The sequence below is a fragment of the Camelina sativa genome, chromosome 6 (assembly GCF_030686135.1).
Source record: "Camelina sativa cultivar CO46 ecotype springtype chromosome 6, ASM3068613v1".
Classification (NCBI taxonomy): domain Eukaryota; kingdom Viridiplantae; phylum Streptophyta; class Magnoliopsida; order Brassicales; family Brassicaceae; genus Camelina; species Camelina sativa.
Genome location: NC_141885.1, coordinates 7,064,233 through 7,208,411, shown reverse-complemented (window position 1 = coordinate 7,208,411; position 144,179 = coordinate 7,064,233). Strand labels below are relative to the sequence as shown.

General features: G+C 35.9%; 10 protein-coding genes, 3 non-coding genes and 5 pseudogenes across 19 annotated transcripts; 7 read left to right on the top strand and 11 right to left on the bottom strand.

Annotated features, from left to right (window-relative positions):
* The first annotated feature begins 6,871 nt into the window (after positions 1-6,871).
* LOC104790601 (protein GOLVEN 3-like) lies at positions 6,872-8,456 on the top strand. Its single transcript, XM_010516379.3, has 5 exons — positions 6,872-7,125; positions 7,273-7,340; positions 7,425-7,584; positions 7,916-7,962; positions 8,056-8,456. Exons 1-5 carry the CDS (start codon positions 7,038-7,040, stop codon positions 8,245-8,247), a joined length of 555 nt encoding a protein of 184 aa, XP_010514681.1. The 5' UTR covers positions 6,872-7,037; the 3' UTR covers positions 8,248-8,456.
* A 3,102-nt stretch (positions 8,457-11,558) lies between these two features.
* On the bottom strand, positions 11,559-11,631 carry TRNAK-CUU (transfer RNA lysine (anticodon CUU)). Its single transcript has one exon. It is a non-coding gene; the product is annotated as a tRNA-Lys (tRNA).
* A 66-nt stretch (positions 11,632-11,697) lies between these two features.
* LOC104790600 (WAT1-related protein At3g30340) lies at positions 11,698-14,134 on the bottom strand. Its single transcript, XM_010516378.2, has 6 exons — positions 13,868-14,134; positions 13,517-13,579; positions 13,334-13,450; positions 12,860-13,262; positions 12,443-12,594; positions 11,698-12,015 (listed from the first exon to the last, which is right to left on the bottom strand). Exons 1-6 carry the CDS (start codon positions 14,053-14,055, stop codon positions 11,844-11,846), a joined length of 1,095 nt encoding a protein of 364 aa, XP_010514680.2. The 5' UTR covers positions 14,056-14,134; the 3' UTR covers positions 11,698-11,843.
* Positions 14,135-27,655: 13,521 nt separating this feature from the next.
* LOC147942370 (small nucleolar RNA R71) lies at positions 27,656-27,762 on the bottom strand. Its single transcript, XR_015560551.1, has one exon. It is a non-coding gene; the product is annotated as a small nucleolar RNA R71 (small nucleolar RNA).
* Positions 27,763-42,689: 14,927 nt separating this feature from the next.
* Positions 42,690-46,328, top strand: LOC104790599 (O-fucosyltransferase 27). 2 transcript variants are annotated; one of them, XM_010516377.2, is made up of 10 exons: positions 42,690-43,105; positions 43,383-43,467; positions 43,645-43,715; positions 43,814-43,902; positions 43,999-44,242; positions 44,331-44,443; positions 44,539-44,629; positions 44,719-44,847; positions 44,915-45,465; positions 45,537-46,328. In XM_010516377.2, the coding sequence occupies exons 1-10, from the start codon at positions 42,908-42,910 to the stop codon at positions 46,009-46,011; spliced, it is 2,046 nt and encodes a 681-aa protein (XP_010514679.1). In that variant the 5' UTR covers positions 42,690-42,907; the 3' UTR covers positions 46,012-46,328. The 2 variants fall into 2 exon arrangements, with proteins under 2 accessions (XP_010514679.1, XP_087312453.1); XM_087456327.1 differs by having other exon boundaries at positions 42,726-43,105; positions 44,709-44,847.
* Positions 46,329-53,717: 7,389 nt separating this feature from the next.
* LOC104698775 (cytochrome P450 708A2-like) lies at positions 53,718-55,274 on the top strand (annotated as a pseudogene). The gene is made up of 5 exons (XR_015560221.1): positions 53,718-54,009; positions 54,096-54,245; positions 54,336-54,674; positions 54,799-54,981; positions 55,073-55,274. The product of XR_015560221.1 is annotated as a cytochrome P450 708A2-like (transcript).
* A 5,350-nt stretch (positions 55,275-60,624) lies between these two features.
* Positions 60,625-62,044, bottom strand: LOC147942369 (uncharacterized). Its single transcript, XM_087455841.1, has 2 exons — positions 61,225-62,044; positions 60,625-61,023 (listed from the first exon to the last, which is right to left on the bottom strand). Exons 1-2 carry the CDS (start codon positions 61,784-61,786, stop codon positions 60,896-60,898), a joined length of 690 nt encoding a protein of 229 aa, XP_087311967.1. The 5' UTR covers positions 61,787-62,044; the 3' UTR covers positions 60,625-60,895.
* On the bottom strand, positions 61,974-62,523 carry LOC147942368 (uncharacterized). Its single transcript, XM_087456029.1, has 2 exons — positions 62,088-62,523; positions 61,974-61,987 (listed from the first exon to the last, which is right to left on the bottom strand). Exons 1-2 carry the CDS (start codon positions 62,521-62,523, stop codon positions 61,974-61,976), a joined length of 450 nt encoding a protein of 149 aa, XP_087312155.1.
* A 2,250-nt stretch (positions 62,524-64,773) lies between these two features.
* LOC104698774 (cytochrome P450 708A2-like) lies at positions 64,774-67,158 on the top strand (annotated as a pseudogene).
* Positions 67,159-71,627: 4,469 nt separating this feature from the next.
* On the bottom strand, positions 71,628-74,350 carry LOC104698773 (uncharacterized; annotated as a pseudogene).
* Positions 74,351-77,549: 3,199 nt separating this feature from the next.
* Positions 77,550-78,418, bottom strand: LOC147942367 (uncharacterized; annotated as a pseudogene).
* A 419-nt stretch (positions 78,419-78,837) lies between these two features.
* Positions 78,838-80,333, bottom strand: LOC104790598 (BAHD acyltransferase At5g47980 pseudogene; annotated as a pseudogene). The gene has a single exon (XR_015559578.1). The product of XR_015559578.1 is annotated as a BAHD acyltransferase At5g47980 pseudogene (transcript).
* A 7,068-nt stretch (positions 80,334-87,401) lies between these two features.
* On the bottom strand, positions 87,402-91,313 carry LOC104790597 (truncated transcription factor CAULIFLOWER D-like). 4 transcript variants are annotated; one of them, XM_087453037.1, is made up of 8 exons: positions 90,853-91,313; positions 89,197-89,275; positions 89,045-89,104; positions 88,824-88,928; positions 88,578-88,619; positions 88,293-88,334; positions 87,999-88,117; positions 87,402-87,802 (listed from the first exon to the last, which is right to left on the bottom strand). In XM_087453037.1, the coding sequence occupies exons 1-8, from the start codon at positions 91,035-91,037 to the stop codon at positions 87,697-87,699; spliced, it is 738 nt and encodes a 245-aa protein (XP_087309163.1). In that variant the 5' UTR covers positions 91,038-91,313; the 3' UTR covers positions 87,402-87,696. The 4 variants fall into 4 exon arrangements, with proteins under 4 accessions (XP_087309163.1, XP_010514674.1, XP_087309164.1 ...); XM_010516372.3 differs by having other exon boundaries at positions 88,824-88,923; positions 89,040-89,104; positions 90,853-91,243; XM_087453038.1 differs by lacking the exon at positions 88,578-88,619 and having other exon boundaries at positions 90,853-91,297.
* Positions 91,314-102,375: 11,062 nt separating this feature from the next.
* Positions 102,376-104,515, bottom strand: LOC104790596 (uncharacterized). The gene is made up of 3 exons (XM_010516371.2): positions 104,229-104,515; positions 103,396-103,525; positions 102,376-103,108 (listed from the first exon to the last, which is right to left on the bottom strand). Exons 1-3 carry the CDS (start codon positions 104,404-104,406, stop codon positions 102,589-102,591), a joined length of 828 nt encoding a protein of 275 aa, XP_010514673.1. The 5' UTR covers positions 104,407-104,515; the 3' UTR covers positions 102,376-102,588.
* Positions 104,516-107,502: 2,987 nt separating this feature from the next.
* Positions 107,503-108,396, top strand: LOC104698772 (glutathione S-transferase T3-like). Its single transcript, XM_010414169.2, has one exon. The coding sequence runs from the start codon at positions 107,503-107,505 to the stop codon at positions 108,394-108,396; it is 894 nt and encodes a 297-aa protein (XP_010412471.2).
* Positions 108,397-124,098: 15,702 nt separating this feature from the next.
* On the top strand, positions 124,099-124,205 carry LOC147942366 (small nucleolar RNA R71). The gene has a single exon (XR_015560506.1). It is a non-coding gene; the product is annotated as a small nucleolar RNA R71 (small nucleolar RNA).
* Positions 124,206-135,427: 11,222 nt separating this feature from the next.
* Positions 135,428-138,353, bottom strand: LOC104790595 (cytochrome P450 85A2). The gene is made up of 9 exons (XM_010516370.2): positions 138,039-138,353; positions 137,634-137,958; positions 137,088-137,237; positions 136,755-137,000; positions 136,581-136,667; positions 136,415-136,493; positions 135,997-136,103; positions 135,776-135,900; positions 135,428-135,683 (listed from the first exon to the last, which is right to left on the bottom strand). Exons 1-9 carry the CDS (start codon positions 138,227-138,229, stop codon positions 135,596-135,598), a joined length of 1,398 nt encoding a protein of 465 aa, XP_010514672.2. The 5' UTR covers positions 138,230-138,353; the 3' UTR covers positions 135,428-135,595.
* A 4,035-nt stretch (positions 138,354-142,388) lies between these two features.
* Positions 142,389-142,814, top strand: LOC147942365 (uncharacterized). The gene has a single exon (XM_087456028.1). The coding sequence runs from the start codon at positions 142,389-142,391 to the stop codon at positions 142,812-142,814; it is 426 nt and encodes a 141-aa protein (XP_087312154.1).
* The last annotated feature ends 1,365 nt before the right edge of the window (positions 142,815-144,179 follow it).

The following is a 144,179-nucleotide window of genomic DNA, read 5'->3' as shown; positions in this document are numbered from 1 at the left end:
AGCGGAATAACAATACCAATTAAATAACCAATAATAATCCATAATAGAACAACCAATATCCAATCCTAACCATTCCAATGTCAAACAACAAGAAACACCAAACCGGCAATCCTAGAAATGTTTCTAATGACCCAACTCTATCAACCTAGCAATGCCAGACAACATCCAATCGAGTCCCTAGAACATATTCCTCTTCATTGCCTTGATTCCACGATCACACTTTGCCTTTACCTGCACCACAAACACAAATTGAGATGCATGAGTATTTGATAAATACTCAGTGAGGCAATCCTCCCATCTACTAGGCTATACACACAAGCAATAAGATCTCTCATGCCACAAACAACAACAATAAAACAAACTAGGAACATGAACAAGTGATCCGACATGATCCGGTTACTGTCAGAATGCTGTCTAGTAGTGATTTCCTTCGAACAGAACCTCCGAATCTCGTCTCCAAACTTCTCCTCTTCGTCCCACACAATCCCAGGAACGAATCCAAGCCTCAGGAGCTACGAAAAACTCACAAACAATCAAAAACAAACAACCAAACAACACACAATATCACAGAAACAGAGATCTTAGCTTAGATAAACCATGGTCATGCACTCAGCTTAGCCAACAAAGAGATCTAAGCCCAAAGGACGAAGCTACCACCATAGAAACCTTCCCACCACGTTCCTAGCCTTGGATCTTCACTCTCACAGCAAAATCTCTCCAAAAATGCCTTCAAATCTCACAAACTCTCACAAGAAATCTTAGAAACTGTTTTCTCTTCTTTCTCTCTCAAAAACAACAAACGGCGACCAAGACAAAAATAAAACACGAGCTAGGTCGTTTTCCCACTTAAATATCTCGGTTCAATGGTTTTTCCTAAACCTAACCGGTCCAAATCGATAATTAAATCAATCTGGTCGAACAAGAAATAAGTGGTGTCGACCAACACCGCCATGAGTGTCGATCGACACCCAGCCCCAAAACGCTAAGTTTTGGTATGCGGGCGTTACAAAAATAGACTTTTTTTTTGTTGGCATTCGTAGTTCATCTTATACATTCTAGAATGAATGAATGTTCTATTAAGATAGAAAGATAGATCATCATTTTTTTTTGTCAAATGAAAGATAGATCATCTATGCGACTGTTCATGTACCAGTTGAATAGGAAGGTGACCTTACAGAAAAAGTAAGACATGAGCAAAACCATCGGAAATCTATTAGAAATATTATTAGTTATACTGATTGATATGAACTTTTCAAAAATATCGGACAGATTATTAGAAGTGGAAATGTTCATTCAAAATTACTGGAATTAAGTTCTAAACTTTTTAATGAATGTTTTGATTTTTGGAAGACAAACAAACTTCATCTTTTTCAAAGGTTAGATGTTGTACATTTCGATGTAAGTATGATGATGGATCGTAGAGCAAGCTTAGTAGTGGCACAATTTTTCGGTTTTGTGAATTTTCAAAGATGCTTTTTTAAAGAGTATAGCATGTATTGATAATATTCTTGAAAAAAAAAAATATTTCGATGTTTAAATCAGAAAATAATTATAAATATATAAAGAAAAAAACAAAGAACAATGAAAGTATAATAACTACATGAATGATATACATGTATACCATATCATAATAATGATATAATGTAATTTAACATGTCGTTTAATGAGCTTAGGAAGAAGGAAAAAAATAATCACTTCTTGAAAAATGTACCTTTTCAAACGATAAATCCAAAAGCATATGATCTTCATATGCAGCGTTTAGGACCCAAGTTCGAATTAACTTCCTAATTTGTCTTTCTTCAGCTGTATGAATTTCAAAATTTTCCCCCAATAATAATTTTTAAAATTGGAATGATATGTTCTCAAAATTTTATTACTTATCATTCGTCGTGGTCTTTATAATATATGCATTTTCGCAAAAGAAACGCATTTGAGTTTATTTTTAGCAATAATAATTAAAATTTGTTACATGAAATATTCCAAATTTGTTTAATTAGAACCCCCTATTAATCTTCGACCGACCCTATAATATACCCAGTCGTTACGGTGATGATACTTTCTCTTTTTGATTTGTTGATATCTAATCTTGTAAGGTTAGAACTCTGGTTGTTTTTGAATAAGAAAAATAAAAGCTTCCTCTACCTTAAGTCTTTCAATTCTCCTTTCTCTTGATCCATTGATACTCGAGAAAAACAGAGAACTCTTAGCTATGCTTGTCAAACTCTAGATCCATTGATACTTAAGCTTGCAAACGTATTTACCACTGCATTAGTTGGTATCAGACACAAACATATCCTAAATCATGCCTCCTAAAAAGAGCCTTCAACAGCAGCTAAATGACCATAACGATTCGTTTCGAGCAATGCTAGATGAGTTTCAACAAGCTATGACAAATATTATGCGTACATCTATTGAAACAGCAACGCGCGCCATCGCTGAAGCACATAACCCAGCTCGTGTGTTACCTCATTGTGAAGAACAAATCTTTGATGAAGAAGATGACGATGAAGCCTTTGCTACCAACACTTTTGCACACTTGGGGGAACGCCAACAACGTGGTGACCAGCAAAGGCAAGATATTATTGCTGCTCCATGAGTTGATACTCATATATGGGAGTCGGGTTTTAAGCTTGACTTCCAGGAATTCACCGATGGACTGAAACCAGAGGAGTTTTTAGAGTGGATAAGCACAATAGAAGAGTCGTTGGAATTCAAAGATGTTCTTGACGCGATGCGAGTGCCTCTTGTTGCAACATGTTTCAGAGGAGGAGCTTCTGTGTGGTGGCAACAAAAAAAAGAATCACACGCTAGAGCGGGTAAAAAGCATGTAGCTTCTTGGGAAAAGTTATAGAGGTTGATGGGTAAAGCCTTTTTATGCCCAAACATACCAAGATTGATCCCCTATAAGATCCATCATCTCGAGGGGGTGTATTAGGGATACAATATCCCACATTGGAAGTTGAGTAGGATCTTAAGCGATGTGTATAAGATATGGGCCTCTCCACTAATCGTCAATTGGTTTTAAGTTGGAAGCCCACAATCTAATATAGGGCTTCTCAAATCCTCAGAACCAATGAAACTGACTGATTCTTCAAGAAACACGACTTTGGGACAACAACGGTCTACATCGTTTAAGTGCTTCAACTGTGGAGAATATGGACATCACCAATCTTCCTGCCCCAACTTGCAACGATGCGGTCTCTTAGCCGCTGAAGAACCTATCTATGATGATTATTATGATGATAAAGATGTTCAAGAAACATAACAGGTCAGTGGTGATACTGGTCCTTTGTTGATGCTGCGAAGAAATTACCTTCGCCCACATGTAGTTGAAGAACCTTGGCTTCATACTAATATTTTTCAGTCAACTTGTAGAATATGAGGAAAATTTGGTGGTATGATCATTGATTTGGGAAGCTGCACAAATGTTATCTCCGAGGAAGCAGTCACAAAGCTTGCGTTGTTTACCGAGTCGCATCCTTCTCCGTAAAATATAACATGGTTGAATTCTAAGACAGATATCAGAATTTCAAGACGTTGTTGAGTTCCTTTCTCGATGGGTCTTAATTATAAGGATTTGGTATGTTATGATGTTATTACCTATGGATGCTTGTCATCTACATTTGGCCCAGCCTTGGCAGTATGATCATCGTATTGTGCATGATGGTTTTGCGAATACTCACATTTTTTCTTATGAAGGGAAACACATTACTTTGCTACCATCTCAAGTAGCAAGAGATCCACTTGTCACGAGCAAGGAAGTTGATAAGTCAAAACCCGTGTTGTTGTTGTCAAAGTTACAGGTTCTTGACGAGTGTGTAGATTTTGTTTATTTTGTTCTGTTACAATCGTCAACGACGTCGTCAGTCTCTTAAGTTCCATATGCTTTCCAAGAGTTGCTAACTGAATTTCAAGATGGTTTTCCTTCAGAATTACTAGATGGGTTGCCGCCTTTACGTGACATTCAACATTGTATTGATTTTGCTTCAAATGTGGTGCTGCAAAAACATCCACATTATCATATGAGTCACAAAGAAGATGATGAGTTGTGAATACAAGTGGAGGATCTCCTAGCAAAAGGCTATGTGCGTGAGAGTTTAAGTTTTTGTGCAGTTCCAACATTACTTATTCCCAAAAAGGACGGGTTTTGGCGTATGTGTGTTGATAGTAGAGACATTAACAAAATTACTGTACGGTACAAATATTCTATTCCACGCCTTGATGATCTTTTAGACTATATCGGTTCAGCCTCTATTTTTACTAAATTGGATCTTCGAAGTGATTATCATCAAATTCCAATTCATCCCGGTGATGAATGGAAGACGACTTTCAAAACATGAGAAGGACTGTTTGAATGGCTAGTGATGCCTTATGGTTTGTCAAATGCTCCAAGTACTTTTATGCGATTTATGAATCAGGCTCTTCGACCATTTATTGGACGTTGTGTGGTAATTTATTTTGATGATATACTCATCTTTAGGTCCTCTTTGGCTGAGCATTTGGTGCACCTTCGAGATGCGTTACTTGTCTTACGAAAAGAACAATTGTTTGCTCTACAAAGAAATGTGTCTTTGGCGTAGAGCAAGACCTCTTTTTGGGTTACATCATCTCTACGTATGGCTTAAAAGTGTTTTCGGACAAGATTTCGGCTATAGAATCTTGGCCTTCTCCTCGTACAATGATGGAAGTGCACAGTTTCCACGGTTTGACTTCCTTCTACCCTCGCTTTGTGCCTCATTTTAGTAGTATAATGGCACAAATTACCGATTGCATTAAATCCACCTCGTTTTGTTGGATGGCTGCTGCTGAAGATGCGTTTCACGCTATCAAGGAGAAGTTTGCTACAGTTCTGATGCTTATTCTTCCAAACTTTGATGTTGCCTTTGAGATTCATTGTGACGCCTCCAAGGCTGGAATTGGAGCAGTCTTTAAGTCAATCAAATCACCCTTTAGCTTTTTTTAGTGAAAAGATTTCGGGCTCTCGTGTACGCTATACTACTTCTAATATTTATTATGCTTTGTTTCAGTTTTGTTTTCTTCTAATATTTTTGGGCTTTGTTTCTTTCAGTTATGTCGGATTAAGTTACTACTTGATCGGCAAGTCTCGTTAGTCGTTTAGAAGGATTTTTTTTCAGTTTTTAGTATAAATACTCTCAATCTTTGTAAGGTTAGAACTCAGTTGTTTTTGAATTAGAAACAGAGAAGATTTTTCCACTTTAAGTTTTTAAATTCTTCTTTCTCTTGATCCATTGATACTCGAGAAAAACAGAGAACTCTTAGTTTCGCTTGTCAAACTCTAGATTCATTGATACTTGAGCTTGTAAACGTATTTACCATTGCATTAGGTTGGTTGGACTTCTAAATCAACAAAAATAGTGGTAGGGACGTAAAGCCATGGCCAATATATTCGCTTCACACATCACCTGAAGAAGTGCAGATTAATATTCTTGTGTAGTTTTGATTCGAGAGCATAAAGAAATGAAATCAAAATGGCAAACTGAATTATTTTTCTGGGCAAACGACCAATTGAACAATATGTAAGTAAAGAAAATTAAAGATTTCATGCATTAGAGTTAGGCCAATTATACTATATCAACGCTATTAGATTTAAACAATAATGCTTGTAAGAACAATAGTACAAACCACCATATATTTTCATCTATTTTTATTAGTTCAGTGCAATTTTATATTCTACTCATTGCGCAAAACATAATTTTCTGGAATTGGTTTAATCATTCAATATATACAAAAGACGAATTATAAAAAAAAAACTATCTCACGATGTTATCAAAAGTCCATTAATTTTTTAAGGTTATTATTAACATTGTAACATTGTTAAAACATCTCGAATTAATTAGTAATCACTTAAATCAATAACCTATAACCGAAAGGTTCGATTAGTAATCACTTAAATTCACTCTCCTGTTCTAAACGAGATGTGTGCCACAAAAGATTTTAGCTAGGGATTGGTTCCGGTTCCGGAGACTCGGTTAAAAGCAATGTATTAGAATAATAGGTAAAGAGGGACCAGCTCAGACAACACGTCGCTAGTTCAAGTTTCCAAAAATAAATATAGGATTCTAAATTTTTTTTTAATCAAAGGATTTGATTAGTTTAGTTATAGCTTATCGGTAAAGCCTCCGTAACTTTTTAGTAAATCCATGCAAAGACACATTTACATGCTTTTTTATTTTTCTTTCACATTTACATGTTCCCAACCTCTGCACTTTGTTTGATGCACTTCCTCGTGCCTTTTTTCACAATTTTTGTTTTTGTTTTCGTCATCATGATATTTCATCTGTTTTATAATCAACAGAATTTCACTTTTTTTTTTTTTTTATAAGTAGTATGATTTTGTATTTCTACTTAAAGTGCAGATATACTATCAAAATTGAAAAAAACAATTATAGTAATAAAATTTCAAAATATGGTTTAATTTTTTTTTTTTTTGAATTACTAAGAAGACCCGTACATCCCCTTAAACCAGGAACCAGAATATTTTATATGGTTTTCTGTTAAAGACCGTCTCTCGAACCGACGACCTCTATACTTTGGAAAATAGTTTAATTTCCTATCACTTTACTGATTAAACGTTAAATATTTAACTTGTATTTCGTTATTTATTTGAATCAATTCTATTAATTAAGAATCTCTTTAACATAGCACTTATGGAGTCCTAAATTTGTACTTTCCCTTATGCTTGAAGGGATTTTCTCACCTTTTGGCTAATATTTATGTGATGATCTTTGCGTTATTGTGTCAGAAGGCCATCGTTTATTTTTTACAAGGAGACATTATATACATATATATATATATCACATTGATAATAAAGATGCACCTAGAAGTACTAATATTCTTTTTGTTATTACTAGACGACAAAAACCGTGCCCTTTTGACTCGGGTCTTTGCTCTTTACATCTTGATGAGACCAGAATAAGAAATTGATCAATATTTGGGCCTTTTGACCCTCATACGTATCTCTTATTCAAAAACAAAAAGAGAGAGAGAACTTGGAAGAATCTGTCCTTGATAATATCATGATGCGATTCACAACCATAGTACTAGCTTTCCTTTTGATTATTCAATCCGTAGAAGAGGAACATGTCCTAGTCTATGCTCATGAAGGTGCCTTTACATAGAGATCCCTAATTTTTCTTTTTTTCGATGCCTTACTTTTTCTTGCACATTTTTTTCTTCGGCTGATGATTAGCTTAACAAAATTGGTACTAATAAGTTTTGTTTAAAGTAATATCTTTAAAACTTGATTCATAGGCGGAGAACCTAGTCACAAGAGTGTTGACTATCGTGGAGATCAAGATTCATCGACACTGCACCCTCAAGTAATACATTTATTTTCAATGAATCTTTCTCAATTTTTTTATTTTTATGAAATCCATTATATAACTTTATACACCATATAATAGGTTTCATACGACGTTGCACCGAGGAAACTAAGGTCGGGGAGAACAGCGAGAGCCGAGAAGAAGCAAGTGACGGCAATGAACAATGATAATTGGAGTTTCAAGATGTCAGCTTCATCAGAGCATTTGACGGTTGGGTGTAAATTAGGGTTTCACAAAAGAAGTAAGAGTTCTTTATTTAAATGGAAACCCAAGAAGAAAAAATCTTCTAGTCCATTTGTAGCTTTCTATGATGATTATCATGGACCAGCACACCATCCTCCTAGGCATAACTTATAGTCACAGCAAACAATTTATAATTTGTAATATTGTAGCATTTGTATAATCTCTTTATTAATTAGTTTTATTCTTAAGCTTCAGTAATCATTTTTAGCTGTTTGTACAAAAACACACTTCCTTCATCCTTTATAAAAAAAACTTTATTTTTATTCTGAAGTGATTGGTTAAAGTAGTGAACATGTCTTTATTTTAGATATGTTTTGGCTTTACTGCAGGAGAGCACAAGCAGACCAATGTATTGGCAGATATTGACACCACCAAGGTTTGTCTTGTAATCCATCTTTAAAGACTCATAGATTTAGTCTCCTTGTTATCCCTATAGTATTTATCGTTTCATATATAACTTTATTTACAGCATAAATCCTGTCAAAAGATGATGACCATAGTCAACTATCTCACCATCGATAATAGCCTTTCAAGACTTGAACCATCTACTTCAGCCAAGAATATGAAGAAACTGGCTCGATTGTTACGCAATGATTATCCGATCCATAGTAAGCCTCGACGCAAGCCTCCAATCAATAATCAAACTCCTCGCTTGATCTAAATAATTGTGGATCAGTTGAACAAAGAAATTGAGTTACGGATAAAGTATGATGATAAACTTTGGTGGATAGGTAAACGATTTTGTTGGTCGTCCCAGTTTTGTTTCTATGTATAGGGACATATATATCTTTGTGTTGTGATCAAAGTAATAATTATTGTCCAATCTCCTGCTGCAACATAATCTATAAGGTAATTTCAAAGATCATTGCTAATCGTCTTAACAGGCTCTTACCAAAGTTCATTTTCGAGTAACCAGTCTGCTTTTGTTCAAGACCGACTTTTGATTAAAAATGTTCTGCTGGCTACTGAACTTGTCAAAGATTATCATAAGTCCTCAATCTCTGGTCGTTGTGCGATGAAAATCGACATCTCCAAGGCCTTAGACTCAATACAATGGTCTTTTCTGTCCAAGATTTTCTCTGCCATGCACTTCCCGCCACTATTTATTCACTGGATTATGCTTTGTGTGTCAATGGCCTCTTTCTCAGTTCAGGTTAACGGTGAGCTTGCGGGTTTCTTCGGAGCTCGCGGGGCCTGCGTCAAGGTTGTGCTCTATCCCCGTATCTGTTTGTCATGTGTATGGATGTACTCTCCAAACTTTTGGACAGGGCAGCGGGAGAGCGTTTGTTTGGCTATCATCCGCGGTGTCAGAACTTAGGTCTCACTCATTTAAGCTTTGCTGATGATCTTCTGGTTCTATCGGATGGTAAGCTGCGATCTATTGAGGGCGTGTTGGCGGTGTTTGATCAGTTTGCTAAGATTTCAGGGCTCACTATAAGTTTGGCGAAGTCAACTATCTACTTGGCTGGTGATGTTGCTTATCCTCCTGGGGTGCAACTTCCGTTTGCAGTGGGCTCCTTACCAGTCCGCTACCTTGGCCTCCCCCTCATCACCAAACGGCTAACAGTGATGTATTGCACTCCTTTATTGGAGCAGATTCGAAAACGTCTAGGCTCTTGGACTGCTCGTTCTTTATCCTACGCTGGTCGATTTAATCTGATATCCTCTGTGTTGTGGAGTGTTTTTAGTTTTTGGATGGGGGCGTTCCAACTACCGAGTGCGTGTATCGCTGATATTGAATCTTTATGCTCTGCTTTCCTTTGATCTGGGACAGAAATGAATGCTCGAAAGGCAAAGGTATCATGGGAGGTTGTTTGTACGCCTAAAGCAGAGGGAGGACTTGGTTTACGTTCTTTAAAGGAAGCAAATCTTGTGTGTTGTTGCGGCTAATCTGGCGTTTAATATCCCATGGTACCTCCTTGTGGGTGGCATGGTCTACTATGAATCTTTTACGGCAAGCATCCTTCTGGTCAGTTCAGAGCACATCGAGTTTGGGCTCCTGGATATGGAAAAAGCTTCTCAAATATCGACCACTGGCCATAACGTTTTGTAAAGTTGAGGTTAGGGATGGAACTCACTCTTCTTTTTGGTTCGATAACTGGTCAGATTTGGGTCCTTTTATTGACATTGTTGGTGACAGAGGTGTTATTGATCTGGGCATCAGTCGACAAAGTACACTCTCGGATGCTTGGACTCATCATCGTCGACGGCGGCACAGATCAGAGCAGTTAACTGCAATGGAGGATGCTTTTTATTCTCAATGGCAGCAACGACAGACAAGACCTGACAAATTATTATGGCGAGGTAAGAATGACGTTTTCCACCAGAAATTCTCCACTCGAGATACATGGAATCATGTACGAACGACTTCTAACACAGTATCCTGGCATCATGGAGTTTGGTTTGCTCATGCTACTCCAAAGTTCTCTTTCTGTGTCTGGTTGGCAGCCTTGGATCGCCTACCGACAGGTTTACGAATGGCGTTTTGGAACGGGTGGCTTGCGGGGACCTGCATTTTATGCCACTCTGCAATGGAGACTAGAGATCATATGTTCTTTAGTTGCCCTTTTGCTTCTGAAGTGTGGTCCGCGCTGTCAAAGGGTCTTCTTGGAGCCCACTACACAACGGTTTGGTCATCATTACTCGACACTCTCTCTAACCCACAGCTCCATAGGGTTGATGGCTTCCTTCTACGGTATGTTTTCCAAGTTGTTGTCTGCATGTTATGGCGCGAGCATAATGGGCGTCGTCATGGTGAGACTTCTCACACTGCAGCATGCATCATCGACTGGATAGAGAGACAAGTTCGTGATCAGCTTCTCGCCATTGGCCTCTCCGGTGATCGGCGATATGACACAGGCGTTTCAAGTATGGTTACATACTCGGCAGTTATGATCTTTTTTTGAAGAATTGTTTAGTGCTTAACCACATTTTCTAACTCTCTATAAACTGCTGCACACGTTGTACCAAGTTATTGTTTTCTTTTGAATATAATTTAACATTATTTAAAAAAAAAAAAATAATAATTATCTCTTTGCTTTTTTGGGGTTGGCTTTAATATCCTAAAGTCATTAATATTTACCTTTAGCTATATTTTGACCTTGCTTTGAATTTAGTTTTTTGTACTGGTTTTTTTATATTAAAATTCGGAATTTTAAATTCCTATAAGAAGAGAATACAGTAAAACCTCTATAAATTAATAATGTTGGGACCAAGACATTTTATTAATTTATAGTGATATTAATTTATAGATATATTTTTAATTGTTTATTTTTTTTAAATTATGAATTGGAACAATTATAGCAAAATAAGATTAAACTTTCGGATGTTATAAATTTTATGGTTTAGGAATTGAACTTGTAATATTTATAAAGCATTATTGACAATAAATTACAAATACTATAAACAAATTGACTTATACATATGACATACATAAATTCAAATTTATGAATAATAATAATATTAATTCTCATATTTTAATAATCTGTCTAATTATCAAATTGTAAATGATGCATATCTAAAAATTAAAACTTTAAAATTTAATTATTTTTATGACATGTTATAAAATATTTTAGAGATATTATTATAGTTTGAAAATACAACATTACAAATGTTCTAAAGAAATGAGTTTTAGGAGAAACATACACTATTATATCAGTATATATATATATATATATATATATTTACATGATTATTAAATTATGATATTATTGGGACCATATTTTACATTGAGATTTCAAAAAAATTATTATCTTATCGAATATTGTTAATTTTTACACTGGCCCGACTTGGGACAGCAAAATTTATTAAGTTATAGTGATTATTAATTAATAGAGTATTAATTTATAGAGGTTTTACTGTATATGATTTCAACAAAGAGAGAGGAAATACAATATACAGTAGTTGTTGTAACCGATCTTGAATATTCTAAATTCCTAATATGAAAAAAAATATATTTTAAAAGTAAAAAAACGCCCACCGTGGGCCTCGAACCCACGACTACAAGGTTAAGAGCCTTGCGCTCTACCAACTGAGCTAGACGGGCAATATGTTATTCTTTTTTGATTATGCATCTTGACGCCATTGCTTATGATTATGAAACTAAATTAAGAGTCTCCAAATCTGAACTTCGTATTTTTATTTTTGAATAAGAATAACATTTAATTTATTGTGTAATTTCTTTAATATGATGTTCTAATAGACATTTACTCAGTTGGATTAGAAATATGCGAAACAGTTAAATATATGTTGAAGTAATTATTTAGCAGAGACTGGATGGGCAGCACTATTGAGTTCCTTTGGTGCTGTCCCACAACCTTCAAGATCGAGATTTGATGGTTCTTGTTTGGTAATCGGCGCAGACTTATCCTTGCTTTTGCCCCATAAAAGTATATAAAGTCCCACGATGATGACCACTGATCCTATCACACTTCATTTACATAGTTCATTTGTCAGAAATTATTAGTAAAATAAAAGTCAAAAAGAACCATAAAATAACAACTTGTTAGGTTGAAAGAAATACATATAATCATTTCTAGATTCCTATTTAATTCGTTCTATTATAATCTATATATACATCGATCAAAGCTATATAAGTCTCAATGATTTTCTATGAAGATAATAATTTTTAAATTTGTATTATGCAATATGATGCATCAATTTGGTTTATAAAGCGTTAAACTTCATTTCCACGCTCAAAAGCTACGTAAATATTATAGAAGTCACGAAGATGAAAGGGTCTTTAATATAGGCATACTAATCAATTGCTATTTAAATATATATTGTGCAATATTATTTGTACTATGATGCGTTCGATGTAATTTAAAATTGATTTTTGTAACGAAATATTAGGTTACCTTCCACAGTAAATTTGCTCATGAAGAAAAGAGAAGCTGAAAATGGCAGCAAAGACTTGGATCAAAGGTATGAAGCTGGACGTGAAAACCGGACCTCGTTGCCTGAGACACCACGACATTCCCACGTAGCACAGTCCCGATCCAACGATACCCTATACCGGTGGTGGATTCAGAAAATATTTTAACCGGAAAACAGAAGATAGAAGAAGCATAGATATGGACATGAAGACAAGTTGACTCAAGTTATTGGAAAAATAATCTAGAACATAAAATTTTTTGTTTCCCTTTGTCTTTTAGCCCTTGTAAAAACATCTGATTACTTAAAAAAAAAAAAAAAAAAAAAATCTTATATGTCAACGTCGTATAAATAGAAGATATTTGGTAGGTTATAGTTAAATAGTAAATTGGATTACTCACCGAATAAAGTAAAGCTAAAACTTGGAACCTGTCTTTAACGACCCACATAGACATGCTCCTCTCCGAGATCAAACTCAACAAACCAGATTGGATCACACCAAAGAAAGAGAGGATCGTGGTGCTAGTGTATTGGCACGGATAAACCCGGCTTATTTTAGCTTGAACAATGAACCAAGATGACCATATTATGACCGATATAACTAGCATGATCGAACCCATTGCCCACTTCTGTGTCATTGCACCGGTTGAATCAGTTCTCGTTTGTGTTTGCATATGAGTACTGTGCTCTCGAGTTAAAGCGGTTCCTTTATAAAGCGTAAGCACCAAAGCTCCACAAATGCATATCATTGTGCCTAACACTTTGGCTCTTCCTACATTGCTCTTGATGTTCAGCGTCTCTTGCCTAATCATATAGTTTACAACATATTTTGAGCGAAATTGAAGAATTCAAATGTGTTTGATTGATATGATTACCTAAAGACGAGAGCCAACGCAAAGGTGACTGAAGGAACCATGTTGCTAAACGCTAAGGAAAAAGTAGAAGATGTATACTCAAGTCCAATAAGAAAGAAGTATTGCACCAAACTTGTCCTGCAAATTTGTGAGTGATCAAGTTCAAAATAAACTTATCAGTGAACAGTATTAAAATGAACTTACCCCAGAAGAGCGCTAAAGAAGAGTGAGCACAAGATCCTACCAGTGAGTTTTGGCCTGTTATGTCTACAACGAAAATGAGAAAAAAAAAATATAAATTCTTGGAACTCTTTCAAATGGAATACGAGTGTATATGTTGACTAAGAAAAAGATTGAAAACAACAGTCAACTAGAAATTCGCATAAACAAGACAGCCACTTATCTTGTTAAGAGTATATATTTAAACCAAAATGAACAAATTCAAAGATTATAACTAATCAAGAAAACCAAAACAAAAAAAAAAAGATTGGATAACTTGAAACTTTTAAAACCAAGAAGAAAAGTGACTAGATACATATACATATACACACATACCTTTCCATGAAAATCGCAAATGGTATCAAGAACAGAGTTCCTGCGGCAAGTCGGTAAGTGGTCGCAACCATACGGTTAATCCCTTGATCAATCATCTTCTTGAACATAACGTTTACACCGCTTAGCCCAATGTTAATTATCGACATAATAAACACAGCTTTCCATAGTTTTGTATCAAACTTCACCATAATTATGTAGTTTGTGTGTATTTGTATATCTATGCACTTGTCTTTATGTAGTTTTCAGAAGTTGGTAAGTAATAAAGATTTGACGAGGGTGTGACTATATATATTGTGACTCAAGTAATGCTCAGAATCGTATCATTATCCCATTTATCTTTTAACTAAACGTATTGTGCTTTGAACTTGGCTTTTTTTGTCCATTGTTGATTACACTATTCATGACCATAAAGATAGAGAGAGAAATAATTAATGGAAAGCTTGCATCATTGCAATTTGCAAAGTGACATCATACACTGACATTAATCAGATCATCAATCTAAAAGTAAATATATTTATACTCATTAATAGCATTAGAGCAGAGCTACGTGAACAAGTAGATTAACAGGTAATATAATAATTAGTTTTAGAAAGCTAAGCTTGATCTTATTTTTCCTTAATCTGTACCCCGCAAGTGAAAGACATGCTTTTTAATATTGTTTAGAGTCATGTTTAATTTACACACTAATTTTAGCATATCTATTTAATCAAAATATGCTTGTTACTTAATCCTAATCTTCTCCCTGGCCATATTTACCTAATTAACTCCAAAATATAGTTGTCACAGAATCCAAGTAATAACAAATATCTAATAAGAAGTGTATATATCATTCCATCAACACGCACGTTTTTTATTTGATTGATTTTGTTCGTTTCACTTTCTCTAGAGGTCAAGTGAAGGCCGTAATTTGTTTAACACAATTCAAGATGGGATAGTAGTCAGCAACGTGAAGGACGTAAATTCTATTTTGAAAGCTGGCGTGTTTGGCTGAAAAAGAACCATATTATACACAAGATTCTCTATGAAAAAGTAGAGATCTGAGCAGACAATAAGAAGCATCTATACTTTGTTTCTTCATGAAATATTTATACATATCATGTAGTATATTATAAATAAAGATTTTGACAAGAGTTTTCAAATTTTTAAACGGAGGTAAGAATAATGCGTCAAATCCTGTCGCAAAATGGGATGCTTAATGCGTAGCTCTAAGTATCTTTCATTTGTTTAATATTTATTCGGTTCCTTTACGTTCCTTAGCTTGACATGAAAAATTAGTAGTATCCCAATTATTTGTGGAAAACTATACAAACGACTACTTTTGTGGCCTAGATTTTTTTGGACCTGGGACGTGGCTTAAGCTCGCTTCTCAGGATTCAAATTCCGCTAGAAACAAGAATTATTTGCATGTAGATTGTTTATGTTGTTGGATGGTTGTGTTGTCTGGTATTTACAAAGCTTTGCAATGCAAATTGAATCAGATCCCTGATTAGACCAGGTTATAGTCTGATGCTGAAGAGGATCACCCAAATTTATTTTTAGACAAATGCTTATAAACTTTTTTTTTTATGAGTGTTATTAAAAAGAAGTAATTGTCTTTTGGGCAAGTTGACGTAAATTATGCTCATGACTGAGACATCCGATGGAAGTAAGTAAAGCACTTTCTCCACACAACTGGTCACATCCTATGCGGTTATATCCTATTGATATTGCTCAACTAGTTTATACATCTCTAGTTTTTTTTAGAACAGAGAATTAGCATTAGTAAATGGATTAATCGATTCTTTCAGTCGTCGTGCGTATAATTACTCACTATCGTTGTCGATTAATTTGGCAAAAGATTTTTGATTTCTTCCCTTGGAATCGCCAATTTGTTTTAGGGTTTAGATTTAGTAACCAAAGTATATCAGCATTCTCGAGTTCATTGTATGTGTCACAGTTGAGTTAGGAAACAAGTATATCATACGGATGTCATCTATGATTGATTTAGATCTGTAATTTTCAAGTCCACGATGTCGTTTAACATTTCTGCTACTCCGCTTGACATGTCGTTTCAATCTGCAGCTGCCACAGCCGCAACGTTTAGCAAAAGAACAAGGCTATTTTATTTTTGTTGTTCAAATGGGTTACTCTACTAATTAGGAAACCAAAATCATCTTAATTACTTGGAACATAACAAAGTTGACAAACGACAATCGTATCGTATTAGAAACGTTAACCAGAATTAGATAAACTCTTTGTCGTCACACATTTTTTCTTTTTCAAATAGAAGTTTCCAAAAATTATAAATTTTTCTTCTAGTTGGTTATAAATTCTAGCTAGGTGCTTGCATCTCGTGATATATGAGTTACCCAAATTTAAATTTAAAACATGTTATAGTTGCTAATTAAAAAAAAAAAAAAATCTAGCAAATTATGAGTAAAGTTTACAATTTGTTAATCCATTTCTGTTTTTGCACTCGTAACAATTGCCACTGACAGTCTGACACCCTCTACACCACATTTCGTGAACCCCAATTACTTTAAAAATTGTTAAATTCCTATGTATGAGACGTTTCTGAATCCAAATCCCAACATCATCAACCCTACCTGTTGTTATTAGAAAAAAGTTATGGAAGCATATCAACCGGTCAAAACAGGGTGGTTATCCGCTTTTCCCTTATTCATATCACATTTTTAAACATGTGAATGCTTGTTCTAATTTAATAGTTAAGAACTAAGAGGACATAAAGTATATACACTTTTGTGCACTCTTAGGGGTTGGATTTGTGTCCACTTAAATATATCCAATTTTCATCTTTTAAAATATTTTTATATTCCATATTGTTTTAGTTTTTTTTTCCTAGAAAAAGTTTTAGAACGTGATATGTCATAATATTCTATAACCATCGTTTCATGATTTTATTTTATTTTGACCAAATATGCACTGTCCAAAACGTTTTGAGAAAAACTAACTAAATAAATTGTATAAACAAATACCGCCAAAAATAGAATCGAGAAGAAACAAAAACTAGAATTGCTATATATATATTATATCGGGGACCCCGCAAAGCCGCCATTGACACTAGATATCAAATTGAGATGAAAATTTGTCATAATTCATTGATACAATCATATATATATATATATATATATATATATATATAAAGAAATATTCACTGCTTCTGACCGAAAAGAAAACAAAAACAAACTGCAGTACATAACTACATATAACGTAGATAATTACAAAAATAATGTAATAGATGACTATAAGTAATTTAAATTTAGTATGTCTTTTAAATAAATAACATAAAGTTTATGTATGTGTTTTTTTTCCAAATTATTAGTAGATTCGGATCCAGATGTATGTGCAAGGTTAAATTTATAAATATAACTATTTGGTATAGCATTTATATAACTTATACTTTGATATACTATTGGTTTGGTTTTATCTAATTTGTGAATGTTTGGAATAACTGATGTGGGAGCCGATGTTCTAACACTTGATTCAATAGTTGGTAAAGTAAAGGCTGGAAAGAATGTGATCAAGTGCGGTTAAAAGGGTTAAACAAGGTTGAACAACATCAAATGGAGCTAAAGATGTCCAAGTATCATATAATCTGTGGTATGAAAATGTGCTTATGTTTTAGATTTATACAAAAAGAAGAAGCAACACAAGCAATGGAGTTTTATATCGGGCTGGATGTCAAAGTGTGTTTCTACTACTTAAAACATGAGCTGAAACATCTCTTAAAGGAGGATTTAATGGGCTGAAGCTTCTTGATTATTTACTATCACCAAACCCAAAAGAAGAGACTTCTAAGAGTTATTTGCGTCATAATATTTTAATCTCTCTTACATGTATACTAAAGACTGTTTTGGAAAGTGTAAAGATTATATATGCATGTAGATTAGTTTTTATTGCTTTTGGTTGTATTTCCTCTATATAGTGAAGCTCATATCTAATAAATAAAAACAGAAAATGAGTTTAAGAAAAGAAGTGTCTTTCTGACCTATTGGGTATGTTTAGATATATTCCTTTGTCCTTTGGTTTTGGGAGAGCCATTGGTGGTGAATTTCAAGCGACACTTGGTGGAGGCAGTTTTATCCAAGTGTGGTGTTGCTAGCTCAACCGGTTTCTTTACCACTTTGTGGTGGAGATTTTATCAAACTGTGGTGATCCGGTTCTTCTTTTTTGGATGTAACAAAAGAAGGATCATGGAGAATTCATGCAATTACTGGCTGAGTGGAAGGCAACATTCAAGACCAGGAGTGAGTTGTTTGATCAATGGTTTGTGACGACATTTAGTTTGTCTAATAGACTAATACACCAAGTTCTTTGAAGAGGTTGATGAATCATGAACTACACAACTTTGCTGGAGGATTATCACCTAAGGGAGGTCTACACAATCATGAAATACATTTATACATTTTGGTGTATGACAAAAACATGGAGGATTATCACCTAAGGGAGGTCTATGAGGGATCTGGCATTTATGGTGATGAAATTTCAGTAGGTGAAAGCAATGGAAGCAATAAAGAGTTGGCCAGTTCCAACTACACCATATGATGAGAAGAGCTTTCATGGCATTTATTCTTTGTTTGGACGTTTTGTGCAGAAGTTAAACACTATCATGGTTCCAAGAACTGAGTATTTGGAGATGGAGGTGCTTGAGTGGAGTATGGCTACAAAAAAGGGGTTCGAAGTGGTGAATCAGAAACTGTGTGAAACACATGTTTTGGTGGTTTCAGATTTTAATCAAATCATGTTCTTGTTCAAGGAAACGTTCTTATGCTTATCTCGGGGAGAAGCTTATGGCAGCTGAGAATAACATATCAACATTTGATTTTGAGTTTTATGGAATTTTGAGAGTTCTTAACTGTTGGGATCACCACTTGTGGCTGAGACAGTTCTTAAAATTTCTGGTATTATAAGACTTAGTAGTTTATCCGTTACATAGATCGAATGGTTCCTGCAGAAACAGGTAGAAAGCCGGGGTGAACAAACCCGATAATAGAACAAAACTAGAACTATACTAGAGCAATACAAGTGGTGAAATAAAGTGTTAACTAGGTGGTGGCTGGTGGGGCGATGGTGGAGGTCCGAAACCACAGCAGAAGCATGTCCTGAAGCTTTGGGATACAATGTCTTGCAGTGCAGGTGTTTCTGATGCGACGATCGAGCTGAGCGAAGAGTCCTTCTGCCGGGGTACGGATACCAGTAAATATGCGTGCGTTTCTCTCATGCCATATTGAGTAGACCACCGCTTGAGCTGCGATTAGCTTTAAGGGGTTCATCTTCTCCTCAGTTGAAGGAGTCTTGAGCCAAAGGAGGAAGCGCTCCAAGTGTTGAATCCTATAAAAGGCATCCGTAATCTACCAAGGCACCATCGCCACAAGTCGAAACTGTATGGACATCTCAGGAAAAGATGGTCCTTGGTCTCAAAATACATTTCACAAAGATGACATGTATCATCTTCTACTATTCCCCAGTTTCTCAGTCTAGATAGAGTAGGCATTCGATCTAGACAACAAAGCCACATGATGAATGAGTATTTGGGGATAGAACCTGTGAACCAGACCTGTTTATGCCAATTTACTTGTTGAGTCGACATTCTGCACATGTTCCAAGTGTAGGAGAAACCAAATCGGTCTTGGGGATCCCCATTTGGTTTTGCCCACATGAAAATGTCCTTGACATTCTCGGAGAGAGTTGTTTCAGTGAGATGGGTTAGGAGGAGCTCCATATTATCATTACGAGCACCTCTTATCATCCTTCCGATCCCGGAATGAGCTTGTGCCACAGTGGAGTCCAAAGGGATACCAATTCTTTGATGTTCGTCAGATCCCAGGAAAGTGATCAGATCCCCAAACGGGGTCCATTTATCAGACCAGAAGGAGCAGGACTTTCCATCACCTAGACTGCATGAGAGGAATGTTTTTGCTGTGGGGCGTAATTAGAGCATTTGCTTCCACATCGAGGAGGAGCCCTTATTTGAAGGTGAAAGGCTCCAGAAACATTTCCTTCCCAGCTTGGTCTGCACAGTTTGGTCTGCACTATAATTACAAGGAGTTGAAGTTCATTAATCAACACAAGTTTTAAATATTTTAAGTTATACATTTTTACATTGATTTGAACTAATACATACATCCATGCTTTCTAAAATGATAAGTGACTAAGGTTAGGGTTTGATGTTACGTGAAAAGAGTTGATGTTTTAGGTGTTTTGAGTTTTTATTATTTTAGTTTAATTATTTATTTAATTAATACATTAGATTGGGTGTTTAGGTTAAAACCTAAGTTGTAATTTTGGCCTATATAAATTATAAGTTTTTATGCTAATGAGAAATTAAGCTCCAACATTTAACCTAATTTTTAAAGAAAGAGTTGGGTTAAAGAGAGTTGGGTTAAAGAGAGTTGGGTTAAAGATAAGCTTTGCTGAATATGTTTCTTGTCTCCTACGTTTACAAAGGCTACGATATAAATTTGAAGTCTATTGCTTTGGCTCATATCATAAATATTCTAACTTTCAATGTTTTAGATCAAATTTATTTTAAAACCAAATCATCTACAAGATGTTACATAGCTTTTTAAGGCTTTTAGTTTATCTAATTTTGAACACAAACTTACCAAATGATTGTTTTATCCTCGTAAAAAGAGAGATATACTTTATAGTTTATACTAGTGCTTCTATTTGCATAATCATAGAATACTAATAAAATGTAGAATTCAAAAATATTGGTTTGTGACTGATACAAGAAAGTCAATAAACCGTGACTGGCAATGAAGGCAAAAGACGAGAGCCTAGTAAGATTAAACAAAGCAAATACAAGCAAGTAATAGACAATAATTAAAGGATTCTGAATCCCCAGATTAAGATAATTGATTGGGAGCGATAAATAGATGGGTGATTGAGCCTCCTACGACTTGTAACAAGCAATGACATTAAACAATCAATACTAACTAGGTTATACCGCGGAATATTTTTTTTTGTAAATTATATTTTTAGTATATTTTAGTTTTTTCATATTTTCAATTTATATTATCATATTTGATTTTCCGTGTCATCAAATTTATCATAAATAAATTTAAAACTTTATTACCTATCAAAATAGTATTGTTTTCTATTGTGCTATTTTTTATTAGTCTAGATTAGTGATTTTGTTTTTTTTTGTATTGAAAATTTTGCACAATAATTCTTTAATAATTATATGTATGTAAATTTATCTTATAATCATATTTACGTAAAATCTAACCCGCTAAATCACATGATCTACAATATTGTGAAATTATGTAAACTCTAATCCGTTCAAATTTTAACCGACAATCATAGTTTTAAAGTTTAACAGATGTATTTTTAAAATGTTTTATATATGAATGCAACTAAAAGGAAAATCTTACTTACATCAGTTTAACAGTTGAATCATTTATGTTGTTGACAAAAAAAAAAGAATGCAACTATACATTTACTTAAATCTTAATATATATATATATATATATATATATATAATTTGATCTAGATTTTTGTTTTCTACTGATGTTAAGTAATTAAGATTTAATATGTTAAATTTGAATTCTTCATATATCTAAACTCTCTAATAGAACTCAAAAGAAAATCCGAAATTATTGCAGCATATGTGTAGCATTACATTTAGCTTTGTGGATTTACAACATTAAATGCTTACTATTATTTGGATTATTTAGATTTGTGCATGTGTTAAGATTTCACAAAATATTATAGTTACCATATATACTAACTAACCCGTTATCACACGTTTAAACAGTTGGGTTCAACTATTTAACCCATTTACCCAAACAAAAACACGCGGACCCTATACTATTTGTATCAAATTGAATTCAATTTCTGATTTATTTCCTAATTGTCCTTTTTAATTTTAATTAGTGTTTTCTAAATGCATAAATTGAATGACAATTGAAGTAAATAAAACCATAATTTTGGACATTCTTAATTTTGTACTCCTCTTTTAATAGTATTACTAGATTTGAACCCGCGGTACACCACGGGACGAAGCATAATTAAATTTTATAAATTGGGTTACAAATGAAGTAAAATTTCTATGTATAAAAAACTAATAAATATACATATATATATATATATATATTGTTTGTGCATGTCAGATGTAATATATAAGCTTATTAATATAATATAAGTTTTAATCCGCGGTGCACTGGAAAATAAATATGTTAATTTAGATTGATATAGTAAGATGATTTGTAGATGTAGTAGTTTACATCAAATAATGGTTATTCGTATTTGAACCGTTTCAAAAATAAGGGTAACAATGACTTTAAAGTCCATTATCGAGTACCTGATTTTTTATTATCGGTTTTGTTATTTGATCCATTACCGCCGAATTATACAACCTAACATATCCGCTTTATTAATATAATAGAATAGATAAGTATTTTATTTAGTTTATTCAATTTTTATATATATATATATATATATATATATATATATATTTATTTATTTATTTATTTATTTATATGAATATTCTGACCTGATTTGCTTTCATTTTTGGTATGATTATATATTTCATATATATTATATGTTAGATAATTTTATTTTTTATTGTTTTGTGAATTTTTGTGTATTAAATATTTATTACTCATATATTGAAAATGTGATTAGAATACAACAATTTGAGAAAGCGTTTTAAAGATATATAAACTTATGATTTTGTAAATTAAGAGTACACTTAATATAGATGTTTAATGTTTTGATACAACTACCAACATAAAAATGTAGCTAAAAAGTTTGATTATACTGAAGTGACAGTGCGTTGTAGAGAGATTCTTCGTCTCTCATCCTTACCAGTATAGCACATGAATCCTAGCAAGTAATATTAAATCCAAATTAGGTATCAAATTCAAAATAATGACAAACGAGATAAAAAGGGGAAAACGGTACCTTGATTAATAAGAACCTAGCAAGTAGCAGTAAGAGTGATAATCTGTCAACACACTCATCTACACAAACACAAAATTTATGTATAAGTGATAACCCATAGACTCGAACTTGTCTCAAGAGTTGGAGAATCTTATTTATTCTTTGGGTCTATAACATTAATAATGTATCTTCAAGAAATTGTTGTAACAATTCTATTCTCATTCTGTTTCTTAGGATTTATTCATCATGACAACTGTGGTGATTAACAATCTCTTTCAAATTGCTTCATAAGTGATCAACAAAGAGAGAAAATAGAGTCATCATCAAAGGAAAAGCCACAATAAAAGATTTTACCTTCTCAAGGCACTCACATAGCGATATTGGTGGCTTCTAATCCATGTCAGGATTTGATTCAAAGTCCCGAATAAAGAATAATGGTTCACACTCCATCTGCAAAGCAAAAAGAGAGAGAGACAAAGAAAACTAAAGAGACTGAAAATCCATTAATTTAATGCACATCCAAACCACAAAGACTGTATTCTCTCCATCTCCTGTTTAGTTTGCTGCTTTTTCTCAAGTAATCTCCGCTCTTCTCTGTGAATTTTACTGCAAAAATGCAAACACACATAAATCTGATTACATTTTATACACTCAAGTTTAGATTTTTAGTCGATTAGGATATGGATTAATGTACCATGGTTTCATATTTATGTTTCTCGTAAGAGACATAGACTTGTTTGAGGTATTCCCCAAAGCCAATAACCTATTTCAAATGTAAAAAAACACAAATAAAACCATAGCGCTTCTAAGCTAAACATCAAACAATGCAATTGGTCGTTTTACAACGACAGAATGGAACACGACCACGGGGAAACCAAGTAATTTCTGACTTGATTCCAACATCGTACAACACTTGGATCTTGGTTTCAACATTGTACTGTTTCTTCTGCAGGTCTAATTGTTGGACCGGTTCTCATTTTTACTTACATAATCCTTATTTGCATCATTCTAAAACTGCAGTCATATACACAACACATTCACACACCAACTTACATGATCTCCAGAAGCCAACTTCTCTTCCTTGAAATCCAAATCCAATTTCTACTCATCAGCTTCAGAGCCCAAGCTTAGTCGATTGACCATGAAAGACATCTTCTTCTTCTTCTTCTAGGCGGCGACGATTGACAAGGGAGAGAAAAGAAGGTCAAATTAAATTTATTATTTAGAAAGAAAAATAAAAGTTACAGGATCCGCGTGTTTTTAAAACGGATTCGGTCAAACACACAGGTCTTCTTCTATGAAACTGGTCGGGTAATCAAATTTTCATTTTTCCTGACGATTGTACCCTTCTCAATTTCTAGAAACGTTTTCGTTTTTGTAAGATTGAGTGGCAATTTGTGTAAATACTTGGATAATTTTGGACATGTTAAAAACGTACTCCTCTTCTAATAATAGAACGATTAAGATCATTTCCATAATATTAATCTCTTTAGTAATCAATTAAACATCAATTTCTTCCAAAGACAATCAAATGAATAATAAGCCTGAATAACAAATGTATCTTTTACTCTAATTTTTAGGTTTTAGAAATGCTTACATATTTTTCTTATATACATTATGAACTATTTCCACCGTACCTACATCCTCTTCTTCCAATCTAAATTCTTCTATCCTCTTCTATATATCCACTAATACTATCCACGGAATAAACATTATTTTCTCACCATAAAACTATGCTTTGTAATTTGACATAATTTCATCTCTATATGAATGTCTGTAAACTAAATCTTTCAATGATATGTTCCAGCCGCTATTTCAGGTCCTCAGCAAAAAAAATCCCATTTCCCGGTAGATGTTATGTTCTTTTGATTTGGTATCTGCCCAATTATTATATAAACCAACAACGCCTTGCCCAATTTTTTGTGGTTTATTACTAGAGTATTTCCTTTTTTGTTTCGCTTACTAGAGTAGCACACATTCGTTGGGAAAAAGACTTATAACCACTTTTATAATCTTTTATTACATGTGCCATTATAAATTATTTTCAGGTTAAAAAACGTAAATATATAAAACAAACATAAACATGATAAAAAAAAATTAGACCTAGTTTTTTTTTCTCTCTCAAGTTCCAGCCACCGTTAAAAAATGTAGATATGAGGCCGGATCGTGGTGGTTTACTTAGCACCGGCTCCAACCTCCCTTTCTTAGGCCTGAAGCTTTTGTTTCTATTTTTCTTTGCTCATGACAGCTTGGTCTCGAACTCTCTTCTTAACCCAAGTCAGTACCTCTCTCTCTCTCTCCTTTGCTTCAATGTTGTAGATATAGAACTAGGGTATAAGTATTAATAAGCAGAACCAATAGAAATTGAATCTGGGTTTTGTTTAAGCTATCTTTAGCACCATATATGGGATAAGAGTTCAGCAGGTTTACGGGTCATGTACTAATTTTCACGTCTGTTCAAGCAGTTTATTGTTGTTAGTAGAGAAAGGGTATAAAGTCAAGTGAAACAGATTGATTATTTATCTTTGGTTTTCTTTGGTTACAGACCTCGTATTTTGGGTCTGAAACATGTTATGGAAACTTGAGAGCAAGATCTTGCCATTGATATAAAGATAGTCTTCCGGTTCTATTTGGTTTGTTAGGAAATTGCTTCCAAAGTTGACTGTTTGCAGGGTTGTCATTATGGCTTTGTGTTGGGAATCTGTTCATAACTTTAAAACCGTAAACCTAGATAACTCTCTAATTTACATGTTTTTAGCATCCCTTTTTGTCCATATCTTGCATTGTTTTCAGCATAACCTTAGCATTTTTAGGTAATTTACTATAGGAATCCACATTTAGGCCATCTAGGGTGTTGCATTCTTGCATTTGTATGTTTTGGATGAAAATAGGTACTTAAGAGCTGAAAATGGGGCGAAACAAGGTCAAATCCGAACATGTACCCAAATGAGCCATTGAGATGGAAGAACAGTCCGAACCCAACACGATCGAGGATGATCCAAGAACAAAAAGAACAATCCGAGAGCCTACCCGAAGAGCAACCCGAGCGCATCCTCGTGCACCCCATCGAGCAGACCCTCGGGCAGGACTGGAAAGCTAGGGTTAATGCGTTTCCATATATAAACCCCCCTCTTCTTCCTCGCAAACGAGCATCCCGCAGACCCTCAAATCAGAGAGCGAGAGCTTCTCAGAGAGATCTAGAGCGACTCAAACTCTTTTCCACTTTTGTTAGGATTTATTTTACTTCTTTTTGTTATCATTTTTAGATTTCTTCTTTATACTCTTCTACTCTACCCTATCTTTGATATAATGCAATTTTCTTTCACTTATGCTTTTGTGTTTTCGGCAATGAGATCTGAGTAGTATAGTAAAGTTTCTAGGGATGGGATAGACAATTTTGTGTTCTTGACCGATTATGATGTCTTAGCTTGATATTTGTGTTTTATGAATTCCCTTCTAGATTGGTGTTCTTAATGTTGTCAACAGACCGAGAGGTTGAGATTAGATCTAGGGCGTTTTACCACCGAGAGGTGTAGATGAAATGCTTAAATCAATCAATGCTGGAGATTTACTTACTTAGCCTAAGAGATTAGATGAGTAAGGGGTTTATTGACAATAATGAATTGGTTTGTATTGCCTGCTTAGTCATGTTTCTTCAACGAGAGTTGGGTAGGGAAGTGATTAAGGTTGATTGTTTCTATCACGAGAGTGTTTTAACAAGATTTTAGAGATTCATTGTCTAGGGAATATTTGCTTGAGGCATGTAGGATATCCATATTGGTCAGGAACACTTAGGAGTCGAGTACCCCATCCTTAGGAGCTTTCGTATTTATATTGTATACGTTTTTATTCATCACTCGACCCCTTACCCGAACAGGTACACGATCACCTGCTTCGAGTATACCTTCGAGCTGTTCTTGCTTCCCTTGTTTACTTGATCACCCCACCCGATCATGTACTCGAATGCTTGCATCGAGTGCTTAGGTCGTGTGGTTCTTGTTCTTTTGCTTTCTTTTGCTTATTTTAGGATTGTTAGATCAAACCCAACTATTGCTTGACTTGACTTGCATAGTTCTGATCATATCTTATCTGATAGCATAACCGTTTGTACTACAACTGCATAGGAAATTGATACCCTGGGTGAAAATCCTACTGTCAATTTGGCGCCGTTGCTATTTAGTTGAATTAAATTTTGGTACGTTTAGGATTTCAGCACCTGCTAGATCAAGTTCTTTTATCTATATTGGTTCGACATCTGACTTGTTTACTTTCGTGTTTGTTTGTTTTGAATCTCAGGTACAATCCGAGCACCCACCCGATCCGTCACTCGATCACCAGGATTGGGTTGACCCTCGTGTACACACTCAGTCACCTACTTGTGCATGCAAACATGGTCCAAGGGTAACCAAAACCTGAGTCCATTCATCGACAACATCGACAGACCAAAGTTACTTCGACAACAACAAGTTCAACAACCACAACCAGCAACCATTAAGGAGACAATGAACAATCAGAATGGTCCACCAGCTCCTCAAGCACGGACCAACATAGGAGCAAAAGATGCTCCATCTACTCACATTCAAAGACATGGCATTGTGCCACCTGCTGTCCAGAACAATAACATTGAGATCAAGAGTAGTCTCATCCAGATGATACAAAGCAACAAGTTTCATGGATTGCTAATGGAGGACCGTTGGATCATCTAGATGAGTTTGATAGGCTCTGTAGCCTAACCAAGATAAATGGAGTTAGTGAAGATAGATTCAAGCTCCGGTTTTTCCCATTCTCTTTGGGAGACAAAGCACACATCTGGGAGAAATCACTCCCCAAGGAGTCCATCACCACCTGGGAAGCGTGCAAGAAGGCGTTTTAGCCAAATTCTTCTCAAACTCCAGAACCGCAAGGCTGCGAAATGACATTTCCAGCTTTTTTCAGAAGAACAATGAGACGTTCAGTGAAGCTTGGGAACGTTTCAAGGGATGCACGACCATATGTCCTCATCATGTCTTCAACAATGCTTCATTGCTGAGTACACTTTACAGAGGAGTGGTCCCCAAGATACGGATGTTGCTGGACACCGCAAGCAATGGAAACTTCCTTAACAAGGATGTCGATGAAGGTTGGGATCTAGTGGAGAACTTGGCTCAATCTGATGGGCATTACAATGAGGAGTACGAACGCACTCTGCGATCTGATGCAGAGGAAGACGCCAAGTACAAACGGGACATGAAGGCCCTAAATGACAAGCTGGATAAGCTCCTAAGCCAGCAGCAGCATGTCCATGCCATCTCAGAAGAAGAGCAGTTTCTGCAACAAGATGGGGAGAATGCTCAGCTAGAGGATATAAACTACATCAACAACCAAGGAGGGTACAACAAGGGGTACAACAACTACAAACCAGACCTGAACAAACATGTCCTACCGTAACCCCAACGTTGCTAATCCTCAAGATCAAGTCTACCCATCAAGAGTCCAAGGGAACCAAGGTTAGCAAAAGCCTTTTGTTCAATACAATCAAGGCTATGCTCCTAAGCAGCAGTACTCTGGCAACTATCAACCAATTGCACCACCTGGATTCCAACCACAACAAAGCCCGCAGAACTAATCCCAAGAAGCTGATCTACGCGGACTGATTCAACAAATGATCCAAAGTCAAGCATCGGCTGCAATGGACAATGCAAAACGTTTTGCCGAGATGAGCAACAAGATTGATTCTGGATACAACGACTTGACTGCTAAGTATGACTCTCTCAACACCAAGCTGAGATACCTCGAAGGCCACCACAACAACCAACCACCTCCAAAGATCAACCAGCTTCCATGTAAATGTGTTTAGAATCCAAAGGATTATGCCACAGCCCATGCCATTTTTCTTGATGATGATTATGAGGTCTACCTCACTGAGGACATTGACGTTCAAGATGGAGAGGCTATGGATCACTACGGGATAAATGAGGCCAAGTACTACATATCCGAGTATGAAACCGAGCCAACAAGATGGGTTTCAACAGTTTCAAACCGAGTAGTTTGTATTTGGTTCTAGCTGATAGAACAATCAGATATCCGATTGGGATCCTAGAAAATTTGCCTCTCAGGATTGGAATGGTGGAAGTCCCTACTGATTTCATGATCCTTGATATGGATAAGGAACCAGACGATCCACTGATCTTGGGGAGACCATTCTTGGCAACAGTAGGTGCAATGATTGAGGTGAAGCAAGGCAAGATCAGAATTGAGCATGGGGAGCACTTCAAGATGGAGTTTGATGTCAAAAAGGGAATTAAGAGGCCAACTATTGATGGTCAAGCTTTCTCCACTAAGACAATGCAGAGAAAAGTCAAACATCTTGAAGAAGTCAACACCACATTTGCTGTGGAACCTGGACAAGACTTGGAAAATCAATTGAATCAGCCAGCTACAGTGGAGAGGATTCCATAACCTCTCCCTCCTAGATCTCATGCTTAAGGAGCATGAAGAGTCAAGGTTAGTGACTTTAAACAAGCTCACTTGGGAAGAAGTCCTAAAGGTATTCTTTATTTTGTTTGAATTCTTATTTATTATTTTATCTTATTTTCTATTTTCTTTCCCATATTTTTATTTATCCAAAATAATAATAATAATAATAATAATAATAATAATAATAATAATAATAATAATAATAATAATAATAATAATAATAATAAAAGAAGAAAGAGAAATTTTGGGGAACCCGAGGCTCTACCCGAATCCGTACCCGACGCGCCTGGTCGTGTTCCCCATCGAGTGGCGAGTGGAGTCCGAATTCCACAAAACCCTAGCCCACTCTCGGTGAAGCCCAAGAAGCCAACCCTCCCTATTTAAGGAACCTCAACCTCACAACTCCATAATTACATAAGTTTTCTCTAAACCCTTAACTCTTTATCTTCCAAAACTCCTTCTCTCTCTCTAGAAATCGAGTTTTCTTTATTTTTGTGGACTAACCCTACTAATCTTGGCTTATTCTCTGTTCTAAAGTTCAAGTGTCCACAATGGCTCCAAAGATGAAGACATACCAAAAGAAGGGGAGCCGTTCAACCTCCGCCGCTGCTACAACCGGAGGTGATACCGTCAAAACTCGAGAATCCCAAGGAAGAGGAGACGTTCCGCATTTCCAACCGTCGGCTGGACGTTGTGCATCCCCAACTTGATGCTCAACCCGATCCTCCACCCGAGCAAATACTGGAGCAGCCGATCGAGTAGAGACCCATGTTCTCTGCCCAGATCCTGTAGCTGTCGCAATCCATCGATCTCCTCGACGTAGGGACCTGTCTACGTCCGAGAAAACCGTTACCGACCCGATGGAGGTCGATTCTGATGCTGGTAGAAGAGAACCAGAGGGAACCCAAACCTCGCGGTTAAGGAGCAGAGCTGCAGTGACGAGGGGGAAGAGACCAGCCTATGAAAGGGCTGAGAAGGTAGCCGAGAGAGCAGCTGAGGAAGAGGATCGAGATTCAGAGGAGGAGAGCTGTGACCAAGAAGAGGAGCAAAGAGAACGCACACGCCAGGCTTCGTGGAGGCTGAAGCAAAAAGAGGTGGAGACTCCGGCCAAGATTTTCAAGGTCCTCCGCAAGATGAAATTCGTTGGTACCCGCTATCCTCACCGTGAAACAATGAAGCAATTGGGCATCGCTAGAGACGTCGATTTCCTGTTCGACATGTGCCACCTGGGATGGATGATGCGAGCCAACCTCGAGGCTTATGAGGAGGAGACGGTACACTTTTTATCCTCACTGCGGTTACACTTCTTTGAGGACCACCCGACCCTACTACCCGATGGGGGGATCGGGTTCATCACCTTCTCCGTGCGCAACAAGGAATACCGACTCACCTACAAGGAGATGGAGAATCTGTATGGTTTCAAGGCTGGGAGTGGAGAGAACATGGAGGTGAGCAAGGAAGAAATAAAGTCTCTATGGCTGACAATAGGCGACAAGCTCCCTTACAAATCCACAAGCTCCAAATCTGCTCAAATAAGGAGCCCTGTTTTGAGGTACTTTCACAAGTCTCTAGCTTGTACCTTATTCGCTAGGAAGGAGACTGGAAATGTGAACGATCATGAGCTCCAGATGCTAGATATTGCCTTGCGTGGAGTCTTAGACAATGTTAGGGATGGTACACCACTAGCAGGAGATGTTGCGGATACTAGCATGGTCTTTGTGCTGCTCGATCAGTTCTTTTACCTAAAGTCTTGGGCCATGAAAACTGAGAGGAGGGATGGAGCTGGAGAGATCTCCATTGGAGGACTGGTCACACCAATCTTGGTTGCTTGCGATGTACCCCTAAAGGGAGTGGTTCATGAGCCGAGATGGCTAGACGTCGACTACCTCACATTGACGAGGTTCCTGGCTTATGAAAAGCCAAACGACATGCTGCTCTTCAAGTTTGTCCATCCAACCGTCGGACCCGCCCAAATGATCCTGCCCAATGTCGTGTGCACCAAAATCCGGCTAGGGTACAGCATAGACTTCACACCACCTTTGGAGGAGCTGTACAATCCAGAGGAGGGATCCAAAGCTGAGGGAGAGCAAGCAGAGCAAGGACAGGAAGACAACTCGGATGAGTATGATTTTGAGGAGTATGTGTGCTCTCAAAACCAACCTGTTGGGGTGAGGGAAGCTCACAAGAGGATCGGTTGGCTGAAAAGAATGAACAAATTCCTAGCCAAGAAGGTAAAGGACCTCACTGGCTCAGTGAAGATGATGGGAGATCTGATCAAGGAGCTGCAAGACAAGGCAAGTTGTGCCTCAGCTCCTACCTTGGCATACGGACCAACTTGGATGGGGAGAAGCGGACCGCTAGGAGGGATTCGAGGACTGACACCTCCAGAACCTCACAAAGCAACATCCTACGAGCCCAAGCAGAGGAGGGTGTCACGAGACCTGAAAGATAGCGGAGTAGCCACTCAGACGCCTATCCGATGCCCGACACGATGGGGTACATGATGCCTTATCCGATGCACCCATCGAACACCCATTCGGGTGAATACTCGAGGCCTTTTCCTCCGCCTTACCAAATGCCGTATCAGATTCCCTACTCGATGCACCCTGCAAGCGGCTATACATGTGATCATTCCGGACCTATCCCACCTTATCCGTCGTACTACCCGATGCCCTACCCGATGACCTACGCGAGCACTTACCCGATTAACCCCTCAGATGTGTGTCCGAGCAAGTCGTCTGTGCGCATAACCGAGCTCTCTGATGAGCGAATCTCGGCGCCTGCTGAAGCCGGTGACGACCCTGGCTACACGTTGCCGAGTATGGAGGCTGCTACAACCTCCTTCATCACCAACCCATGAGGTACCTCATTCATCCACCTTTGTAAATAACATTGCATTTAGTTTTATTTCATCTTGTGTGATTCTTGGACTCCTTTTCAGACTTTTATTTACACAGGGACTGTGTAACTTAAGTTTGGGGGAGGGTCCTAGGATGTATATAACATTGTGTTTTATTTTCTTATTTCAAATTTTTGCATGCTAGTTTTATTGATTTGAGTTTGCATCTATTTGCATTAAAAAACCCTAAAAATTTGAAAAATAAAAAAAAGAGTGTTCATGTAGTTGCATTTTCATATTAGGATTGAGTCTAGATTGCTTCATATAGGATTGTTGCATATTGGGGACGATGATTAAAACCACCTTGTTTAAAATCAAACCTTAGGATTGAAGCTATAGCCCTTAATCACAGTTCATTGTTGCTAGATTAATCTTTGGAAAAAAATGAAAAATCTTTGTTTAGAACCTTGCATCTTTTGAAAGCTTCCTCCACTTGTTTGAACATTGGAACATCTCTATATTATTGGACTTAATTTGAACTTAAACTATCAAGCTTATGGAGTTTGAATACTTGCTCATGGTAACTCTAAACTCGGGTTAGCACTCCATTTTTACCAATCTTTTCGTTTAACCCGATTTGTTTTTCCCTACCCTTGAACCCAAACCTTTCTTTAAAACTTTGTTGTGAATTGTTGAGTGAGGCCTTTTTCATCGTGCTATAGGTTGTGAAACCTTGAGAGTACTGAGAACGACAAAGAACTGCCTCTTGATTTAGCTAAGTTAGAATTTGAACTAGCTAATAGAATCGGTTTTGAAAGATAGGTGGTTAGCATGTTTATTTGGGTTGGTTTAATGAATAAAAGAAAAGAAGAAAAGAAGTCCCTAAGGTTAGAATGAAGTAGTTCCAAGTCTCTAAATAAAAAAATAAAAAAAAAAAAACATCTTGCTAGTCTCCTAGAAAAAGAAGAAAGAAAAAAATATACGTATTAGGAGTTTAGCAAAGAAAGAAAAGAAAAAAAAAGAAGAGAGCTAGATGTTTAAAGTTTAAACCTTAGGGATTACAAAAAAATAAAAGTTAAAATCAAGGTTGTGGGTAGTTTAATTCTAGGGGGTTTAAATAAAAAAAAAAAGTGAATTAGAAAAGGGTAGATTATCAAGAGTTAAGATTTGTATGCCCAAATTGTTCTTAATCTTAGATAGTTTTCACAATTGTGTAGCATTCCTTCTTTTGAGAGAAAACCACCCAAAAAATTTGTTTGAAACCACCTTACCAAAAAGCCTTACCCTTGAAACCGATTGAGCTTGATTCACCTTCCATTTGCAAGAATTCGCTCAACACTTAAATGAATGTGAAAGAGATGTTCTTTACTTTTAGTTGGAGGTTGAACTAGATCGATGCATGGTAATAAGCATAGAAAAATATTTGTAAGTATGTTGATTGATCTTAGCACCATTAAACTATCTTTAATGACTATAGCTTGAATCCTTCGCTTAGCATATAAAGGTTATGAGTCCCCGTTTCCAAACCGCACCCTTCTATTCCCTTGCTAGAGGACTAGCAAGATTTAAGTTTGGGGTCTGATAACTCTCTAATTTACATGTTTTTAGCATCCTTTTTTGTCCATATCTTGCATTGTTTTCAGCCTAACCTTAGCATTTTTAGGTCATTTACTGTAGGAATCCACATTTAGGCCATCTAGGGTGTTGCATTCTTGCATTTGCATATTTTGGATGAAAACAGGTACTTAAGAGCTGAAAATGGGGAGAAACAAGGTCAAATCCGCGGAAGAACAGTCTGAACCCCAACACAATCGAGGAGGATCCAAGAACATAAAGAACAATCCAAGAGCCTACCCGAAGAGAAACCCGAGCGCATCCTCGTGCACCCCATCGAGCAGACCCTCGGGCAGGACTGGGAAGCTAGGGTTAATGGGTTTCCATATATAAACCCCCCTCTTCTTCCTCACAAACGAGCACGCCGCAGACCCTCAAACCAGAGAGCGAGAGCTTCTGAGAGAGATCTAGAGCGACTCAAACTCTTTTCCACTTTTGTTAGGATTTATTTTACTTCTTTTTGTTATCATTTTTAGATTTCTTCTTTATACTCTTCTACAATACCCTATCTTTGATATAATGCAATTTTCTTTCACTTATGCGTTTGTGTTTTCGACAATGAGATCTGAGTAGTGTAGTAAAGTTTCTAGGGATGGGATAGACAATTTTGTGTTCTTGACCGATTATGATGTCTTAGCTTGATATTTGTGTTTTATAAATTCTCTTCTAGATTGGTGTTCTTAATGTTGTCAACAGACCGAGAGGTTGAGATTAGATCTAGGGTGTTTTAATATCGAGAGGTGTCGATGAAATGCTTGAATCAATCAATGCTAGAGATTTACTTACTTAGCCTAAGAGATTAGATGAGTAAGGGGTTTATTGACAATAATTAATCGGTTTGTATTGCTTGCTTAGTCATGTTTCTCCAACGAGAGTTGGGTAGGGAAGTGATTAAGGTTGATTATTTCTATCACGAGAGTGTTTTAACAAGATTTTAGAGATTCATTGTCTAGGGAATATTTGCTTGAGGCATGTAGGATATCCATATTGGTCAGGAACACTTAGGAGTCGATTACCCCATCCTTAGGAGCTTTCATATTTAGATTGTATACGTTTTTATTCATCACTCGACCCCTTACCCGAACATGTACATGATCACCTGCTTCGAGTATACCTTCGAGCTGTTCTTGCTTCCCTTGTTTACTCGATCACCCCCACCCGATCCTGTACCCGAATGCTTGCATCGAGTGCTTAGGTCGTGTGGTTCTTGTTCTTTTGCTTTCTTTTGCTTATTTTAGGATTGTTAGATCAAACCCAACTATTGCTTGGCTTGACTTGCATAGTTCTGATCATATCTTATCTGCTAGCATAACAACCATTTGGATTGATAACCCTTTGTACTACAACTGCATAGGGAATTGATACCCTGGATGAAAATCCTACTATCACTAACTCAAGATCTATTTTTTTTTCTGTGGTTTTATATGTTTGTTGTGAATCTTTCCACCAAGTTCCATAATTTTCTGGGTTGTTTTGGCAATCTGTTTGTACTCTACATCAAGACAAACAAATTTAGTAGCTTTTTGCGCTTCATTGCCCTTGTTTAAGTAATTGAAAAACTTCTAGTATTTAATCCATATATGTGAATGAAGTCATACAGACTGTATGATACACTATACGGTTATCAAATTAATGGTTACTTGGTTTAAAGTTTATGCCTTTCCATTGGAAGTTTATTGTATACAGTTTGTCTTCTTGATTTTTGTAAAGGTATGAGAATTTTGAAAGATTCATCACTTGTTTATTTTACATTGTAATCACTCCCTATTCCTTTTTTGGCATGAATTTGAGTATATTTAGCTCATGATTTATCACAAAAAGATGTTTTATAACTATATTTTTAGCTAAAAAATATTACTTGCTAAATACATATTATTTATTATATGTTTTATAATTAAATAAATACATATTACTTATGGATGTAAATAAATTTAAACTACATGTCGTTTGATTCAAAATATTCATTTATTTAAACCTAATATAACCCAATAACCAGAATTACAATTATAAATCTGTAAATACAAATATATTTAGACTAAAATAACTAAAATATATAAAATAACCAAAATAGTTAGAAATTTTAGACATATTTTTCAAAATTTGATCAGATATTTTAAAAATAAAATTCACTATTTCGGGTACCCGAAACCGACCCGAAAATAACCAAACTCGAACAAAAATCTAAAATAACCGAATGGAGCTTAAACTTCCTTACCCAAAATACCCAGAATCGAATGGATATATCCAAACCCGAACCGAATACCCAAACGCCTAGGACTAGCAGCAACAGCAAAACGAACAGAAAATCTCCGACAGCGGTGGCAGTAGCGGCAGTTATCTCAATTTATACTTCATACAAATTCAGTTACTTAAATCTACTACCAATTAGTAACTCTGTCACCACACGAAACACTAAGTCTACGAATCTTATGCTATTTTAGGAAGCGTTAACTCTATCATAACATAATTCAAAAACTATATTCTCAAAGATAACTATATCATCAACAATAACTCTGTCACCACACGAAACACTAAGTCTACGAATCTTATGCTATTTTAGTAAGCGTTAACTCTATCATAACATAATTCAAAAACTATATTCTCAAAGATAACTCTATCATCAACAATAACTCTGCTTTCACTAATTATTAGTTTGCCATATAACTCAATTATATATTTTTACTCTACCACCACTAGTATTAAGGGCATCTCCAACTCCACTATATTTTAGAGTCAAAACTCTATTATAGAGCAACATTTGCTCTAGATTGCTCTATATATAGAGCAACTCTATTCTCACCTCTATTTTTTTAGACTAACTCAATGCTCTATTTTAGAAAAAAAAATTGAGATATATATTGGAGATGGTCTAACTCAATGCTTTATTTTAGAGAAAAAAATAGAGATATACATTGATGATGATCTAAGTCTATCAACTATCTCTATTTCGCCCATAACTCTTAGAATCTTTTTCTTACTTACTCTACCACCATTAAAGTTAAGTCTATAAAGGTTATTTACTCTACTCCATAACTGTACGGATTTTACTAATTCTACCATAACTATTTATATCTCTTCAGCTTAACTCTACTAATTTTTTAAACTCTCTCACATAACTACGACTCTACCGCAACTCTACTTTAATCTACCGCATTACTCTCATAAAAACCATAAATCAATTCACTAACTCTACCAATCCCATCTAAATTTACCGTCACTACAATTGTAAATTTATGAATTGGCAGGATATTTTTCCTTCCTTTTACCACTCTCTTTTCTACGTGACTTTTAATTACGTTGACATTGATTCGTAATTTTTTTTCTTCCAATACACGATTCTAAGGTGCGAAATTGCCATTAAACACCAAACCTTCTTACCAATTATACTAATATAGTAAACTTCCCTTTTAAAATTGGGAAAAAACTTATTAATAAAATCTCCTATATATTAAAAGGGAAGTATTCTCACTAAAAAGCTGACGTGTCATCATTAGAGAGCTCAGTGCATCTTTAATCATTAACCCTCAAAACATCTAATTAATTACAGGTTTGTGCCATTATATTTATTTAAAAAAAAAAAAAAAAAAAAACCCTACACACGCCTATGAAGAGGCAGAACCTATCCCCTCACCTATAAATATATTCTTCTTAACACTCACTATAGCAAGCAAAACAAACTCCACGCTTCTAACAAAACTCCATCTTTCATTTTTCCATGCATTCTTTCGCCAAGCTTTACTTCCGTCATTTCTCATCATGGTTCAAGTGTAATAGCCAATACAAGTCACCTACAAATATAATATATGATGAGCTTCCTCCTTAGTTCGTTCGTTTATAATGTGGAGGAAAAACAACGGAAGAATAAAGTTGATAAGATTTTCACTTGGGAACCTCATCTCAGTCAGATTTTTTTTATGCTATACAACTCGACAATATCATTTCTTTACACATACAACTACTAACTAACAAAATCTATCTTACATTTGAACAGGACAGTATATAAACAAATGATACTTTACCAAATTCCAAAAATAGGAATAATCACGAAAATGTGATTTCCATAATTCATTATTAGGTATATTTTAAGCGAATAATTTTAATTTTATTTAATATTATTAGATTTCAGTAGTTAATCAAGCACAGTTCTTTATTCATCACATACATTTACACCAATAACAATACATATTCTCCTAAGATATTTAAGGATAGTTTCCCTTAAGATATAGAAAATTATCAATCAATCAGAAAATGCGATTACTTAGTAACTGCTAAATTCCCTTGAAAAAAAAATCTAACAGGTCTATCAATTTACTATTTTCAATTAAGATGATAATAACATATTTTCCTATATTATAGATGTAATTTACGAATGATTTCATATTGTAATATTCTCCAAATAAGTGTGATTACTCTAATTAAAATCATTTTCTTCCCAAAAAATCAGGACATAATTAAATCAAATATACTCCAAACTGAAATAAAATCAAATATACCAAACTTAATCCTTGATTTTTCAATTAAAAGGGGAATCCCCTATATATTAGAAGAAAAGCATTCTCTAAAAAATTTGAGGTGTCGTAGCCAGATAGCTCCATACCCCAATTTATTATTTACCTATAGTATTCCATAATATTAAATAAAACTGTCACTACTTTTTTTTTTGTCAATTACCAATGTAGATATATGATTTTTTTTATTTGGCTTTATATTTTGAGATATTTGAGGAAACACAAATCAATTAAATACAATTAGATAAAAACAAATCATCATTTAATTTAAATTTTAAAATCTTTCTTTAATAAAATTACACTAATTAGTTATGCTTAGTATATATGAAAATTAAATAAGAAAAGCGAAATTGTATTTATAGCTTTTGTTAATCTACTTTAACACATCTAAATATGTTATTCTAATACTAAAATTCTAAATTACACATATACCACATATTAAATCTAACAAAACACTTAAAATTTATATAATTTAATTTTAATATTGAATTAAAATCTGTCAGAAGCTAATTTTATTATGTATTAAAAAAAATTACTATCTCTTGTTTTCTTTTATTTTTAATGTTTTTATCGTTAAATACAAAAAATTTGTAGAGACGATTTTTTGATATTATTAGTTTTTTATAACATGTAAATGGTTTCTTTTTTTTATAATTTTTTTGTATCTAATATGAACTAACCGGTATTAAATGGGAACAAGTAATTCAAAAAATAATAACATTATCAAACTATTTCTCATAAAAATTTGGATAAGAAATAGAGGTAAAGAGATGAGAGTATAAAATTTGGATGGTTAAGTTTAATTGTGGCTTTCATTTATCAAATAACTAAATTCAAATTCAATGCTCTATTTATCTCAAATATCGAGACATGGGTACAGGAAAGAAACGTGTAGTTCAAAATATAAAAATTATTATCTAAACTATTCCTGACAAAATACAGGACGAGAATTTTGGTAACAAGAATTTAAACAGAACATATGCGGACATACTATTTATTCATGGGAATTAAGAAGAGTAGGATTTTTTTTGGGTTAAAAAAATTTTAAACGTTGCAATTAGACATATTAGACAGGTTTGATAGCTTGACAATTTTACTTAAGTCATCTGGAAATTCTATGATACGCAACAGGATGGAGGCGAGACCAGTGAGGGTTCTCGAGAGGAGGATCAAGGAACTTCAGAAGAAGAAGATTCCTTTGATGAGAGTTCTCTGGGACTGTGATGGTGTTGAGGAGCAGACTTAAGAGCCTGAGGCGAGGATGAAGGCAAGGTTTAAGAAGTGGTATGAGAAGCAAGCCGCGACTTGAGCTTGCCTAGCCTGGTCCCGTCTGTAATCCGTGGCTGGAGCGGGAATGGAGTATTCCAGCCCATCTCTCTTGTTTACTTTGTCGCTTGGGATGGTTGATTGTGCGACTAAGTAACAAGATGAGGTGGTGTTTGGGGTACAAAGTTTCCGCAAGGCAGTGTTTTGGAGGAAAGTTTCCTGAATTAGAAGTTTCTATAAGTGGAAAGTTTCCAGAAGTGGTAAGTGCTAAAAAAGGAAAGTTTTATGTGAGTTAGAATTTGTCCATTTTTGGTGGCGGAGAGCCTGGGAGAGGTCTTGTGTGGCCTTTGTGGCGGGATGTTTAGCCGTTTTGTGGCCTTTGTGGCGGGCTGTTTAGGCGTTTTGTGACCTTTGTGGCGGGCTGTTTAGCCATTGTGTGGCCTTCGTGGCGGGCTGTTTAGCCATTGTGTGGCCTTCGTGGTGGGCTTTTTAGCCATTTTGTGGCCTTCGTGGCGGGCTGTTTAGCCATTGTGTGGCCATTGTGGCGGACTGTTTAGCCGTTGTGTGGCCTTTGTGGCGGGCTGTTTAGGCGTTTTGTGGCCTTTGTGGCGGGCTGTTTAGGCGTTTTGTGGCCTTTGTGGCGGGCTGTTTAGCCATTGTGTGGCCTTTGTGGCGGGCTGTTTGGCCATTGTGTGGCCTTATTGGCGGGCTGTTTAGCCATTGTGTGGCCTTTCTGGTGGGCTGTTTAGCCAGAGCGCCTGTTGAGACGGTCCTTCGGGACAGATGGTCTTCGTGACGGTCCTTCGGGACGAGTGGCCTTGGCGGCGGTCCTGTTGAGGACATTTGTTTGGCCTTTGTGGCGGTCCTGTTTAGGACATTTGTTTGGCCTTGGTGGCGGTCATGTTTAAGACATTTGTTTGGCCTTTGTGGCGGTCCTGTTTAGGACATTTGTTTGGCCTTCGTGGCGGCCCGTAGGGCAGTGAGATGATCCTTGTGTGGTCATGGGATATTCCAGTGAGGGGATATGTGGTTGGTAGGACATTGTGTTGTCTTACGCGAGCCACGGGAAGGAAACCTGGTTAGGGATAGGACTCAGACGTGTTCAGAATTGTTTGCTCGCGACTCTTGGGAAACTTCGGTTCTCCTAGTACCGCCATATTCCAAGACTTTGTGGCTTGGAAGTGTGGTTGGTATATCGACTTCGGATGACGATCCGAAGGCGCGCTGTAGGGTGACGACCCGAGAGACGAATATTGGATTTCTCCTTATACATTATGGCATGCGGGTTTAGGCCCGATGAGGAGCCAACATTATGGTATGCAGACTTAGGTCTGATGAAGAGCCAATAAAAACTCAAGGTTTAGGCCTATGAGACAAGGAAAGTCCAAAAGTCGAGAGCAAATAATGCCTGGAGCGTGACTCTATCACCTAGAGGTGACCTTTCGTATATCAGTTGGAGGAGTGCGGGCCGTGTAGTCGGTAGCACATGAGTCCTTGGCTGAGTGTTGTTCGAGATTCGAGGACGAATCTATTTTGGTGGGGGAGAATTGTAACGCCCGCGAACCAAAACTCTGCGTTTTGGGGGTGGGTGTCGATCGACACTCATGTGGTGTCGGTCGACACCACTTATTTTTGGTTCGACCAGATTGATTTAATTATCTATTTGGACCGGTTTGGTTTAGGAAAAACCATTGAACCGAGATATTTAAGTGGGAAAACGACCTAGGTCGTGTTTTATTTTTTTCTTGGTCGCCGTTTCTAAGTGGAGAAAACAGTTTCTAAGAGATCTTGTGAGATTTTGTGAGATTTGAAGGCATTTTTGGTAGATCTTGCTGTGAGAGTGAAGATCCAAGGCTAGGAACGTGGTGGGAAGGCTTCTGTGGTGGTAGCTTCGTCCTTTGGGCTTAGATCTCTTTGTTGGCTAAGGTGAGTGCATGATCATGGCTTATTTAAGCTAAGATCTCTGTTTCTGTGATATTGTGTGTTGTTTGTTTTTGGTTGTTTGTGAGTTTTTTCGTAGCTCCTGAGGCTTGGATTCGTTCCTCGGATTGTGTGGGACGAAGAGGAGAAGTTTGGAGGCGAGATTCAGAGGTTCTGTTCGAAGGAAATCACTGCTCGACAGTGGTGTCGGTCGACACCAATGTGGTGTCGGTCGACACTAACGCAAGGACGGCTCGGTATTGGTTATTTCCGCTGTTGGTTGTGATTGTGATTAGGTGGCTAGTGGATATGGGACCACTAGTTGTAGTTTATATATATTTATTATTTATTATTTTTAAAAAAACGGGTCAGGTCGTTTCAATATGATACAATTGATATTATTTATTTTCAATTGATATGCTATTTCAGTGTAATCGTATATCTATATATCATACTATTCATATTAAATAAATAATTAATATATTTATGATATTATAAAAATAGTTACGGTAAAAAATTTATAGTTTAACTATCCGGTTGACCAACAGTTTTGATACGATTAAGGTAAATTAACAGTTAAAATTAATATAAATTTAACCATATATTTACGATTAACAGTTAAGGTTTCTAAATGTTATTAACGGCTACGGTCCAAAATACGGTTATCGTTTAGTTTATATCAGGTGTAAGGGCAAGATCACTTTCTCTCATTGTCTTTTTATTTTTAGTTGTCTTCTTTATTGATATTAAAAAAAATCATCATTCATTTGTGTCTATTCATAAGTGAAACTAAACCAAATATAAAACTGCTATTCATTCAAATAATTATGTATGTTATACCAGATAAATATTTAAAGTTAATAAAAATTTAAATTTATTCACAGAGAATACGGGTATTTGGTCTAAATCTATTATAGTAAATATAGTCAAACATATAATTATTTAAATGAGAACGATTGTGGAACAAATTTTTTGACGTATACAGAACAAGAGTATCCCATTCCAAAATATATACATCTACATTAAATATATGATATAAATAAAACTGAAACAAATCCAAATTTGATTTAACACCCCTAAACAACCAGTTGGAAATGTTTAGATTAATTTTGAATAATATACACATAATATCATTTATCTAAATTATATCTTATTTTTTATATATATATATATATATCATTCATGTATGTCTGAGTAGAAGTTTATATGAAATTATCTAATTTAAAATATCCCGCACGTACGTGCTGACCTAGTTCTGGTTTTAAGTAAAAAAAAGTTATCGTCCGAGTCCAAGAGCTGTAAAAAGTGAGAATCACGCGCGATCGAGGCGCCTAGGATAAACACCGAAGCGAAAATAAAAAGTAAATTCAATGAGAGCAGAGAGAGAGAGACCAAACAACCCATTGTCCGATCAACACCGATCTACTTCTCCAGACATGTTCTCACACGTGTCTCCCTCCACTCTCTCTTCCGATTTCGACTTTTCTTTTCTATTCACACATTAGTGAGAACTCGATTCACTTCACTTCACTTTACTTTACATCTGGAGGGATGAAGGGAGAAGGCAAAGTGTTCTTGAAGTCGCGCATGAAATGGATTGGTCTTCTTGGTCTTGTCTTGTCTGTTTTCTCTCTTCTTGTCCATTTTCTTCTCGCTGGATTCACAGATGACTCAGTCTCCGATTACTCTATCCCTGTTACTATCTTCTCTTGGAGACCTGTCTTTGACAATCCCAGATTCGCTCGACATGTAAAAAAATCTCACCTTTTATGTTTAGTGGATCTCCATTGTTGAATCACAAATAAATTTTTTATTTTAATTTGCTCAAGTGGGCCATTGTTCTTTTCTTCTGGGTATCTATAGAATCGTTTCTTCTTTCCTTAAACAAAAAAGATTTAATGCTTTTTTTAAGTTGTAGTTTTGCAATCATGACTCTCTTCCTTTCTTAGTTTAATTATTTATCAAATTGGTTTTTTTAGTATTGTTAGCTTTTGATGATCTTACAACTTATGTATGTATGTCGCAGACGCCATTGTATAGAAGACTTTGGGGACCAACTAGGCATGTAGAGACATTACTTCCTGATGCTACTCCCAGAGGTTTTCATTCAGGTTATTTTCTAATTCATGTCTTTTTCCCTACATTATCGGATCTGGAACCATATCTTAAGTTGGAATTATAGTTGACCTTGTTGTGTTTTTGATCAGTTCAATAAGATTGGTGTTCTGTATTGCTTATGTTTTTTTTTTTTTTTTGTATTTGGTTTGTGATTTGGTGGGGGGTAACAGATCCTCCGGCAAGGACAAATGGTTTTGTTTTTGTTAGAATACAAGGTGGTTTCCATGAGATTAGAAACTCGGTAAGAAAGAAAAAGTTAAGATTATATTGACATTTTGAATCACGTGTGTGTGACAGACACTTCTCATGGCATTTTTACATTTGGTCATTTTTTCTTAGATTCCTGATGTTGTAGCCGTTTCTCGGCTTCTTAACGCTACTCTGGTGATTCCTGAGATTCAATCAACAACTAGCAGTAAAGGAATTAGGTGCAGAGACTTAATTGGTTTTAAAACTTTTACTTTGGTGCTTTTGATTTGGTTCTTTGCTCTTATTCCATCTATTCGTTGTTGCTTTACGAGCAGTTCACAATTCAAGAGCTTTGCGTATTTGTATAATGAAGAGCACTTCATGGATTCACTTGCAAAAGATGTTAGAGTTGTGAAAACTCTTCCCAAGAATCTCAAATGGGCTAGAAGAAAGAAACAAATCCCTTCATTTAAAGTCTCTTACGGATCTTCTCCTTATTATTACTTACACCATGTTCTACCTGTTCTCATTAAGCACTCGGTCGTTGAACTAGTTGTCCCTCACGGTGGATGCTTACAAGTAGTGAAAAATTTCCCCCTATTTGTTAACAATCATTTCTCTAAGGTATTGATCATTGACTATATTCTTACTGTTTCTCTTCATGTAGGCTATACTTCCAAGTGATCTTGAAGAATATCAGAGGTTACGGTGTAGGGTTGCGTTCCACGCGTTACAGTTTCGAAAAGAAGTTCAAGAACTTTCCACTAAAGTATTGCAAAGGCTAGTCTCTTCAGGACCAATGTGCATTGTTTGTTGAATGCTTTTTTCTTTTCCTTTAACGCTATTGTGACTATTTTTACGTGTAATGTCCACAGGCTGAAACCTTTGGGACGACCTTTTATAGCCTATGATCCAGGGATGACAAGAGAAGCTTTGGCCTATCATGGCTGTGCTGAACTGTTCCAGGTACTTTAAAGTTTATAGTATTGTCAAGTTAGGGAAAGAAGCTGTTTCATAGTATTAATGTGTTTTTTGCATTTTGGAGCTACTCAAAGGATGTTCATACCGAGCTGATTCAACATAAACGAGCTTGGATGATAAAACGTGGGATTGTCAAGGGGAAGCTCTCTATAGACTCAGCTGAGCAACGCCTAGCGGGCTTATGCCCTCTGATGCCAGAAGAAGTAAGCAAACAGTATTAAGTATTTACAGATTTTAACTCGAAATTAAATACTTTGGATTATGTCCCAGGTTGGTATTCTTCTACGAGCTTATGGATACTCATGGGACACAATCATATATGTCGCTGGGGGAGAGGTTTTTGGTGGGCAGAGAACACTAATTCCATTACATGGCATGTTTGAGAATGTCGTTGACCGAACTTCTCTTAGTACTAGCTGGGAGCTTGCTAAGATGTATGGTCGTGAGGCGAAACATAAAGATATCAAGACAATGGCACCACCTTCGGTCGAGGAAGAAACGAAACATGATTCACTGAAGAGCACAAGACAAAGGCCTCAACCGCTTCCACCTCCTCCTGCTAGACCAAAGTACTACAACATTGAAGGTTGGTGGGGTTGGGTAGCTGAGAGTGACAATGAGCCCGAAAGCACGGTTATTGAGTTAAGAACTAATGCTCACAAGTTGTTATGGGAAGCAGTTGATTATGTTGTTAGCGTGGAAGCAGATGTATTTATCTCGGGATTTGATCGTGATGGGAAAGGACATCCGAGTTTTGCTAGTTTAGTGATGGGTCACCGGCTTTATCAGTCTGCTTCTTCTAAGACTTTTAGACCAGACAGGTAATAATGTAATGAATGTATCATCTTTGTTTATAGGAGAATAGTAATCTTGATATTTCTCATACTTGTAGGAAACAAATTGCAATGCTATTGGAAGAGATCCGAGACCATATGTACGAGGCAAATCACACTTGGATAACATCAGTTAGGAAGCTTCTCAAGAGAAGCATACTCGAGGGTCTACTCGAATCTTCCAAGAGATCAAAAGCCTTTAGTTTTCTTTCGCATCCAGTACCTGAATGTTCTTGCATTACACGGACACACCCGGTTTCAAACGCCTCACTGATTGAAGCAGATCTTGGGGTTACACACCGCTGTCCGCAATGGATGGATGGCGTTGTAAGGCAAAGATCAAAGGATAATAAGAATGCAGAGAAAGAAGAGGATCTTGATGAAGAGGACTCATCTTCTACAGGATTGTTCTTTGGTCACAAGGAAAGTGGAGGGAACAGTAATAGTAACAATGAGACTGTAAATTCTGAAGCTAACAACAAGGAAGAAGGACAGCTTGAAGATCAAGAAGAGCTTGAGGGCGGCGAAAGATAAAGCTCTGAGTCATCAGAAACAAAACTGGATTTTGATTGAAGATGCAATAGCTTATATAGACAATGAGTAAGTCGCCGGTAGATCTAACTAGGAAGCTCACTTCTTGGGTTGTGGAATCTTTCACCTTTTTTCTCAAAAATAGTTTATAGCCTGGTTAATGGTTATTAGGTTGTGTATTAGAAATTTTCTTTTCTTTTTTTTCCTGTGATCAATTTTGCAACAGTTTAGTAATTTTTAAGAACATAATTCTACCGAACTAAATATTTTTGTAATATCATCTTAGAGGTAAATTAAATGACTCATCTCTTTTTCTAGTATTGCTAGATTTTTATGTTATAGCTTAGTGATTAGCATTGGAGATAGAAGATAGTAGATGACTTGCTCAGGTTAGCCGAATACTCTTCATGTTATTTGGGTGGGTAACAAATTAGAATCTAGCTTATATTAGCCGTCTATTGAATGAGAGCAGCAATGAACATAAACTGATTAAGAAAAATTTTAAATTTATATTTTTAAGAACATGAACAAAAATACTTATTTATATAATTTTTGGTTGATTTTTATTTTCTATTTTACTTCTATGTTTCAATAAAGAAAAACTGATCTTTCATATTTTAAACTTAGTTGCGATAAGTATTGGGGCTTTCGCAGGACCAGATTTGTTAACACTAATTCAGATCACTTCCAACCTTATCGAGAAACTTGCCTCAATACTCATTCATTTGACCTTCCAAAAAACTACTCTTTTTGTTTCATATTAACTGTCATTTTAGACTTATGTTTTAGTTTCAAAATAAGTGTCATTTTAAATTTATAATAGGAAAAAATGTCATAAAAATTCTCAACTTTCAAATTTGTGATGTTTTAATCATCAACTTCTATTTTAATCATAAACTTTCCATTGACTTGACCACAAAATAGCAAAGTATTGTTGACTTCGCCGTTTTAGGCACGACGTTTATTCTCTGTTAAAGATCTAAAAAATGGAGTAAATTATACGTTATCTGCTACCGTTTTGCATATATGACCACGTTTTTAACGCCAAAAACAACATCGTTTACCAAATTGAAGGAACTAAATCCCTAAATCGATTTCAATCTCACAAATCCATAACCCTAGAAAGAAAACCACAAATTCTCTCTACACCATCGATGACACACCACACTCACCGACGCAACCAGATGTGTCAAAGTTTGAACCTGAACTCATCAGAACAGAGAGATTGCATAAGAGATTTTGGTATTATAGAGAGAATTTTGGGTTTTCTTTCTAGGGTTACGGATTTAATAAACGTTGTGCCTAAAATGGCGTTGTCAACAAAACTTTTCTATTTTATAGTCAAGTCAACATAAAGTTTGTGATTAAAATGGCATCCTGAAAGTTGGTGATTAAAACGTCTCAAATTTGAAAGTTCGTGATTAATTTTCCAGTTTTATCCCTACTACTTTTATTTATTGACCAATAGAAAAAATTATATAATATATTTAATTAGAGATAAAATAGAAAATTTAATAATTTTCTTAATATGTGACAAAACCATAAACAATACTTAATATGAAATCGAGTGAGTATATGTTTGGTTTGGCGAGAAAAAATTGAAAGGCGTTGTAATACCCGAACTAAGTATTCGGAGCTGGTCAACGGATTGACTTCTTGGTCCGGTCCAAATCATTCTTTAATAGCAAAACCACCAACTAACCACGCAAAATGAACTCTTGACTTAACCAACCTCCAAAAGAAAGAGGAATGAGCACTCACTTATACTACGTGTCAAGACACGCCAACCCCATGCATTACAAAGTCTCTACACCCAAATGTGCTTAGATAATCACAAAATCTATATCTAAGACAAGCAGGAATTACTGTGTCCTAACTCATGTGACACACAAACTTACACACACATCACACAAATAGAACTATGTCCCATGATAACACGTGTCAAGACAGGCCAACCCCAGGCATTACCAGATTCCTCATGCTTTCGCACTTCTTCTTGCACATTTTACTCGTGCATTCGGATTCCTCGTAACACTTGCACTTCTTCCACACAATTCAGACTTGTTGGCTCATTAGCCAATCCTGATCTACCCGCATTTCACGCCCCGTAGACCACCACACACCTAAAAGGATCTCTCCTTGCATGACACTATGCGGCTCACAGCATCTAAATACCCTTGGCACCTATCTCCTCACACACAAGCACTTGTTTTACAACAACAAAACATGAATTTACGCAATAAGGCCATATTCAATCAACACGCATAAAATATCCATTTAAGTTCAATATCTAACTCTAAGATACTAATTGTTTTTCTTATACTTTATAAATATATATATATATTTATATACTTATAAATATTAATACACTCAACAAACAATATATGGTTACTCACAATATAAGTAACTTGTAGGTATACTCAGTTTAACCCTAGACAAAGCAACGATCCAAATACATCTGAATATGTAGATGACACGACCTAGTCATCACCTTGACCACACAAATAGCATCCTTGGTTTAGCACTTGCAACAACAGAAATCTAAGCCAACGACGATCTTAATCGGTTTAGATTAACCGATCAAAGATTAGATTCCAATAATAATCTATGATTTAATCTAATAACCAAATCTGATTCAATTATGCAGATATTTTTCAAATAAATTAATTAAATCAATACAATATGGTTTTCTTTTTATCGCAGGAGTTAAGAGGTTGGTCATTTTTTAATGCGTCTTATTGTAGATAAATAAAAAAACCCCTTGTTTCTCTTCAGGATTGACAACTCAGTTTAACATTCATGATGGTGTTGACAAATATAAAAAACAGTACCCTATCAAATTAAAACAATTAATACATATCAATCAAAGCGTAGAGACAATTCAAGAAGAAATGACTTTTGAAAACAGGAAAGAGATCTCGATGTGTGTTATTGATGATTCTGAAGCGAAACTTGATGGAGAAAACAAGAGCCAAGAATCTGAACCAAAGGTTAAGAAAATCTAAGCTTAAATATTCTACATCTGAAAATCCAACTATGATGTCGGTAGAAGAAAAAAGAGATGGATGTGCCAATTAAAGAAAAAACAAAGGCACACTAAAGAGAGAAACCTGAATACGGTTGAAACGAGCCAAACCATTTTTTAAAAAAAATATAATTAATAAATAATAGTAATAATAATAAACTACACTAGTGGTCTCATACCCACTAGCCACCTAACCACAAACACTCAACAGCGGATAACATAGTAAAACCAATAAACAATTAATAACCAATATCAATATCCAATGATAATTCATAAAGATTAACCAAACATCATGAGTAAAAGAACCAGCAACCTAAGCAACGTTCTAATGACTCAACTCTAGCAACCTATCAAGCCAGACAACAATCAAATGAATCACTAGAACATCGTTCTCTTCATTGCCTTGATTCCACGATCATATTTTGCCTTTACCTGCACCACAAACACAAATTGAGATGCACAAACAAAAATCCGCGTTTTCCTCGCATTGCATCGACCGACGCACAAAGTGCATCGACCGACGCCCATGCCAAGCATCATTTTTCCCCGAATCTTCTCGCCCGATCTCTGTTTTTACAATCAACAAAATCGATCCCAAGCCACAAGAAAGCCTCACAAAGCCTCAACTAACGTTCTAACAAGCCACACAACATATAAACAAGCAGAGAAATCTCAAGCTTAGATAAGCCATGTTCATGCACTTACCTTTGCCAAGACGATTTTGAACCTTAAACAAGAAGAACTACGCTCCTAGGAAGCTCCTACAAAGATCCAAGCTACAGATCTCTACAGGAACAACCTCAAACTCCAAGAATCTCACCAAGAAAATTCAAGAACACCTACTTTCTTTCTTTTTATGCAGAAACGGCCAAACTCGGCCAAACCCTTGTGTTTTTGCTTTTATAAGAGATTCCAAGGTTTTCCTAATCCCAAAACGCAACGTTTAACTTAAAATCAAACCGCACAAAACAACCTTGCATCGGACTAATGCACCTATTGCATCGACCGATGCATCTCCTAAACCGGGATTCCGGTTCGCGGATGTTACAACGGTGATGAAGAAGCCACCAGAGACGGTTAACCTATGCGGCGGCGAATGCTTTGGCTAAAGAGAAGGGATAGGGGGTTTTTAGTGTTTTAAGAGATAATTTAAAGTTTTCTCACTTATCATTGAAAAACACTATTATTTATCATTTTTATGCCATAGTATTTTTAGGGATTTTTTTCTTTTGTACATTCTTTCTTTTTCTTTTTGTTTATACTAGTCAATGTAAATTTTTGATCTAAAAATTTTCAATTAGATAAAAATCTAAATTTTTTCCTCTGCTATTTGATATGCATTTTGTTTGATTATCTCAAATATATTTCAAATATTTTTATACGTACATGTGATTACATGTACATAAGCATAGAAATATCATATTTTTATTTGTAAAGCTCAATGAGTGTACATATGTATAGACTTATAATTATTATTTTTTTTTTTGTAAGAAAGCCAGACAAAACCCCTGCAGCCCTGTTAGGGCCGGGCCAGACTTCGAAATATAGGCTATAAAGTATTAAAGATCTAGTAATCACCATCTATGTATGTAATCATATATAATAAATATATAAAAAATCCTATTCTATTTTGAAAATGTATTACTTTGTAATTTTCCCCTAATTTAAATTATGGTCCTAACTTTGTAACTTATTTTCACTTATAATCCTGTAAATAATTGCTCATGTTATTAATAATTGAGTTTAACATTAAAAATAATAATCAAATCAAAATAATTGATTAACTGCTACAAAAATATATAGATCACGATATATATGTTTATGATGGTTAGACAAACAATCTTAACAATAAAAAAGATTTGGTATATTTAAAACTATTTATCGTGACACCGCAGTTTGCGGAGAGATTTAAGAGAATTGATTTGGCCAAGATTTTAAACTATGTCAGCAAAATATACATATCTTATTGGTCAAGATTTGTAACACCCCGACCGCCATCTCTTAGTGGTCCCATGTCCACTCTTAGTCCATGGGTCCACCTTCCTTAATAGGCCTCACGTCCTCTCACAAGCCTCGTGTGCCCATCCATATCCGACGGTCGGTTTGCTATGTCTGGGAGGCTTTGAAGCTTTGTTTACCGTTCTTACAAATCACCACAGTGATCTTTTCCTGTGTTTTGTCCTCACTCGCTCAAGCATGCTTAACTCTGGAGTTCTCTCAGGACCCTTGACCTAAGAGATAAGTGCACTTTGGTGACATAGCTGGCCAAATCAATTCTTTTAAAACTCTCTACAAGTCCTTGAAACCGTGGTCTCACAAGAGAACTCCAGTGTTAAAGCCTCCCGGACGTAGCAAACCGGTCGTCGGATATGGGTATACCCACGGGCCGGAAGGAGATGTTAGGCCAACTAAGCAAAGTGGCAGTCGAGGCGTTACAAGTAGTATCATAGTCAAACAAAAAAGAGTGTGGAGTAGAGTGGGCTCCTATCGTTGGGGGTGACGATCTTGTTGCGCAACGAGGCGTTACAAGTAGTATCATAGTCAAACCAACAAGAGTGTGGAGTAGAGTGGGCTCCCATCGTTGGGGGTGACTATCTTGTTGCGAAACGAGGACGTAGCAATCTGTTAATGGGGGTGAATTGTGACACTCCAGTATGCTGAGAGGTTTTAAAAAATGATTTGGCCACCTATGTCACCAAAGTGTAATTATCTTTCGATCAAGGGTCTTGAGAGAACTCCAGATTTAAGCTTGCTTGAGATGATTAGTTTCATAATGGTTGACTTTTCAGGAAGGGAATGTCAGAACTGAGCGAGTGAGGATAAAACACAGAAAAATATCATATGGTTATATGTATAAATGGTAAACAAGTCTTTAAAGTGTTCTGAACGTAGCAAATTGGTCGTTGGATATGAGTAGGTCGACGAGCTTGGAGTAGACGTGAGACCCACTAAATAAAATGGATCTATGGACCAAAAATGAACAGAAGGCCCACAAAGCAAGGTGGTAGTCGAAATGTTACATTTATCAAATGTAGTATATTCGATCAACTATACGGTTAAACAAAAGAACAACCTTAAACTGGTTATATCTGATATAAGTTTAAACGTCTATTATGTTAAATTTTATATTCATTCAGATTGAGAATAATTTTATATTATTTTATATTGTCTTTGAATAACCACCTACCAAAATTAGCCGATTTGAAATGTTTATTTCAGACATTTTTTCTTCTCTGATTTAGTAAATTATGTCTTTTTAAATTTGAATTAAAAAAAAAGGAGAAACACAAGATTTTTGTTTATGATGTGAACTATGTGTTGATTCAAATATTTTTAAAAATATGTTCAAAGAAGGAGGAGAGGCTTGAAATATCTTGAAATTAATTAAAGAAAATAATTTTGTTGACAAATCAGTAGAGAGGGGTAAGTTTAATATTTTCATTAACAAATTGAGTAATGAAAATTAAACCGACGTTAGCTTTCATTTCAATTATTTTAATTTCTAAAATATCTTATAACTGCTATCAAACACTTTGTATACATAATTTCAATGAAAAAAATAGATAAATGATTGATTTTGAACATTCTACATAAGATACTTTTTAGTATGTAAATAAAATAGATAAATGATTGAACTGAACACTGGATTGTTTTAAAAATGTTTACAAATTATTTTGTTCAATAAAATTAACAAGAAAATAAGTAAAAATGATTTAAGTTAACGCAAAACATAATTTTTTTGGTAGGAACACTAAACATAACATTTATGTGTAAATATATATTTTCAAAAATAAATTATGTAACAAAATCTAGAAAAAAGAAATGCAGATAAATAGGATGCTTTATAGGTGCTTTTCCTGCTAACCAATGACCTTTAAAAACCTTAATTTTTGTACTTTTATTTATGAGGAAAATCTTGAAAATGTAAATGAGGTAGATAATTAGATAACAAAAGGTAAATGTGACCATGTTCCCAAAATGAGCCTAATAATCTTGAAGTGTAGGACCTATGTCACATGTGAATAAAAGGGATAATATGATCTCAAATTATTAAATTGAGAGAATCCTTTGAAATAAAAATAAGATAAAGAAACTTTGAAAACCAAAAAATAAACTTTGAAAGGTATTGTACTGCTGCAAATATAAAGAGTGATTTTCTCCCTCATCATATATACAAACATATCCATAATAGTTGAAAGAAATAAATCAATATGGAGGATATTTATAAGCTATGGATTCCGATAGTTTTATTCTTAGTGGTTAAGCTATGCCATTTTATCTACCATTGGAGCAGTCCAAAGTGTAATGGAAAACTTCCTCCATGGTCGATGGGTTTTCCAATCATAGGAGAAACTATCGATTTCATGAAGCCTCATGATGCTCTTCAGTATTCAACGTTCCTAAAGAAGAGAATCCTTAGGTTCGCTTTTTTATTTTTAGCATGCATGTTTAGAAAGATTTTTTTACCTTTTAAGTTACCTTTGCAATTTTTACTTATTTAACCTACCCTAGCATAAATTATATTTTTTATGCATATTTAGAAATAGTATTTCTAATTAACTAAATTAACTTTTTTATGCATATCTATTTAGAAATTTTTTTTCTAAATGTTCTACTTAATTAACTTTAGTATTTATTTGTTTTGTCATTATTTACGGAAAAATACACATGGACCAGTTTTTCGGACTAGCTTATTTGGAGGCAAAGTTATTATCTCAATGGATAATGATTGAATATGAGCAAAGACAAGTCGTATTCCGGGTGTCACGAGGAGCATAACACGACTATTTGGAGATGACAACTTGTTTATGCAGAGCACTCATTCCCATAAACATGTTCGGAACTTGACATTTCAATTGTTGGGTTCACAAGGTTTAAAATTAAGAATAGTAGAAGACATCGATCTCTTGACTCGAACACACATGGAGGAAGTAGCTCAGAACGGCTGCCTTGACATTAAGGAAACAACAAGCAAGGTAATAGAAAAAGGTCATATATTAAACTCTAGAAAGAATATATTATACTCAACCAGATAAATTATTGGTGAAATTAAACGTTACAGATCTTAATTGAATGTCTTGCAAAGAAAGTTATGGGTGAGATGGAACCATAGACGGCCAAAGAACTCGCATTATGTTGGAGATATTTCCCAAGTCGTTGGTTTAAGTTTTCTTTCAACTGTCCCGGGATAGGTGTCTATAATTTGATGAATGTAAGAATTTTAGTAACCTTTACTAGCGCTATATTTGCATAAGATGTGGTGCAAAATGATGGAGGCTGTAATGGTGGTGTTTTGTGGCAGGCGAGAAAGAGGATGCTTAAGTTAATAAAGGAGGAAGTTTTGAAGAAGAGAGTATCAGGAGAGGAGTTAGGTGAATTCTCTAAGATCATATTTGGAGAAAAGGAAGAAGGAAAAGAATTGATAACCATGGAGAACGCAGTCGAGTACATATTCACTTTCTTCCTATTTGCTAATGAAACAACGCCGCGACTTCTTGCGGCTACAATAAAGCTCATAAGCGAAAATCCTAAAGTCATGCAATAGCTTCATAGAGAGCATGCACAAATTTTTAGAGATAAGAATAAGGAAGAGTCTGGCCTAACATGGGAAGACTATAAAACCATGACTTTCACCGATATGGTTAGTATGTGCCAAAGTCATGTACAATATATAATATTCTTTTTACTTTCTTTGATTTAGTTTAAATCCCAAGACTATTTTCATATATATTGTATTAGCTCACAAAAGCAATATTTTGTTTCAGGTGATCAATGAGTCTCTTAGGATTACATCTACAGTACCTATAATGCATAGAAGAACTGATCATGATATCCAGATTGGTGATTATACAATTCCAGCGGGTTGGAATTTCATGGGATATGCTAGTGTTCATTCCAATCCAAACACATACGAGGATCCTTTAGTATTTAATCCATGGCGTTGGAAGGTCAATTAAATTTGACACTCACCTTCAAGTATTTGCTCTATATTCTACTAACCATATACAATTGTTTTAACATAATAAATGTTATTAACAGGGAAAAGACTTGGACGCGATAGTATCCAAAAATTATGTTCCCTTTGGCGCTGGTTCAAGACTCTGTGTTGGGGCTTGCTTTGTTAAGTTGCTGATGGCCGTTTTTATCCACTAGTATTTTTGCACCAATTTTTACTCAAAAATGTTTTTTGGAAGGATTGTACATTAAATGCTATTTAATGCTTATATTCATATCCAAACAAGTTTAGTTAACTTTCTCTACTATCCATATAACCAAACACAATTAAAATAATTTAAATATCCATATATATAATGTTCTATAGTTAATATAGATATTTAGAAGATTTATTCCAGATTAAAAAAACTTATTCTCCAATCATCTCTTTTTGATTTTAAAATTTAAATGTAGTGAATCATCATGTAATACATAAAGTTAAATAAAAAGGTGTATTTTTCCTGCATATATTGTGATTTGAATTTTTTAAAACAAACATATATTACTCAATTAATATAAAAAGTGTGTGTTCAACATTCATATATAGTAAATTTACTGTATATAGTAATTATAAAATTCTAAGAAGTTTATAATTTAAAACTAATATATCTAAACTTAATAAAAAAATTAAAATTATAAATATATAAACATATTAAATTTTCAAAATTCCACAAACGAGTTATATTACATGACGGGTTATATGATATTTCAGGATTGAATTAATAATACTAAAAAATAATCTATCAGTAATATGATATTTCAATACGGGTTAAATACTCATTTTAATGTTTTAACAACATCAATATAAAATATGTCGAATCAAACTGATTTAATTAAGATTATAGTAAAGAAAAATTATTGTGCAGTATACCACGGTTTATATATTAAATCACTAAAATTAATAAAAAAGTACATTGGTATTAGCAAAATTAATATTAAAATAGTACATTGAAAAAAAGTAAAAAAAACTTACCCCACCATGTACTGCAATGTCATAATCTGGTTGATTATTAATTATGCAATTTATTTATACTACAATAAAATACCTGATATTGATTATATATATATATATATATATATATATATATATATATATATATATATATATATGTGCAGGTGGTCAATGAAGGCCGATGTAATTGTAACTCGAAGTTATATGCTTATGTTTCCTCATGGATGCGATGTGAAAATTTCAAAAGACACCCAATTACATGATTCACCTTGATACTAGAGTGAATTCCATATATGATTGTTGGTTCGAATACTATAATATATATAAAATTCCTTTGTAGTGCACAAACTATCATGCAAGAAGAATTTGTAGTTATATTCTAGTTTAGTATTGAATAAACAAATAAGCTAAGAACATATACTTTATATATATTTTTTTATCAACCAAATATTAATCTAGAAAATAACTCTTGATAAGAGTTTACAAAAGGATTTCGAAGAACGAGTCAGTCAATCTGCTCGTATGTTTGACGTCCGTGGAATCCTTGACAGCTGGAAAGATGGGAAGGATGGTCGGAGTAAGTTGAAATCGTCCAAAAGGTTGGAGAAAGGGGGCCATTAATCAGGAGACTACACCATTGCCACTAATTCTGCGCAATCCGTCTCGAAACTCTGACAGTCAACACCCGCTGTCAGTAGGGAGTTCATCGCCCAAATCAAAGCCTGAAACTCCGAATGTAGAGGAGAAGGACTGCGACGTTGACTCCGTGCTCCCAGTAGTTGCGTGGTATCCTCACTATTACAAAACCACCAGCCCAAACCTACAAGAGGATCTGACGCCTTCCAAAAACCATCAACCTGACACCGGGGAGAAGGATCACGAGACTCCACAGGCAGGGGATCTAGGGCAGCCGAAGAGAAAGACTTAGCCTCTTCCCATAAAAATTTATCATTGTCCGCCTGATTAATAACCTCGCTTGGTTCTGCCTCACAACCCTGAAATTTTTTTTTATTCCTATCTTTCCAAATTGACCAAACAATCCGTGGTAGGCAAAGACGTATATTCGGAGCGCCCGCCTGGGTTGGCACCCGCCAAAAGGAAAATCCCCAGAAATTAAGTCAACCAGAAGGAAAATCCCCAGAAATTAAGTCAACGGAAGATAAATCCCAGATCCGACGGGAATGAGAACACTCAAATAGTGCATGATTGATAGTCTCCACCTCCGAATCACAGCATTTACATAGGGTATCGCACCGAATACCCCGATGAGCAAGTCATTCTATCACTAGGAGGGAACCAGAGGCAATCTACCAGAAGAAATGTTGAACCTTCGAGGGAACCTCCAGTTTCCAAGCCTGTGCCCTAAGGGCCATGCAAGACGGTCCATATTCAACCTCTGTAATTAATTCACGTGCTATCCGATAACCCGAATTGACCGAATATTTTCCTGATTTAGTATAGTGCTAAATCAACTTATCTGGTTTGTAGACTTTACTAATCTCCATAGCTTGAATAATCTGAATGTCCGCCGGGTCAATAAGCTCCTCAAGAATTGGCATATGCCACTCCTTAGTAATAGGATTAATCAAATGATTAACCATTAAATTGGGGTGTAACAATCGGCCTCTGCCATTAGCCGGTCTCGGCTGATTATCTGGTATACAGGGGTCCCGCCATACCAAAACATGACAGCCTGAACCTATCGCCCACCTTGCACCATGTTTCACCAAACCTTGAGTAGAGTAAATACTCCTCCAAGCAAACGAGGGGGAATAAGCCTTCTTAGCGTGTAAAGGATGTTTATTCCCAAATTATCTACCTCGCATGACCCGAGCCATTAGGGAATCCGGGTAATGAATTAACCGCCAATATTGTTTAGCCAGCATTGCATCATTAAATTATTCTAATGTAAGAAAGCCCAAACCGTCGTCGCACTTGTCCTTACACACCTTATCCCAGGCTACCCAGTGCAATCCTCGTGCTTTATCGTTAAACTTCCACCAAAACCGTGAAATAGCACTCGTAAGCTTAGACGTTAACTCCTACAGTAGTTTATAACAAGACATGACATGGGTTGGAAGAGCCAACGCGACCGACTTAATCATAACTTCCTTTCCACCTTTCGATAAATACTTTGCAGACCAGCCATTCACTCGATTGTCCAAACGATCGTTGACATAACTAAAAACCTTAGTTCTCGAACACTGAAGATTTTCAGGAATACCCAAATACAAGCCCATACCACCTTCTGTGGAGATACCCATTACAGATTTTAGGTGAGTCCTGCTTTTAGGTGAAACTTTTTTCCCTAACTTAATAGAGGATTTCTCCAGATTCACCTCTTGACCCGAGGCTTCCCCGTAGTTCCCTATAATTTCCATAACCGTAGTACATTTTGCCGCCTCTACTTTATAGAAAAACAAACTATCATCTGAAAACAATAAATGTGAAACAGTGGGACAGTCCCGAGCTAACTTGATGTCCGTGATTTGACTCTCTCTTTCAGTCTTTTTAATATTGGAAATTAAAACCTCCGTACATATTATGAACAGATAAGGAGATAAAGGATCCCCCTGACGTAAACCCCTCTGAGGCTTGATAGGAGACCAAAGATACACACCACATGATCCAAGAGATCCATTTCCTATCAAATCCCATCTTGACCATAACCGCTTCTAAGAAATCTCATTCAACACGGTCATAAGCCTTGTTCATATCGGTCTTAAATGCCAAATAATCGGTTTTACATCGAGGATTTGTATTTAAACCATGAAACATCTTGTAACAACCCGTCCTGTAGACCTCACTAGCCTCACTGCTAGCTGCCCCAACGGACCGTCCGTGGACCCCACTAGCCTCACTGCTAGCCGTCCCAACGGACCCCAAGCTGGCCCTGCAGGGCATCGATCCTAACCCATCACTGTGGACATCCCAATCCACAGTAGGTTATTGGTGCGCCAGGTGTTCCTCGAACCCTGGTCCCCACCCTTTAACAACCTTCCCACAGGACAAGTTGTCACCAATTGATCTGCAGGTCAATTGGTGACAGCTTGTCCTGTGGGAAGGTTGTTAAAGGGTGGAGACCAGGGTTCGAGAACGTCTAGCGCACCAATAACCTATTGTGGATTTGGATGAGTAGTTCCATTTGCCACGGTGATGGGTTAGGGTCGATGCCCTGCAGGGCCAGCTTTGGGGTCCGTTGGGGCGGCTAGCAGTGAGGCTAGTGGGGTCCACGGGATGGGTTGTCATACATCTCCTGAGCAACAAGGATATTATCTGTAATTAACCGACCAGAAACGAATGCGATTGGGTTTCAGAAACAAGTGAAGGGAGAAACCGCTTAAGCCGAAAGCACAGGACCTTTGAGATAATCTTATAACTCACATTGCAAAGGCTAATCGGTCTAAATTCCGACATCCGTTGAGGCCTTTCGTTTTTAGGAATTTGACAAATGTTTGTTTCATTTAAACGCGGATCAAAACGATCCGTACGAAAGAAATCCTTAACCAAAGCGACCAAATCTCCTTTTAGAGAGGACCAGAAGCGTTGAAAAAACAAAGCTGTCATCCCATTGGGACCCGAAAATTTCTCGAGATGCATTGCAAACAAAGCTTTGCGAACCTCTGATTCTGTGATCTCCCTCATTAAGGTCCTGTTCATATAATCTGTAATCAATGTAGGGACTTCTTATAGCATTTGTGAGACTCCCCTCACATTAGACCTTTTGAAAAGATCCATAAAATATGTTGAAGAAATATCCTCCATACCAGAAATCTACTCAGTCCAGACATCATTTGGACCAAATAGACCAGCAATCCTATTTCTTGCCCGTCGCTGTTTCGTGGAAGCATGAAAGAACTTTGTATTTTTATCACCAACCCGTAACCAGAACTTCCTGCTTTTCTGCTGCCAATATAACTCCTCATCCCGGTAGGCCTCCTTGAGTTTTCATTCTATACTCCGAATTTCGTCCTGCGAAATTGAGACGTTTATCTTTGCCTCCTACAAGGCCGCCTTCAAAGATGAAATAATGGTCGGCCCATGAGAAACATTGTTCTTCCGCCACCAGGAAATTGAATTACGACAGCTCCTTAACTTGACCACGAATACCAGTGTCCAAAATTTTTTTGTGCTGTTCCACCCAGACTCCACCGCTCCAGAAAATCCATCATTACCTAACCAACGCTTATCGAAACAAAACTGTCGATGTCACCAAAAATCCGTTTTAAAACAAGTGGCGAGGATAGGACAGTGCTCATAACCAATCATCTCTAAGTAATCGACCTTTTGAGTGGGGAAAAAAGCAATGCCAATCCTCATTAGCTAACGCCTAGTATAAGTGACAACGGACTATCTGATTATTCCGTCTATTACCTCGCCAAGACAGTTGCTCACCATAGCAGGGGAATTCTAATATACCGCAATATCGGATCATAGAATTAAATGGTACAAATGAAGATACTGATCTTAACGCCCCGCCTGTTTTCTCATGGTTCCCAGTAAGTTCATTAAAATCACCTATCATGAACCATGGATCAATTCGAAAAGAACCAATATCAATTAATTTATCCCAAACCTTTTGTCTATCTTGAGGGACGGGATCCCCATAAACAAAAGACAGAAAAATCGTTTGTTGCCCGGAAAATGCTTGAACATCAATTAACCGATTACGGTCATATAAAATAGAAAGTTTTATTTCATCCCTATAACACATAGCTAAACCGCCCCGAGACCCAGAGGGTTCAACAGTAAACAACTTGTCATAACCAAACTTATTCTGAAACTTTTTTAAATAACAAATACATTTTTTTGTTTCTGATAAAAATATAATATCTGGATGATGTTTTTCCACAAATCTCCCAAGTACTCCTCTGTCAGGTCCGCCCCAATGACCTGAAAGTTCCAACTCAAGACCTTCACATTTGAGCCGGTGGTTTCGGGAGAGCCTCCATCCCTTTCTTAACTGGTTGTCCCTCACCCGTGGGTTTGTCAACCGTGAACTTGGTCCCATGTTTTCCCATCACTTTTTGTTTGTGACCCTCACCTGCAGGTTTAGATAGAGCTTTAGCAAGCAAACGTTTTCCAGGAGATGCCAGGGATAATACAGGTTTTTAAAACACTTTCTTAACCCGAGAGCTAGGAAGTCTCAAATGATCTCCAACATTTGAACCTAACTCAACATTACGCAAAGCAGAACTTACAACACTCATATCCAAAGCATTCAGTATAGAGGATAAAGAGGTACCTTGCATATCCACCTCAGTTGAATAAGACACAACCGAACCATTCACCAACGGTACCGTATTCTGCTCAATTGCAGCGTGACCTTCCACTTGGAGACTACCATCCGGGAATTTACCATATTCAAGAAGGTCATCAATGGCTTCCTCAAAATCCGAGAATGCTAAATCCTTATCATACTTGTGTTGAGGGGACACCACCACCTCTGCATCACGCCGAGACTCATCAAGAACCGAAGCTACGGTACCATCCCCAAGTGTCTCCTGCACCGACTTATCCTTAAGGACTTGTTTGGCTTTGTAAAGAGGCTTTGGCCATACCGACCCTGAACCCTTCCTATTTAGATGATATGGAGGAGCCTGACTTGTGTACTCAATAGAAACCCCCTGATCTCCACGCTTTCCACCCATATTTCCCACCTCAGTAGCACCATACAACCTCTTCGGATCCCAACCCAATCCCTGATGACGATTCTGTTGGTTAGAACCGGAACTACCAGCGACAACAGTCGTCTCATATGATTGAAAATCGAGAGCTCTCTTGGCATATTTCCTAGCTTTTCCCATCCACTTTCATTATGATACACCCCTTGTTTTACCATCCCATGTTGTCGCTGAGCCCCTCTCTTATCTGCTTGGTTTTCGAATCCCTGAACCCCATCAGCCTTGTTTAACTCCGGACAGCTTCTCAAATCGTGTGTGAGCCGAAAACAGTTGTCACATAGACCCAACAGCTTCTCATACTCAAGGGAAACTATAACTTCATCCCTAGAATCAAAAGGCACAACCAACTTAAATAGAAGAGGGTTAAAACCGTTAACGGTAACACAAATACTCCCAGAATCTTTATCAATTTCGCGAATAGTACCTATCTTCTTACCAATAGCCTCCAAAGTAGCAATCTCCCAAAGATGCATTGGGATACCAACCACTTTCACCCCGAAATTAATGGCTGAAGGATAGGTTGGAGAGATGATTGGCTCCCAATTAACCAAGGATATCATCCATCCATCAAAATGGTAAGGTCCATTCTGTAAGACGCCTTGCAGGTCAGCCTCTTCTGCAATGTTGAATTGAAAAGTGCCTTGACCAAGATCTGCTCCCACAACACTATCTTCAAGCTTCCGAATCTTTGGAAAAGTGGACACCAAGGACTCCACTCTTTGAACCGATGGGTTCATCTGTCTCCCAATAAGGGTGAGAGAGAATTGCTGGATCCGTTGAGCCAAGACCGTGTTGGAAATCTTGACTGTTTCCGTACGCATCAGAGGAGCCTCGCCCTTGATAAACGATGACTGAGCCATAAGGAACCGCACAAACACCACCAAGCTAACACGTTTCACCTCAATACACCGCAGAACACAACAAATGAACCAGAAAAATAGGCTAAACACTGAACAATAGATGAAACGAATAAGACCCAACCCCCAAATATATACCCATATGCCAACCCTGAACCTCCGAATCCGTAGAGGAGATATACCGAATAAAAAAATCCCAAAAATACACTCAATCTGCAAAATCCTATCAATCCTAGATCTCATAATCCATAGGAGAGAAGGGCGAAACCTTCCATAAGGGCACCAGCGAATCACAATCTTTATGACCACCCGCAAAATCACCAGATTTGATACCCTCCAATCCCAAACATGATCTAAAATTAATCCCTCACTCCTAAAACAGATCCATCGAATATCCCATACGATTAAACCCAAATTGAATCGAATCATATCATGTAAATCCGACTGCAAAAGATTCCTCTTGTTACAACCTGAGCTTCGAGACAATGAAGCTAACCCATTCAAAATCAGAGACAAACTTCTGATCTGTCCCCGACCACAATGACCCCTTAGAGACCACACGAACCCCTCACTCCACCTCCCGTCGTCAACCATAACCCCCATACAAACCTAGATTTCATTCGCCGTCGTCGTCGCCTTCACTTTTATTTTTTGATTCTTATATAATTTTAATTATATACTTTATATTTATATATATGCTTGAGTTTACATTTATGTTTTTCTATTGACTATATAGTCTAAATAAGATAAGCAAAACATATCCAAATATATATAGTAATCTTATTAAAGAAAATTCACATGTGATAAAAAAAGTTGCAAAATAGTCAAGAAAGTTTGAAACGATTGCTTTTTATCATAAATTTGCAATCAATTTACAATAATATTGTGATGTGTATCAATCATTGCAAAAAGTTACAAAATATGTTATAAAATTGAAACGAACATGAATATTCCAAAATTTATGTTACATTATTATATATTTTTTGTAGTATAAGTGAAACAACCCAACCTATTTTTTTTCAAAATGATATATTATTAAGCATCTCATACTACTTAATTAAACCAACCAACCCACAACTCATCTTTAGACCAAACAATTAATATGCACAGCGGAAATATACTAACAACATAATATCATTCTTAACCATTCTATCCAAGAATCTAGCATGCTTCTATACAAGGTTCAAACATTAATAAACATAACCATAACCAAGACCCTAGATCATCATCGTCCTCATTACCATGATTCCACGTTGCAAATTACTTACATCACAAACAACAATTGAGATGTGTAAGTATTATCACAAATATTTAGTGAAACAATCCTCTCATATACTAGGCTATACACACAAGCAATTAAGACCATAAAAAAGAAAACAACATAAAACAGCCAAAAATAGACAATTGGAACCAAAACTGCGTACACAAACACCTGATGTCGATCAACACCCTCCTTGTGTCAGTCGACACCAACAACTAGTATCGGTCGACACCCTTCATGGTGTCGGTTAATACCCTTCCTGGTATCGTTCGAAACCCCCACCAAACTGCACCAATTCTGCATCGTGTTTTCCTTCCGCGACGACAGATGGTGTCGATCGACACCCAGCCTGTGCAACACCTCTGTTGACGATCTCCACCATCAACCGACCCAAAAAATCCACCACATCATCTCCCACGACGACATAACCGAGAACAGTCACACATGGCCACATAAACACTACAAAAGAACACAAAACAGAAAGAAATCAATCATATAATCACCAAATGAATCACACAAACCCGAATTGATTAGATAAGCCATGGTCATGTACTCACCTTCATTTAAAAAGAGATTTAGGATGAACACAACAAAGAACAACACCACAGCAACCTCCCTGATACCAACAACCATGAAACCTCCTTCTCTTCTCTTTGAGAACCCCCAAAACATATCCTTTTGCTTCTCTTAACCCTCCTCAAAGCTCCCTTTGCTCTTTCTCTCCTAGAAGCGTCAAACACCATTAGGACCAGGAAAAGAGGCTATTTGTGCCTTTAAAACGAGACTAAGGGTTTCCAAACCCAAACCAAGCTGAACCGAACAATTTTGAAATGAACCGCTAATTTAGTGGTGTCAGCCAACACCCCTCCTATCCTTGGTGTCGATCGACATCCACCCTAAATTTGGGTTCGGGATGTTACAATAAGATAATAAAATGTCTCTTCTAACGCTCTCCAAATGAGAAAATTAATTTATAAGTGTGGGACCAATAAATGTTACACATGTAAATAAATGGGATATGATCTCAAATTTTTTAATTGAGAGAAATACTTTGAAATAAAGAATAAGATAAAGAATCTTTGACATCGTTGCAAATATAAAGAGCGATTTCCTCCCTCGTATTCATGCAACCTTCATCCACAAAAGAAAAAATATCAAAAACAGATAGAAAGAAAGAAAGAAAGAAATACGGAGAACGTTTATAAGCTATAGAATGTGATAGTTTCATTCATAGTGATTATGAAGCTATGCCATTTGATCTATCAGTGGCGCAATCTAAACTGCAGTGGAAAACTTCCTCCAGGGTGGATGAGTTATCCAATCATTAGAGAAACTATTAAGTTCATGAAGCCTTATGATGATGTTCATCATTAAACATTCATCAAGAAGAGAATCTTCAGGTTCGCTTATTTTTTTTTTAGTGTGCATGTTTAGATATGTTTTTACTTAAGTTACTTTGTCAATTTTTCTTAATATTCATTACATAATTAACTTAATTATTTTTTGTCATTATTTACGGAATATAGACATGGAACACTTTTTCGGAGAACCTTATTCGAAGGTAAAGTTATAATCTCAGTGGATAACGAATTGAATATGGAGATGGCAAAAGACAAATCGTAAACATGCTAGCAACTTGACACCAGTTATTAGGTTCACAAGGTTTAAAATTGAGGATATTGGAAGATATCGATATTCTGTCTCGTACATATATGGGTGAAGGAGCTAGGAATGGATCTCTTGACGTCAAGGAAACAACAAGAAAACAAATAAATAATTGATCTAATTCATGCTGTCTTTGTCTCATCACAGTATTAAATAAGTAGATAAGGTTTATAGGATATCTAATCATCTCAAAAAGTATTTGTATTATTGAACGTTGCAGATCTTAGTTGAATGTATTGCAAAGAAACTTATGCGCGAGATAGAACGAGAGGCAGCAAAAAAATTTCACTTTGTTGGAGATATTTTCCGAGTGGTTGGTTTCGGTTCCCGTTCACTCTTCCTTGGATAGGTGTCTATAATATGATGAAGGCAAGTAATTAATGATCTTAACAACACTATATATAATGAAGGTCGTGATAATTATTGTGACAACCCGTCTGTGGACCCCACTAGCCTCACTGCTAGCTTGTCTCTATAGGCTGGCCCTGCAGACATCGATATTTATGTGACAACCCGTCCCGCGGACCCAACTAGCCTTACTGCTAGCTGCACCAAAGGACCGTCCGTGGACCCCACTAGCCTGCTAGCCATCCCAACGGACTCCAAACTGGCCCTGCAGGACCAGCCTATGAGAGCAAGCTAGCAGTGAGGCTAGTGGGGTCTACGGACGGGTTGTCACGATTATGTGTATATATATATAATGAAGAAGTTACGAAAGAAGGAAGTGTTGAAGAGAAGAGCATCATGAGAGGAGTTGGGAGAGTTCTTTCAGATCATATTTGGAGAAAAGGAAAGAGAAAAGAAAATAATGAGCATGGATAATTTGATCGAGTACATATATACCTTCTATCTGATTGCTAATGAAATAACACCATGAACTCTTGTGTGTACGGTAAAACTCATTAGCAAAAATCTTGAAGTAATGCAATAGCTTCAAAGAGAGCTTGCAAGATTTATTGGAGATACGACTAGCAAGCAGGCATGCCTAACAAGGGAAGACTATAAATCCATTACTTTCACCAATATGGTAATTATGTTCCAAAATCATGTATTAAATTATATACAATTTAAAATCATGTATTTTGCATGTTATCTAAAATATCTAACATTCTATTTATTGTTAGTTGGTTTTAAATCGGATCCCAAAAACCTCATCATATACATTCTAGTAGCTCACACATGTAAGTTATTTTGTTTCCAGTGATCAATGAGTCAATTAGGATCTCAACAACAGTGCCTGTATACTTAGGAAACCTGATCATGACATCAAAGTAGGTGAATATACAATTCCAGAACGTTGGAACTTCATGGGCTATCCTAGTGTACATTTCAATTCAGAAAAGTATGTAGATCCTTTAGTATTTAATCCACAGTGTTGGAAGATGATTCAAAGTTTGATCTACATTGTTCCCTTATTTGTTCCTAGTTCCACTTATAAAATTCACTTTTTCTTTGATATGAATCAAACTTTATTAACAGGGAAAAGATGTGGATGCGATAGTCTCAACGAATTACATTTCGTTTGGCGATGGTCCTAGACTATGTGTAGGATCTTACTTTGCTAAGTTGTTGATGGCTATTTTATCCACTATTTGCGTAGATATAGGTCTTCTTTATCACCTATTGACTCATTCTTTAGTTTTCATATTTTTAATTATGTCAAAGTAGTCACTGCATCCATTTGGTTTGTTAGGTGGTCAATGAAGGCATAGATCATACAAACTCGAAAATTCATAACTGCATCGATCGATGCACTCCTTGCGTTGATCGAGGCATTCGCCGGATCATCAACGAACTCGATATCTCTCGACTTCTCCAGAATTCAATTGTCCAGACAACATCCGTGACACCAAATCCAACCTCAACAGGGAAAAAGCACACATACAAGCACACAAGCAATCAATCACCCAAAATCACACCAAATACACGTTTAATCGCTTAGATAAGCTATAGTCACGCACTCACCTTTGAAACAAGCAGATTTGACGAAGAACAACGAGAATTAAGCTTTCCCACAACCCCTACTCGACACCCACACTCATATCTCCTTCTCCATGCTTTATGAACACCAAAAACTGACTAAAAAAAGCCCCATAAACTCACAAAAACCTCTCAAGAACTTATCTATCTCTTAGGGAATGACAAACAACAGCCAAAACACTCAAAGAAGTCGAGTTCCAACCTTTTATACTCGACCGTTGGGTTTTTGCAAACCCAAAACGCGACAAAATGAGCGTTTCACTTAGTCGTTCCGCACAAACCGAACCTTGCATCGATCGATGAACACCCAAAACAGGGATTCCGGTTCACGGGCGTTACAGTAATTTTGTTGTAATTTTCTATTCAATAAATAAAGTGATTTGTATTATAATTACAAAGAAAATACTCCTTTATTTTTTTTTGTTCATTCTTTAAGGGCAATTTTTTTGTTTTAAATTAGATGATCTTTTCAAATTTCAATGTAAAATTAATTAATTTTATATTAGTTTTAACAATTTATATCATGTAGACTGTTTTTATCGACTAAATTGTGTTTAGGTAGATATTAAATGACGTTTCCATTTAAAAATAAGTAAAAATTAAATAATTTCCTAATTTTTGTGCATAATCCTAAATCATCATATGTATAAGAAAATGGAGAGAGAATAAATTTACGTTTGATTTCCCATTTTTGCTTCAATCGAATAATGATGTAAGCAAGTTAAGAAAAACATCCAAATAATTATTAAAAGATGGTTACAATTACACCATGATATCAAGTTATTGAGAATTTTATTGCTTCGTAGCTGAAATTCAAACTAATGGTGAAATATATTATGCAAATCTTATATATAGTAAAGATTTTAAGACATAGATCAAAGTCAACTGTTCTCACCTTTTATTTTCAAAATCATTTTGTCAATAAACCTTTAATAAAATAGATATATTGATGTTTAAAATTTTTGTCAGGTTCTTATCTCAATATGGGTCATAACTCATATGTATAGAAAAAACTTTGGAATCATACACAGAATAAAAAAAATATTTTGGAAACACATATTCCTCCGAGAGGATGGTTGGGGCATAAATTTACGACAAAATCAATAATCTGATTCATTTTTAATTAGGCTTTGCTGTAGCCTCTTTTGAATTTATTACTTCCTTGGTAGCTTAATGTATATACTCTTCTTCTGATGTGTTCATAGCGCAAAGTTTTACGACTAAAACAACATTATATATACATCACCATGACATGAGTTTTTTTACTCATGAAACTATCCTTTTTTTTATAAGATATTACAATCCAGAACAGTATGAGGATAACAGACGCCAAACTGAGAATAAATTTGCAACTGCAGTTTATATCATTTTCTTTAATTTATATTAAATTTAAAATAGATGCTGTCAAATAAATTAATACTGCATAAATAGCCATAGTAATTAAAATTTGAAGATGATTTAATTTTTATAGACTTGGACTGTTTGCTTCAAAATGATGTGTAATTGATAAAAATGAGGGGCATGATTACGTTGGATGCTCACCCCACTTCACTTTAAATTAAAAGTTCTCATCTGCTCAAAACGGAGGTAGTTTAATTTATCCGACAGACAGATTACTTTGAATTGGTGAATAAATACAATTACGGGTTTGCATTCTCAACGCTTAAAAAAAGAATATGTGAAGAACAATAATTTAGTTGTTAATTCTAAAACGGATAATTTATCACATAGTGCTAAAATGTATCCACATAAAAATAAAATAAAATATAAACTTTTCTCCTCAACTCAAGTTTGGATTTCTATACCATTCGAATAATTCATAATAGTAGTTTATGTGGGTGTTAACTAAGAAATCCCACTAGAGGTTATTTTTTTTTAATTACTAGTACAATTAGGTACTCTCCCGCAGTAGACCAGGGGCTAAACTTTTTATTTGATATAAATTTGTAATAGTTTTTGTTGTTTTTAATGTTATCAATAATCGTTTGTGATTATAAATTCTGTTTGCTTATATAATAAATTTGTATGTTAAGAATGTTTTTTTCAGAATTTATATAATGTTTTTTTAGACCATTCTTCTTGACTACTACAATCGACTACTTGCTCACCTTAATCTTTTGAATCATCTACATTTTAAAAGTGGCATGAAAGAATTGCTATATTTACAATTAATTAAATAAGTGCTGTTCTGTGAAAATTATATCTAATAAATCATCGTATTTTGCTTCCATTCAATCGGGCGGGTACGTCTTCAATGGTTATGCTTGTTTGAGTTGATTTCTCAGAACATTTTTAGTAATAATAAAATATGTTAGTTATGTGAAATTTTTTCTAATCAGAATAACGAAACATAATTACCTATAGATTGTGTCATTGATCGGGCTTTTCATCATTTTGATTTTTTCACCTTCGTGTGAATGGGAGAGAAAGATTACGAGAGAGAAGCTGTAATTAGTTTCATTGATTTTTAGTTTTCCACCAACTAATATTTTAATTAAGTGTCTAATTGTTTTTTTTCTACCCTTAATGATCTTATTCTTATTTGTATTGTTTCTAATGGCATTTCATTGTATTTTTTACACATTCTAATATTAATTTCATTTTTGTACTTATCAGTTAATATAATAGGATAACTTAAATTTTAATAAATGTTTATCCGTAGAATAATCACTAAAACTATATTTTTTTAAATCATAACAGAAGAAAATAAAATTTATCATTATAAACCTATTCTTTTTCCGGAGATCAAGATAACCCTCTTCAGTTACCTTGGATTTTATGATCGCTTTATAAGGATAGGAATAAAAAACTATTAAAGGTACATATTTAGAGCCAAACGATATTATAAATCAGACTTTATGTGAAAATCATTATGGGAGGAGGCATAACTACAACCAGGAGAGTCCTCGGGTATCTCCGGTTTGTCGGAGTCCGTGGACATCGGGGATAGTCAGGGTCATTTTTCTCGATGTCAAATTGATGGCTCTTGAAAATCTTCAGACGTCAATTCAGGTTTGGGTTGGTGTTGCTGTAACGGCGACAATCATACTTTGGGAGATAAATGTGTTCATCGAAGCCCGTCTCCTTTGCATTCGGAGTTGCTAGCTCCACTTTGGGCCATGGAGAGTATTCGTGCTAAAGGAGTCTTTTGTTAGAGCTTCGAGACGGATTGTGCAGTATTAGTTTTGATGATACAATCTCCTGGCGATTGGCCGGCCTTTTCTAACTTTCTAAATGACTTCCACCTACTTCGCGTGGCCTTTCCTCTCTTCGCCTTGTCTAAGATATCACATACGTAGCAGATTGCCTCGCTATGTCGTCCAGGTCGTAAGTTATGTATGTAAATAGTTTTCCTCCTATTTGGACTTACAATTTTGAAATTTCTTTTAAATTTAATATTTGGTTAACAAAAACAAAAATCCTAATAATTTTAAATATTTGATTAAATACATATCTATTAAAGAATAAAATTGCTCTTTGCCATTCATTGTCCTGTCACCTGTCTCTAAGGACATGCCCATTGGTGCTACTCATCTTAGTTTCTTAAACTTTTAATAAAATTAAAAAATATATTAATCTAAGTTTAGATCCTTAATCCAATGTTTTTATTTTATCTCCTCCCATTAGTTGTCCTTAAACATGGGTGTCTTAAAAACTTTTTATTAAAATTGTGTTTTAAATGTTGGTATAATGTTATAAATGTTGGTATATAATGTATACAATATTAAGAAAATAAAACTAGAAACTGTAGTTATAGTATAATACATTTAATTAAAAAAACAAATATATTACATTACTAAAACTTTAAAACATATATTACAATGATAAAAAAAAAACAAACAAAAAACTGGATACAATAAAAAAAAACATAGAATGATAGAAACATATAAAAGCATTATCAATAACTTAATTAACATCGGTTAAATCTTGAGTTGTGCCAAATTTTTGCCAGATATGTTCAACCAAATAAGCTTTCAACCGTCGATGTATCACTGTATCACGAACTTGATTATAAGCGGTCATCACATTGTTCAGATCGGTAATCTTTTCGGTAGAATATGCTAAATCGACATGTGAAGTCCCGCTTCCTTCTCCTCGATAGAATTCTGCTACGTTGTACAGACTCTATCCATCTCTTTCATCTTCTACAATCATATTCTGCAATATGATATATGCTCTCATTATCTTTCCTATTTTTTCCTTATCCAAAAAAATGCGGGATTTTTAACAATTGCAAATCGAGCTTTAAAGACTCTGAAAGCACGTTCAACATCTTTTCGGCAAGCTTCTTGACATTGAGCAAATAATGATGCTTCGGTTCTTGTGGAAGTGAAATTGATTGGATGAATGTTGCCCATCTCGGATATATACCATCAGTGAGGTAGTAAGCCATATTGTAATGTCGACCATTGACAAAGTAATCTACTCTCGGAGCTCGACCTTCTATTATGTCATCAAAAACTGGTGAACATCAAGAACATTGATATCATTTAAAGTACATGGAGGTCCAAAAAATGCATGCCAAATCCAGAGATCTTGGGAAGCCACAGCCTCTAAAACGATTGTAGGTTTCCAGATCCATGAGAATATTGTCCTTTCCAAGCTGTGGGGCAATTCTTCCATTCCCAATGCATACAATCAATGCTTCCTATCATCCTGGGGAATCCGCGTGCCTCTCCTTGATTGAGTAATTGTTGGATATCCTCTGACATATGTCTTCTTAGGTATGTATCCTGAAACAAATATATAATTCCCTCCACAAAATTTTCCAAGCATAGCATTACGGTGCTACCTGCGAGGCAGAGGTATTCATCCACCGCATCAGCTGCACAACCATATGCCAAAATACGAATGGCTGCTGTACACTTTTGTAATGCAGACAGACCCAACCTTCCCGTAGAGTCTCTTCTTTGTTAGAAATATGGTACTTCATTGGATAGTGCATCAACAATACGTATGAACAATGACTTGTTCATTCGAAAACGACGACGGAAACTAGCGTGAGAGTAAGTAGAATTTTCGCTGAAATAATCATTCCATAAAAGAGTGTTCCCTTCCTCGCGTCCTCTTTCAATAAAAGCTCTTGGCCGACTTGAACTAGTTGCCTCTTGATCATCGCCATAATCATCTAGGCAATTTTGAAATAGACTATCAAAATATTCATTAAAAATTTCATCATAATCATCATCTAAATCTGGAGATGACATGTCGTAGGAATATATAATTCCGAACAGAAGATATTTTATGGTGAGAAAACAAAATGGGAGCTAGCAAGAGAGATTTGAGAGAAAAATATGTGAAACTTAAAAGAAATAAGTAGACTGCATTGAGTGTTTTTACAAAAATTACAAGCTGATTATCAACACTATATATACACGGTGATGAGAAACACGAGCATCAACAAATTAGCCACGAGTTGTTTTGTTCACGGGTTAGGAAAAATCAAATCATAGAGATCACGGGTTGTCTTGTGCAGAATTTTTTGTGCTCTTGTGCCGACTGCTACAAGCAGACTAACGGGTTGTCTTGAGCAGAATTTTTTGTTGTCTTGTGCCGACTGCTACAAGCAGATTCACTGCTCCCAATCTGTTTCTATCCTCATCATGGACCATCATCGATAACTGCTAGAAAACATAAAACATAGAACAATTACACACATGTTTTGTTTCATAAATAAGGAAGAAACAAACCAATTATCTTTTATTGTTCTGAATCTGAGATATTGTCCTTCGGGTTGGAACACAAACACAATAGCTGTTACATTTCATGCCGAAATAAAGAAAAAACCTGCATAACAGAACATAAAGCTGAGATTCTTGTTCCATTGCTAATAAAACATAAAACAACCACAAAACACTGAAAGCAATAGGATTTGAGTAGTAAAAACACCTCATAAACAAGAAACACACAATAAGAAACATGAAACATAGGATTTGACTATTAGAAATGACTCCTAAACAAGGCAAAAATTAAGACACATACATAGGATTTGAATAAGTAGTAACCAAATTATCCTAACATCTCATCTATTAGCTTCTTTCTCAGGTTGAGTTCAGGTTTGGATAGATCAGTTCTCCCGACAAGAGTCTCCAGGAGTCGCTGCTTGGATATTCTTTCTCTCGCAGCTATTTCTTTCTCTCTGATCTCCCATGCTTGTTGTAACTTGTGCAAGGAATCACTTTGAGTAGCTTCACCACGAGCACTTTTCTTTGATGTGATTTTGGATGCCTTAACACCTGGAGGGCGTTCTTCAGTTTCTTCCTCAACACTAGATGTTGTATTTGAGCTTGAGGAGTATGTGCCACTCACATCAAGCTTAGTTCTTTTGGAGTTTTCATTTCCTCTACAAGAATTGGAAGTACATCACTTCTACTCGTGGCATAGCTCCCTCCAAGCATGCTATAGGTTGAACTTCACTTTCTGGTCATTGACAAACAACTCGTTTGCCATTTGGAGAACATCATCTTCAGACTGGCCACTACTTCTCCGACTTGAAGCTTAGTTGTAGCATCCTACAAACTTGTTGACAGTCTCATATATATTTTTCCATCTCTTCTTACATTGACTGGCTCCTCTCTTTGGTTTACCCGCTACTGCTTCACTTTCTCCATAATAGAATGCAATTTGATCCCAAAAAGAACCTAACTTTTGCCCATTGCTCATGACTGGATCTTTGCTGGTGTTTAACCAACCACTTATCAAGACAACATCTTCTTGGGGAGTCCATCTGTGTCTAGGTTCTCTTGAGTTATCATCTAGGTCTTGGACATCACTAAATTGTGAACTGAACTGACGTATAGGTGATGAGCTTATTTGAATATGAGGAGAAAAAGAAGGAAGAGACTCTGGATTATTCATCTCTTGTTGGCTATTCAAGAGATCGGTAAAGTTTCGAGAAAAACTATTTGAATTGCTATAACCCATATTGTAAACTATATGAAAGATTGAGAAAAGAAGAATTGGTTTGGTAGTTGTGTTTATGGTAAAGTGGTTAGGTAAGGGTTTTGTTGTGTTTAAGTGTGACATAACACACAACTACCTAGCATTGAGTTTAAGCACTTACTCTGCAATAAGTGTTTAACTATTACAACTACCAAGCAATTTGTGTTTAAGTGTGACAAAACAAGCTATCAATGTAACCACAATGTTATAACTAAGTTTTAACTAAGTTGTACAACCAAACAAGTCTTGATTAAGTTGTGTTTTAACTAAGTTTTGTACAATGTAACCGCAATGTTATGAGGCCAACAACTACAACCAAAATGTCCACAAAACACAATGTCAGACATTCTGTTTCTTGTTTATATTGTTGACAATTTAATTCCCTAAATTTTGATCTAGCAAGCTAAAGCTGAAGTAGATACAAGGCTGAGGAATAACAAACCTTCGACTAAGAAACCCATGACAATGGCTTCAGTTCCAGTACTTCGAAACTTGACATTCGTTGCCTCCAATATCCAGCTTCAACTAATTTTATAGCTCTTGCAAGACTCATTTTATAGCTTCAGTTCCAGTGCTTCGAAACTTGACATTCGTTGCCTCCAATTATCCATCTAAAAACAAAATCGATAAGGAACCATAAGGAAATTGAATACAAAGATGTAATGTTTGGTTTCTAACAAAACTTTCCTGCAAGACTCACAATAGGTAAACGAGAACAAGCAACAAGAAATTTTTAAAATAGATCGAGATCCCACTTTTTGCCTTTTTTAGATGAAACCCAAGAGTTAACACCCAATAAAAATCAGAACTTGTTTAAGTTTCGTCAATTCAAATTCCCCAAAAAACACAAATTGTTTCTCAAACATTACTGAACTCAGAGATGATTACTAAAAACCCAGATGTATGTCAACCAAATCAGCTTCTTACTAACATAGAAGAACCAAGCGGAATCCGAGAGGAGAAGAAGACGATGAGGAGACATCAATTTTGTCTGGAAATCGATGAGAACTTCGATTGGGTTGTGAATCAAATTTTGGAAAATTGATTTTGGCTTTGACGTTTCGTTGTTTCGAAAGAGAGAGAAGCAACTACAGAAATAAAGAAAACAACAAAAAAAAACGGAAGCAATGAAATTATGACACGTAAAGGGTCTGAGAGTATCTAATTTTATCTGTGCAGAGACATAGATCTGAGAAATATTAGGAACAAAAATTTATTTTTTTATTTTTTTATTAAAAAACAAAAAGACATCCCCAAAGTATGACCGATGGGGATGCTCTAAAGGTGGGCAAAGTAACGGTCGTCCAAAATCAATTTGAATATTTTTTAAAGATAAAGTGGTCCAGTTTGAGAAGAAAAACATTAGGGAGGGGAATCTATATTTTTCTTCTGCCAAGGGTCCTCTCATATATTAAGACAAGCTACCTAAAATGAAATAAAATGCAACTATCAATTAGGGTTTAACAAGAACAAATGAGAAGAAAAAAAATTAATATGTAGTCGAGGATGATCACATCTACATATTCTTTATTAGGGACTTTTTCACAATTGCATGGTACATGAAGGCTTAAACATAGTTTTAAATCAATTGTCATTAGCACAACAAACCACTTATTTTTTAGTTAGGCTTTTGTTAAGTAGTAGGAATTATACCGCGCTACGTGCGGGTTTTGATTACATTTTTTTTTTGAATTATCTTTTGAGGTATTGTTATTTGTTTATATTTGAGTTAGTTAATATCAGATTTTTTTCTCTATGTTTTTGATTATTATAATTATTTTTTTTGTTTTTTTTTTGGTTTTAGATATTGTAGTTGTGTGAATGATAGAATAGAGTGTTGGATAAAATGAAAAAAAAAATACTATTTAGACCATTGTCGTCCTACATAGTGGTTACTATTGTGGAGTTAGTCTGAAGTGGTTTTTTTGTTTATAGATGATTAGTTTTTCTGTTTAAACATTTCGTTGATTAAAGGGTCGAAGTCCATTTTAATTGAATAGTCCGTAGGCCTTTTTTCCTTTTGAATTTTTCTTTTTTGTGTTTATATTTTCGTTTTTGCTTTTGTTTGGACCAGAAGTGTGTTAGGTTCAAGCTGATTAAGGTTTTGTTTTTATTTTTGTTGAAATTGTTGAGTTTAGTTTTTTATTTGTGTGTTCTGAGATCCGTATTGCGGCTAGACTCAATTGAATGGATCTCAGAACACACAAATAAAAAACTATCTGAATCTCCGGGCATGGTCTTTTTTTTTTTGTATTTCGTTCCTTTGAGATTTGGATTCGGTGAAGTTGAATCTCGTTCATATAAAAATTATCTCTATGTCTGTCGGTTGTTTGAATGAAATTAAACATGCCTTCGATTACTCTGAATTTCGTTGTATAATTGAAGGCTTCGTTGATTTTGTTTGTTCGTTTTTTTTTTTTTTTTTTAGCATTCTTTGTCCTTATGTCATTTTTTTGCTATACTTTTTATTTTTTTGTGCGTTTTTTTCCGGTTTTTTGGGGTTTTTTTAACCCTCCTGTTTGGATGAAATTTTCTATGTTCTGGGTTTAGGGTGTTTGAGATTAGTGGAATGAAGCAGTGTTTGTATGAGTTTAGTAGGTAAGATGAATGGGGTCCCTTTTGGGGAGACATGGAGGTTAACTACAACATATTGTAATATAATGTTTTCCTAATTCATAGGACGAATCGGAGCAAGTATTTGAGGTCGTTTTTATATGTTTTTTTTTTGGATATCTATGATTCTTCATGCTTCAGCTTAACCATTTAGAGTGAAAGTGTAGTTGGAGGCTGGGGAATTATGAATATGTTGCTATTTGAGTAAATGTATGTATGCGTTGGGTTTTTTGTTTAATTACGTTTTAGATAGTCTAGGGAACACCTAATGAGAGAATAAAGAGAAAGTTGTTTAGTTTCGTCGACTTGGTGGTCTGGTTAACTGTGAAGATGTATGATATCTCTCTCCCTCTCTCTCTCCTTCTATACTTGTAGCTCTTATTCACCCATCTACTTTCCACGATTCCTGTCACTTCCTTGTGGATGTTCCTGCCAATAGGAGTTGATTTTTTTTGTTTGCATTGAGATTATGAACATATTGGGATTTATGTTTTTTTAAAAGTTATTTGAAAATACCTATATTTTGGTGTTTAGTTATGCTGCTCCATCTTTTTTGATTGTAATGTCTTCAAGTGCGATTTGATGGGATAGGTATGTATGTGAAACTGTACTCTTTCATGAGGAGGTGCAAGAAGATTATGTCCTTAGACTTCCCGTTGGCAGTTCTTGGTGCTTCAGCATTTGTAGTAGCGTCTTGTAGGTTGTCCCCAGTGATGAGATGGTTTGTCCTATAACGTCAACAATTTGAACAACATATTTCAATCAGATTAAGAAGTAGTTGTTTAAATTATACGATTGAAAATAAGTTTAAGAAGATGAAGTCTTACCATAAAGATCACTATTTCTATCAATGATGGCTGCAAAATCAATGAAAGGTCGGAGCCTAAATTTCTGAGAAGCAATTTTGTGGTCTCCTTTGGTAACTTCTTGCAACTCGGTTTGATTGGAGAAAAATATCTCGTATTTGTGATCTGAAACTTTAAAAAGTTTCTTGCACAGGATTATGATGAATTTGTTGATCGTCTACATTGAATTAGGTATGATGAATTTGTTGTTGCCTGGTGGAAATTGCGGTAGTTAGAATATGGTTTTATAAAAAATATGGTAGATGTGCATGTAAGGGCATGTAGATTTCGTTTACTTACCTTTTCATCTATGAGTAACAGTTCTAGACAAATGAGAAGGTTGCCCCGAGTGTGATTGCGAGCCTCCCAGAAGTGGATTAACCTGAATAGAACATCTTCTTTGCATAAAGGGCCTTCAAGGGCGTCGAATGTTTTGTTGCTAATTTTGTATTGTAGGTATAGAGATAGATGTTGATGCCATGGCTGGTTTTGAGGTGGTATGCCAAAGTTGTGGTAATGATAGTTCGATTAGGGAGGTTCCAATTTCATAGGGTAAGGGAAGAATAGATAATGATGGAATTGTAGTGGCCATTTAAGTGTAGGGAGAGAGTGGGGAATGGAGTATATTTAGTTGAAACGGTGGTTCTTCAGTGCAAGATCTGGAAAGTGGGAAGGTGAGCAGATTTGAGATGGTGGTTGTTAATGCCTGACAATAGGGTTTTAGCTTAGAAGGCGAACAGTTTTGGAGATGATGATAATTGCAAAAACTTTCTTCTTCTTTCGGTCATCATAAATAATGTGTCCATAAGCCCATCAAGCTTAAGTGGATGTATAAGGCCAATATACATGCATTTTGTTTTTGTTTTTGGTTTGGTCGTATAAACCAACAGATCGTTTTTTTGGTCGTTTAGCATTCAACACAAATTAGAGGAATAGAAAATTAGATTTAAGAACTGCTTACGTCGCTTTTTGATAATTCTTTTTCATTTGGTTGAGGTGGACACTTTAAAAGGGCTCAAAATGTCCATTTTATTAGTAGTAATTTTATTATATAATTACTGTATAACATATTAAAAATATATATATAATAATTATTATTAGACCATGACACTAGGATTCACGGAAGCGAAGGCGAGGAGTTCTGGGTTCTGCTCGAAAGAGATCATGTTCTCTTCAGGTAATGTTACCAACGCTTCAATTCCTTGTCCGTCCTTAGAATCGATCAACATAGTTACGTTTTCTAACGTTGGAGCCACATTGCCGGCGACCCAAACCGGGGATCCCCAGCCAAAACTAGCCTCATAAAGAGGTAATTTGCACCAACTACTCAGGGCGTAGGGTTGGTGAGTCTCATAGCTCAACATCGAATAATTACTAAGCATCAGATTTGCTATTTTAGAACCCATCATCGAAGACGTCGACCCACCCTCGTCTTGGATTACAACTCTTAAATCCTCTTTCCTTTTCCGCAAGTCTCTAATGGCCTCTTCAATTTTAACTTGCTCTTCTCCACTAACACTCAAGACCGCAGAAGAGAACATGACATTTCCTATTAGGCTTTCTGGCAGAAGGGAAGGTATCTTAGGACGCAAGTTAGAGGGCAGAATCAAAACCTTCGTGACAAAAGTATTTGTGTTTGACGATACAGCTGCAACGAAGGCTTTCCAGAGAAGCGCAGTGACGCTCTCAACCCGAGTAGGTCGGGCTACGACGCCTGCACTAGCAGCTTTAGTCCTAAGTTCTTCCAACTTGGATGCAACGAATACGAATCTCTTTGTTATTCTGCTTATCTTGTTGGCATGTTCGTCTACCGGAAGCTTAAAGAAAGGATTTGCTGGTGGGTAAAAATTTGCTGCCGCAAACTCGGGACCAGCCACTGATTCGCCTTCTCCACGAGCCATAGCAGCCCAAGACCGAATGAAAGTCGAGATGGAGGCTGCATCTGCGATTTTGTGGCTGATGCAAATTCCTATGGCCATGCCACCACATGAAAAATAAGTCGCCTTCACAAGCAGCAAAGGCCATGTACTTGCAGCCTCATAAGGGTTATCGATGACGTCAACAGGAAGTAACTGTTGGATTGCTTTAAAATCCGGACATCTCAGGACATCAGAGAGAGGACAGCTATTGACACGACCATCAACAAAAATAGCTCCTTCATCGTTACAATCGATGGTGACGCCGTTGATTCTGCCGGCAAGAGGGTAGAATTTGGTCAAGGTTTCGGACAGAGAAGTCTTGAGTTTGTTGGAACTGTGTTCTGGAGAAATCAATTCATCTTTGGTGTAGAAGAGAAAGGCCGCTGTGTAAACTGGAGGGAGGATGTAATCATAAATAGAGAGTTGGAGGGTTCGGAGATCATTTGGAGTTGTGGAAGATGGTTTTATGATTTCTTTAGCGATTGTTTCAACCTTCATCATCTCCATATCGATTCTTCTTTCTTTTGTTTGTTTACAATATATATGGTTCTCTGCCTCTCTTAACACTTATTAGAGATGTACTCCTTTTATAGAGGTGGTTTACTAATAGGTAAAATTATTTAAGCATCGCTGACTTTTCGAAAAGACTCTTTTAACTTTTTTTTTTTCTTTAGGGATTTCTTTATTAAGACTAAAAAATATGGTATGAACTCTTTTGAGATTGTTTTGTCTTAATTTTCCTTATATTATTTAAGCAAAATAATAATTAAATTATCATGTACTATTTTCCAAAAATTAAAATATCTGTATTTGAAGTAAAGTCCATATTTAATTAAAAATCCAACTTTATTTGATTTGACGAACCATTTATTCTCCATTTAATCACCAAGATATCATATACATTACTCAAATTTGGAAACAAAGAAAAAATAATTTATTTTCATAATGGCTATTTATTTTTATTAGATTACATGGTATGAAAAGTAAAAAGAAATTTGCTAAATGACAAAAAAGTGGAGAATTAAAACATTAGGCCATTTGTTAAATTTATTAATCTAATATTTCTAACAGACAAAAAAATTTGATTTCGTTTCATTAATGGCTATTAATTGTGAGTAGATACACTATATAAAATATAAGCATATATTTATTCTAATTAACTATGTCAACCTTTATTTAATTTAATGAATTATTATTTTACATTTAATCAAAAATAAATAGTTTACAGAATTACATTGAAACAAATCGATTTTACAGAGGAAACAAATCGATTTCTTTTCATTAATAGTTTACAAAATATTCATTAATGGCTATTAACAGAGGAAACAAATCGATTTCTTTTTATCAAATGAATATTTACTGTTATCAGATTACATTGAATTAAATATATTTTTTGTAATATGGGCAAATCTACTTAAATTGAAAGAACAGATAAAGTGGACATGGTGAGAGCAAGTCGCTCAATCAATTACCAGACATAATTTGGGCATATGGCAACGTAGAGGTTTAGTCTAGTTTTATACTTATGAATGATACGTTTGCCACGTAAACGTAAAATTTTTTCTTATATCTATTTTAATATTTTTGAAGTACATTTTTTATGCATTTTTACGGATTGAATTAAAATTGAAATATGTAACACGATTTAATGATTCAGATTTTCATTAGTTATATTAGTTTTTCTATATATGATCATTAATCGATATCTTAGTATTTTTAATTTCTATCATTAACAATAAATATGATAATTAATAAATATCGTATATTCATTTAATCCAAAATTATAATTTAAAACGAAATTATTTAAATTCAAAATTAAAGAATATCTATTAAAATTTAATAACATTACTTATTCAGTTATTCTTAATAAATTATAATAACTTTAAATTCAACATCTAACACCATAAGTCATAAAAGCTACTGACTCACCCAACAATACAATTTACAACATTATAAACCATACAAAATCTCCATATCAACACTCGAATAAAATACAAACTAACCGTTAGAAACGCAATCCCACCGTTGAATAAGGAGCCTGTACTATCACAAGTCTTTCTACCAAATTTCGTCTCGATCAGAATAGTTTTGGACCCCCCGATGTCACCTAGAAAGTGCCATCTCGGAACAGTTTCTAGGGCTCCTACTTAACCCAGAATTTTTCACAGTTTCAGCGATTACTTGTGAATTTTTCAAAGTGAAGATCAAGGAAAACTTATGTTTTCGAATTCTAGTAATAATCGTGGAGGTTACGACAGTTTCCGAGGAGGAACTAGAGGAGCTTATAACAGAGAAGGTTTTAATCAATGAGACTATGGACACAATGTTTTTGGTAGAGGCAGAGGAAGCTATGCTGACGGTTCCAATAAAGGTAGAGGTCGAGGGTGTTTTAATGGACAGAACCGTGAAGAAGAAGTTAATGATCAGCGCCAAAATAAAAAGCAGAAAAAGGATATGTCCAAGATCATATGTTGGTCTGTGATAAACCAGGTCACTATGCATCAATGTGTCCCGACAAACCAATACAACACCAAGAAACGAACATAACCGACCCTCACAAAGCCGATGCTCTTTATGTTCATGAAGTGGTGTTCTTGAATGAAGAAAGAAGTATGATACTACCAATAAGGGTAATTGTTATTTAGACAGTGGTGCAAGTAATCATATGACAGACAACAAAGAGTTCTTCATAAGCTTGTATGAGACCATCACGGGAAGGTGAAGTTTGATGGTTCGCATGTTAACATTGTTGGGAAGGCTTCTATAATTTTTATAGGAAAAACAGGTGAAAAAAAGAGATCACTTGAGGAGATTTACTACATTTCTGATCTCAAGCATAATATCATAAGCCTTGGACAAGCAAACGACTATGGATGTGAAGTTAACATGAAGGGTGACAGTTTGACGCTAAAAGATCCAGCCGGAAGATTACTTTTACATGTCACAAGATCAACGAATCGACTTTACAAGACTCCAATGGAAGGTTATTACCTTCTTGTCTCCTTTTACAAGATGATGACACCACATCAAGATGGCATGCACGTTTGGGGAATGTTAGTTTTGGCGTCATGAACAAGATGGTGAAGCAAGGAATGGTCGTCGGAATTCCGCATGCACTACAAGAGAAGAATGTGTGTAGCTCTTGCTTGGTCGGAAAGAAAATTAGACATTATTTTCCGTCCAAAGCTACTTACCGTGCAGCTCAAGCTTTGGAGCTAGTACATGGAGACTTGTGTGGGCCAATTTCTCCATCTACACCAGCAAACAATATGTATGTGTGTGTCGTAATTGAAGATTACTCAAGATAAACATGGACGATGTTATTAAAAGAGAAAAGTGAGGCTTTCGATCAGTTCAAAAGGTTCAAGGAATTTGCAGAAAGACAAAGTGGTTTGTCCATCAAGACCGTTCGCACTGATAGAGGGATAGAGTTTACCTAACTTGAGTATCATCGTTTTTGTGAAGAGAACGGAGTCTCTAGACATTTACCTGCACCATATACACCACAACAGAATGGTGTGGTTGAGAGGAGAAATCAGACACTAATGGAGATGACAAGAAGCTTGCTTAAAGGAATGAAAGTTATGAATGATATGTGGGGAGAAGTCGTACGTCATTCAACATATCTTATTAATCGAGTTCCCACAAAATCTTTGCAAGGTCAGACCCCGTATGAATGTTTTACATCCAAAAAACCAAATATCGACCATTTGAGAGTGTTTGGATGTGTGGCATACGCAAAGATCACGGGAACTCATCTAAAGAAGTTGGATGATAGGTCAAGAATGGTGATCAATATTGGAAGAATTGGGTTCAAAGGCGTACAAACTTTATGATCCAATCACTAAAGGAGTGTTTGTATGCAGAGACGTGATGTTCGATGAGAAGAAAGCTTGGGATTGGTTAATGACGACAAGACAAACTGAAGATGAACCGGGGAGGTTTAAATTGTCTTATAGAGGTGGTATAGAAGATGGAGCTGGATATGATGATGATCAAGATAATGATAACGAACAAGCTACCAATGATCATCAAGAGTCTATCCACCATGATGAAGACATAGAAGAAGAGAATGATGTTGAGGAAGATGAAAATCAACCTATAGTGACAAGATATGGTTGTATCATCAACAAGCCAAGGTACCTCAGTATTATGTTCTACTATCTGAACTAGAGAGTAAAAAAGCTCTTACTCCCCATGGACGGAGAACCAGAGAGTGTTCTTGAAGCTATGACTTTGCGAGAGTGGGTCGAAGCAATGAGGGATGAAAGGGAGTCTATCGCAAGAAAAACTTAGGAGCATGTTGAGAAACCTGATGGGGTGAAGCCTATAGGACTAAAGTGGATCTACAAGGTTAAGAGACATGATGACGGTTCGGTGAATAAGTATAAAGCCAAACTTGTAGCAAAAAGACTATGTGCATCAAAAGGGGATAGATTTCGATGAAGTCTTTGCACTAGTAGCTCAAATCGAAACTATAAGGTTACTCATAGCTATTGCAACAACAAGAGGCTGGGAAATACATCATTTAGACGTCAAGACTGCATTCTTGAATGGTGATTTAAATGAGTAGGTTTTTGTCACCCAACCTGAAGGTTTTGTTAAGAAGGGAGAAGAGAATCGAGTATATAAGCTCTACAAAGCGTTGTATTGGCTACGTCAAGCCCTGAGGGCTTGGAATGTGAAACTCGATCATGTCTTAAAGGAGATGGGCTTGAAGAAGTGTAACAAGGAACCGTTGGTGTACCTCAAGAGAGGCAATGAGATTTTTCTTAATTGTGGCAATCTATGTCGATGACTTGTTGGAACTTCGCAAAAATTCATTGATCAATTCAAAAAGGATATGTCGAAGAAATTTAAGATGTCAGATCATGGAAAATTAACTTACTATCTTGGTATAGACGTAATTCAAGGAGCTGATGGAATTCAAATAAAACATGAAGGATATGCTCAAGGAGTACTTTAAAATACAAAGATGGAGTCGTACAATTCGGCTCTTGTGGCAATGGAGCCAGATACAGTGATCTCAAAGGCTGAGAAAGAACCTAATATCGATGCCACTGTATAGAAGAAACATAGGATGCTTAAGGTATCTCATTCATACAAGATAAGACATGGCGTTTGTTGTTGGCGTTCTAATTCGGTATGTGCAAAGCCCGAGATAGTCGCATGGACAAGCAGTCAAACATATTATGAGGTCTGTGAGAGGAACCACCAACTTAGGACTATTCTTTAAAAGACACGGGTCAAGAAACGTTGTGGGGTATAGTGATAGTAGTCACAATATTGATGTTGATGATGGAAGACGGGACATATGTTCTATTTTGGCTCATCACTTATTTTATGGACTTCCCAAAAGCTACATACTGTCGCATTATCATCGTGTGAAGCAGAGTTCATGGCAGCAAGAAAAGCAGAAAAGCAAGTCATATGGCTTAAGGAGTTGTTAAAAGAAGTATTAAGTCTAGATGAAAAGATTTTACTTGAGATTGACAACAAGTCGGCCATTGCACTCACCAAGAATCCAGTGTTTCACGGGAGGAGTAAGCACATACTCTCCAAGAACCATTTTATTCGTGAGTGTGTGGAGAATGAACAAATTAATGTAGATCATGTATCTAGAGAGGAGGAGAAGGCGGATATCCTCACTAAGCCAATAGCAAGAGTTAAGTTCAAAGAAAAGAGAGGACTGATCGAAGTTCAAGCGATCAAGTTTCTTGGATCAAGTTAGAATTACGGGGGAGAATATTGGATAATTCCAAGATTTGAAGAGCAAGCTATTTTTTGAATAAGAAAACTTTAGAAAGAGAGAAATAGTAATAATGAAATAGAAATATGAATCACAAATAAGAAAATTGTCCAAATAAGTTTGTGTAATGCTAATAGAATAAGGAGTAGTTTAATTTTATAAATACAAAGTTTATGGAGAGATCGAAAAAAAGATTTAGTTTTTAGAGAGTTTCTAAATCAAATTAAAAAAAAAAGTGTTTTTTATATCTTCTAAGTTCTAGCAAGATTTTCTTTTGGACATAAACAAAACTTTAATGTATTGATTTTACTATTCTATCACCAAAATATATATATTTTAGTTTTTTAACTTGAACGATTTCAGAATAGATGACTTACCAAAAATGATTCTGCGTATTGTTTGATCAAGAGAAAACACTAAAAAAGAATCACATGATTATAAAAGTCGGTAAAAAAGAAATTGCGTTTCGAAATAGTCAGACAAAAATTGAGTACACATGTCAAAAAAGGACATAAAAGCCCACAAATAATGTCGGTCGAGTTACATTTTTCTACTTTTTTAGCTATTTCTCTCAAAAGTATTTTTAGTATATTCGTAGCAGAATACAAACTAGCTTGATCATTAAGTAGTCATCCAGAGGTTCCTCAATCCCCCTTCACAACTTCCCAATCTTTTGGCGTCTAAATATCCCACTTTAAATACAAATAATCAAATGAGCTTGAGCCTTGAATATAAACTAGAATCGCTCCAGCGAGACTGCAACACAACTAGCTAGGCACTAACTCTATTATAAAATCTCCATATCCAATCCGACATCTTTTGTTTTTTCAGGGTTGGAATTTTTTTCCCATGATAGTTAGAAAATTACGCTCACAAGAACAAAACCTCGACTGACACGATAGCAAAAGCGGTTTTATCCTCCTAATCAACAATAAGCATTGCCTTCAGTTAAAGCTCCAGGGCCCAGCTCGTGTTAAAAATATAAACCCGTGGCCCTGTTTCTTTTATTTTTTTCCCAAAACGACAGTTTGATCAAAACGACAAAACCCTGATCAAAACGATAAAAACCTTTTTTTTTTTTTTCTCAGTTCTCTTCTTCTCTTCTTATGCGAAAGATCTTAGCGTAAAGACGAATCCTTGATTCTCATTTTCACAATTTCTTCAAGCTCTAATTGGCTTTAAGTAAAGTTCAATCTATCTTTCCCTTTATCAATTTAAATTTTGGGAACTTAGATTTTGACCTCTAATTGACAATTTGATTATGTTTACAAAATTTGATTGTATTTAGGATTTAAGGGTAGTGATTATGTTTACAAAATTCTATTGTATTGATCTCTAATTGATAATTGTCAATTTGATGCAGTATGGATATTGATAAGTTTTTGTATTTTTAGAACGGTTGGATTTGAGTTTTGAAATAAAATGAAAAAAAGTTATAGGACCAGAACTGAGGGGGGTTCAGTCCTTTAATATTAATTTTACAGAGCTTTTTAAAGGACTTAATATATTTAATATTAATTTTACAGGGCTTTTTAAAGGACTTAATATATACAGGGGCAGGGCTGGACAGGGCTTAAAAACCCTTTTTAACATCCGTACCTCCTTGCAATAGACAAAATCAAATAAGTTGCCAGGTTAGATTATAACAAATTTAGAAAAAGAAAAAGCGGCACCTCCCACATTCTTCAAAAAAAACTAGGTAAAAATTGCAGTATTAAGTTGGATGTACATAATTTAAATATCACTAAAAGTACATGAAAATCTTTGTAAGATATAGTCATTTCACAGTTAAGTGTTTATGAGTTATGAATATTTATAATATATCGTGATTCTTTTTGAGAAAATTATCAATAGGAGAAAGATTGTCATGGATTTTGTTTTATTATAGCAACACATTTTGCATGACGTTTTTAGTTATTTTATTGTATCTCTGTGTTTTTTTATATATTATTATTATTACATTGAAATTTGATTTGTCGCAAACACTCAGGTTCATAAATAAAATATACAAAATCACATTTGACATACAAGTTTTCTAATTTGTTCGAAGTCTGAAACTTGAAGGCATCATCTTATGATGGTTCTAAGAATGCCAAAGCATAATATATTTTCTTGTATTCGGAGTAGTTCTACTTAACCCGAGAAGTTATTCCGTTACTCTATATTACTGAAAGTTAACAAACCAAGATGGCCTTCGGAGCTCTATTCTCTGGTGAGCCTGGGCATCCAATGCGGCAACGTTGTGTTCGTTTTCCGAATTAGGATTTCGGCAGCTACTTCTTCCACTCCATTCCTTAGTGATGTATCCCTATATAAAAGTAGTTTATTAATTCATATACATGATACATAAATATTCCTCTAGGCCACTTGATCAAGGATGCAGACGACAATATGTTAATGTTAATTAGTAACGTTAGTTTTACTATCACTAAGAAACATTGAACACACCATAATTTCTACTATTAATATCTTCGTAGCTATGTTGAAATTGAACAATGTTGTACCCAAAAGATGAAGGAGGAGGAGGAGATAGAGGTCGGGGCAGCGCTTGGGGTGGTGCACATAGCGGTGTGGCCAAGTCATGCCTAAGGTTTTGCGGCTCAAAGTCATCTCTTTGACTAGCCTGCCAAATTGAATTCGTGTTATAGTTACTATTTACCTTTTAGCGATTGATTAACATTCAAACATAAATAAAATATGTGTAACTGATAGATAAATTCTAAACAAAAACCTAGACTAGTCCCTCTTAAGAAGTTAAGTGAATTCTACATAATAAAAAGATTCTAAATCAGTTTCACCTTCTTTGTTAGTTGTTTCTTCAGTTCTTTTAGTTCCTTCTCCTATACCATCAAAAGAAAAGTCGCAGGTTTATTAGTTTAAACCATACTTGGACTCAATTCATCTTGATCTAGAATATGCTTTATTTCGTTTATCTGAAACTAAAGATTACGTATATGTAGATATAGTTTTAAGTATTTTGTTCTAAAAATCCAATAGAGAACAAAAAAACACCAGCAGGTACTCATGAGTTTTGAAAGGTACAGCCATTACAACGATTAAGTGTCTCCAAGTTAGTATGCTACCTTTTTCTGAAGTTGTGCTATGGACTCTAACATGAGCTGGTTCTGTACTCCCAAACCAAAACAATAGCTACATGATTAGATGTAGTGTATCTATATATCTGTCTATATATACGCATACACACACGGCACATTTCTTTTTTTACGCAAAAACACACACTGCACATTAATAGACATATTTGTATACAAATGATCCATGCATGTATACAAGATATAATATATATAGCTATTGGATATATATATAAGAACCTTTCTAGAGCGAGTTTTCTTGAGGGCAGTATCAAGTTGCATCTCGAGACCATGAAGCTCTTTGATACTCAGAGAATCCACCTCTTCTCCTTTTAAGTGCCTTATCTCATAAAATAAATAAATAAATCAAATGAATATGCATTTTCTTGAATATATTTAGATATCATATCTATGTAATTTATGTTTTGATGATCCTTTAAGTAATAATTTTCGAACCTTACGCTTCTTTGCATGACATCAATCATCCTCAAGAGCTTTGAACATTCTGTTGAACATTCACCCTAAAGATACACAATAATTAGTTAAGTTTACCATAGACAATGATTTATATACTAATATGTCATATAAAAGATAGATTGATGAGCTTACGAACCTGTGAATCCAAATTTGGTGTAGGAATATCTTGACCAGCGTATAAAGATCTCTCATATCGATCAAGAATTCTCTCCATGCTAAATAAAATCGTTATATTAACCGAGAATCAACACTTGATGGATAAACTATTATCATGCAATATATTATTGAACAGTCATTTTTTACTTTAGTCGGCAAACACTCCTTTTTTTTTTGTCTAGAAACATTTCTAAATCATTTAGCAATAATCGAGAACTTTGATCCACATTTACAGACCAATTTATAAAATAATCTAAGCTATTGTTTAGACTATAGCAATCAGTAGATTAAGACTAATCAAATTTATTGAAACATATTTGCAAGCAATATGGGTTTGCATATTTTCTTGTGAGGATCGAGGTTAGTCCTAGGTTCGACCAACAAAAAGACAAAACAGTGCACAAAGCTCCATGACAACGGCTTGTCATGCTTCCAATTTCCAACAAGAGTTTAGCTGTGTAGCTTAAATTTTGATTTTAACATAATCAAATCAGAGTTTCATGTTATTACAATCATGATCGAATTACCTGACTCTTCCTATTTATAGTAGATTTGTTTTCCCTCTTTTGTATATTTGTTTATATTGAGATAATTCTTTATGTGTGTGGTTCATTTGAACTAATGATACCGTTTATTAAAAGACTAACATGAGTCATCACAAATTAAGTCTTCAATTATTAAAAAAAAAAAAAGTCTTCAATTATTTTACTGTTCTGTTTTGGCATTTAACATTATAAATTATGTTATCTTATTACTAGATTATTTAAGATTTTCAGATTGATATTAGATTAATTTTAAAGAAAATCGAAATTGCTATTTTTAGTTAGTTTATGTTTATTTTATATTGAATAGTATGATAAATAATGTTTTGTTATTACCAGAATATACTTAGTTAGTTAAAATCCCATCAAATTATTTTGTATTATAGAATACTTTTTGCCAAAAAAATTTTTTTTGTATTTTTAAGAAATTTTTAAATGGCAGAATTAATGCATAAGAATAAAATTGCAGTTTATTTTGATTCAAGATCGATCCTTTTTAAAAAAAAAAACTTAATTACTTGAATTTATCACTTTCTTTTATCTCTCAATATTAATAGCCAAAGTGAACTACCTTTGAGCATTAGATCTCTGATTTCATGGTATGTTCTCGAAAATAAAATCTAAAACATTTTGGTAGAGTTCAAACTGAAATAGGAATGGAAAGAAAGATCTCTGATTTCATGGTATGTTCTCGAAAATAAAATGTTATTAATACACAGATTCTTCCACCATATTTTCTATTGATATATAAACTGTAATATCTCAAAATTCTTTGCTTGATGAAGGTCGCCACTATTAATTCACTTCTTTTTTAAAGAAAAAAAAATTATATACTGGCTGATCATGATCATGTTTTAAGATCATTTCTAACTTAGAGATGCAAGACCTAACATGTGTATCAAACAATCACAGCCACATATGCGGCCATTGATATATTTAATTAAACAATCTCAGCCAATTCAAATCAATCTCCTCTAGGTGAAACCTACTACTTTCTCCAATCTGTCAAACATGAAATATAAGCTGCTATATATAGATAAAACATCGATCTTAAAATAAGATGGTAAATTAATTAGCTTAGGAAAAATTCAAACCTGGAACCAGCAGAGTACTCAAAGAGCTTGCCTTTCGGGGAGAAGACAATCAAAGCAACATCAGCATCACATAACACTGAGATCTCTTGAGCTTTCTTAACCAAACCCGTCCTTCGCTTCGAAAATGTCACTTGTCTCCTTATCTTGTTTTCTATCCGCCTTAGCTGAACCCTTCCTCTTCCCATGTCTACAATTTCTTCTCAGATTTCTAAAGAGAGAGCTAAAAGACTACCTTGGAAATTTGACCACAAAAGAAGAAGAAGACGAAGAAAAGAAGAAGAAGAAGTAGAAAAAGAAAAAACCCTAGATTCTCTTAAAAAGAAGAAAAGTAGAGGAAGATGAGAAATTACGCAAAGATTTGATTTATGTTTCTATTTTTGTGAACCCATTCATATACATATATTTACACACACAAAAGGCATATATGGAGGAAAAAAGAGAAAGTATCAAATGATACAATTAGGGAAAGTGATATACTTTTCTTCTTTTTTTGACAAAAAAATAATAATAAAATAATAATAAAATAATAATAATAATAATAATAATAATAATAATAATAATAATAATAATAATAATAATAATAATAATAATAATAATAATAATAATAATAATAATTAACCCAATTGCTGAAGATCAATTATTTTTATTAGTGAATGAAGATAATAATTAACCCAATTGCTGGTTTTAATTGTATACGGGAGTTTGCCTCCTTCTACTAATTCAAGATCAAAGTTTTGCTAACAAATGATGTGATGCATTGGTTCTTTTGACCATATGATATAATATATATGAATGGATAAGAAGATGCATATGTATTAAAGTATCAATAAAGAACTTGACCTATCACAATGCTAGCCACCACATGATAACAATTCATCTATTTCTATACATTAAAGACAAAAAAATTAAACCCTTAAATGGAACTGAAAGAAATGAGATTAAGGAAAAAGAAGTAAAGACGTGAAGATCAACTTCCATCTTGCAACTTACAAAAAAATTTCAAGGTATTCATCATTATATTCGCATTTAAATTATATAAATAACATAGTGAAAGTTAATAAATGAACAAAAAAATCTTATTGAACAAAATACAAGTTCTCGGTTTTAACAAAGAAGACAAAAACTGAATTTTGTAGTTTTTTTTTTCCATACCATGAGTACGTAATTTTCTATTACAATTGAAGGTTAAAACAATTTTTGTGTTCATTTTGTTTAACAGCATTAACTTTATTTTTTATTTTATTTTTATTTTATTGTTGACATACATTATCTTTATTATTCACGAAAATTAAGTCGTGTTACTTGTATTTCATAACAGATATGGAAAATAAAAATATATTTAAAATGACATAAATGGATCATCGATTTCAAAAATTTTACCAGACATTCCAGTATGTTGCATCTTATTTCATGATCTGGTATATGTGCTTACCGCTAAACTCCGTGTACGGACGTGGTTCATATAAATGAAAAGTCTGATTTTACAAACCTTTATACATTGATTTCTTAGCAATTAAATAGAAAAACATGAAAGCAATACTACTTAAAAGATATAGTCTACAATCAATACAACCGAAGACTCATGAGGTTCTTGAAACGCTTCTTAATTAGGTCGTCATGAGGTTCAACTTGTATATCTCTTACCAACCAAATGGAAACAAATTTGAGAGTTCTAAATTTTAAATGAGATGTTTCCATACTTTTAAAATCTTACTATAAAGTTTATATATGCTAGCCTTTTGTTATTACATTTTTAATATAAAAAAATGATTTATACCCCATTACAAATAATTATATACCAATTACCAAACAGGAATTCAAATCTAACTAACTACAACATACTAATCTTTAATGGATAGTTCTACCTAGACTATTTCCAGAATGAATACTTTTAGTCGTTTAATACACATACCTATACGCACTTCGGAATGTTTAGTCCAACAGATGACCACAATATAACAAAAGCACCGATTAAGTTGGTCTCTTCTACAGTTAGTCTTGTATCCTTCATTTTGAACCTATCTATACAAGCACTTGATCCACCACTACATAAAAATGATGTTAAATTTTTTTTTTCTTATAATGAACAATATATTTACTATTTTTAGTTCAATATTAATACTAAAATCTAGAAATGACATATTTTATTTTAAGTAAAATTAAACCATAAAAAAAAATATATGTTTTTCGGTTTGGTTTGGTGGACAATGGTAATATAGATGAAGTTGGATATCAAAAATTAGGTTGCCGGTAGGTTAAATAAAATTTTGTAAGGTTTTAAATATTCCGGGATATTACAGAACTAGATTTATTAATTGTTAACTGAAGGAAAACCGATTCAGAGTTCTAAAATTGAATAATCGAAATTCATGCGAATAGAACCATGAATAATTATTCTAGAACATGACTTTAAGTAGACATTAATTAATCATTTTGCATGATTTGTTTTTAAGTATATAAATATTACTATTAAATATCACTAGAAGAATTAGGGAAATAAGTCTAAACTTTTTCTTTTGTACCTTGGAAATAACAAATCGTTTTTCTTTTAGTAACTTAGACTTTAGGTTAGTGGTAATCAAAAGTTTGGAAAAGAAAAAGAAAAACCTAATTTCATATCAGTTTCTTATACCTTTGCGTCCATTGCCCGGAATGAAATTTTGTAGTTTCGAAAATCTACAATCCTAGGTTCCAATATCAACCATACCCTTTGTTATTTTTGAGTCCTTGAGTTTAGAAGTGATTTGAACCTCATACTTTATGATGCCCTAATTTTCTGAATATGGTTCGAGATTGATAATGGATTTTACTTTTCATGAGAATTTAAAAGGAGGAAGATGAGATGGACCTCCAACTCTAACCAAAAACAAATTTGATCTTGTAATCTCGATTTAATGAGAACGAAATATTTCTTAAGCAATATTGAGCATAAGTATAAACATATACTAGCTAGTATATAGATATACGTATCAGTACCAGTTTTATACAGTATACTGTACCTGTACTGCATTCCACAGATGTACAAACCTAGAAGAGTTACATGAATCCGAGATGTTGTGAGGAAAAATCTTTTGTCCCGCAATTTTTTAATAAATGGTATTTTTCCAAATAACAATCTCTATTTTAATCGTCAAAAGTTACATATCTAATTTGACGAAAAAAAAATATACCCTATCTATATTTCTTGATCTTAATTAAAAACGTTTGAAAATATCTTTAAAGTCAAATTAAATCTATATATTTCCAATAGAAAATGATCTGGGGATCAAAGAGTCAAGATCTATGTTTGATACAAGGACATTTTATTGATGACAACTATTTTTTCATATAATACCAGTGGATTCAGAATTTTGTCCATATTAATTATCCTCTACAAAAATCAATTTAAATATAGGAAGAGCTTTGAAAATAACTTTGAACTTACAATCGTCTAAAAAGATTGACCATCGCATATATAGAAGGCCAGACTATGGTCTATAGGGGTGGTAAATTGGTAATTTTACATAGAAAAATGTATATATTTAGACATGTACTCTTACGTATGTATATAGTATACAAATGCATGAGAGACTATACATATGCTATGGTTATTTATAGATTATAATGTAAGTGCCTAGTGTATGTATATATACGTTGCTAAAGTAGTGGTCCATTGAAAATAAAAAATAACTTAGCTTGGGTTAATGCGATTTAGTAGTAGATTAGTAATAAAAACTTGAGCGCGATAGACCTTTCACGGGTTCACCTTCAAATGTGGTCCGCAGTAACGAAATATATTAATATTTGGTCACTTTTGTTTTTTGTAAATTCATATATCTAGTGTACTATTACCAACTTATATAATGAAAATTATGGGGACCATAATGCATAAATTAGGCTTCAAAATTGTACTAAACCCTAATATTCAAATCTCACGCTGAGCTATCAAAGGTTGGGGACCATCCGAGTTCGCGGTCACAGTAATAAAAATTAAATATAAAGATAATATAATTTTAATCAGAAAAGGAAAAGTAGAAAACGATCTATCATAATATACGATATATATTTTTTCATTAGTGGGATTATAAGACATGGTTTACTATGATGATGGATGACATGCTCTTTGGGAACAACTAGTGGGTATAGATAACTATATTTGAAGAATCAAGTAGATGTGGTACCACAAATGTAGGCCAAGGGGGAACTCTTACACGATGTTGCAATTCTTAAGACAAGTTTGTATTTTGCAATTGACTCTTTGATCAGATTTAGGGACATAGTTTTCTTTCTTTGCCTTCTTTAAATTCCCAACGCTTTGTATTTTCTATACGTGCACGGTCTTTCTTTCAAGGGTAAATAAATACCGTCCATACCACAAAGATGTCATGTTTACCCACTAAACAAAATATCTGCTATATGAGGGATTGAAATACAACCAAGATTTGATTTAAGTAACAACTGTGATGAACACTCAACTGTTGGTGTAGAATGTTGGCTAATAGCATCAATTGTATAAACAATCTGGTTTTAAATTTGATTACAAGAAACTTATATGTTTACTAATATAAAAACCTAGCTATTTATCGGAGAAAATAAATAAACTATATGTATATTTTCTTCAACATCTTTAATTGATTAGCTTAGAACAACCAATGCGAAGGAACATCATTTACAAATAAACTCAGAAGCGGTTTGCGACATATATATTACCTTGACGAGAATTTAAAAGTAAAGAAAAATCAATAAAACTCCTCTTATTGTTTTGGATCTCTTCTAAGTAGGGAGAGTAGGCTGGCAACTCAGCAGGGGAAGACATAAACTTCACCAATTTTAACAGTCGGTAACAAACACTACATATGTAGTGCCCTGACCGCCACCTCTCAATGGACTCCATGAACTGGGATACATCTGTAGTGCCCGGACCGCCACCTCTCAGTGGACTCCATGTCCAATCCCAGTGCATGGGCCCATTTTTCTTAATGGGCTTCACGTCCTCTCACTAGGCCCGTGAGCCCATCCAAATTCGACGGCATGTTTGCTACGTCCGGGAGGTTTTTAAATACTTTTTATCGTCCCTACAAATCACCACATGATCTTTCCATGTGTTTTTTCCTCACTCGCACAGTTCCGACAACCACTTCCCGGAATGTCATCCATCCTGAGATTACTCCAGCTGAAGCACGATTAACTCTGGAGTTTTCTCAGGACCCTTAATCGAAAAGATAAGTGCACTTTGGTGACATAGGTGGTCAAACCAATTCTTTTAAACCTCTCCGCAAGTTTATAAAACTGGGGTGTCATAGGGACTATCAAACCTTGGGGCTGACCATTTATAAAGAACCTTGTACCGCACTGATTGTATGCACCACATAATCCGAATAATCCAAAATGCGGGATTGTATACACCTTGGGGCTGACCATTTATAAGAACCCTATACCGCACTGATTGTATACACCACATGATCTGATTGTATACACCACATGATTTGAATAGTTACTAACTGACTACATTTTGTTTCTGAGTGTCAGTTGTGTAAGTTAAAACCGTATTTTTGAGTCAAATTTTTAAAATTTCTCATTTGGAATTATGATCTCTAACTAACGAGATATTTTCTTTGGCTAACACTCTAATGAGTCTTGATTAAGCTTGATCTCATAACTGATGTTTTGAAAATCTACAAGTTGTGTCAACAATCCTGAAAGCCCTTATACAATGAATATCTGATTAAACTAGCATTATCTCAACTTTTATCAAGATTTTAATTCGACTTAATCTCTTATCTTGGGAGTTTGAATACAATGGACTAGACTTCTTTTTCGAGCCATATAATACATTGCACTTCTTCACAAAGTATGTCTCCCCTCTTTCTTCCCCTCAATACTCTAAAAAAAGAAGATAAAAAGAGTAGAAAAAGATCAGAAAAAGATATATATGAGCCGAGGGATGTCGCATAAACTCATGCACACTTTTTTTTTGCATACTTTGAATCTCATGGGAACCTGTTTAATAAAATAAAATAAAAAGAGCAAGGGGTTAATAAAATAAATAAAATGATATCCTAAAAATTAGGCAAAAATCAGCCCTTTGGAAATGAGAAAGGGAGAGGAAAAGAGATGTATGAAGAATTTTTTGGCAAGAAGATAGACCATATGCCACTGATCGATATTCCCATGGTAAGAACTCGTCTTTATTTGTTTAAATTTATGTAACAAGATTAAATGATATAAGATCAGAGATTCCAAAGGATTGTGGGGTTTGAGTAAGGAATGTTGATGCGGCTCATTGACATAGTATAAGAAGTATGTTTTGAAGTTCAAGGCGATGAAGAGTGCGATGAACAGTTACCAGATGTTGAGTGAGTTCCTCGTTTTCAAACGTCTTTCACAAGTGTAGCTGATATTTTGCTTGAGGGAAAGCAAAAACTAAGTCTGGGGGAGTTGATAAATCAAGGTTTTTACGATTTTACCCATGATATAAGTGTTTTTTCAGTCTTTTGATTTGCTTTTTAGGTTTTTTTGAGTATTTATAGGATTAGGTACTTATTGGCACAAATGTAGCATAATGAAGCAAAATAGGAGGATTTGTATCACATTTGAGCATTGAGGCTAAGCTGTGAAGTTTGAATACAATTTCGCAGAGATGCATCGATCGATGCAGTATTCACATCAAGACAAGTCCGAGTTTCTCGAGTTCTGAAGTTTTGCAAAGCTGCCCCAAAATTTTCCCTAATTACAATATTAAGTCCCTCGCGTGTTTAGAGATATATAAATAGGATTTTAGGTTTTAGAAACCCTTAAGCTTTATTTTCTGCAAATTTTTCAGAGAGATATCTAGAGAGCTTTTGGAGAAAAGTCAGAACTCAACCCTGTTGAGAGATATTTCAAACTCCCTTACTTCTCTATTCTATTTTCTTATGCAATTTATTCATATTTTGATTTGTGTCTTTACAATAATTTTTGAGTAACTTTTTTGTTAGGTTTAGGGATTCTCGTTAGAATTTTTATGGTTTATTAGATCTGTTGATTTCTTGGCATTCATATTCTTCTGTGTTCTTCATCTTTGGTTGTCTTGATTGATCACCTAGAATTAATAACCTAGGAAAATAATAATTGATTTTCCTTACAAAAACCTTTGATGAACAAAATTGCTTTTTACAAAGAGATTGATTTTGCAATTTTGTGAACAAACTAAACTTGTTTTCAAAGCTGGTTTTCAACTTGAATTTTACAAACAAATTTAAATTTTTTAGTTTTAAACTTATATTATATTTGCAATGAGTATTGATTTATTTTATAACAGAGTTTAGAATTCATGATCTAATTTTACAATAGAATCATCCACAATACTTAATCATTTGATTGAAAGGATAAAGGTTGTGGTATGCCGTAAAACTCCATCTCTTTTCTTATGGTTCCTGGTGAGCTCATTAAACTCCCCTATTAGAAACCAAGGAGTGGATCGAAGTAACCAATACGAGTTAACCGGTGACAAACATCTTCCGATTTTTCCAAAGAGGATCCCCATAGACAACAAATAGATGAATTAATTTATCCTTAAACTATGTATTGAAAACTCGTTAGCTTAAACTATCGTATTAAGCTTATTGGATAATAAAAAGGTTAAAAGAAGCAAAACCTCTTTAAAATATGAACATACCTTATTCTAGAAAACAGTATAATATTAATAAATAATTAAAAGATGAAAGATTCTTATACCAAATTGAAAATAGATAGTTGACGATTAGGGAAGATGCTTTGCATATAATTGGACACCATTCTTGCATGCTCCAATTTGCACCATCAACCTTTTTCAACTTTTTTTTTTCCTTTTGTGCATCCATCAAAATAATTATGAATTCAACCTTCTTTTGGTTATTATATATAAATGGGGTACTGAACGATACCAATAATAAATTATCGAAACCATTGGCAAATTTACAATATATGCACCAACCTCTCTAGATATCAAATAAGAACTTTGGGTATGAAAGAGTTCAAAATAATCCTAAATATTTTTCTTATTGATTCTTTCCAATAATATTTTAATTAGAATTACAGTTTTGAAACCCATGATTTTTCCCAGTCCATGCATTCAGCGGTACACTCACTTATGTTCTAATTTTGCTTTTAACGAACATGTTTTCTTATGTTACTTTTTTGTAATGAGTACATAAGTGTACTTATCAATTGCCAAATTTTAATATTTTATAGTATTGGCACATCTAGTAAAATGTAAAATCTAGTTGGGAAGTTTTGGAAGAATCTATCAAGAGACCGTATTTATCCTCCTAACACACGTTAAAATAATAAAATGTGCTGATCTCGCTTAGAAAGTAGTTTCTTATATTCGCTAATAATAAATGAGATGCATTATGTATCATCCATGTCTGTGAAAGTTCCTATTGCGACAAAATAAAGGCAGAAAACTTCGACAAAATTGTTTTGTTTGCATCTACTGTTAAAAAATCTATGAAAGTTTTCATTACCTTGGCTTAGTCTTTTCACGAAAAACATAATAGAAGAATCATTATACTTCCAAGAGAATATGAATTTTGATGGTGTTTAAGATCTAAATAATGGCCTCAATAGTAAATTAAAAGTATAAGAAAACAACCATCGTTTCTTTAAAAATATTAAGAAATCGTCAAAGTGAAAAGTAATCATTAAACTGAAAACGAATAACTTAATGCAAACAAATCCTATTATGCCATTAGGCCTAAGCCCATGTGTTAAATTTTTCCCAAAGCCTAAAGCCTAATCGAGCTGGTTGGCCACTGTTTGAGAGGGGAAGTACATACATGTGTGGTAGGAAGGTGTTATGCACTGCACGGAGTCCCAGTGAGATATGGTTCATATACTTGCAATGGAATTCCGTATGGTGACTCATTGCTCCTCTTCTCCCCCAATAACATGCTTAGGTATTAGTAAAATGCGAATCTAAAGAATCTGCTTTGAAGTCCTCGAGATAAGAAGGATATCCATCAGATCGATTATTGCATTATTAATTTCATATTTCTTATTAGAGGATAAATAAGCAAAGAGTAATCTTTTACTCATGGACGTAGCTGTCGCAAGCAAAAGATGAGGTGATTTCAACCAACGATGATGTTGGAACCAGAAAACCAGAGGAGAAGCGTGTTGTGAAGGTTAACGGAGATGCAAAGATGAAAGGGTTAAGAGAAGTAGCATGGTTCAAAGCGACAAAATAAGTAACAACATTGGAGAGCTTGAGTCTCAATTAGTTAATGGATGGATATTCTAGAATATATACTTTTAAAGGTGTCATGATCATGAACGGAGACGCGAATGAAATATAGCCAAGATCACATCAGTTGGTTGATACGCTGTTATGGAGTCATTAAAGCTAGTGAGCAACTTTATCATAATTCTTGTGTTTTGGCTAATTTTTTTTTCTTGTTATCACATCTTGGAATTTTAGTCACTTTACGATACTTCCTAAGAAAACATCAACAAAGATAAGCTTTCAACAGCCAATACTCTCTCGTGCATGCACATGGATCCTTTATGCGCTGCCAAATTCTGATTTTCCCATCACTACAAGTACTCCACGATGGTTGTAATAGCGTTTGTGCCACAAGTTAAGGCATTGTAATATTATTGGTGATTGTTATTGACAGATTACAATGTGCAATTGCCTAAAGCTGATCTTTGCCTAAAACTGAATTTCTTTTGAGGCCCACTTATAAACAGATAAAAGCCAACATATATAAAAGATTCGAACCCTTTACTTCCGCAACACAATATCATTTACGAATTAATATTCTACTGCCCTAACACATACTTGTTGGGCCTCCACTAAAATATAGAGGCTGATGTACATGTTTATGAGATTTTTTGTAAGTGAGTTCAAAATATAACGGGTTTTGTGAAAGCAAATAAGTCATCTAGTCCGAAAATAGGACGGGTTGTCTACCGACGATATACGAAAAACAAGTTTAGTCAAAAAAGAGAGTAAAAAAAGGAGAAAATTCATGGTTAACTGTCATGGTTAGGATAAGGAAAGACCGGAAAACATGTGAAAATAAAGATTTGTTTGCAATATGGTCGAAAAGAACTGATCCATAATGTGTTCATGTTAAGAGAAGACTAGATTCTAGAAGTAGTAAAAAAAGAACCAAAATTGGTCAAAGACTATGCCCGGAGAATGGTCAGAAAATATAGTCTGAGTATGGGAATAACAAAAGAAAAATTGCTATTATGCTGTCTCAAGTTAAATATTTCTTTTTTAAAATCGGATCCATCCTCTTGTTAACTAACATATGTATCAGGCTATGCGTTTGGGTTCAGGTAAGATTCAAGTCCATCAGTATATTAATAGAGCCAGCCCTACATTTTATGAGGCTTATCATAGAAAAAGACAATTTTAACTAAAAAAAATTGTAAGTAAAAAACGGGGGAGAAAATAAATGTAGAGACTAGAGAGTGATAGTTGGGAATTCGAACCCAGGATCTGCCCATCAAAAATACTACCACTAGACCGAAAAAATAATTTATATAGATTATCTGGCTGCAAGCATTAGCTTGGCTGGCTTGTACCCATGACCTGCTCTAGGCCTATACATGTACTAGGTGCTCAAGTGTTTTTCATCTATTACCGTTTCTTATTCCTCTGCGAGCCGATAAATTAATCTCAAATTTGATATGACGTAAGGACCACACCGATTAGAGTGTGAGATTTAGCATATCACAAGATAGGAGGCTCTATATATGGAACAATTATTGGTCTCTCTCAATCATTTTGTGGAGCAAAGATTAATTTTTTTACCTACCACATGCGTAAGTAATATAGTCTAAACAACTTTACCAGATGGGTCAAATATATTTACAAACTTGAATTTTCACTTAAGGAAACTCATACCTTGCCCGAGCTTCAAACACAAAACCAGGAGTTGTGTGTTCAGCTACCCGTGTCTTGCTCATTATCACATTTTTAAACCGGTCTGCATCCAACCACTCTATCTATTAATCAGTTTTAATTTATCCCTAATGTTGAGGCCACAACACTTGGAAACAAACGAGAAAAAGGTGGAATTACTTAGGCGAACGTAAAAGAGGTGAGGATAGACTGACTGCATCATAACCTTCCTATATTATTCTGAAATAAATATTGTAAAGCCACTGAAAAATTATCATGAATAAGCTACAAATTTTCCATAAAATGTGAATTATTGAATTATAATTATTGTAACTTTAAAAAAAAGTGTTGTAAATTTTTGATATGAATTTACGATGTTTTACTTCAAGTAAAATCTTTAACAACTTCAATACGCCGAAAACAATCATTGGTTTCACAGCAAAAGAATTATATATATATATATATATATATATATATATATATATATATATATATATAAAGGAATATCTATCACTTTATCTTCCCCTCATATTTAACCAATATAACTATTGAGAAATATAACCCAAATATGTTTTTATAAGAATAAAATGTGTGATGGAGTCAAGGTTTTACTGAAATACTCAAATGCATGATGACTACAAACTTTTACGGTTTATGGAATCAATAAATGGAAAGAAATTGTTAAGACTATTTATTCCATAAACTTATACAAACAATGGTATAATTTTCGAGACATACATTCCAAACCATTTTATTAGTCTCACTCTGATCTATTTAGTAAGAGATATCACTACTAAAGGTAGAAAATACACAATGAGGTCTTTTAATATTTCTATTAACCATACCAAGACACAATTTCTTGATATCTTCGATCATACTAATTAAAAAATATAACCACCCATGTAAAAGCCATTATAACTACAATCCCCTGATCCACACGACAGGGCCTCGATTCCACCATCGGGAAACTTCTCAGATAAATCTGCAGGTATCCTCTGTCCTGAGCCATCACCAAAACCATGCAGATCATCGTCGTTTAGATTCCACAAGTTGCCCCACAGGTGACTTTCATCGATCATAGAGTGGTCGGATGAGGTTGTTGCAACACTTTGTGGCATAGAGAATTGGTCATTGAAGACACTAGTCGGGTAATACAAAGAGGAAGCTACGTTTTGCTCGTTCTCGAGATTCATGTGGTCTCGGGACACTAGCTGAAAGGGGTGACTTTGAGGTTGTGCTTGTGGTTGTGGTTTCAGTTCTACTTCTTGTTTCCGGGATTGAGATCTTTTAACTTTTTCTTGCTTCGAAGATGATGTTTCCTTTTTCTTGTAATGTGTTCTCCAATAGTTTTTAATCTCATTATCTGTTCGTCCTGGTAAATATCTTGCGATTGTAGACCACCTATATATATTTTGTGAAAGCGATATGTAAATTCCCATGAAGTATATTGAATACGTATAAAAAAAACTAAACGTACGTGTACTAATGCAAACGTATGATGATAAACCTTAAAAAAAATCATGAACTCATGAGCAATAGTAGGGGACTATGATATTTTAGTAAAAACTTTGGGGTAATTGTGATTCTTTATGATTATAGAAAAGCTTTTTTATTATAGAATATCAATCTAGTATGTAGACTTGCATGTTGTTCAGAAATAAATAAATAAATAAATAAGAGGAGCTTACTTGTTACCCCAAAGGGAATGAAGTTCAAGGATGATTCCTTCTTCTTGAGGAGTGATTTGTCCTCTCTTAAGTCCTGGCCTCAAGTAGTTCACCCACCTTAGTCTACAGCTCTTACCACTTCTATTCAACCCTATTTTTCAGTTCCATGAAAAAAATGGGCAATATATATACAGTAAATGGGTTTGACGTATAACATGAATATGTAACAATTAATGGAACTTGATGATCTTTATCTATATAATATGGTGTGAATCTTTCCTATTTTAACATTTTCTCGACCAAAATGCTGGAATAAAGAAAAAGGTCTAATCTACGTAAAATGTTCTCAAACTGATCAAAGTCAACTCCAGAAACGTTAACACAGGGAATCATAAGATCATCTTTTCATTTTCGAAAAAAATAACCCTAGAAAGCTCTCCACCATGACATTTTCCTCTTTCTTTTTGTGAAAAGTGTCTTATAGATTTCTTTTTTAAAAAAAAAATATGAAAGAATCAAGAGTGAAATATATAATCAAGAGCTTAATCGGGTCAACTACCCCTTATACAGTATATGATCTCATACTTATCTTTATTAATCGTCATAAAAGCATGTGTTAATTAATTTTATATTATGATTATAAATTGAATCTAACTTACAATATTGATATATTAAATAACAAAAGAAATAGAAAAACTCAATTAGGAAGAGGGATGGCTATCTGTTGATGATTCAGACATTCAGTATAGATTGCCTTAGTAATATGTGTACGATATTATGATCTAGCAACTATGAAGATTCGATACGTAACAGATATGTACATATAAAAGCTATGATTGAATCAAAATAGTTACCTGCACACTTAGCAACAGTGCTCCATCTTCCTTCACCATGCGTAGTAACATACTCTGCAAGAAGTTTGTCTTCTTCAAGTGTCCATGGTCCCTTTCTACATCCTTGTTGTTGCTGTTGTTGTTGATAAGGATCATGATCATGCTTTTGATGATGGCCTTGAACTCCCCAATCAAGCATACCTGTTCAATTCTCACAAAACTCTTATCACACACAAACCAATACTACAAGTTTTGGCTGTGTGAGAGACTGTGATTAATCTGCTCTTCTATGTTTCTATGTTTGAACATGTGTGTGTGTATAAATACTATGTGTGTCTATTAATCTATATGCTTGACAACAGACACTTCTTACTTTTTTAAGGTGTTTGATTCTATATATTATATTTCATTTACTTTAGCTAAAGACTCTAGATTAACCATGTAGCATATGCATTATCATTAGCCTCACATATTATAAAATTTTTACTTAAGTTCCTCAATCACGGAAACAATCTTGAGAAGCCACTAATGTTCGAACAAGTGTCGACGCCATAATGAGAACCAGCTCATTATTTTCTTACCCAATTAAGAATTTACAAGTACCCCATTACTAAATCCATACATAGATCCGTACAATAAATATATTCGTCATCACTAAACATATATTCTTGAACAACAATGTTTTGTCTTTGGACACTTCAAAAGTTTCTTATAGACATCATCAGAGGCATAACTTTGTTCTGGATTCAGTTCTTGGGAGAAAAAATTAAAAAAATATAGTTTTAGTTTACTAGTGGGTTGTCTTTATTTTATTGAAAAGAACTTATGAGCCAGTAGAATCTCAACATCTGTGTAATAAAATAATGAGAAAGAGGCATGCTTTAAGAGTAATTCGTGATTAGTTTATAAATATAAAAATATAATTATGCTCGAAATAATGGGCCTAATAGAAAAATAAGAAAATGCTTTCCATTCAATAAAAGTATCGATGACTCACCTTGTGTGCATGTGGCCTTTCGGTTATACGTATCAGCATTTATGGCAATGTTAGGGTTTTCTTGAATTGGTTAAACCGATTCAACCAAGATAAAACGATCTACTTCTTTTTTTAGTTTTAACTTTTAACCAGTTAACTATTATTTTGAAGATAAAATTTGAAAACTGTACTAAAATAATTTATAAAAAAAGTACCTTACCTTCGTAGTCGAAGATGCAACTTGCCTAGTTCATGGAATTTAAAAATATATATTGTTTAGTTACCATGTTAATATATAACAATTAGAAGTTTTTGTTGTTATAATTTTTTTTTTCTGGTTTAAGATACGGAATGCAGGGGATTTGGCTAATACGCCGGTCTATTATGGTCCAATGATTGACAAAAAAAAATATATCCTAGAAATTTAAAAATGCTCTTTATCTATACTGAGTAATTTCAAAAGTAACTATTTCATAAAAATTATCAAAAATATTTTGAAAATTTGAGATTCATCCAAATATGTATAAAATGCCTTAGAATACTATACCTTATGAATTTCTTGTAAAACCCTAAAAATATATTGTAAATTAAAACCTTATAATATATTTTGTAAACTTTTAAATGTAGTTGGATCGAGTAATTCTAAACTTTAAATATATTTCTAAATTTTTCATATTAAAATGAAAGCTATTTTTGAAAATGAACAACTAGAAAACAGTTAAAAAACACATTAAAAAAGTATATTTTCAAAAAATATTAATAAAAACCCATATATGAGTCCATGAGGCTTAGAATCGGTTCTGTCGGAAGCATTGTGAGCAACCCTAAGAGAATGATATGTGGCATCTCCTGATAGGTGGGTTCAGAAATATAAATAAGAATTTTTTTTTTTCTCATTTCTTTTTCCCTTTCTTGCCGATTGTTTCTCTCTCTTCTCTCTCCCTTGCTTCGGTGATAAAACATGCGATTTCTTGAGAAATCGAAGAAATCAATGGATTCACGTTGAATCCATTGAATTTTCCGGCGCAAAATGGTTGTTTGTTGGTCAGCCGGAGGCGATGGCTTCCAGATCTGTGTAACCGTGAGATATGACGGTTCGGTTCTCACGACAATCGATGGCGGAGATTATTTTGATGTTATCTTCACCCAAATGACGACGGCAGACAAACGACGGTGGTGTAACCGTGAGATACGAAGGTTCGTGTTCTCAGTTCTGATTTATTGATGGGATTATTCTGATGTTAGAGTTTCGGATCGTTCTCGAAATATGTTTAATATTCTGATATTAAACTGATTATGAGATTAGTTTGATGTTCAGTTGATTATTAGATTAGTTTGATGGCGTGTTGATTTGGAGATTTGTTTGGAGGGTTTATGGTTGTAATCGATTTATTGTATTTTTTTTTTTAGATTAGTCTCTTATTGTTATTAAGAGTAGAATGTTTTTTGTGTTTTGTTTGTATAAGTAATTGTGTGATTACTATTGATATCAATGTCATGTTTTGTGCGAGGTGAAATGGATTTGATTTTGGAGTGATAATCATGAAGTGGTGAGAACGACATGGATTCTCTTATTTTAAAAGGTATCGTACTCTACCTTTCACATGTTGTTGATAGATATTGTTTGCGGTTGTGTGTTGGGATGAATTATTAGATTTGAGATGAGGTTGAGTGTTATTTTTGCTTTGTGTTTTGTATAAATTATTGTGTGAAAAGGTATGGTCTTATAGCTTTCATAAGTCATGAACCGTTTGTTGTTGTCTTATTTGATCAAGTGTTTGAGTGTGAGTTTGAGTTTGAGTTTGATCAAGTGTTTGAGTGTTATGTTTGCTTTGTGTTTAGTTTAAATTATTGAGTTTAAATTTTCCGAGAGTGTTCTTGTCTTATCTCATCAAGTGTTTGAGTGTGAGTTTGTAATTTAATTGGAGTTAGATTAGGTAAGAGTCGAGTCTGTCATTAAATTGGAGTTATATTAGGTACTTGTCGAATCAGTCATTGATGAATGCTTCAACATCAAACTTATTGTTTGATGTTATAGGGTTTGTAGGTTGTTTTAATGTGATAAATGTGTGGTTGTTGTAGTGTAGGTAAAAACTTAAAGTTGAAAACCTAAACCCACTTGTTTTTAAAAGTAAACTTCAATGTAAACTTAAAAGTAAAACCTAACCAGCTAACATTGAGCTCATTATTAACCCTCAATGTTAAGCAATAACATAAACAATTAATTTCTTCTCTACAAAACCTTTTCGTTTTACATCTGTTTTCACTAACATCCGAAATGTTAATCGCATTCCACAACAAACATGTTTTGTTGATCTTATGAATTCTCAAAACGATTCTATCGGTTCAGATAATCCGATTCTTACAAATACATCCTCTTCTCAGCCTGTCCATTTTAACTCTACCTTCTCTTCTCAGCCACTTCACTTTAGCCCGGCACAAGAGTCTGAAGACTGTATCGAGTTAACGGTTGATGAGAATGAAAAAGACGAAGGAAGAGGAATTAGAAAGCGGTGGAGTGCAGAGGAGGATATCAACCTAATTAGCGCTTGGTTGAACACAAGCAAGGATCCAGTTGTAAGTAATGAGCAGCAGCTTCAAAGTTTCTGGAAGAGGGTTGCTGACTACTACAAAGAAAACGATGGCTCATCTGTTTCAATAGCAAGAGGGCATTCACAATGTAAGGCTAGGTGGAACAAGATAAACCGTCTAGTCAATAAGTTTGTGGGGTGTTATGCACAAGCGAGTTCAAGGAGAAAGAGTGGAGAATCAAAAGATGATGTATTGAGATTGGCGTATGAGTTTTTTAAGAACGACATGGACAAGCCATTTATGCTAGGACATTGCTGGAGGGAATTGAAGCATGATCAGAAATGGATCACAGAGGAGTGTAACCATAAGCGGACTAAACTCGCTTCAGATGGAGCAGGAGCATACTCACCCGGAGAGTGCAAGGATGGATCCGAGATGAGACCTCCGAGGGTTAAAGTTGCTAAGAAAAAAGGGAAGAAACCGGCTGTTAGTATTGATGTGGAGGATGGGTATGTGGTTAAGTTGGATAAGATAATAGCAATGAAGGATCAAGAACAAGCGGCTAAAGAGAGGAACAGCAAAATGAGACTGCTAGACAGCCTCCTTAACAAGACTGAACTAACACCCACTGAAGCCCTACTTAGAGACAAATTGGTTGATCAAATGTTGACAAACATTTAGGTTTCCATATTATATCTCTTGTTTGTTTAATTCTTAGTTTATCTCCTCATTATTTTGTCTCTTGTTTGTTTATCTCATGTTTAACTCTTGTTTATCTTTTGTTTCAGGTTTTGGGACAACATAGTAAGGAGTCTCGTGAAGGGAAACATGTTGGCTTGCAGATATTTAGTGTTGTGTGTTGAAGCAAATGACTAGGATGGAAGCGAGTTGTAACCCGTGAATGAGGGATGTTTTTTAGTGTCATTCATGGGCCTATCTTTTGTTGTCTTGTTGTGTACAACGGTTGTAACAAGTGAATGGGTGTTGTTTTCTAGTGTCATTCACGGGTTTGTCTTTTGTTGTCTTGTTGTGTACAATGGTTGTAACCCGTGAATGGTCTCTTGTTGCTTGGTTGTTTCTTTTGTAAGGTCTATATATTTGAAAATGTTGTGTACAACTTCATTTGCTTGTTCATCCGATTCTTCTTTTTTTTATATATTCTCTTATCATCCGATTACTCTTCATTTATATTCTCTTATCAACCGATTCTTCTTTTTTTAATAACATCTCAACCGATTCTTCTTATCATAATTTCAGCTTGTTAAATATTCAAACCCATTTCCATTAAGACGAACCCATTTCCATTACAAAATCAAATTTCCATCAACCTTACAACAAAAAACCCATTTCCAATACAAAATAAACCAAAAAATGTCTAATTGGAGTTCCAACCATGAAGTTGATGAAATTGTAGAGGAGGAAGTTGATAATATAGTGGATGAGATCCAATACAACTACACTCACCCAAAAGTACAACCAGCTCCAATAATCCGAAGAGTGCACATTAATAGAGACCGCGAAGAAGGCCACACTCGGTTATGGAATGATTATTTTAGTGATAATCCAACTTACACTCAAGCTATGTTCCGTCGTCGCTTTAGAATGAACAAACCATTGTTCATTCGTATTGTGAATACTATTGAGAATGGAGTCCCATACTTCAGACAAAGGTGAGATGCTTCTGGAAGCCTTGGTCTTTCGGCACTTCAAAAATGTATGTCGGCTATTCGTATGATGGCGTACGGATGTTTGGCAGATGCAACAGATGAATATTTACGACTCGCTGAAACAACCGCCCACAAATTCTTTCTACATTTTGTTAAGGGAGTTATAAATCTGTTTGGAGACGAGTATCTCAGAAGACCTACAACGGATGACCTCTGACGATTGATGAATATTGGAGAACATCGCGGTTTCCCTAGAATGGTAGGGAGCATAGATTGTATGCATTGGGAGTGGAAGAATTGTCCCACTGCATGGAAAGGACAATATTCACGTGGATCTGGATAACCGACTATCGTACTAGAGGCTGTGGCGTCACAAGATTTATGGATTTGGCACGCATTTTTTGGACCACCAGGTACGTTAAATGATATCAATGTGTTGGACCGCTCACCGGTGTTTGACGATATCCTAGAGGGAAGAGCTCCGAGAGTTTCATACGTTGTCAATGGAAGGCAATACAAAATGGCGTACTACCTAACTGACGATATCTATCCCAAATGGGCAACTTTCATCCAATCCATTACACTTCCACGTGGTCGAAAAGCAAAACTCTTTGCTCAAAATCAAGAAGCATGTCGTAAAGATGTAGAGCGTGCATTTGGACTCTTGCAAGCTCGATTTGCAATCGTGAAAAATGCCGCACTTTTTTGGGATAAAGGAAAAATAGGGAAAATAATGAGAGCATGTATCATCCTGCATAACATGATAGTAGAAGACGAACGACATGAATACAATTTCTACTATCCAACAGAGTTCTATCACGGAGAAGTAAGCGGAACTTCCCAAGTCGATTTATCGTATTCTACAGATATGCCAACAACTATCAATAATATGATGGGTATTCGAAATGACTTTCATGATACACAAATGCATGATCGTTTGGAAAAAGACTTGATTGAGCATATCTGGCAAAAATTTGGGGCAACCGCACAATAAATCTTATTCGGAATATTGTTTAATATGTTTAATATTTCAACTTTTGTAATATATGTTTACTATTCCGAATTTTGTAAAATATGTTTAATATTCCAAAGTTTGTAAAATTTTACTGTTTTCTATTTTATATAAGATAAAATATTTAAATAATTGTTTTGTCATTTTAGATAATTAAAGTTTGATAATTAATCAACATAAATTAAAAATATATATATTTAAATGCTAGAGCAACCATCAATTGGGTTCTCTAGTAAATGAGTGATTTTGCTTAAGTACTCTTAGGGTTGCTTTAATTAATTTAGTATTAATAATATAATTATTTAAGATGAGAGTAACCATCGAAGGTTGCTCCACTAATGATGGTCTAAGAAACTAGGATCATTTTTCTATTAAAAACAATATTTATAAAGATACTCTGACAAGGACTCTACAGACATATGGGCAACAATATTTTCAACAAGTATTGGAAAATAATAATTCGCTCGTAAATGAACCACTTGTTTTCTTTCTTGTGTTTGTCTTTGTCTTAACTTAAGGTTATTAAACCATTGGTATATAAAAGAGGTTTGGATTACTTGATACTACAAAAGGTTGGACTGAGTTAATGCAGTGTATATAAGGGTAACTCTCCGACTATCATTTTTTCATAGGTTTCATGTCTACTTCCGATGTATGAATCCACCTATATCCGACAACCGTTTTGTTATGTATGGAAGGCTTTAAAGACTTATTTACCGACCTTATAAATCACCACAAGAGAACTCTCCAATAAAGCTACTAAATGGGTATGCTAAAAATAAGTATCAAGCCGTAACATAACAGGTGGAGCCTCTCTCGCATAAAAGCTATGGCCATAGAGATTAAGACTTCTACACAAAGTTTGTAGTTGGCGTGAAATGGGTAGAGTAGAGACAGACACGATCTTCGGGTTAACTGGCGATTGTTGGATATTGGCTTTTACTGGTGTCGGAAATATGACACTTGTAAAGCCCGTGAACCAAAATCCTGGTTTGGGATGTGCATCGATCGATGCAGTTTCTGCATCGGTTGATGCAAGGTCTTTTTTTGCGGGACGAATTAAGTAAAACGCACGGATTAACGCATTTTGGGTTTTGAGAACCTAAGGCTCGGGTGTTTAAGAGGAAACTCAACGTTCTTGTATAATTTCTAGAGAGTTTTTCCTATGAGCTTCGGTGAAGTTCCTTGCCTGTTTTTGAGAGATCTGTCCATGGGAGTGGAGATCTGAGGCTGAGAGCGTGAGAGGAGCTTGTTAGGAGACTATTTTCGTGGTTTTAGAATCAGTTTTCGTCACTCTCAAAGGTGAGTGCGTGACCATGGCTGATCTAAGCGATTAGATGTTTGATTGTGTGTTTTTGGGTATTGTTTGTTTATGTGCTCGTTTGAGTGTTTTTATGAGCTTTTGTGGCCTTTGGAGTTAATTTCGGCATCATGGAGTACTCGAGAGGAGACGGAGGATATCGTGAGCGGTGATGCGTCACATGACTACATCGATCGATGCAAGGAGTTGTATTGGTCGATGTAGTTAGGGATTTGACTGCGATATGAGGAGTTGCATCGATCGTTTTATCTAGGGATTTGGAGGAATTGTGTTGGTCGACGCAAATGCGCAGAGCTGACGCACGTATTCATAGCTTGTTTTCCTTTGTGTATTTTTTGTGTTTGTCTTTTTGCTCGTGTTTATAGCCAAATAGATGGGAGGATCATCTCACAGAGTATTTATGATAATACTCACGCATCTCATTTGTGTTGTTGTACAAGTAAAAGCAAAATATGATCATGAAATCAAGGCGATGAAGAGAAGGATGTTCTAGAGGCTCGAATTTTTTGTTCTATGGTGCTATTAGATTGCTAGAATGGAATGTGGTTGTCTATAACAGTTGTTTAGATTGCTGGTTCATTGTTCTATGACTTGGTTTATATTATGAGCATTGTTGGATAGATGTTATTTGATTTATTCGTTATTGGTTATTTAATTAATTGGTTTAATGTTTGGTTATTTCGGATGTTGGTTTGAATGTGGTTAGAGTATTAGTGAGTATGAAATCAATTGAGAATTATTATATTAAAAAAAGGAGGGTCGTTTCAGTTTGGTATTTGAACCCTTATGGTTTGAGGTACGGGTTCATTAGGCTTTGTGCTGTTGATTTTGTGGATTTACATGCTTTGATTGATTGTCTGATTTAGTCAATTGTGTGTGGCATGGATTACTAGAACATCCTCTTTGAGCCTTCAATGTGATTCCACGTTCTGTTGTGTTTTTGTGTATGGTTTCAGATTGCTTACTTAGCCTTCTGTTCATGGTAGTGCAAATGGTTAGAGATGGAGCTGTTGCTGATCGTGGATACGGACGTGATTGTGGACGTGGATGTGGTCGTGGTTGGGGCATAGACCCAGTTGTTAGTGACACCATGGATTAGAGTGTGACGGTGGGGGACGTCGGTGAGTCGCATGCATTCTAGGAGGGGTTTGTGAGTGTCGGCGTTGGTGGTGTTAATGGGTCTGTATGCAATGGTAGAGTCGGTGAGGACGGTGTCAGTGCTAGGTTCGCTGGTGGTGTTGGACTTCTAGGTGCAGGGGTCGCAGTTTGTGGAGCCCCTGGTGGAGATGTTAACCTAGCAGGCTTGTTGGCGCCGTTGTTCGAACGGTTGCCTGGAGTTGTAATGGCATAGGCTCCAATGGTATCGCATGTGGCGGCAGAGGCACAACAGCCAGTGGTTGCAGGTGCGAGAACTCATTCTCAGTATGTCAGCATGCTGAGGGAGATTGGTAGGATCGGTATGGTTCATTTCTTGGGAACGAGGCTGGAACGGAACTTCCAGTCTCTCGGATGTCCCTAGGAGTATTGGGTGGAAAAGGGATTGACCACCTGCCAGATGATGCTCACTTGTGGGGGAGGTCGGTGGCTGCCAGGAGGGCGCAGAGCGAGATGACTTAGGTTTATTATGTGGAGGAGTTCAACCGCAAGTATTTTCCCCAAGAGGCGCTAGACCGTATGAAGGTGCAGTTTCTATAGTTGTCTCAGGGGACTCGGTCTGTACGTGAGCTGGACGTGGAGTTCAGTCGGTTGTTGATGTATGGAGGTCGAGCAATGTAGTCTGAGGAAGCTTAGAGCAGGAGGTTCATGAGGGCACTTCGAGAATACTTAAGGGTCCATTGCAGAGGGTCGAGTTATGATACGAGGGCGGAGCTCGTTGAGACCGCAATAGAGATTGAGGAGGATATCCGAGCACATGCCATGATGGTTTGTCCAGCTGTCTAGCCGAGGAAGGCTCAACATCATGGAGGTTCTGGCAAGGGCGGTAAGCCTATGTAGAGAACCAATAGGAAGTGGGAGGCTACGCAGAGGCTGAGTGGTGCAGGATGCTATGGGTGCGGTAGCATGGATCACAAGGTTGCTAGCTGTCCCCAGAGGAATGCTTCGACGGCAGCTCAGGCAGCGGTTCGTGTGTGCATGGAGCTCAGTCGGGAGTTCAGCAGGTAGCAAAGATCGAGTAGGTGTCACGGGTACTCAATCGTGGTGTCCGGTTGAACCAGTATCGGAGCGATCACAAGTATAATTTTTTGAAAATCAGACTTTGTTCATTTTAGTAGTTTCAGATTTTATGAATTGTTTGTGATAAAGTGTTAGGGTTCTTAACACATGACGTTTTTTTAGGGACCTTATTGGTGGGCGGTTTTAGGTCTCACGTCATGTTTGATTCTGGAGTTCCTCATTTCTTCATCACCCTGGAGTGTGCTGAGAGTTCCAATATTAAAGGAGATTCGGGAGAGCGAGCGGGAGTTGTCAGAGTTGCAAGAGACGAGTTTCTGGAAGCCTTGGACGGGCGAGGGGTGTTGATATATAGATCGTGGGGGAGTCAAGACCAGCATATTTGATTATCAACCCTGTGGAGTTGTATAATGTTATCTTTGGGGTGAATTGGTTTCATCGACACAGGGTACATCTGGATTGTCATCGGGGTAGAGTGGAGTTCGTGTATCCAGAAGGAAGTTGGTTTTTAAGGGAGTATGACCAATTTCTAAGAATCTCATGATCTCAGCTATGCAGGCTGGGAAGATGATCGAGAAGGGATGTGAGGCGTATTTGGTAACAATATTGATGGCGGAGTTTGTGGGGCAATCTACAGTTGGTGGTTTCCGGGTTGTTGAAGAGTTTGAGGAGGTGTTCTAGTCATTACAGGAATTACCACCATCTCGGTCTGATCCCTTTATGATTGAACTGGAACCGAGGACTACGCTGTTATCCAAGGCGCCTTACAGGATGGCTCCATCAGAGATGGCATAGCTGAAGAAACAGATGGAGGTTCTTTTAGCCAAGGGATTCATTCGTCCTAGCGTCTCACTGTGGAGAAACCTGTTGTTGTTTGTAAGAAGAAGGACGAAAGTTTTCACTTGTGCATTGATTATCGGGGTCTGAACCGGGTCACCTTGAAGAACAATTACCCTCTTCCCAGGATCAATGAGTTGTTGGATCAGTTGAGAGGTGCTAAATAGTTCTCCAACATTAATCTGGCTTCGGGTTACCATCAGATCCGATAGATGAGTGAAACTTGGCATTTTATGGTGGGTGATGATGAATGAGATGATATGATGTGATGATGAATAGGTGGAATGCAAGGAGTTTTAATTTCCCTTATGCTGTTGTAGTATAAGAGATGTCAATCCTAAATGAGTGTTATGCAAGCAATCAGGTTATGAATATTTGTCTAAGTCAAGCCAAATATGTATGATGTTTGTCACTAACAACCTAATGATGAATGTAAAATGCAGAATGTAAAAGCTTATAAAACTAGATGCTAAAAGTAAAGACAACATGATGATCTAAACAACAATGCAATGAAACAGAAATAGAAACTATAGTAATGCAAGTAATAAACTAATGCAAGGCAAGAAATGAACAGGAAACTAAATGAATGTAACAGAAAAGCAACTAAAATGAAATAGGAATTGAAACAGGACAAACACAAAGCATAAACAAGAATTCTGGGGATGAGCTCGAGCAAGCACTCGATCTAGTGTGCGATCGAGTACAAGGTCGAGTCAAACAAATGCGAGAAACAGAGCAATGCAAACAAAACAGAGAAAGACAAAAGTAAATCAAACAACGACCAAAAAACATGATTTAGACTAAGAAATCAATAGACAAGGAAGGTCTTGAGGACGGATTCATGGGCTGGACTAATGATTAAGCTCATCTAACTTGGTCAACAAATTTCAATCAACTTGAGCTAATCTCTAGACAATGATCTCCTAGAACATGTTAATCCACTCTCATGGCAAAAACAATCAAGCTCATATATTTCTAGATTTGTTCTCACAAAGCAAAGAACTTATACAAACAAGCATTAAGCAACATATCATTTATGTCAGAAATCAAACAAGACATCTAATCTCTTAGCATGCCTAATGATAATCTCTAGATCTAGCCTTATCTTGCAACCTAGACATTGATGTGATGCTAAGAAGCTTAAAATCAAATCCTACCCTCTCAGTTATAGGATCAGCATAGAGTACATCTAGCCTAGAAGAGATCTATAACAATCAAGCTTGACCTAGCTAAACAAACCTTAACCACAATCCATCCTAACCCATCCTCAAGATCCTAAGCAACTACTCACAAATGCTAAACATGATGAACAAATTCATAAACCTAGAAAATAACGAAACTTACATCATTAGAAAGATAAAGCAGAGATTTACAATATTGAAGAAGGAATCAAACTCGAATTCTTTATACTTTGAGAGTTATTGAACAAACAAGTATGAAGAAATCTCTTGTTTTCTCCTTTAAAAGTAGAACAAAATCTAAGAAATGTAAAAAACAAAAAGCATAAATTCCCAAAAGGGTAAAAATTAAGTTTTTAGATTTTTTCCAAGGTGGCTCTCTTGGTGGCTGAAGGGTACAAGGCCCTTTTATAGAAAAAGTAGTGGAAGCCCTAAAAATGCTAAAAGACAAAATAGCTAGGCGGCTCGGTCAACTCGACCTGGTGCTCGGTCGAGTGACCGGTCGAGTTGGCTCTTCTTGTGCTCCTTCCACTCGGTCGAGTCCTTCTCCGTACACGGTCGAGTGTCTGGTCGAGTGGGCGGTCGAGTGGAACTCCGGACCTTGATTCTTCACCTCTAACTCCCTTGCTTTCTTCTCTTGATAGCTTCACTCCTCTTCAGCATTGCTTCCATGCTCCTTAGGCTCCAAAATCACCTGTTTATGCAAGAAAATATGCAAATGCAATGCAACTATACTCTAATGCATGAACAGTCCTAAAAGCTATGCAAATATGGTGAAAAAAGATAGCAAAAGATGCAAAAGATGTGAATATATTAAAGGAAAATAGGGTAAAATATATGAACATCAATGAGGCAGATGTGAGGAAGACGACTTTCAAAATGAGGTATAGACATTATGAGGTTGTGGTGATGTCGTTCGGTTTGACAAACGTGCCAGTACCGTTTATGAGATTGATGAACAGCCTGTTTCATGAGTTTATGGATGTGTTTGTCATCATTTTCATTGACGATATTCTTGTATACTCTAAGAGTCCTGAGGAGCATGCATTGCATCTGAGAGCAGTTCTGGAGAAGATGCGAGAGCAGAAGCTGTATGCTAAGTTGAGAAAATGCAGTTTCTGGCAAAAGGAGATGGTATTTCTGGGTAACATTGTCTCGGCGGAGGGATTCTCTTTGGATCCAGAGAAGATTCAGGACATTACGGATTGGCTTAGAAAACATAATGCCAAAGAGATCATGAGTTTTTTTGGTTTGGCCGGTAACTACATGAGGTTTGTGACAAGGTTCACGAGTAAGGTATGCCCGATGACTAAGTTGACAGGGAAAGATGTTCCGTTTGTTTGGCCACGGGAGTGTGAGGATGGTTTCGCAAGCCTGAAGGAGATGCTGACTACGACAGCGATGTTGACATTGCCAGAGCAGACTGAACCTATTATGGTGTATATAGAAGCAACCAGAGTTGGATTGAGGTGTGTGTTGATGCATCATGGGAAGGTTATTGCCTATGCTTTGTGGCAGTTGCAGAAGCATGAGGACAAATATCCTACTCATGACTTCGAGATGGATGTTGTGGTTTTCACTATGAAGATTTGGAGGTCATATCTCTATGGTGCGTAGGTACAGGTGTTTACAGATCATAATAGCCTGAGGTACATATTCACTTAGTCTAAGCTGAATTTAAGGCAGAGGCAAGGGATGGAGCTGGTGGCAGAGTATGATATGGAGATCATAGCTTACTATCCTCAGACAGATTGGCAGTCGGAGAGGACGATCCAGAATTTGAAGGATTTGTTGAGGATGTGCTTGCTAGATTGGGGTGGCCATTGGGCGGAGCACATTAGCTTGGTAGAGTTTGCTTAGGAGGCGGCTAATTAGAGCAGATCTTCTGAGTAGACTGCGGTTGGCTCAGGAGAAGGATGTGGGGCTGGTGAATGCCTCTAGAGATGTTGATTCGTCGGAGTATCAGGTCTCTGCCAATGGTATCATTCTTATGCACGGTCGGATCTGTGAGAACAAAGATGAGGAGTTGAGGCAGGAGATTATGAGGAAGGCTCATACGATCATATTCGTCATTCATCCAGGAGTGACTAAGATGTATCGTGGCCTAAAACGGTACTATCATTGGATCGATATGAAGAAAGATGTAGCTAGTAGGGTCACGGAGAGATGTCTGCCAGCTAGTGAAGGCTAAGCATCAGGTTCCGGGCAGCTTATCGCAGAGTTTGCCCAATCCTAAGTGGAAGTGGGATGTGATCACGATGGACTTCGTGGTAGGATTGCCAGTGTCTTGGAATTTTGATGCGATTTGGGTCATTGTGGACCGGTTGACTAAGTCGGCATATTTTCTGGCCATTAAGAAGACCAATGGAGCAGCAGTTTTTGGCTAAGAAGTCTATGAATTAGATAATCAGATTGAACGGAGTTCCAACAAGCATCTTGTCCGATAAATATTTCAAGTTCCATTTAGTGTTTTGGAGGGCATTTCAGGTAGAGATGGGCATTTCAGGTAGTGTTTAGGGTTTTTCTATGCCTTAGATGCAATGCAAATACTAACATGATTATGCTAAAAATTTGAAATAAGAAAACAAAACACAACATCAAATACTATCTCAAACCCTCCCCCAAACTTAAATTACACAGACCCTATGTAAGAAAAATTTGAAAGAGGATTCAAGACTAAAAACAAGATGAAACTAGACAAAATAAAACTAGAGATGCAATGGTATTTACAAAGGTAAGGTGATAGTGGTACCTCATGGATTGTGGAAGAAGCTATCCACATCCTCATTCATGCTCTCATATGTGTAGTTGGGGTCTTGTGGTTGACTTGGAGGTGGTTAAGGAGGCCACTCGACTATGGCCATCGACTGGTACTTGGTCGAGTGCACGGTCGAGTGGGGAGGTCGGGTTGGCTGCCAAGTCTCCTTTTCTTCTTCTGTTTTGACTCCCTTGCTTCCCTGATTATGAAAACACCAAAACAAATATCAAAATAACAAAATCCTAATCATTATGTACAGGGATACCTTAGGGACTTCCTCCCTAGTGAGCTTGTTTAAAGTCACTAAGCTTGACTTCTTCTAGTTCTTCAAGCTTGGGGGCATCTTTGAGAAGCATTGTATTCTTCTCATGTTTCTCCTTTTCTCCCCAGTATTTCTTAACTCTCTGACCATTGACTGTGAATTCACTACCATCCTTGTTTAGAAGTGTGACAGCTCCAAATGGTAGAATCTCCTTTATTTCAAAATGACCTCCCCATCTACTTTTCAACTTTCCAGGAAATAGCTTGAGCCTTGAATTGAAAAGCAAAGCTTGGTCTCCAGCCTTTAGATCCTTAGTGAGAATTTTCTTGTCATGGAAAGCTTTTATCCTCTCCTTGTAGATTTTGGAGCTCTCATAAGCTTCCATTCTGATTTCTTCAAGCTCATGCAAGTCAAGGCTTCTCTTAGCTTGTGCTGTCTCTATATCCAAGTTCAAAAGCTTAATTGCCCATAAAGCTTTATACTCAACCTCAACTGGAAGGTGGCAAGACTTTCTATAGACAAGTTGGAATGGGGTTCTTCCTATTGGTGTCTTGAAAGCTGTTCTATAAGCCCAAAGTGTTTCATCAAGTTTGCTAGACCAATCTTTTCTTGTTGCTCCCAATATCCTTGATAGAATGCCCTTGATTTGCTTATTTGACACTTCAACTTGCCCACTTGTTTGAGGGTGATAAGCAGTTGACACTTTGTGTTTAACCCTATATTTCCTTATCATTCCTTCAAAGATTTTGTTGATGAAGTGTGTCCCTCCATCACCAATCACAACTCTTTGAATTCCATATCTAGGGAAAATTATGGTCTTGAATAGCTTTAGAACCACCTTGTGATCATTAGTAGGACTGGCAATAGCTTCTACCCATTTGGAGACATAGTCCACTGCTACTAGTATATAGACATTCCCATTTGAAGGAGGATTACAAGGTCCCATGAAGTCAATTCCCCACACATCAAATATCTCAACTTCAAGAATTGGATTTTGGGGCATCTCATTCCTTCTTGTAATATTCCCCATTCTTTGGCAACCATCACACTTTGTAATGAACTTGTGGGTGTCCTTGAATAATGTAGGCCACCATTAACCAGCTTGTAAGACTTTTTGGGCTGTCTTGAAAGTTGTAAAATGTCCTCCATAAGCAGAACCATGACAATGTCCTAATACTCCTTTAACTTCATTCTCTGCTATGCACCTTCTAAACAGTCTATCTGATCCCTTTTTGTATAAGTAAGGTTCATCCCAATAGTATCCATTGATTTCTTTGAGGAGCTTCTTCTTTTTATAGGGATCCATGTCTGCTGGAATTTCTTCACACACCTTATAATTGACTATGTCAGCATACCAAGGTAGATCCTCACTTTCAAGTGTCATCCACTCCTCCATCTCATCCTGCTCGATCGAGTGCCCAAACATACTCGATCGAGTGCTTGTTCGAGTAGTTGGTCGAGTTGGAGGCCGAGTTGTCCCAATTTGCATCAGTTTCTCCTCAGGCATTGAATCATCAATTGGAATCTCCTCCTCTATCCTCATTCTGGACAAATGATCAGTTACTCCATTCTCTATTCTTTTTTTATCAACTATTTCCATGTCAAACTCTTGAAGAAGCAAAATCCATCTCAACAACCTTGGTTTAGTTTTCTTCTTTGAGTAGATGTGCCTCAAAGCAGCATGATCAGTGTACACAATTACCTTGGATCCCACTAGGTAGCTCCTGAATTTTTCAAAGGAAAACACCACTACAAGAAGCTCCTTCTCTGTTGTTGAATATCTTCCTTGAGTTTCATCCAAAGTTCTACTTGCATAGTGAATCACATGCAGCTTCTTGTCTTTTTTCTGGCCAAGAACTGCTTCTACTGCAAAGTCTGATACATCACACATAATCTCAAATGGAAGATCCCAGTTTGGGGCCTGGACTATTGGGGCTGATATCAAGGCAGCTTTGATCTCCTTGAAAGCTTTCAAGCAATCTTCATTAAAGTTGAATTCAGTCTCCTTGCAAAGCAACCTTGTTAATGGCCTAGCTATCTTTGAAAAATCCTTGATGAACCTTCTATAGAACCCAGCATGACCAAGAAAGCTTCTTATATCCTTAACTGTTTTTGGTGGTTGAAGTTGAACCATGACTTCAATCTTTGTTTTATCAACCTCAATACCCTTCTATGAAACCTTGTGACCAAGGACTATCCCTTCTTCAACCATGAAGTGACACTTTTCCCAGTTTAAAACTAGATTTGTCTCCTCACATCTCTTTAATACTCTGCATAAATTAGCAAGACAAGAAGAGAAAGAGTTTCCATAGACAGAGAAGTCATCCATAAAGACTTCAACCACTTCCTCAATAAGATCAGAGAAGATTGACATCATGCACCTTTGAAAGGTAGCTGGAGCATTACATAATCCAAATGGCATCCTCCTATATGCAAAGGTACCATATGGATATGTGAATGTTGTCTTTTCTTGATCATTAGGATGAATAGGAATTTGGAAAAATCCAGAATATCCATCCAAGAAACAGTAATGGGTATGATTGGCTAATCTTTCCAACATTTGATCAATAAATGGAAGAGGAAAATGTTCTTTCCTAGTAGCAGAATTAAGCTTCCTATAATCAATGCACAATCTATGTTTGTTATAGTTCTAGTGGGAATTAATTCATCATGATCATTCTTTACTACAGTAATTCCTCCCTTTTTGGGACACAATGCACTGGTGAAACCCAAGTACTATCTGAGATAGGATAGATCACACCAGCTCCAAGCAACTTAAGAATCTCCTTCTTTACTACTTCATTTAGGTTTGGGTTAAGACTTCTTTGAGGTTCTATGCTAGAATAAGATTCATTTTCAAGATGAATTCTATGCATGCAAAGACTAGGTGAAATTCCTTTAATATCATCCAAAGAATAACCAATAGCCTTCCTAAATTTCCTTAACTCAGCTACTAGCAAATCAAGCTCTTCACTTCTCAAGTTAGCATTCACTATTACAGGATAAGTACAGTTTTTACCTAGAAAAATGTACCTTAGCCCAGATGGGAGAGGTTTAAGTTCTACCTTTGGTGCTTTCAGCTCAGACCAATCATTTGTAGAAGATTCGGCATTGCACTCGGTCGAGTGGTGTTGCTGCTCGGTCGAGTGGTGTTGCTGCTCGGTCGAGTATGTGCTCGAGTTGATGGTCGAGTGGGAGGTCGAGCTCTTTGTTTCTGCTACCTGCACTGAACAGACTTCCTCTCTTAATGTTGGCAGCCTCTCAAAAACCTCTGGGTGGTCCGATTCTCTATTGGAGTCCAGTATTTCTTCATAGGCCTTGGTTTCTTTATGGATGAATCCTTCCTCTCCACTTTTGGTCAAAACAGTTCTAAGGTGATCTTGCTCTGCTAGCTCTTCCATCGATTCTCCTGCTAACTCGTCCAACTCTTCAACCCAAAAGACTTGTCCTCCAATTGTTGGTTTCTTCATAGCCTCTACAATGTCAAATGTCATTTTGAGGTCCTCTCCCAAGTTGAGATCAATCTTCCCTTGTCTCACATCAATTATCGCTCCTGCTGTAGGTAGGAAAGGTCTCCCCAAGATCAAAGGATCTTTTGGTTCTTCATCCATTTCCAAGACTACAAAGTCTGTTGGGACTTCCACTGCTCCAACCCTAACTGGTAGATCCTCCAAAACACCATGTGGTAGTCTTATTGATCTATCAGCTAAGATCAGGGATATGTTGCATGGCTTATACCTTGTAAACCCTAGGCGCTTAGCAACTGATAGGGGCATTAGGCTTACTGAGGCTCCCAAATCACAAAGGCATCTGTTGAAGGTTAAAGGGCTTATAGAGCAAGGTAGAGTGAAGGAACCAGGCTCTCTTAGCTTTTGAGGGTTCACTTGCTTTTGGATTATGGCACTACACTCATGGCTAAGAATCACCATCCCTTGAACTTCTTTGATCCTTTCCATCACAGCATCTTTCAAGAATTTTTGGTAAGGAGGGATCATCACAAAGGCATCTATTAGAGGCATCCTAAGCTCAATCTCTCTAACTTGTTTGTCAAACAATGCTTTGTATTTTTCAACCATCTGCTTCTTAAATCTTCCTGGGAAAGGTAGTGAAGGCTTGTAAGGAGGAGGAATGAATCGGACTTCTTTTTCTTTGGTGGTAGCTGGCTTATCTTTCTCCTGAGAAACTGCTCGATCACCTGCTCGATCAGCCACTCGATCGTGTGCCTGGTCGAGTGGCTCATCGACTTCAGTCGCTTCCTTATTCTGAGTCTCTTCTTGTTGAAAATCCCCCCCCCCCAACTTGGCCTACACTGTCCTCAGTGTCTGGTAAAGCTCCTTGTCTTGGTGGTAAAACTTTCCCACTACGGAGATTGATGGCATTAGCAGACTCTATAGAGTGCATAATAGCTTTGCCCTTGTTTTGGTCTTGCTTTGGGGAAGAATTCATTCTGGTTTCCATAGTCTCAATCCTGGAAGTCAGTGTGTCAAACTTGGCATGTAGTTCATTGTATATGGTTTCCATCCTTTGTTTTATCTCAACAAATTTGTTTGCTGCCTCAAGCTGCCCATTGGCTTGCCCAATCAACATTTGTTGCATCATAGCTCTCAAGTCTTGTTCCTGGCCTTGGTTAGTCTGAAACCCTGGTGGGGGACACAATTGAGGCTGGAACACTTGATGTTGCTGCTTGGGTGCATAGTTGTTTTGTTGCTGAGGCTGTTGAGGTGGGTAGACTTGATCTTGAGGATTGGCCACATTATTACTTCTATAGGAGAGGTTGTTGTTCTTAAATCCTCCTCCTTGATTGTAACCTTTGAATCCTCCTTGGTTCTGCATGTAGCACAACTCAGCAAACTCCCTATCTCCATCTTGAACTGGAACCTCTTCTTCACCAATGAAATGAATGGTCTTTTGTTGGCTGAGGAGAATCTTGTCAAGCTTCTCATTGACCATCTTCAAATCCTTCTTGTACTTCTCCTCTTGATCATTGGAGGTGAACCTTACTGTTCTGTCATAGTCTTCATTATAATTCCCATCTGATTGAGCAAGATTCTATACCAATTCCCATCCTTCTTCCACATTCTTGTTGAGGAAATTTCCATTGGAGGCTGTATCAAGAAGCATTCTTATCTTAGGTAGGACTCCTCTATACAAAGTACTGAGCAAGGACTCATTGCTGAAATCATGGTGAGGACATTGAGTTTGGAAACCTTTGAATCTCTCCCATGCCTCACAAAAGGTTTTATTATTCCTTTGAACAAAACCAGAAATCTCATTCCTCAACCTAGCAGTTCTTGCATTGGAGAAGAACTTGGCTAGAAAAGCTTTCTTGCAAGCATCCCATGTGGTTATTGCTCCAGTAGGAAGAGTCTTCTCCCAGAGATGAGCTTTGTCTCCAAGGGAAAATGGGAATAGCCTTAACTTGAAGCCATCTTCACTCACACCATTGATTTTAGTGAGTCCACAAATCCTGCCAAACTCATCAAGGTGGTCTAGGGGATCCTCCATTGGCAACCCATGGAATTTGTTGGCTTGAATCATAGAGATCAGTCCACTTTTGATCTCATAATTATTATTAGCAACTGCAGGAGGCATAATATCATCTCTTTGGTTATGTGTGTGTGGTGCATCTCCAGCACCAATGTTCCTTGCCCTTGGAGCTTGTTGATCTTGTTGCTCCATTAGCATTTGTTGTTCTTGTTCCTAATTGATTGTTGTTCTCTGCTGTCTCAGGTCCCTTGGTGGTCGGTTGATGTGATCAAGGAGTCTCTAAAGATTGTGATGACCCTTGGATCTTGTTTGCATCAACAGACTCAAGTACAGACTCGGACAGGCACTCGGTCGAGCGCAGGCTCGAGTGGATGGTCGAGTCGACTGGGAAGTGAGGTCTATTTGTATCCGGCTTCTGACTCGATCAGGTACTCGAGCACTCACTCGGTCGAGTGGTGGTCGAGTTGAAGGTCGAGTTGGTACCTGAAACTCAATCACAAACAAGCAGCAGAAGAATCGAGATCAGTGGCGAACAAGGGGATAAAGGAACTTAATCTTAGACTAATAGAAAACCTAAATGTCACAAAACACACTCAAATGGGCAACAACGCCAAATTGAAACTTGGCATTTTATGGTGGGTGATGATGAATGAGATGATATGATGTGATGATGAACAGGTGGAATGCAAGGAGTTTCAATTTCCCTTATGCTGTTGTAGTATAAGAGATGTCAATCCTAAATGAGTATTATGCAAGCAATTAGGTTATGAATATTTGTCTAAGTCAAGCCAAATATGTAGGATGTTTGTCACTAACAACCTAATGATGAATGTAAAATGCAGAATGTAAAAGCTTATAAAACTAGATGTCAAAAGTAAAGAGAACAGGATGATCTAAACAACAATGCAATGAAACAGAAATAGAAACTATAGTAATGCAAGTAATAAACTAATGCAAGGCAAGTAATGAACAGGAAACTAAATGAATGTAACAGAAAAGCAACTAAAATGAAATAGGAATTGAAACAGGACAAACACAAAGCATAAACAAGAATTCTGGGGATGAGCTCGAGCAAGCACTCGATCGAGTGTGCGATCGAGTACAGGGTCGAGTCAGACAAATGCGAGAAACAGAGCAATGCAAACAAAACAGAGCAAGACAAAAGTAAATCAAACAACGACCAAACAATAGGATTTAAACTAAGAAATCAATAGACAAGAAAGGTGTTGAGGAGGGATTCATGGGCTGGACTAATGATTAAGGTCATCTAACTTGGTCAACAAATCTCAATCAACTTGAGCTAATCTCTAGACAATGATCTCCTAGAACATGTTAATCCACTCTCATGGCAAAAACAATCAAGCTCATATATTTCTAGACTTGTTCTCACAAATCAAAGAACTTATACAAGCAAGCATTAAGCAACAGATCATTTATGTCAAAAATCTTAACCACAATCCAGCCTAACCCATCCTCAAGATCCTAAGCAACTACTCACAAATGCTAAACATGATGAACAAAGTCATAAACCCAGAAAATAACAAAACTTGCATCATTAGAAAGATAAAGCAGAGATCTACAATATTGAAGAAGGAATCAAACTCGAATTCTTTATACTTTGAGAGTTATTGAACAAACAAGTATGAAAAAATCTCTTGTTTTCTCCTTTAAAAGTAGAACAAAATCTAAGAAATGTAAAAAACAAAAAGCATAAATTCCCAAAAGGGTCAAAACTAAGTTTTTAGATTTTTTTCCAAGGTGGCTCTCTTGGTGGCTGAAGGGTACAAGGCCCTTTTATAGAAAAAGTAGTGGAAGCCCTAAAAATGCTAAAAGATAAAATAGCTAGGCGGCTCGGTCAACTCGACCTGGTGCTCGGTCGAGTGACCGATCGAGTTGGCTCTTCTTGTGCTCCTTCCAATCGGTCGAGTCCTTCTCCGCACACGGTCGAGTGTCTGGTCGAGTGGGCGGTCGAGTGGAACTCCGGACCTTGATTCTTCACCTCTAACTCCCTTGCTTTCTTCTCTTGATAGCTTCACTCCTCTTCAGCATTGCTTCCATGCTCCTTAGGCTCCAAAATCACCTGTTTATGCAAGAAAATATGCAAATGCAATGCAACTATACTCTAATGCATGAACAGTCCTAAAAGCTATGCAAATATGGTGAAAAAGGATAGCAAAAGATGCAAAAGATGTGAATATATTAAGGGAAAACAGGGTAAAATATATGAACATCAATGAGGCAGATGTGAGGAAGACGACTTTCAAAACGAGGTATAGGCATTATGAGGTTGTGCTGATGTCGTTCGGTTTGACAAACGTGCCAGTACCGTTTATGAGATTGATGAACAGCCTGTTTCATGAGTTTCTGGATGTGTCTGTCATCATTTTCATTGACGATATTCTTGTATACTCTAAGAGTCCTGAGGAGCATGCATTGCATCTGAGAACAGTTCTGGAGAAGATGCGAGAGCAGAAGTTGTATGCTAAGTTGAGAAAATGCAGTTTCTGGCAAAAGGAGATGGGATTTATGGGTAACATTGTCTCGGCGGAGGGAGTCTCTTTGGATCCAGAGAAGATTCAGGACATTACGGATTGGCTTAGAAAACATAATGCCAAAGAGATCATGAGTTTTTTTGGTTTGGCAGGTTACTACATGAGGTTTGTGACAAGGTTCACGAGTAAGGTATGCCCGATGACTAAGTTGACAGTGAAGGATGTTCCGTTTGTTTGGTCACGGGAGTGTGAGGATGGTTTCGTAAGCCTGAAGGAGATGCTGACTACGACAGCGATGTTGGCATTGCCAAAGCAGACTGAACCTATTGTGGTGTATACAGAAGCAACCAGAGTTGGATTGAGGTGTGTGTTGATGCATCATAGGAAGGTTAGTGCCTATGCTTTGTGGCAGTTGCAGAAGCATGAGGACAAATATCCTACCCATGACTTCGAGATGGATGTTGTGGTTTTCACTATGAAGATTTGGAGGTCATATCTTTATGGTGCGTAGGTACAGGTGTTTACAGATCATAATAGCCTGAGGTACATATTCACTTAGTCTAAACTGAATTTAAGGCAGAGGCAAGGGATGGAGCTGGTGGCAGAGTATGATATGGAGATCATAGCTTACTATCCTCAGATAGATGGGCAGTCGGAGAGGACGATCCAGAATTTGAAGGATTTGTTGAGGATGTGCTTGCTAGATTGGGGTGGCCATTGGGCGGATCACGTTAGCTTGGTAGAGTTTGCTTAGGAGGCGGCTAATAAGAGCAGATCTTCTGAGTAGACTACAGTTTACTCAGGAGAATGATGTGGGGCTGGTGAATGCCTCTAGAGATGTTGATTCGTCGGAGTATCAAGTCTCTGCCAATGGTACCATTCTTATGCACGGTCGGATCTGTGAGAACAAAGATGAGGAGTTGAGGCAGGAGAGTATGAGGAAGGCTCATACGATCATATTCGTCATTCATCCAGGAGTGACTAAGATGTATCGTGGCCTAAAACGGTACTATCATTGGATCGATATGAAGAAGGATGTAGCTAGTAGGGTCACGAAGTGAGATGTCTGCCAGCTAGTGAAGGCTAAGCATCAGGTTCCGGGCAGCTTGTTGCAGAGTTTGCCCAATCCTAAGTGGAAGTGGGATGTGATCATGATGGACTTCGTGGTAGGATTGCCAGTGTCTCGGAATTTTGATGCGATTTGGGTCATTGTGGACCGGTTGACTAAGTCGGCATATTTTCTGGCCATTAAGAAGACCAATGGAGCAGCAATTTTGGCTAAGAATTCTATGAATTAGATAATCAGATTGAACGGAGTTCCAACAAGCATCGTGTCCGATAAATATTTCAAGTTCCATTTAGTGTTTTGGAGGGCATTTCAGGTAGAGATGGGCACTATGATTCATATGAGTAAAGCCTACCATCCTCCGACAGATGGGCAGTCGGAGAGGAAGATCCAGACCTTGTAGGATTTGTTGAGGATGTGCAAGCCGGATTGGGGTGGCCATTGGGCAGATCACCTTAGCTTCGTAGAGTTTGCTTAGGAGGCGGCTGATCGAGCAGATTTTCTTAGTAGAGTGCGGTTGGCTCAGGAGAAGGATGTGGGGCTGGTGAATGCCTCTAGAGATGTTGATTCAGAGTAACATGTATCTGCCAATGGTACCATTCTTTTGCACAGTCGGATCTGTGTGAACAAAGATGAGGAGTTGAGGCAAAAGATTCTGAGGGGGGCTCATACGAGCATGTTCTCCATTCATCCAGGAGCGACTAAGATGTATCGTGGCATCAAACGAGACCATCATCGGGTCGGGATGAAAAAGGATGTAGCTACTTGAGTCGCAAAGTGAGATGTCTGTCAGGTAGTGAAGGCTGAGCATTAGGTTCTGCGCAGCTTGTTGCAGAATTTGTCCATTCCAGAGTGAAAGTGGGACATGATCACGATGGAATTCGTGGTAGGATTGCCATTATCTCGGACCTTTGATGCGATTTGGATCATTGTGGACCGTTTGACTAAGTCAGCATATTTTTTTGCCATTAAGAAGATCGATGGAGTAGCAGTTTTCGCTAAGAAGTGTGTGAAGGAGATAGTCAGATTGCACAGAGTTCCAGTGAGCATCATGTCTAATAGAGATTCCAAGTTCACTTTGGTGTTTTGGAGGGCATTTCAGGCAGAGATGGGCACTTAGATGCATATGATTAAAGCCTACCATCCTCAGACGTATTGGTAGTTAGAGAAGACGATCCAGATCTTGAAGGATTTGTTGAGGATGTGCATGCTAGATTGGTGTGGCCATTGGGCGGATCAGCTGAGCTTCGTAGAGTTTGCTTAGGAAGCGGCTGATCAAGCAGATATTTTTACTTGAGTTTGGTTGGCTCAGGAGAAGGATGTGGGGCTGGTGAATGCCTCTAGAAATGTTGATTTGGAGTCTCAGGTCTCTGCCAATGGTACCATTCTTGTGCACAGTCGGATCTGTGTGAACAAGGATGAGGAGTTGAGGCAGGAGATTATGAGGAAGGCTCATACGAGCATGTTCTGCATTCAACCAAGAGCACCTAAGATGTATCTTGGCCTCAAACGGTACTATCATTGGGTCGGGATGAAGAAGGATATAGCTAGGTGGGTCGTGAAGTGAGATGTCTGCCATGTAGTGAAGGCTCAACATCAGGTTACGGGTAGCTTGTTGTAGAGTTTGCCTATTATTGAGTGGAAGTGGGACATGATCATGATGGAATTCGTGGTAGTAATGCAGTGTCTCAGACTTTAGATGCGATTTGGGTCGTTGTGGACCGGTTGACTAAGTTGGCATATTTTCTTACCATTAAGAAGACCGATGGAGCAGCAGTTTCGGCTAAGAAGTATGTGAAGTAGATAGTCAGATTGCACGGGGTGCCGGCGAGCATCGTGTTTGATAGAGATTCCAAGTTCACTTCGGTGTTTTGGAAGGCATTTCACGCAGAGATGGGCACTAAGGTGCATATCAGTAAAGCCTATCATCCTCAGACTAATGGGTCGTCGGAGAGGACAATCCAGACTTTGGAGGATTTGTTGAGAATGTGCGTGCTAGATTGGGGTTGCCATTGGGCGTATCATCTTAGCTTGGTAGTATCGGGATAACTCCTTATGAGACGTCGTCCAGGAGGTGATGTCGTACCCTGTTATGTTGGATTTAGGTGGGGAGAAGAGCATATATGGTGAGATTTTTGTTCAAGAGACCTCGGAGAAGATTCGGGTTCTGAAGCTGAACATGAAGGAAGCTCAGGATCAGCAGAGGAATTATGCCGATAAGAGGAGGTGGAATCTTGAGTTTCAGGTGGATGACAGAGTGTACCTCAAGATGACCATGATGCAGGTCATTCTTAGAGACTAAGTTGAGTCTGAGGTACATGGATCCGTTTCGAGTGGTTGAGCGGATGGGACCATATCATATAGGCTGGAGTTCAAGGTCTTCCTTGTGTCGATGTTGTGGAAGTGTCTTCGCGAGGATGATCAGTTATTGTCTAAGATTTCTAAGGATCTCCAGCCCAACATGACCTTGGAGGCAAGACGAGTGATGGTTATCGAGAAGAGAGCCAAGGAACTTCGGAAGAAGAAGGTTCGTCTGATGAGTGTCCTATGAGACTGTGATGGTGTTGAGGAGCAGACGTAAGTATGAAGGCAAGGTTCAAGAAGTTGTTTAAGAACCAGGTCGAGGCTTGAACTTGCCTAGTCTTAGTCTCAGTTGTTGTGGTAGGTGTTGGTGCAGTGTAGTCTGTGGCTGGAGGGGAATGGAGTATTCCAGTCCATCTCTCTTGATAGGTGGTTGGTTGTAAGACTAAGTACCAAGATGAGGTAGTGTTCGGGATACGTGATTCCGTGAAGCTTGTGCTAAAAGTGGGAAGTTTCCTGAAGTGGAAGTTTCTAAAAGTAGAAAGTTTCCAAAAGTGGAAAGATTCCAAAAGTGGAAAATTCTAAAAATGGAAAGTTTTATGTGAGTTAGAATTTGTCAATTTATACTGGTTGTGAGCCTTAGTGGGGATTGTGTGAGCCTTGGCAGACTGATGAGTCATTGTGTGGCCTGTGTGTGGCGGTCTTTCAAGACGTTGTTTGAGGCGGGGCGTTTAGCCAATTTTGTGGTCTTTGTGACGATCCCTCGGGATGTGTGGTCTTTTTGACAGTCCTTCGGGATGTATGGTCTTCATGACGGTCCTTCGGAATGTATTGTATTCGTGATGGTCCTTCAGGACGTGTAGTCATTGTGACGGTCATTCAGGATGTGTGGTCTTTGTAATGGTCGTTTGGGATGTGTGGTCTTCGTGACGGTCCTTTGGGATGTTGGCTTTGGTGGCGGCCCTTGTTACGACAATTTTTTGGTCCTGGTGGCGACATGGTTAGACATTTGTTTGGCCTTTTTGGTGGTCTTGTGTAGGAAATTTGTTGACCTTAGAGGTGGCCCTTGTGGTACTTTAAAAAATCTTGTCTGGTCATGAGTTGTTCCAGTGAGGGAATATGTGGTTGGTAGTGTTACACTTTGGTTTCAGGGATTTGTGGAGAGATTTAAAAGAATTGATTTGGCCACCTATATCATCAAAGTGCACTTATCTTTTCAGTCAAAGGTCATGAGAGAACTCCAGAGTTAAACATGCTTAAGCTGGAGCAGTCTCAAGATGGGTGACATTTCGGGAAGTGACTATCGGAACTGTACGAATGAGGACAAAATACAGGGAAAGATCATGTGGTGATTTGTAGGGACGGTAACAAGTCTTTAAAGCCTCCCGGACGTAGCAAACCCGACGTCGGATATGGGTGGGCTCACGGGCATAGTGAGAGGACGTGAGGCCCATTAAGGAAGGTGGGCCCATGGACTGGGATTGGACATGGGGCCCACTGAGAGGTTGCGGTCAGGGCGTTACAAGTGGTATTTGAGCCGAATCCAGACACGTGTGGAGTCAAGTGGGCTCACACTATCGGGGGTGACGGTCTTGGGGCGCAACGAGGACGTTGCGATTGTTAGTGGGGGTGAATTGTGACACCTTGGTTTCAGAGACTTGCGGAGAGGTTTAAAAGAATTGATTTGGCCACCTATATCACCAAAGTGCACTTATCTTTTTGGTCAAAGGTCCTGAGAGAACTCCAGAGTTAAGCGTGCTTAAGTTGGAGTAGTCTCAGGATGGGTGACTTTCCGGGAAGTGACTGTCGGAACTGTGCGAGTATGGCTGTTATATTATAAGACTTTGCGGCTTGAGAGTATGGCTGTTAGATTTTGGATGACGATCCGGGGGCGCGATGTAGGGTGGCAACCCAAGAGACGAATATTGGACTTTCCTTATATATTATGGCATGCGGGCTGAGGTCCTAGGAGGAGCCAATATTATGGCAAGCAGGCTAAGGCCTGATGAGGAGCCAATAAAAACTCAAGGTTAAGACCTATGAGTAAGGAAAGTACAAAAGTCGAAAGCAAATAATCCCTGAAAGGTGAGTCTATTAGAGGAGGAGGTGTGGGCCGTGGAGACGGTTGCACGGGAGTCTTTGCCTGATTCTTGTTCGAGATTCAAGGACAAATCTATATTGCTGGGAGAGAATTGTAGCGTCTGTGAACCAAAATTCAGGTTTGGGATGTGCATCAATGACGCAGTTTGTGCATCGGTCAATGCAAAGTCTGTTTTTACGGGACGGCTCAAGTGAAACGCACGGGTTGATGCGTTTAGGGTTTTGGGAACCTTAAGTATCGGGTATTTAAGTCAAAACTCAACGTCCTTGTTGGATTTCAGTCACTTTTCGTCTCTATAGCTTTAATAGTTCTAGAGAGTATTTTCTGTGAATTTTGGTGAAGTTCCTTGCCTGTTTTTGAGAGATCTGTCTGTAGGAGTGGAGATATAAGACTGAGAATGTGAGAGGAGCATGCTAAAAGGCTATTTTCGTGGTTTTATAATCAGTTTTCTTTATTCTCAAAGGTGAGTGTGTGACCATGGCTAATATAAGCGATTAGATATTTGATTGTGTGTTTTTGAGTGTTGTTTGCTTATGTGTTCGTTTGTGAGTGTTTGTTGTGATCTTTTGTGGCGTTTGGAGTCGGTTTCGGCATCATGGAGTCAAGGGAAGACGGGGGAGATCGTGAGCGGCGATGCATCGCGCGATTGTATCGATCCATGCAAGGAGTTGCATCGGTTGACGCAGTTAGGAATTTGACGACGATGCGAGGATTTGCATCGGTCGATGAAAGGAGTTCATCGGTCAATGTATTTAGGGATTTGGATGAATTGCATCGGTCGACACAAGGATGTTGCATCGATCGACGCAAGAATGTTGCATCGGTCGACACAAGGATGTTGCATCGATCGACGCAAGAATGTTGCATCAATCGACGCAAGGTGTGTGTCGGTTGACGTAAGGATGTTGCAATGGTCGACGCACGGATGTTGGATCGGTCGACACAAGTGCACTGAGTCGACGCGCCTGTTGAGAGTTGTTTGGTTTGCTTGTTTTCCTTTGTGTATTGTTTGTGCTTGTGTTTTCGCTTGTGTGTATTGCCCAGTAGATGGGAGTATCGCCTCACAGAATATTTATGATAATACTCACGCATGTCATTTGTGTTGTGTTGCAGGTAAAGCCAAAGTGTGATTGGTGAATCAAGGTGATATAGAGGAGGATGTTCTAGAGGCTCGGTTGTTTTGTTCGATGCTGCTGATAGGTTGCTAGAATGGAATGTGGTGGTCTAGAACGGTTGTTTAGATTGTTGGTTCATTGTTCTATTACTACATTGTTTATGTTATTTGATTTATTCATTATTAGTTATTTAATTCATTAGTTTAATGTTTGGTTATTTCCATCGATGGTTTGAATGTGGTTAGGGTGTTACTGAGTACGGGATCACTAGAGAATTATTATATTAAATAGGAAAAAAAAGGTTGGGTCGTTTCAACACTGTATATAGAAGTGATGGTCTATAAATGGTGGTTGAAGTTGCTAGCTAGTATCGGCAAGGAGTGATTGTTGATTAAGGGTCTTCTAAAGCCATAATCAAACTGTTGGCAATATGAATTCAGGGACAAAAATGCCAAGAGACTTTAAGGAGATAAGAGCAGAAATGATTTCCACATGAAGAGCATATACTAGGGTTCTAATAGAATGAGTGCACAAACCTAGCAATCTAGTCGGTTTAAATCTCGAGAGGAGTCTTCTACCTAGGAGAGTATAACCACAAACTATATTTATATATAAGCTAAGGCTTGGCAAAGAAGAAAAGGAATTTGACATGGTGTTAAGCAAGATGAGCTGAGGTTGAACATCTGTTAATGGGCCATTGTCAAATTTTAGGTCCAACAAAGGAAAACTACAGTTTTCAATTGGTGACCCTCTGAAGTTGAAAGTGTGGCGGCTTATCGGAGAGATTGACGAGATTTGCATTGAATGATACATCTCCAGAAGGAACATGTTTGGTCCTACCAAGCTCTGGCGATGATGTTTGGCTGAAGCGAAGGTCCAAAAAATATTGAAGACTGTGGCCTTGAAGAAACCCTCGTCATGCGCCATCGACTTCTCCCCTTGCCAAGGCGCAGCTAATGGTACAAAGAGAAGATCTCTTACCGTCAACAAAGCGAAGGTGAAGATTTCAGGTGAAACCAGACTTTCGATCGGAGGTCATGGGGGTTGGGTACTTATAGAGAGTGGTGAGGTTTTCCAGAAAACGACTCCAATCGTTGATTGAACAGCTAACCATATTTGGAGATTTCAAAAAAAATTGTAAAAGAGAGCAAAAGATTAAAAAACTGAAAAAAAAGATTAGAAAAAGGAAGCTAAACCAAGAAAAACTAAAAAAGAAAGGAGCAGATGGAAGGATCCCCGACCAACGCTGATGCTGGAAAATTTAGATAGTAAAACTGTCTCAATAATTGTGTAAGTGAGAAGCAGCTTTGCCAAAAAAAATCATCTAACATAATTGGAAACCTAATGAAAACATAACAAATATGAACGACATTACGACAATACAATGTTATGAGATGGAATCGACTAAAATTCATATGATTCATGTTGCAAATTTGAATCTTTAGACAATTTAGGTTGCAAATATATATGATAGAATAATTTGGGTATAAAAAGAGACATTCGGCAAATAATCTGGATCGCTTCTGAAACAAAAATACTCACGTCACGTGTTCACATTTCGTCAATAATTAGAATAGCCCATAATGAACTCAGTGAGGCCCATGAACTTAGAAATCAGCCGGCCCAATATTGTGTTTGTCCAAATCATATCACTGAATGATTTGACTAAATTACTTATTTCCTTGTTAAAACTTAAATGTACCATCTTTCTTACTTTTACCATCTCCATATTGTTCATATTCAAACAAGATGCAGGAGAATATACCATTTAAAAAAAAAAAAAGTGAATATCATTCACAATGTCTGGGAACACTTTCTGAACATCAGAAAAAACATATGTTGTATTTGGAACAAAGATGGTCATTATTCAAAACTACAAACGATCGAAGACAATAATTATGAAATGCAAGAATTGTGGGTTACAAATTTACAAGACAAGAGACTGAGCTCAACATTTCAAATATTTTATATTTTCTATATTCCATTTTCCTCTCTCTTTGTACATTATCCACTAAGATCTTGAGAGAATTAATATATCAAATAGGTTAATTAACCCTAACAAAAAGACCTTTAATTTATATACACATATTTCAATATTAGGACAAAACTAGTCAGTAAGGCGAGCACTTAAGATGGTATCCTTTTGGTGCAGAAACTCTTGGAAAGACCATTAGTTTCTCTCCTCCTTTCTCCTCCCATCTTCACAAAACCAAAAAAAACATTAGAGACCTCAAAATCATTAATCACAAGAACAATATCAAAATATGATCTAAGCCTAATAAAGAACATACCTGTATTTTGTAACAAAGTAGTGAAGAAAGCTTGAGACTTCAGAGATTCCAAGTTCTTTGCCAGGGCAAAGTCTTGCTCCACCTCCAAAGAGTAAAAAATAGCTCTTTGATTCTAAACTCTTTTCCTGCATAAAGAAACCCTCTTTGTGAGCCACAAAGGTTTCAAACAACAAAACACAATGGCACATAAAAAAGAGAAAAAAAAAATACAAAACACTAACCATCCATCTCCATGGGTTAAAGATCATTGGATCTTCATACAGAGATGTATCATAGTTAATCTCTCTAGTGTATACATAAATTCTCCAACCTTTTGGGATTAAATAACCTGTAATTATATAAAAACACAACAACTATTAATATAGATTAAAATGATTGGTCTCATTATGATTGCAAAGTTAAAACTAAAAAGGGTTAATGATCTTCTCCTCTGTCAAAATAATTGAAATAAAACCATAGAGGGTCACGGGGAGATGATTGCTTCGCTGGATTGGTTGGTATATTTTTGTAAATAATTGATGTAATGTAAGGTCCACATGCCAAATTTATTTTTCTCTTTTGAAGTATATTAAAAAAAACTAGTAATAATAATAAAAATTCCTTACAAATATAACAATCAAAATGAAAATAATTTCTTACCGTTGAGTTCCAAGTCATGAGTAGTTTTCCTCAGGACACCGTTAACAATCGTTGCCAATCTTGATGTCTCAAAGATGACCTATTAAACAAAAATGGTCCAAACACAATGTCAAAATCAAGAAACAAATGAATATAAATAATTTAATTTGTGTACGAAAATACTCACAGCTCGTGTGAATTTCATCGATTTAATATCGTCGAGAATGAGCGGTTCGTCAGGTCGTTTTCTCTCTCTTATAGCCAAATGTTCTCTCTGCAAAATCCATAACCAAAAAAAAAAAAGTCAATAACCGGACCAGATCAATGAAACCGGTTCAGAGATTATTGCTTAAGAACATACCCTGAGTTCATCAAGAGCTTTTGGGTGATCATGGAGATACTTAAGAGCCATCATGGAGGTTGTAGAGACAGTCTCATAACCCGAATACAAGATCGTTACCACTTGATCTCTTATCTCCTTATCAGTTAACAAGTATCGGTTATCTTCCTTCTTCATCAAGTAACCCAACATATCTGTGAAAGTCTCTCCAGACTCTCTTCGTTTTTGCATAACCTCTGTCAATAACCTATCTATGTTGTTTCTTGCCTGAAAAGCAACCAGAAAAATGTCAGATTATTTCCACTTTTTGGGCATTTTTGTTTTCTTGATGTCGGTAGTATTCGAGTACTTTACTTGGATTCCGCAACGGTAATTCGTTCCCGGGAGATCGATCGGTACCGATAGTGTTCCTACAACAAGCTTGAAAAACTCTGTTCGATATTCTTCAACCTCCGGTTTTTTCAAAGTCTCAGCTATTTGTAACAACGATGATAAAAATGCCATCTGCACAATACAAAAACTTGAGTCAGACATAAAAAATTATCTTTAAGAATGATACATACGTAATTAACCTTACACAAAAATGTAATATAAAAAATTAGTAAATAGAGGCATATGAAAATACTCAAATATACACATATACTATATTATTTTTTAATATGTGAGGAAAAATGTTAAGACCAACATTATTTGTTAAAGGGATGACTAACAAAAGAATGATAGTAATTAAAATTCTTTTATCAAAAGTAATAAAATGCTCTGACATATTAAAAACATTAAATCCCCAATAAAAGGATATAATAGACACGAGATTCAGATTCAATGTCTAAAATAAAATAAAAACAAAGAAAGAGAGAGAGAGAGAGAGAGAGAGAGAGAGAAGAAGCTTAAAAAACGTACATGTTTGGTCTTTTCTTGGATATCAACCGTCTCGAGGTCATCCCAACCACAAAGATAGTTTCTCATGAAATCATCAATCTTAGGCAAGAGATGGTCTTTCATCATAGCCGGGCTTATTAGAGAGAGCAACGACCCTCTCATGAGCCGGTGGCTCGGGCCATGAACCGCGGCTATGTTGCATGTCCCAAGGATATCGAGCATAGATTGTGGATAACCAGCGACTAGTCCTTTTGATTCATTCATTAGAATGTATCTGTTTAGCTCTGCGTCCATTGAGACTATTGTAGGGCAACCAAGAATGTGAGATTTGAAGAAACTACCATATCTGAAAGAAATGTTACGGGTCTCGGCTCAGAACTCTTCGATTTATTTTGTTTAAAAAAAATTAATGAAACTTTTTTATACCTTAGTCTTTGGTTTTTCATGAAATCTGGGCCTTGTTTGAGAAACTCAGTGGTTTCACCAAAAATTGGCCAGCCCATGGTACCAGGAGGAAGTCCTTTCTTGGAATATCGCATTTGGTTCCATCGGAGAAGAACAGAACAGATGCAAACAATGATCACAAGAAGACCCAAAATCATCATCATGATGCTCATTTTTTTTTTTTTCCCTATGTTTTTCTTTTTCTTTGGTGCTCTGTTTTCAAAACAGAGAAAGAGAAGGAGAGAGAGATGGTTAAGAGTCTTTGGTTTGGGACTAAATGGGTGTGTGCGACATTGTTTATATAGGAACCTAAAGGTGCAAACATGCTTATGAAAGAGAAAGAGAGCTGACAGGTTTTTAATTTTTAACCAGCTCGGTTAGTCTTTAATTTGGTCAAAGATTTCAATGACCGTATACATTACTGTTTTGAGAACAACATAAGCAAATTATGGAAACTGCTTTTATAATTTTTAGTCTAAGTAATAAAGTAAATAATTCATATTTGAATTTATTTTATGTTAACTGTGTTATAGAACTTAGAACACATGTAGACATCTCATGTTCTCTAATGAGTTCTTATTTGTATAACTTTATGAATAATTTTCAAATAATAATCATGTTATTAATTATGATAAATTTATTTACAAATACTTATTATTGTTTTTATTTTGAAATAGTCAACTTCAGTAATTGTTAAGTTAATTAAGCTTAGTGTCTTTCTTTTAAATATAAGAATCAGATTTCTTTTTAAAAATAAGAAATACTGAAATAAATTACAGTAATGAAAATTATATATATATATATATATACACATATATATGCACTAAAACCCAACAATAAATATACACTAGTATATTAAAATTTCAGGATATGATTATATACTATAAAATTTCTAATATTTAAACCTGATAATTTTTTCATAGCCACTTACTTAAGAACATTAAATATTAACATAGCAAAGAATCGTTTCAACTTTTTTTTTTCTTATTAAACCATAACTAGATGTGGTCAAACTGATTGGATGCCTATTTCTAATTTCATTATGATACGTAACAACTGTTAATTATGGTCCAAGAGAACATATGCCAAAACTGACGGCAATTGTATATTTCAAAAATATCTTTAATATGAATCAATGTTTGCACGCCCGGACCGGACCGGCCGGTCTGACCGATTAACCCGTGACTCGGAGACTTTATCGGTTCGGATATAGTGCTAATAACCGATAGTAATAAAATCGATAAAACCCAAAAAAAACCCGCTATTAACCCACGACCCGGTGAACCGGCTGGTTAGCGGTTTAAAAAATCTACTTGATTTTTGAAAAAAATATATAAGGATTCACAATTTTAATTATTTTAAAAACTTTTTATTCTTTTATAACTTAGACGGCAACACACATGATACTTTGTTAAACATTTTGAATTTTAAAGTTTTAATCATTTATTATTATTATTAAAATTCATACTTTGTTAAACATAATATTCTTTTTTCAATATTTTTAAAAATATTTATTTTATATAAATGCATTAGACATATTTTACTTAGTTGACTCGTGGTCGAACCCGATTAATCCTATGGCCTGGTAACATGGGAGCTAGTCCGGTTCACAATCCGGGTCGGATTTCAAAACATTGATATGAATTGATAAGAAAAAGGTACACTATTATGTGGAAATTTAAATTATTAAATACATAATACTGTACCTTTTTCTTATCAATTCATATCAATGTTTTGAAACCCGAAGAATGAGTTGGTGGTACAAGTATATATAACTAACATACATATTAGTTTGGTTTAAGGGCATTTTTCAAAATTACGAAGAATTTATGCTAAGTTTATTAGTTTTAAATTAAATAGGAAAAGTGACTTGTTTATTTGGAAATATTATCTGCTTGGTTTCTCTTATATATATTTTAATTGTATCTTAGTTTTGATGATAAGGGATTAAGGGGTTATTTCAAAGAAATTTATAGAGTGGCAAAATTGTTAAGAATGCATTCACTGAATACTTGAGATAAGGGGTTCAATGGCTTGAACATTCTGGAAATATTTTGCACCCACTTAAGTTTTGAGTCCAAAATCTCCAAAAATTAAAGGAGTAAAAGATATACCATTTGTTCATGTTTTTTAATTTTGAAATCGTAAGTTTGCTATTTTTGCGTCAGTTTTGTTATCTAATTATGTTTTCAAATACGTTATAAGATTCAAAAGAGGTCATTTACGAAACCGCAGCGGTTTTAGAACTTTTTAAATGAATTTATAAAAGGTAATAATTAAAAATTACGACAGTTTTGTTTATGATTAAGGAAAAGGGATGTAGACAGAGTATAACTTAAACCACCAACTCATTCTTCAAGATCTCAAACATGAATGCTTGTTTGGTAGTGGGTGAGGGAAGATTCTTCTTTTCAGGTCAAATTAAAGTTTATAACTTTATGGTTGCATCTTTATGGGTTTTGTTATAAATAAACACATTAATGATTTCGATATAATTGGGATGATAAAAAGATATGGGTATTATGTACCTTCGGTTTGTATACCACGGTAACTTTAAATGATAACCAATTAATATATGGTATCAATTATATATACAATTAAAACTATATATATATTACAATGGTTTTGCATGGTATCAATTATATATATATATATACAATCAAAACTATATACTATATTACAATGTTTTTGCACGGATATGTAGTACTAATTCATATTATAAAATTAATCAACGAAGATGATCATTCTTTTTATAAACAAATATTTGTGGTAAAATTTTCTATCCGTACTCATTTATTTAAATATTAGCCAAAATAATATTCTCTTAGATGCTAATCAATTTTTTTAATGAATTTTACTCAAAGAGAATGACAAATCATGTTAAAGTATATTAGGGAGTCTTGGTTATATCAAAGTAATTTTATTTTTTCCTAACCTGATTTCTTGGTAAAACTCAAATTTAAAAATAGATATTTGTTATTTAACTTGACATTTGAATTATAGTCATATTTTATAAGTTATATATATATCTTATGAACCGACTCCAATATCTGTATTTGCATAAGAACTTTAGAATCAAACTGTAATATTTTGTATATTCAAATAAATATACTCTCAAATTCTGTATTAAAAACTTTATCTCTACACTTTAAAGATTTTGGTATCCAATAATCGATTAGATTAAAAGCCTAAAGGGTATGTTTACGATACTACAGTGTAGTAGGGTTATTATTAAGTAAAATGATGGTAGCACAAAAGTAATGTTTTATTAAAATAAAATCAAAATAAAATTAATTAAATTATCCATTAGTAATAAAAAATATTTTTGATAAAATGAGAAGAAAAGGAAAGGAAGAAATGGAGGAAGAGAAGAGTACTTGTGAAAGAGATGAGGATGGGCACATGGGCACCACCACCCAAACAAAAAGTACATTTAAGCCAAAAGCATTATAAGAAAGAAAAAAAATACCTAAAATCATCTTTAAAACTTGTTTGTTCAATTTATTCCTTAAAAGAACTTACAAGAACTTCACGTGTATGTTCTTACAAAATATATTTATATTTATATCATATAGTAGAATTTTTACATTAACTCGCTAAGAGACACACACGCCACTGTCATTCCTGCATGTGAATAAAATAAGAAGTTTTGAGAAATTAAACCTATATATGGAAATGTGATGTGTGATATATAACCAATCACTTTTAATTAACTGGTTACACCTATATTATATTAATTAACACTAGCACAGTGAGTTATCGTCGTCGTGCACAATATCGATGAAGTATTATCGATATAAGAAGATATTAAAACAAAGATTGATTCAATCGAGATTATCTCAACTACTTATATAGATTTACGTCCAGTTAATATTTATAAATTTTCCGGCCATTTTTTAGTTCTGATTAGTCATTTTTTTTATTTTGAAAATGAGCTTTGTCACGTGAATATTGGTATATATATATATATATATATATATATATATATATATATATATATAGCAAGGAGGTAGCACATTGGTTTTACAACAATCCTGCCTCTGTTCTAACTGCAAGTTTGAATTTTGGTCCGCCTTGAATCATCAAAATGTGTACACATATTTGCATAAACATGCTGTGTATACGTCATCAAACCATGCATGACGTTTAAGAAATATTGGGAATCTTTTTTTCCTTTTACCAATAGGTGTCTGCTGGTATATATGAACTGATAGAGGGATGTCAAAAGTAGTAATAATAATAATAAATTAATAATTGAATCATTGTTTTCAAAAAAATAAAAATAATAATTGAATCATTGGTAGAGTTTAAACAAATAAATGCATGCGGTACATGCATTACCTTCCTTCCTATGCAGAACCTACTAGATATGCAAAACAAGGTAAATTGGAGGTCAAATGGTGTAAGCCTCCAATGGGTTTTGTCAAGTGTAATATTGGTTCCTCATGGAGCAAAAGCTCCAGATTGTCGAGTGGTTCTTGGATCGTGCGAGATCATCAAGGTCAGATACTATATCATGCTAGAGCTGCAATTACGGCCTCGAACTCACGGTTCCTTGCGGCGTTACGAACCTTTTTGTGGGCAATAGAAGCGGTCTTGATTTTGCAGATACCTAAAGTAGAGTTTGTAATGGATAGCTCTATGGTCATTGAGGCTATAAATAATCCCACAGGTTGGCCACGGTTTCATCTGGTCTTGAGCGAAATCTATGCGGCTTTGTCCAACGTGGAGATGCTATCTGGTTGCGACTATTGCTAACAAGGTAGCAATGGCGATTGCTTCAAGTGTCACAGGAGTCTTACCTTTCGCTTGGAGGGCCTTCTTGGCTTCATGATCAAGTGAGGGACGAGGCGTTATAATTGTTGTTTCTTTCTGTTTTTGTTTTTGTTTCTATTCTGTTGCAAACTCTTACATTCGGTTTCTATCTGAAGAAAAAAAAATCAAATAAATTAAAAAAAAAAACAATTTCAACCTAATTAAGTAATTATGTTGGAACAAAAATTGAAAACATTTTCATGTGAAGTGAAAATATTTGTGCCACTTTCGCATTTTCTATTTTTTTTCTCTTCAACTTGTGTATTTCCACATTTTTACTCTAACGTACTACCAATCAAAGTATCAACTTAAACTCAGTGTAATTCATGAGTTTAACTACTATAACTTTCATTTTAGATTTTTGGTTTACAATGAGGCGGAAAACATGGATTGTTATTAGGTGGAAACTTTGTTATAGTGGAATTGGTATAATATTTTTCTTTACGATAGCTGAAAAATGACGTTACTTCTAAAATCGTAATTTATTTAACCTGAATTGGGAAGATAAATGGATGAATTTGCTGGAGAGGAAAAACTATATACCAGAATCTTATTTGTCTAATGAATCGGCGGAGCCAGTGAAATTCCACAATAGAAACATTAAAACAGAAACAAAAAATTAAGTCAAATTACTTTTATTCAACTTTATGTTTACATAAGTTTTACTTCTTCATTTAAAAAACAAACAAAAAAAAAATCAAAAGAATTGACTTTTAAAATTTTTACATGTTCAGTCTGACAACAAATTTAACAAATGTGAATTTTTGTATATACTTGTTTACACCATATATATAGATTATTGAATCTTGTTATTTTCTCTTTAATATAGCTTCCAAAATGCTAAATAAAAGTCATAATGAATGGAAAGTTTTGTAGTTTGTTCTTTTGTTTTTGATTGAGATCAATACGTAATTTGGTATTAATCACATCAATTTGACGTTCATATTGATTTTGGATTTGGATTTTTCTAGTAGTTTGGCAGAGATCTCCTTTCTTTTTTTTTTTTCTTTTTTTTTGTCAACATTATAATTTTTCTTTTCTTTTCCTTTATGCTTGTTCCTTTTAATTTCTAGGTTAAGGTATATGGTGGAATTGGGGACACACTAATCTCTTGCAATAATTAAAAATTATTGATTGAGGTACATCGACATGTGTGCTATATGGATAGGAAAACATAAATCTGATTTAGTAGTAACCCCTAGGGGTAGTAACTAGTAACTCTAGGTGTTAATTTTTTGTCAAAAAAAGAGATCAATGTACATAGGAAACTTAGGAACAAACAAGAGTGTATATTTTATTGACAAAAAT

Coding starts and splice junctions, on each gene's coding strand:
- LOC147942365 (XM_087456028.1), top strand. CDS start 142,389: ATGCATTACCTTCCTTCCTATGCAGAACCTACTAGATATGCAAAACAA.
- LOC104790601 (XM_010516379.3), top strand. CDS start 7,038: ATGATGCGATTCACAACCATAGTACTAGCTTTCCTTTTGATTATTCAA. Junction 7,341..7,424: donor CATCGACACTGCACCCTCAA/GTAATACATTTA, acceptor ACCATATAATAG/GTTTCATACGACGTTGCACC. Junction 7,585..7,915: donor ATTAGGGTTTCACAAAAGAA/GTAAGAGTTCTT, acceptor GCTTTACTGCAG/GAGAGCACAAGCAGACCAAT.
- LOC147942369 (XM_087455841.1), bottom strand. CDS start 61,786: ATGGGAAAAGCTAGGAAATATGCCAAGAGAGCTCTCGATTTTCAATCA. Junction 61,024..61,224: donor AACTGAGGTGGATATGCAAG/GTACCTCTTTAT, acceptor CTAAACCTGCAG/GTGAGGGTCACAAACAAAAA.
- LOC147942368 (XM_087456029.1), bottom strand. CDS start 62,523: ATGGCTCAGTCATCGTTTATCAAGGGCGAGGCTCCTCTGATGCGTACG.
- LOC104790600 (XM_010516378.2), bottom strand. CDS start 14,055: ATGGTGAAGTTTGATACAAAACTATGGAAAGCTGTGTTTATTATGTCG. Junction 13,263..13,333: donor GCGTTGGCTCTCGTCTTTAG/GTAATCATATCA, acceptor CTATATGATTAG/GCAAGAGACGCTGAACATCA. Junction 12,016..12,442: donor GAGCAAATTTACTGTGGAAG/GTAACCTAATAT, acceptor ATGTAAATGAAG/TGTGATAGGATCAGTGGTCA.
- LOC104698772 (XM_010414169.2), top strand. CDS start 107,503: ATGAATTCTCAAAACGATTCTATCGGTTCAGATAATCCGATTCTTACA.
- LOC104790595 (XM_010516370.2), bottom strand. CDS start 138,229: ATGAGCATCATGATGATGATTTTGGGTCTTCTTGTGATCATTGTTTGC. Junction 137,959..138,038: donor ATGAAAAACCAAAGACTAAG/GTATAAAAAAGT, acceptor CATTTCTTTCAG/ATATGGTAGTTTCTTCAAAT. Junction 137,001..137,087: donor ATTACCGTTGCGGAATCCAA/GTAAAGTACTCG, acceptor GTTGCTTTTCAG/GCAAGAAACAACATAGATAG.
- LOC104790597 (XM_087453037.1), bottom strand. CDS start 91,037: ATGGGAAGAGGAAGGGTTCAGCTAAGGCGGATAGAAAACAAGATAAGG. Junction 88,335..88,577: donor TAGCACAACTTCAGAAAAAG/GTAGCATACTAA, acceptor TTGATGGTATAG/GAGAAGGAACTAAAAGAACT. Junction 88,118..88,292: donor AGAAACAACTAACAAAGAAG/GTGAAACTGATT, acceptor TCAATTTGGCAG/GCTAGTCAAAGAGATGACTT.
- LOC104790599 (XM_010516377.2), top strand. CDS start 42,908: ATGAAGGGAGAAGGCAAAGTGTTCTTGAAGTCGCGCATGAAATGGATT. Junction 43,716..43,813: donor TCCATGAGATTAGAAACTCG/GTAAGAAAGAAA, acceptor ATTTTTTCTTAG/ATTCCTGATGTTGTAGCCGT. Junction 45,466..45,536: donor AAGACTTTTAGACCAGACAG/GTAATAATGTAA, acceptor TCATACTTGTAG/GAAACAAATTGCAATGCTAT.
- LOC104790596 (XM_010516371.2), bottom strand. CDS start 104,406: ATGCTTGATTGGGGAGTTCAAGGCCATCATCAAAAGCATGATCATGAT. Junction 103,526..104,228: donor CACTGTTGCTAAGTGTGCAG/GTAACTATTTTG, acceptor ACTGAAAAATAG/GGTTGAATAGAAGTGGTAAG. Junction 103,109..103,395: donor CATTCCCTTTGGGGTAACAA/GTAAGCTCCTCT, acceptor AAATATATATAG/GTGGTCTACAATCGCAAGAT.